The 137518-nt window shown below is 47.8% G+C and overlaps 19 protein-coding genes across 19 annotated transcripts; 13 read left to right on the top strand and 6 right to left on the bottom strand.

Annotated features, from left to right (window-relative positions):
* Positions 1-2087: 2087 nt before the first annotated feature.
* On the top strand, positions 2088-12810 carry LOC128722092 (ATP-binding cassette sub-family G member 5). Its single transcript, XM_053815915.1, has 8 exons — positions 2088-2141; positions 2331-2630; positions 2712-3010; positions 3081-3224; positions 11534-11701; positions 11766-11977; positions 12057-12387; positions 12461-12810. Exons 1-8 carry the CDS (start codon positions 2088-2090, stop codon positions 12759-12761), a joined length of 1809 nt encoding a protein of 602 aa, XP_053671890.1. The 3' UTR covers positions 12762-12810.
* Positions 6681-11621, top strand: LOC128722091 (uncharacterized). Its single transcript, XM_053815913.1, has 2 exons — positions 6681-6996; positions 9239-11621. The coding sequence occupies exons 1-2, from the start codon at positions 6688-6690 to the stop codon at positions 11363-11365; spliced, it is 2436 nt and encodes an 811-aa protein (XP_053671888.1). The 5' UTR covers positions 6681-6687; the 3' UTR covers positions 11366-11621.
* Positions 12811-47490: 34680 nt separating the features above from the next.
* LOC128732220 (mucin-5AC) lies at positions 47491-59845 on the top strand. Its single transcript, XM_053825392.1, has 5 exons — positions 47491-47524; positions 53254-53438; positions 56166-56382; positions 56509-57024; positions 57531-59845. Exons 1-5 carry the CDS (start codon positions 47491-47493, stop codon positions 59843-59845), a joined length of 3267 nt encoding a protein of 1088 aa, XP_053681367.1.
* A 1564-nt stretch (positions 59846-61409) lies between these two features.
* On the top strand, positions 61410-62665 carry LOC128731815 (uncharacterized). The gene is made up of 5 exons (XM_053824957.1): positions 61410-61604; positions 61687-61761; positions 61834-61914; positions 61996-62146; positions 62221-62665. The coding sequence occupies exons 1-5, from the start codon at positions 61508-61510 to the stop codon at positions 62273-62275; spliced, it is 459 nt and encodes a 152-aa protein (XP_053680932.1). The 5' UTR covers positions 61410-61507; the 3' UTR covers positions 62276-62665.
* A 1029-nt stretch (positions 62666-63694) lies between these two features.
* LOC128722153 (unc-112-related protein) lies at positions 63695-79605 on the bottom strand. The gene is made up of 6 exons (XM_053815991.1): positions 79272-79605; positions 71164-71312; positions 66627-67019; positions 65969-66540; positions 65214-65904; positions 63695-65143 (listed from the first exon to the last, which is right to left on the bottom strand). Exons 1-6 carry the CDS (start codon positions 79396-79398, stop codon positions 64943-64945), a joined length of 2133 nt encoding a protein of 710 aa, XP_053671966.1. The 5' UTR covers positions 79399-79605; the 3' UTR covers positions 63695-64942.
* A 2407-nt stretch (positions 79606-82012) lies between these two features.
* On the top strand, positions 82013-84985 carry LOC128731697 (beta-galactosidase-like). The gene is made up of 6 exons (XM_053824828.1): positions 82013-82123; positions 82835-83842; positions 83918-84196; positions 84283-84414; positions 84474-84725; positions 84797-84985. Exons 1-6 carry the CDS (start codon positions 82013-82015, stop codon positions 84983-84985), a joined length of 1971 nt encoding a protein of 656 aa, XP_053680803.1.
* Positions 84986-85404: 419 nt separating this feature from the next.
* LOC128726894 (beta-galactosidase-1-like protein) lies at positions 85405-87776 on the top strand. The gene is made up of 7 exons (XM_053820774.1): positions 85405-85470; positions 85565-85722; positions 85840-86054; positions 86121-86285; positions 86349-86459; positions 86526-86912; positions 86986-87776. The coding sequence occupies exons 1-7, from the start codon at positions 85405-85407 to the stop codon at positions 87774-87776; spliced, it is 1893 nt and encodes a 630-aa protein (XP_053676749.1).
* A 732-nt stretch (positions 87777-88508) lies between these two features.
* LOC128726795 (beta-galactosidase-like) lies at positions 88509-90882 on the top strand. The gene is made up of 7 exons (XM_053820660.1): positions 88509-88574; positions 88669-88826; positions 88944-89158; positions 89225-89389; positions 89453-89563; positions 89632-90018; positions 90092-90882. The coding sequence occupies exons 1-7, from the start codon at positions 88509-88511 to the stop codon at positions 90880-90882; spliced, it is 1893 nt and encodes a 630-aa protein (XP_053676635.1).
* Positions 90883-92179: 1297 nt separating this feature from the next.
* LOC128726690 (beta-galactosidase-like) lies at positions 92180-94529 on the top strand. The gene is made up of 8 exons (XM_053820548.1): positions 92180-92257; positions 92319-92476; positions 92559-92773; positions 92841-93005; positions 93072-93176; positions 93244-93590; positions 93656-93934; positions 93993-94529. Exons 1-8 carry the CDS (start codon positions 92180-92182, stop codon positions 94527-94529), a joined length of 1884 nt encoding a protein of 627 aa, XP_053676523.1.
* Positions 94530-94734: 205 nt separating this feature from the next.
* Positions 94735-95475, bottom strand: LOC128726586 (uncharacterized). The gene is made up of 3 exons (XM_053820436.1): positions 95357-95475; positions 95157-95297; positions 94735-95083 (listed from the first exon to the last, which is right to left on the bottom strand). Exons 1-3 carry the CDS (start codon positions 95473-95475, stop codon positions 94735-94737), a joined length of 609 nt encoding a protein of 202 aa, XP_053676411.1.
* A 701-nt stretch (positions 95476-96176) lies between these two features.
* Positions 96177-99096, top strand: LOC128720647 (biorientation of chromosomes in cell division protein 1-like 1). The gene is made up of 3 exons (XM_053814326.1): positions 96177-96412; positions 96485-97416; positions 97485-99096. Exons 1-3 carry the CDS (start codon positions 96180-96182, stop codon positions 99065-99067), a joined length of 2748 nt encoding a protein of 915 aa, XP_053670301.1. The 5' UTR covers positions 96177-96179; the 3' UTR covers positions 99068-99096.
* Positions 99097-99314: 218 nt separating this feature from the next.
* Positions 99315-112403, bottom strand: LOC128722218 (ABC transporter G family member 20). The gene is made up of 11 exons (XM_053816073.1): positions 112269-112403; positions 106480-106649; positions 103164-103460; positions 102879-103098; positions 102427-102794; positions 101225-101459; positions 100791-101155; positions 100626-100714; positions 100380-100556; positions 100225-100311; positions 99315-100157 (listed from the first exon to the last, which is right to left on the bottom strand). The coding sequence occupies exons 2-11, from the start codon at positions 106587-106589 to the stop codon at positions 99946-99948; spliced, it is 2160 nt and encodes a 719-aa protein (XP_053672048.1). The 5' UTR covers positions 106590-106649; positions 112269-112403; the 3' UTR covers positions 99315-99945.
* Positions 112404-116684: 4281 nt separating this feature from the next.
* Positions 116685-118073, top strand: LOC128730712 (26S proteasome non-ATPase regulatory subunit 6). The gene has a single exon (XM_053823791.1). The coding sequence runs from the start codon at positions 116804-116806 to the stop codon at positions 117971-117973; it is 1170 nt and encodes a 389-aa protein (XP_053679766.1). The 5' UTR covers positions 116685-116803; the 3' UTR covers positions 117974-118073.
* A 47-nt stretch (positions 118074-118120) lies between these two features.
* LOC128731917 (protein FAM50 homolog) lies at positions 118121-119348 on the bottom strand. The gene is made up of 2 exons (XM_053825074.1): positions 118586-119348; positions 118121-118529 (listed from the first exon to the last, which is right to left on the bottom strand). Exons 1-2 carry the CDS (start codon positions 119265-119267, stop codon positions 118153-118155), a joined length of 1059 nt encoding a protein of 352 aa, XP_053681049.1. The 5' UTR covers positions 119268-119348; the 3' UTR covers positions 118121-118152.
* Positions 119349-119721: 373 nt separating this feature from the next.
* LOC128730550 (nucleolar protein 56) lies at positions 119722-121778 on the top strand. Its single transcript, XM_053823606.1, has 2 exons — positions 119722-119820; positions 119899-121778. Exons 1-2 carry the CDS (start codon positions 119818-119820, stop codon positions 121474-121476), a joined length of 1581 nt encoding a protein of 526 aa, XP_053679581.1. The 5' UTR covers positions 119722-119817; the 3' UTR covers positions 121477-121778.
* Positions 121779-121810: 32 nt separating this feature from the next.
* Positions 121811-122842, bottom strand: LOC128726476 (abscission/NoCut checkpoint regulator). The gene is made up of 2 exons (XM_053820326.1): positions 122795-122842; positions 121811-122725 (listed from the first exon to the last, which is right to left on the bottom strand). The coding sequence occupies exons 1-2, from the start codon at positions 122840-122842 to the stop codon at positions 121811-121813; spliced, it is 963 nt and encodes a 320-aa protein (XP_053676301.1).
* Positions 122843-123587: 745 nt separating this feature from the next.
* LOC128726369 (retinol-binding protein pinta) lies at positions 123588-124644 on the top strand. Its single transcript, XM_053820213.1, has 4 exons — positions 123588-123799; positions 123869-124195; positions 124288-124383; positions 124446-124644. The coding sequence occupies exons 1-4, from the start codon at positions 123588-123590 to the stop codon at positions 124642-124644; spliced, it is 834 nt and encodes a 277-aa protein (XP_053676188.1).
* Positions 124645-126674: 2030 nt separating this feature from the next.
* Positions 126675-131939, bottom strand: LOC128722043 (protein TRC8 homolog). Its single transcript, XM_053815858.1, has 7 exons — positions 131675-131939; positions 129832-130108; positions 129073-129762; positions 128792-128933; positions 128550-128724; positions 127682-127878; positions 126675-127578 (listed from the first exon to the last, which is right to left on the bottom strand). Exons 1-7 carry the CDS (start codon positions 131937-131939, stop codon positions 126991-126993), a joined length of 2334 nt encoding a protein of 777 aa, XP_053671833.1. The 3' UTR covers positions 126675-126990.
* Positions 131940-133059: 1120 nt separating this feature from the next.
* LOC128720432 (SAYSvFN domain-containing protein 1) lies at positions 133060-133806 on the top strand. The gene is given in 3 exon segments (XM_053814102.1): positions 133060-133244; positions 133316-133562; positions 133565-133806. Coding segments are annotated over 3 exon segments (549 nt in total). The 5' UTR covers positions 133060-133100; the 3' UTR covers positions 133723-133806.
* Positions 133807-137518: the final 3712 nt, after the last annotated feature.

Below are 137518 nucleotides of genomic sequence, written 5' to 3'. Positions count from 1 at the left end.
TTTTTTATATTTTTCAAACTGTCACGTCGCTTCCATTGTGCGTCAGTGTGTGGCAAGAATGAGGATCATCAAGGTGATCGCGGCCAAAGTTCCGCCACCGAGATGTCGCTTACTCATCCACGGCTCGCGCACGTAAGCGATCACACCGACACACACGCAAACTGGCCGCCACAAAAGGAGAAGCTGCATCGCTTAGGCGATGATCTTGATGCCATCCTGCTCGCTCTCTTTTTTTCTCTCGCTGTTCCGGTTAGCACTTCTTCTCGACGATCGGGCTTACGATCGCCTGCATGTGGGCCAACATGAACACCCGGGAATGGGAAAAGCGTTCTTTCGAAGCCTTCTAGGTTTGGTTTATAGTCACATAAAAATGCAATCAACTGCATAAAGTGCCAAGCGGGTCAAGCAGGAAAATTCCATCTAAGCACGCTTGCCCACTGCACTCGCGGGTGCCTATGTGTGTATAGATGAGTGTGTTTGTGTATGTGTGTGATTCTAAAGAATGAAGCGTTGCGAAAGTAGCCCGTGATGCACCGCGACGCTAGCCGCTAGGTTGTGCAATTGTGCAACAGGTAAGAATCTTTTTTTTTTGTGCATCGTATTTTCATTTTGCACCCCCAACCAGCTGTACCGAATGATGCAGAAGTACCATCACCACCACAACCACCACCACTAGCACAAAGCGCGCAACTGAACCCGTGGTGGAAGCTAGAAAATAACGCCCCCGCTCGCAGCGGAAGCACGCGGGCAAACAAAAGTGAAACAATGGCCCGCTGGGTCGAGACCTTCAAAAAATGGTCTCGTTTCACTCCGTCCGTTTGTCGACAGTTTTGCATTTTAATCAACACTCTGCTGTCCGTTCTAGCTCGCGGGCTGGCGTCGTAATGGAGGCGAATCGACGCGCCATCGCAGTCGTAGGGGGCATTTTATGAGGATTTTTCTCGCGTTTCACGTCATCCCTTGATCCGCGCGTAGGTCTTCTCGCGGGCACGCGCACTTTTGTCACACAAATCGCGCCACTAGTCACAGTTTTGGGGGGAGGAAATGAGCTAGATCACGCAACGGAACACGATCGCACGCTGATAGGAGAAACCGTTGCCACTTCGCACCGGTTCACTTGGATGAGCCTGCCGCCGACATACCTTTCAGCGTTCGATCACTCCGGCACGTGGCTTGGTTTGGCGGTTGATGCTGCTGCGGCTAGCTGGCAGCGAGGCGAAACTACAACTAAACCTCCTCGGGACGCCATGTTGATTCGGGTGGCTCCGGTTCGCCCGTTCAAGTCGGTACACACGCACACGCGTCCGTGGTTGCGTCCGGGGTGGCCATTGTGTTCGTTAGATCGTGGTTGCTGTGCCGTGGGCGAAAAGGTAAACATTGCCCACGATCGCCGGGGCTAGGAGTCAAACACACCCAGAGCGATCGAGGGTGCGATCGTCGTTTAGGGTTGATTTTGGTTATGAAGAAAATTGTAGGTAATTGAGTAAGAAAATTTGAGCGATTTATTTGTGAATGAGTTTGAACGTTTTTCGAAAAAATTTGATGGTGACATTCAACAGTTTTTTATGGAGATGGATTGAATATTTCTCGGATTCAAGTACATAAAATAATTGTACAAAAATGTTCACCTGAATAAGGACTTACTACACCTCTTGAACATCTCTCTACACTTTTTAGTAAAATAAATTAATTTTTCTCCAATGCAACTTAAGAAAGATAAACCTCGGGACCGTATTTGCTAGGGCCCCAATTTCACTGTTCCACCAACACCAGTGGAAAACGAGGCTCTGTGCGCGAGGTTCCATTTGTGTTGGAAAATCCGGCCAACGGTTCACTCCCTTCCAAGACCGACGCTCGAGTGCCGTCCTACGATCGCGTTCGTGAGCAGTCTGAATCGCAACGTCGACGGTTAAGGTTGTTACCGGTCCGTGTCCGTGTTGATCTGCGCAACACATCACTACCAGGTTGTGCCCAGTTGCAAGACGATCGCTTTAACTTTTGTGCCCACGCGAAAACGCACTCACGAGTGCCGCGAGGATTGTGAGATCGACGTTTGCTTTCATCGGGTTCGTCGCTTGGTGTGAAGCATGATTGGGAGTGACTACGTGCTTGAAGCACACAACATCTACCACACGACCGAGGTACGTATGAAAAATTCCCTGGTGATCGAGGCGTGAGTGCGCATTGCCCATGGTGCACCGTGCGAACGTGCTCTGAACGTGGCTGGGAACCCAAGGTTTCTCGCTTGTGCTGTCATTGATGTCTTTTGTTTTGATTTTGCTCTGGCTTGATGCTCGCCGTGCTGGATCGTCGTGTTTGTGCTTGAGCAGGTTGATACTGGCGGTTGCTTTAATGGCGGCGGACAGTCGGCTCTGGTGCTGAAAGGAGTCCACCTTACCGTGCACAGTGGCGAGGTAATGGCCATCCTCGGGTCGAAGGGCAGTGGAAAACGGGCCCTATTAGACGTCATCGCGCGCCGCTCGGATGGCTCATCGCGTGGCCAAGTGCTGCTGAATGGAGCACCCCTCACAAAGTCCCTGTTCCAGCAGCGGTGCGGATATGTCACGCATGCCTGTGACTTCATTCCGGGCCTTACCGTCTCGCAGACGCTTCACTACACACCCACGATTGTAAGGCACCGAACGAGGAACTTGATCCCTTACCGATGCTCGAGTTTATGCTAATGCCGGTTCTTTTCCTGTGCATTTCAGCTGGGCGGTTACTTGAAGAGCTCCAAAGTGCGCCAGGTGCTGGCCGATCTTGCCCTCTCGCAGGTGTCCCATAAGAAGGTGGAAAACCTGAACATAAGCGAAAAGCGGCGTCTCGCGATCGGCATCCAGCTGGTGCGTGATCCCGTCATGCTGCTGCTGGATGAACCGACCCAAGGGTTAGACCCACTCAGCGCTTACCTGCTGATAAGCATCCTTTCCAACTCAGCCAAGAAGACGGGCTGTGGAATTTTGCTATCGCTTGAGAAGCCTCGATCGGATGTGTTTCCTTTTCTGGACAGGTAGGTCGGACACAAACGCGATTGTTTCCGTTTGCAGGAGGAAGTAACATTTGTATGCGTAATATTTTAGGGCACTGTTTCTGTGTCTGGGAGGTGCCGTGTATTCTGGAGGAACCAGAGCGATGTTGGAGTACTTTCACGGCATCGGATTTCCTTGTCCACAGCTGGAAAATCCTCTAATGTACTACCTATGTCTGTCAACGGTGGACAGAAGGTAAGTCCGTACATATTTTACTCTTGATGCCTGTTACAAACTGTAATATTGCATTATTGCAAGAAATCCGAAAAAAAATTGAGTAACAGGCATTTTTTATTTGTTTATGATTACATTTTTAGCATCAATAATTTTATACTACATAAAATAATAACAACTATGTATAAATTAAATGTGTAATAATTCATACATTGAAATTGTATGCTGTCACAAAGTCAATTAGTGCTATTAGTACATGATCATCAAAAAACCATTTCATTTTGATATAATAATCCTCCTAATCTCACCAAAAGCCATTATACATCAAACGTTGTTAATAGGTACTATTATCATTACGAGATTACTCACTGTACTTTAAAATTCTATTTTTTGAGAAATGATCTCTCAATCCCCAATGACATTTCTTTTATGATCTAGGATTTCAAAGTTCATTCCATACCAATTGACTATACCAATATTGCTACGATGACCTGAATTGTAGTATTTGGAACCTTTATTCTTTTATATGGTTTGATCTCCTAAGAAATGGAATTCAAGCACAAGGCAAAAAAATAGATAACATTAAACAAATATGAGAAAGCGTAGCATTTATAACACGTGTTGCAAATATTATTCTCAATCATATGGTTAAATTTGATTTTTTTCATCCGCTCACGTCTTTATATCAGTGACTATGAACATCCTTTTGCCATAAAAAAAAACAGTCTTCTCTCATTTGTTTAAATAAAATATGATGTAAAAAGATGCTCTATCACTAGACTCACTGCCACTGCACAATGTGTCATAACGACCTAATCCGTGATAGCTGTGAATTTCACGTCGAAGCTGTTCGCGTAACGAGCGTCACATAGAACACGGTGATGATGGCACGAATGTTATAACACCACGTGTTCCCCCAATGCTGATAACACGCATCAAATTTCACCACGTTATGCACCGTGCTGCCGAGCCGTTAGAAGGCAGTAACGTGCGGAAAGTCACGTTAAAAATCGACCACATCGTGCTAGGTGGCCAAAAAAGGTTGGTTGAAAGTTTTGTCCAAACGTCACGAATCGTCGTTTCGATTTGAGCTTGCTTTGTTCTGGCCCTTTGGCGTGACGTGAGCGACATCTCACTGCATTTTCACCTGTCTTCGGTGAAGCCTACTGGGTTTCATCTCACTAGTGAACGCTTTTTCTCACGAGCCTCCCTTCAAGCCGGTGGTTTTATTCAAGCGGCTCACAGTATTGGTGGCGTGTGTTGCTTGCACGATTCGTTCTGTGACGTACGTTGGAGGCACACCAGTCTCAAATGAAAAAAGTTCCTCTGAACGACCGCGAGGGAGCAAGAGCGAGTGAGTGCGAAGACTGAGCGTAAGAAAGAGAGATGCAGTGAATGAGGAAAAGAACAAGGGACGATGTGCGTGCGTCCGGTTTGGCGAACGAGAGTTGAACGTTCTAGGGGTTGCGTGCGTTCGCATCAACGTGAGCGGTGAGAGGACACACTTGCGTCTTGCGTGGCTTCGTTGGCCACGGTGGTTCTAAAGGGTGGTGGAGAGTGGGTGGAGGCCTACGGGTGTGCAATGCACAAGAAGCCTAACCGTGTAGAAGAGCATCCCGTAGAAAGGGCTGACGCGTAAGTGGAAACGAAGGGTGGCAAGTGGGAAACCCAAAGCCAGACGCAGTCACGCAAAATGGCACCGGCTTGGGTTTGGGACGTCACGAAGGTGTATGAAGCGGATTGCGGTAACGCATGACGCTGGACCTAAGGAGCGCACGGAAATGACGCTGTATTGTCCGAGAGGCAAATAGAGCGTACGTTTTTGGAGTCTCACGTGAATCGAGTTTATTTTCCCCTCGATTGCTTACGAAATTGAGCATTCCTTCTGGTCCATTTAATGTCCATCAATTTCAAGCTGGTATTTGACCGGACTCCTGCTCCAAACCCTGCCTCGTGGTTTTCGATTTAATCTCGACACAACACGGCACGCAACCCGTCACGAAAGGGATGCTGGGACCCCGGGGGTGGGTAGAATCTTTCCGAACCGGGCAAGGGCACAGGTAGACGGTGGCCCAGGATTCCCTGCGAGGGTCATGTGAAACCGGGAGCGAAGAAAACGGCAGAAGAATCCCACCTGGCTGGGAATGGCTGGAAAGAAAGGACGATGGGAAGGAGCGTGCGCGCGGGAAAACGTGACCAACGGGGTTGCGGAGGCACGCGGAGAAACGTGAGGAACACACCGCACACCGGAGCTGTGAGTGAGTGAGTGAGTGGACAAGCGCGGCGAATGTTGAATTCCGCGCTGTGCCCTTTTTTCGTGAGAAGAAACGGACGCGCTTGGCTCGAGAACCCTTAGTGAGAACGCACCGTGAGCAAAAGAGGGAGTGAGAGAGAGAGAGAGTGAGTGAGTGAGCGAGAGAGAGCGCATAAATAGGGGTGAGAATGAGCGAGATTGGTGTGTGCGTTCGAGCGGGTTCCGGCACCGAGGCTCGAGCGTGACCGCTGACTTCGCACACGTTCAATTGTACGCCGGAATCCTGCGAGAGTGGCACGCAACTCGACCCCGGGACGTGAACTTGTGCGGTGTTATCTCCTGCGGAACCGGACCGCACAGCTGGCGGTGGAGCGAGACAGAGAGCGCGCGCGCGAGAGAGAGAGAGAGAACGGTTTGTTGTGCGCGAGTGAGCGGCGGTTTTTTGTTGGTTTGGCCCTTCACTCGCCAGAACGAGAGAGCGAAACCGGTAGCACGTTGACGCGGTTTTGCCAGATCGTGCACGAGTTTAATCATCAAACCTCCACGTTTATTGGCGTGGCGTGAGAAGAAGGGCAGAAAGTTCTAGCGTGTGCGTGGCTCAAGCGCACACGCACGCACGCACGCCGTGTGCGTTTGCGAGAGTGACAGTTTTCGGGAAGGGTTTCCCGGTCACGGTGCGTAACAACCACCGGTCTGCTGGAATCGTGAATCGCCACAAACCCGTACGGGTGTGTGCGTGTGCCTGTGCACCGTGACATCCAGTGGGAGGAAGGTTGGTTGGGTGGGCAATCGGCGGAAGTGCGCGAGTGCGTGGCTGCTCCACGGCCATCACACAGGTTGGTGGCACGGAACGATGGCGTCATCTCACGCACACACGTCACGAAGCCAGCAACGCGAATTCGAGCAAACGGTGCACCTCACGATGTCCGTCATTGTCGTCCGGTGCTCGTTCAGTCGGCGAAGTTTGTGAGCCTGCGATCGACCCGAAAGGACATACCACCCATACATTCGCGCGCCAGGTGACGGAGGAGAGTAAAACAACAAGAAAAGAAAAAAGCAAACGCAACGAAACAAAGTCGACAGTGCGAAATGTCACGTTGAGTTGACACGCGGGCTGTGTTGCTGTGCAAAGGTGCCTGTGCAGAAATAGGACCTGCGAAACAGTTGAAAGACTCCACGAGCAAAAAAGGACCTGCGAGCGTAATGCGTCGTGCTGGTCAACCGTCAAACATGCCGGTGGACAACGCCAACGTTGATGCGGTGGGAATGAATGGTGAAATGATGGGAGAGGACTCCCCAATGAGTCCTCCCGAGGATGGCGTCGGTTCGGGTGGCAGTGGGAGCGAGGAAAGCAGCAACTCTCCCAGTGCACCTTCATCGATCTCCTCCTCCACCAGTGGCTCATCTGCGTCCACCTGCGAGGCATCATCGCCTCCTGCAGCAACAACAGCATCAACAACACCTGCTCAGGCTCAGATGCTTTACCTGCCCGTTGGGCTGGCCAACATCAAGGAGGAACTGCCGGAACCAGAAATACAGGTAAGCTTGACGGTGACCGTGCGTGACCCACGCCGTGACACAGACAAAATGGCCGCCTGCGGTGGTGTAGCCGGCGCACAAGAATGGCCGGCGCACAAGAACACCGTGCGCGTTTGTACACGCGGAAACATCACCCCATTGCGAGGCAATCACTTCGAGGAGTTGAGTTACGCGCGTGTTCTGTCCTTTTTGCTCGCGCGTGCTTTTTTTGTTCGCCTGGCAGGCGCGATCTGACTCGACATATTTTTGTTGCTGTTAGCCCTGCTGCCGTAAGCCCCGTCCAGCGTTTCGAACCCCCTTTCGTTTGGGGAGGGTGCTTCGCTTCACCGTGCTTTGTCACAGCGTTGTCACGTCTGTTTTTTTTTGCTTTCCGTTGCTCACGCGTCCACTGGAGATGGCCGGTGCAGCAGTAGAGTGGAGTGAGCTCTCTTGGAACGAACGGTCCGACCGGAACGCATCGGTGGACCGCGGGTTGCGCGAAAACACGCGTGCGAGGAAGGGAGATCGCACGAGCGAATAAATTTGCGCAACCTAGAGAGAGAGAGAGAGAGAATGGGGGCGCAAAAGAGCGTGTTTCGTTGTGGGCTTCCAGCTCCAGGGGTTTGACAGTTCCCCTAGTCAAACATGTTAAAATTTGTTTCCTTCACACTCAAAATCGTGATATTTTATGCATTAAAGCAAGTGAATTACTAAAATTACTGCCATCATTTGATCCCAATAGCAGTTTGCATCCTTGTTTGCGTTTTGTTTTGTTTTGCATCACAACAAAAGGATGCTGACAGTGACAGCTAGAATGTCAAGTAGATCCTTTCAAAAAACGAAATCAGGTAGAATGCATTCTTTTAGCTCCGAAATGCAAACGCTTCATCCCTGCACTAGGCGAGAGCGAACCTTTACTCTCCGTTCACGGCTCTCCGTCTCACTTTAGCTCCCTCACGCTCTCTCGCTCACACTCACGCTCCCCAATTAAAAAACGCAAACACCGGGTTTGTTGTTGTGCCTCGCAGCGAGTGGGGTTTGTTTTGCTGAATTTTCTTCTTCCCTCCCCCTATTCGCACCCCCTTTCGTGCCTACCAGTATGGTCGCGGGTGCGCCGGGGGTGATTGTGTTTTCTGTCCCCCGTTCCGACGCCATCCCACCCACTCACCCGCTGTTGCCATTGGTTGGCGTGACGTGCGGTCGTGAAAGTACGGTTTCATTTTCGTTTTCTTCCCTCTATCTCGCGTGCTTCGTCGCGAGGCGCTTTTAATCTCTTCCCTCCGGCAATTGCACAACGCGCAATAGAACGGCGTTGTTCGGCCATTGTTTCCGCCTGCTCGTCCACCCGCCTGGTGGTGGGCTTTTTCCACCCTTCCAGAACGGTTTTCTTGGAGCGTCGTCGCTTCTTTTGCCGCATCACGGCGCCACTCTTCTTTTGCGCTGGCTTCCTTTTCGCGGTCCTGTGTAAAGGGTGTCGTGCAGCCTACCAACTCCTCCCCGGCGGCATGTCGGCAGCGAGGCACTTTGCTGGGCTTTCGGTTTTCGTGGCTTCTTCCTGTGCTTCAGGCTTTTCTTTGGGTGGCGTGTTCTCGTTCTCCCATTTTCGTTCGCCTTGTTTTTTTTTCGCATCACAGGAGCCTGCTCCAGGGCGACCTGGGAAAGGCATGCATACAGTGGAATAGAATGGTAGAATGACGCACGTACGGTGGGTAAACTCACACACAACCACACGCACATCATCGTCGTCCCCGTGCACACGCCGCTCGCGTGTTCACACCATTCGTTTCACGTTTCCTTTGGTCCGGTATTCGTTCGCCTTGTTGCGGTTGCTTCTTCTTCCCTTTTTTCTCGTCGCTCGTGGGTCGCTTTTCTTACGCCTGCTTCGTGCACTTCAAAATGGCTCCCCTGCACGCTGCTGGGGCGCCGCGCTTGTATTCTAGCCACCGCCTCGGGGGCAGCTGAAGAAGAAAACGGACAGTGAGAAGAAAAAAAAAGCGTGTGCCAACCCTACACGACCACTTGTTGACTTTTGGGTACCGAGGCGTCGGTGCGAAAAATGGCGACGCTTTTTGAGTGACGTCCCGTTTTTCGGGATGGAACCCATGCGATTTCCTTGAAAATTTCCTCGGGCGAATGTGTGCCTCCGGTTTCCTAAACGAACTCGGACACGCTAGTGGCGCTGTTCTGTGTCTCACGTGCGCAATTTCCCTCCTCCAACATTTAACCAAGGATTGATTAATCACAAAGACTCCTTCTATTTTAGGCCGATTCGGAGGTATCCCTGGAAGAGGGCCACGTGCTAGTGCAGGTGCTCGAGGACACCCCCAACGATGAGGCACCCCCACCGGAACCGGAAGTGCAGATACGCGCGGGAAAAGTGGACGAGTCCTTCCGGAAACTGACCGCCGCCGACACCGTTACCTGTTACCCGGCCAAGGGCAACGTGATGCGGGTGCAAATGGGCAAAGTGACGTACCAGCTGACGGATCAAATGCTCAAATCGGGTGCCCTAGCGGCGGCCATGCACAACCCGCACCTGCTCACGAAGGATCAGCTCGAGCGGATGATATCGGAAAAGGATCCGGAGCTGGAGTACCGGAAGCACCACAACAACAACAGCACCTGGCAGCGCTACATGCCGATGTATTATCGTGGCGTGAAGCAGAACTACGTGCGTTGCCTCGAGTGCGGCTGGCTCGTGCTCCACAAGGCTAGCACCGGAACCGGAAGTTTACTGCGGCATCGGTGTAAAATCAAACTGCCGTCCGGTGTCGAGGTGAAGCTCGAACCGAAGGTGTCCAGTAGCTGGAGTGCCACGCACGGAAAGGCCGGATCTGGTGCGAAATCGTCCGCCACTGCCATCGGTGGGAAAGTGGTTCAAGCGGCGACGACGGCACCGGGGACGGTGTCAGGTGCGGTGGCTTCAGGAACTCAGGGTGCAACGAGTGCAAGTGGGGTGGTGAAATATGGCACCGGAACGGTTCTGCCGCAGAACGTAAAAGACGAGCTCGTACGACAGCAGGCATGTGTCCTTTATAAGGGCATCGTAAGTGCGGACCTTTTCGAGCAACCGAGCTTCCGTACGCTGGCTCAGATGCTGGTCAACATTGGAGCGTTTTACGGGCAGCAAAGCGAAGGGTTGCTGGCATCCCGTGACGCTCTGCTCGACTCCGTCCTACCCGCGATGTACCATGAGGCCAAAAGCCAACTTAACAGGGTCCTGTCCGATTGCGATCTGACGTTTAGCTTCAGTTTGTTTCGGCACGAGCACGAAAGGCGCAGCTACGTTGCGATTAACGCGTACACGGTTGCTTCCGATTACTACTTCCGGCCACTGCACGTGAAAACGCTCGATGTGACGGGACAGGAGGGCGCGTACGTTGAACACCTGCAGCGTATTATCGAGGACAGCCTTGCGCGGACGTTCTCCGAACCGATTAAGCTCGTGTACGGAGGACCTCCGTGTGATGCACCGGATAGCACCGAAACGGAACAGGCACTCCGAGGACACCGCGAGCAGTACGAGTTGATTCCGTGTGCCGTCACCATGCTGTGGGGCATCATGAAACGCGTGCTCGAGCTTTTCCAGTGCGACAGTGGCCGGTACCTGGAGCGATTCCTGATCGAGGGTGCGCCTGGTGATTCGGACGAGGACGAATCGGCACCGGCTGAGTTCGCGGTCCTTCAGCGGTTCCTGGAGCCATTCCGTGAGCCCATCCGTACCCTGGCGTCGGATACGGGTGTCACCATTAGCGAGGTGGTGCTGTGGCGCAAAAAGCTCGAACTCAGCTTCCGCCCTGAGCCGGATGATGAGGAAGAAGTGCGATTGCTGAAGGAGACGCTGGTGGCTCAACTTGCGGAGCATTTTCCACTGCATGACTACCACCGCATAGCGGTGTTTCTCGACCCAAAATTTAAGGGTCTTCGCTTTTTGCCTGACGACGAGCGTGATGAGACGCTGGCTCGAGTCCGGCATCACCTGCACGCTGATCTCGAGGGCATCGAGCGCGTTAAACGGGGTCAGTACGGTGCGAACGGGTCCCGAAAACGACGCAGCTCACTTCCGGCGGCTGAGCTGCGGTTCTACGAGTTTATGGACGCATCGCTTAAGCTCGAGTGCGACGATGTCGTTGACGATGAGATTCAGCAGTACGTAGATGTGAAGCTCGAGAGTGCGGTTGATATTATGTCGTACTGGCGCACCGAGACGGCGTATCCGCTGCTGAAGCGCCTGTGCCGGCGTATCCTAAACATTCCCGCGGCCTGTGATGAGATGCGGCAGCTGTTCGGTCAGACCGGTCAGCATGAGCTGCAGAAGCGGCGGCTCGCGTTGAGCGACCGTGAGCTGGACATGGTGATGTACCTCCACCAGAACGTGAGCAGCCCGTGAAGCGGGTGCGATTTGCGGAAGGACAGAAGAGAATAAACTTTATATTTATTAATTTTTAAGACGGTCCTTCTTTTTGACTTTTCCTTTACTGATTACCCACATCCGAAGATCTCTAGCAGCAGCGAGCATCATGTTTTATCTGTGTCCTGAATTTTTCGCTTTTCATAGGTCTCGTGACCGGTTCCTGGAATCGAGCCAACAGATCGAGGCTCTGGTAGAGCGATTCGCGCGTGAAACGCCCATCCCGGAGGCTCCGATCAACCCTATCGGTAGTGGAAAGATTCCACTGGCTTATGGCAAACCGGGCGAGCTAAAGGTCTGGGGCATCCTGTATCTGTAAGTAATCCTCGCACTGTGTAACGAAATGATCAAGCCGTAATCGCGAAACCTCAACTTTCAGACGCTTGCTAGCGGCCACCTTCTCGTGCGGATACGCCGGAATGAAAGCTATGTTCTTACGTCTTCTTGCACTCCCAGTAACGATGGGGTTGCTTTGGTTGTTCTACAGCCAGACTGGAGACGATGCGCACGGATTCTTCAGCAAGGGTGGCTTAATCATGAGCGTACTGGCGCTGAGTTATGGTGTTGGAATTTGGGCCACAATCTCACTATGTAAGTGCGAACCGGAAGCTTCGGAAAATGACAGATTGATCTTCTGGTATACTAACCCGTTTCCACCCGTTTGTTGCAGTTCCACCTTGGAGGAAACGTCTCTGTCAGGAGTATGCCGAGGGATTATACACTGGCGCAACGATGCTGATCGCGTACAACACCGTCTCGATACCGTTCTCTTTTATCTCGTCCGCACTGGCCGCATGTGTGCTCTATCCGTTGGTCCTTGATCCTTCCAATCCAGATGGCATGACATTCGCTTACCTGCTGGTGGCCCTCTGGACAAGCTTCGTCCTTGCTGAGCAGTTGTGCGTTATGTTCCTGCTCGTGATGAAGTCGCAGTTAAATGCGGCCATCGCCACGTCATACATACTGATCATCTGCCTTTCGTTGGCCAGCGGTACCATCAGGTATGATAATCCAGAATGTCAAATAATTTCCAACTTCTGCTCACTAGACTGTTTATCTTTTTATATTCAAAAGATCTACCAAAGGATTGCCCGGCTGGCTGCAGGATAACGCCAAGGGAGTGCACACAAAGTACGCCAGCTCGCTGCTGCATACGGCCACGTTCTTAGGTCGGAAAATGAACTGCACACCGGCGAATGGGATCGTTTGTCCTCAGCCTGCTGACTTCCTGATGGAGCGATTGGGACGCGCAACTCCACAGGAAACGACCGATATTGCCGCCAGTATTGCCTTCGCACTCGGGTTGTGCGCATTCAACATGATCTTGTATCTGCTGCCGATGCCCCGTTTTGTGCGGCGAAAGTTTCGAGATTGAAGCATTCTTTTCTAAATGGTATTTTATTTAACTTAAGGTTACTATTTACTTTATGTTGTGCGAGAGATACATTCTAATAAATTACATCCATGAATTTTACCTATTAGAGCGTTTTAAGTATGTTATTTAATGAAAGAAATATTCCGCGATCTAAGGTAAGTCAAATATACGTTGCATTTCGATGTTCGCAGGGGACTATTAATTAATTTACTCAAAGTACTGATATTCTGATGAGAAACTCAGTAAAACGTTCTACCATTGAACGTACAATGTTGCTGCATAAATTAAATCACTTTTTAATATAAAACTAAACCACGAAACTTAATGCAATTCATAGAATGCAACGCTTTTCTTTTCAACGTAGTGTGCAATTTGAGATTTTCATCGCATTTGCACGCAAGCTTGTGTAAAAGTAGAATCATTGCAAACATCCCTTATTTTTCGATGATTTCTTTATGCACTTAACTCTCTAGCTTTTTGATTTGCTTGAACATAAAATTTATGATTCAGTTTAAAAAAATAGCCACTGCGAAATAGTATCAAATTTCTTCGAATACAGGAAATAATTTCCGAAGCTACTAAGTAATCAATACATGATCTTGAATAGACGAAATTTGGAGCACATTGAAGACTTAATTTACTTTTCGTTTTCAAGACCTGTTAATCATGAAACCGAAAATACCATCCAAAGTTCTAACTGTGAAGCATTCAAGGCGGCTATGTTTATGTTAGAAGCTATCTACTGACGCTCCGTAACATTCGCGGATGTCACGTCCGGTGACTCAATTTTCCAACAGCATTCCTCGATCACCAAGTTCACGCTTGGGCTAGATGTTCATTAATGAGATCGCACTAGCTAGGGGAATGCTTTAGACTTCTAGCTTTGCTCGTTGTAATGTATTTTTCTCTTTTCCTCCCCACTGAATGAAGGACATCATGGCACCACTATCACGACCCTGCCAAAGTGATGCCGAAAAAGCGCGGGGTCGTCACGCTAATTACTACGCGCCGCTGCAAAAGACCTATTTTCATCTGCAAATAGCAATAAACAGAAACCCTCGAACATGCCGAGCGGTGCTTTAGATTCGGCATTCGATTGTGCCGTTTCCGCCGCCGGAATCAGGATCACCGATCTTGATCTACGTCGCAAACCTCAACCGAACCGGGGGTCTCGTTGCTTGGCTTCGATTGAGGGACGATTTAACGATCGTTAAACCATTAACACGACGCAGCCGGACGTCGGTGCGACAAGTGGCCCGGGAAGATGGCTACCACGTTCTCGTTAGACCCCGAAGTCGAACCGGATGTACGAAGAAGCGGGAGGGTTGATGATGGCCCCGAACAGCCGCTAGAGGTCGCTCGCTTACATGAGCAGCTCGCGGGAATGCATACAGCGAAGGAAAGTGTATCGTTGCGTCGTAAAACTGGCCCGCTGCGTGTGGGAACAATCGAAGCAGTGAAGTTAAACTTTACAAGTATTTCATTAGGTTCTTGCGTGTGCAACCCTCGGTGGACCTTCGTGAAGGACCCATCAAACGACAGGCAGTGAGATGGACGTGCGTTTGTCAGGTGTGTGGGGGGTGCGTTTTTTTGTTGTCTTTTTTCAAACACCGTGCGACAGCCCCATTAAGGTCATCGTGTGGACGAGCAAATGGAGAACGGGATGAGTGGTGAGCTTCCAGATGTTCTTGGGATGCATCGTTCGCTCGGTGCCCATGTTTACGACGTGAAGGCATTAATCTGGGGTAATTACTGCACCATCGAAGGGCACTCCGGACTGTCGGTGAGTTTGTCGTCGAACGCCGACCGAAAGGGCACAAGTTAGGGGACCAAGGGCTCTGTGGTTTTGTGAGCTAACTTTCGATGACCGCGGCCGGCTGAAATGATAGGGGAATAGGCTGCAATATAACGATGACGTGGGATGAATTAGGTGCTGCCAGTGACATTGACAATGCCGAGCATTAGGTGCAATGGAATTTTAAGATCATTGGTTTGTTTTTTTTCTCAAGAAACTGGAACGTATATCCAATTTACAATTATCGTTTCTCTTAATTGGTAATGTAGCACGATGTAATTTTATGTTTAGACAACTAACGACCTCGGAGAATATTTCTTGTGCCTTTATGGAGATTTTAACATCCCAGGCCATGGTTTTTTTTTCAGAACTACCAGGAATACAAATAAATTCCAATTAAATACCAATTTTTAAGCCAATAATACGAAGACATCTTTCTTACTATCTAATAGACATAAGAGCATTATATATAATCAAAAATAAGCATAACTTTTCAATGGAATATGCATTTTTATGTAAAATTATGAACGTTCTCTTCGATATAAACAAGGTTCAATGTCAGGTATAATGCATATGCTTTGAAGATGCAGCTGTGAAGATATTTTGCATTCATTTTCATCCTTTATCGGTTATCATTTCAATTATCACTCCCATGAAAAAAACAAATATCTATGCTCACAGTATTTATAGGGCTCAAGTACTTGCAAATTTTGTTCCAATTAAGCCCCGTTTGTGCCGCATTGGCGATTTTCACACACGATTCCGTCTCAAATGAGGAAGCTTTATCGCGCTATTTGCCACGATGCGACCAGAAAAAAAATCATCTCCTAGGCATAGTTTGGCCACTCAACCAAACAGCTCATGAATCCAACGATCTGCCAAAGCTAAACCCCAATTAAGATCGCTCCGATCTGGCGCGCCCGTGTTGGGGAGATTTTTGCGCTCCATCTAGCATGTCTCCTCCGCATCAGCCACCATTACCTCATGCGCACCATTGTTCCGAGTGACGTGATTAGCACGTTTGGTGAATTATGCGCCTGAGAAAAGGGAACCATCGATGGAACGCAAACGAGGCGGACTTGAAGCAAAAATACACAAAACTCCATCTGCCGGCTTGCGCACCCCCTTCGGATAGTCCATTCTTATTTTTTTTCGTGTCATTTTTTGTGAGCTTCTGCCTGTGCTGGCATTTGGCTTTAACCACACGGTTTCATCAGCACGAACGCGCCACCACTGACCACCGGCTCTGGCCACAGTAAACAGGGCTAATCATCGGTGTAGCACCAGGCAGAACCCTCAACGTGCCGAGCCGCCGTATGATCAGACGAAAAGACGTCGACAAGTAATAAGCAACCAGCCAGCTTGACGTTTGAAGCCACAAATTGTGTGCGCTTCGGTGATGGCGCCAGAACGCGGGCGGAATTTGCATTGTTGATTTACATGCACACAATCGGCGCTTCCACACACGCCAGGCATGGGTTACTTTTTTAAGGGGTCACTGGCGTTGAGAAGAAGACGCCATCGTTAGGATGGATTTTTCCGCGCGCTCAACGAAGCGTGGCTGAGCGATATCCATCTCCAAGCGCATCACACCACGGAAACCGTATCTGGTTGTCATCCGAGCGATCTATTGCAATTAAAATTAGCAACTCCACCCCGAGGGCTGCTCGTTGAGTCAAGGTTGCAGGGCGGAATTTAGGAACAAAACGTGCGTGCGATTTGGGTCCCATGGTTGGGTAGGTTTGTTCGTCTAATTGGGACGCTGCTACATTATTTGTAAACGAGAACCATCAACTAAGTCTGCCAAAATGTCAATTGACTCGCTATTCTCAAGGTGACCTGCCATGATCCGGGTTTGACAGATGCGTCTCGAAAGGAAAATGGCCGAAATGGAGCTTTCGATACCGCACAATTACGGGCTCACGCAAAAAGGGTACCTTGATAGGTTCGTGAAACATGCCTACTACGTTTTGCTCGAACCGTAACAGTTGCGTAACGCCTGTGTGATTTGCGAAATGGTTTTTTTGGTGCCTGGAGGTGTTGAGCTGTTTTTCGTTCGATCCCACGGGCTAATTTTTTTTCGCCTAGCGCCTTAAAACGCACGCGAAGTGTATACCACGTGGGATCGTACATACGCACGTGCTGCACGTTTGAAGGCTGTGACTGTTTAGGGAACAAATTGCTGCGCTTCGAGCTACCTATTTGTTGTACACCCAAATGTGGGTGTAATTATTTTATTAAAGCATGAGAAAACGACGTTGACGAGAGTAAGTGTGCGCACGTCAATCAAATAAGCAAAATAAAAACCCCCACGTGGGGAAAAATGCTTGAAATAAAACTCAAACATTCCCAAAATACCACCTCGCTGTTGCAGCAACTTACAACCATTCACGACAACCTCGGCTCGTCCACCACCTCGTCACAGCAGAGATACTCCCGGTGAGATAAAGCCACGAAGCCAAATAAAAGCCCCATCGTGCCAAGTGGCCATGGGGAGGAAATTTTGTGAATTTTTATGCTTTTTCAGATCTCCGATTACAGGAAGCTCCTCCGGGGAGGCCAGCAAAGTGGCAGCAAAAGTGTCTTCTTCATCGTGACCCGGATGGGATAGGGGATGAAAAAAGTAAAAGCAAACCAACCATCGGTTGAGGGGAAAATGCAGAAATATTCTGCTAGCTTTTTTGAGTCCATTTTTTACTCGTCTTGTCGCGAGTTGAATAATAGCGAGGTGATAATTATAGGACCGTGTGTACCGAATGTCTACGTAATTTGGACACTTTCGTACTCTCCTGTCCTTTGCTTACCATTTTCGGGTGTACGACGGACACTGCTTTGTTCCTGTACGTCGCTTTTCCATCTCGTGGAAGCGGCACAATAGTTTTGGTTGTGCATTTTCATTTGAAATGGAAATTTTGACGATTTGTAGTGTTTATGCGTTGGAATTTTGGCGGTGGAATTTCCCTGTTCGGTCGTTCGGCTCCTAATTGTGGTTTCGTAGAGGCTGCCCGGAAAATAACAGCAAACGGTAGCCTCCAATGAAATAATAGCTCTGGAATGTGCTATTTATTCATGAACCAGCCGTTAAACAACAGTAAGTGAAAGCGAGCGGAGGCAAGGAGTTGAAAACAATTTGTTTAATGTTATTTTTGATAGGAAGTTTTTTTTTTCAAAAATGCCCCCGGAATCCATCTAACACAAAGCGACAGCAAATTACCGCCTGGAAGGGTGTGAAGCGTTTGGCAGGTTACGTTTAGTGATCGTTCGGAAAGTACCAAAGTGCCGCTTTGCGATACTATTCCCCTGGCCTTGTGACCGAAGCTCTCCAGATGATAGGCACGTAATTTACACCCGGAACGTATATTTTACGTTTCTTAAATGTATAATTAACGAACGAATACACCCAGGTCTTGCAAACCCCGTACAGCGCGCTGTTACAAACACTCAAGACCTCCCAAAACATTCGATGAGCCACGCATGCGACAGCTGCCCGAGGGAAATGGCCCCAGCGATTTGGGAGATACGCAAGTTTCGACCACCTCCTGTCATCTAGCGGACACCCTTAGTCTTCGGGATGTCGAGAAATGGTCGACCCCGGGTCGAATGGGACGCCGGGATCGTTGAGTAACAGCGGTGAACATACCCAAACCGATCCGGTACAAGATCGATCACGCGATAGTGGCAAAACTTTTTGACAGGCGGCGCACCAGGAAGAAAGCCCCAAACACGATTACCGGTACGGCACATCGTACGGAATGCAGTGTTTTTTTTATATTATTATTATTTTTTTTCGGCACCGTCGAGAAAAGAGGCATGACGGTTTTCCCACAGGTCACCCGATAGCCTGCGATCGTTGCACAACTTTGACACTGGCGCAGGCGACGTGGCTTTAGAGGAGTAAATTCTTCGCCACTTCGTGTATCGGCTTAAAGATAAGCCGCTGACTGCGCACTGATGCGGCAGCGATGATTGATTATGCGCTTTAATGCTTTACACCACTTCTTCGGCGGGGTTTTCACGATTTTCTCAAACACGTGCTTAGGTCAAATGTCAGAGTAGTCAGTCAAATTTAAGCGTCTATCATGTCACTAGAACTCTCAAGAAAGAAGATGAATCAACCTCAAAAGTCAAACGTGCGTGAATTTAATTGAACGAAAAAAAAACACTTCGATTTCGTGGCTTCTGTTGCACCAACTGGCGCTTGTAAAACAAATTAATTTCAACCCCCGCAACGCTCCGCCACGGCAAACGGTCACAGGTTTGTGCGTTTTTCGAATATTTTTACGGCCGTTTTACTTTTCACCTCATTAGCGATAGCCGAAAATTCACCCCTTCGTTATCTAACGTGATTAATCGCTGCCATCGCTGGCCGGGCACGTCGCAGCAGACGAACGCTCGATCGCACCTGAGAAAGCGGTTCGTCTTCGCGATCGCTTGCCCATGAGAAAGTAAAAGGTACACGCGGGTGCACTCGGTGCGATGGAAAGGCGGTTGCCTAATGAGTTCGTTTGCAATTTGCCGTCTTCGGGCGGTCGCGTTTATTTTTGAGCTGGTGAATTTTCGAACCCTCAGTGGGTTCCCACGGCTCACGGGCGGTTAATCTGTCACCGTTGATCTGCTGCTGTTCGGCGATGCGTGCATGTGACCCTCATTGACTCATCGGTTCATTTGGTGCGGGAGTTATTTAAGTGACAAAAAATGAAGATTAAATTTCCCTATTTTTTACCCGGAGGCTTTTCGGAGGATCCTCTAGCACGTCGGAAAGCATGCAAGTCATCCAAAGCATCGAAAGTCCACTCGGTGACGTGCCGACGAGCCGAGGTGACTAACCTCTTAAGCTCATCCATCGGTTACGGAAGCAAATCTCAGCCTTGTTGTCTATCATTTAACTGTCACCACGAATGGCCACCGCACTTTCCGTGGGCACAGAAATCGATGCAGCGCTGAGCAATTTATGACTAATGCCGCGTTGGTCGTCGGACGATCAGTGGTAAAAAAAATACACCAAACTCACCACCAGCGCACGATCGATTTTCGTCTCCAGCGTCAAATTGATACCTTCCGGTTAATGACGGTGGGGTTGGGTCGTCGTCTGCGCCTGAAAGATGGCGTTGACCGGTGCACCCCCGAGGGGTGTGCGTGTATTTCCCGATTTCGGGTGGCCATTCGCCTTGAGGTCAGCCCGCGAATATGCCGCGACCCGCGCCGATGGGCATTAATAATCGCCCCGAGGGTGGGCCCCGTGTTTTTCGGTTAAATTATGGTCATTTCAGAGCCGCGCTGAATGGTGTTTTGCTACCGCCGAACGAAACACGCCATCGTCGTCAACGTAATAGCGCGAGAGAATTGATTAATTCGAAACGACACGGAAGCGATGGGGTGCCCGGTGCTGGAAATTATGCTAATTTAATATCCGAAAATATCACCCAACCCACGGGATCGGGGCGTATTGATTTGGTTGATGGAACGATGACTTCTGATTTTGTGGCTCGCGTAGGAAATGTTTGACATCAAGCATCGATCATCTGGTGGTGGATAACATTTGTTACAGTGAAGTTACGTTGAAGTGAGCTTCACGAGCAGCACGAAATGTGTGTGTTTATAATAAGTGGAATAAATCGCCACACAGCAAAAAAGCGCACCATCCCAACCATCTTCCTTTGCAGCCGGTTGCAGGGAAAGAATGTCACAAACGCAACCATCGCACGAACAAATATCATGCTGTGATATTTGCCATTCTGCGTTCCCGACCTAACCCTTCATCATGATATTTCCCATCCACATACCATTTCTCGCACGTCGCCAGCGCACACCTGTCACGGTTTTTCCGAGGCACGATCGAACGCCTCCGCATGGCGTGCCGTTGGCGCACCGGTGCCATATCATTTCCATTATTTAACCTTTCCCGGCGAAAATAGCGAAACGTCGCGAGGTGAAACAAAATAGGTGGCACCGCTGCTTAAGCGGCCACCGTGGGTTGAGATCGATCGGGGTGGGTGGGTGCCCGCTGGGGTCCTTCCCTTTGGGGAGCGATCTATAAAATTTATTGCTCCCTCAGATTCGCGCCGTTCACACCTACTTGGCAGTGAGACACGTTGTGTTCGAACGTCGAATTATGCGCCCATTGAACTGGGTCTCCGTTTCCGTTGCGTTTCGGGAGTGTACCGATGCTGTGGAGGACATGTTGCATTCCCTCGTTTCGACAAGTTTGCAGAAGGGCAGAACTACACCAGGGTCGTGTGTAATGTATGCAACGCGTACAACACCGATTTTTCGACTCATCTCCAACCGACGGCGATCGATGATGACGCAATCGCAATCGTTGACTGACCTGACGGTGCTGACCTCCTCAGCGAAGCGATCAATTTAGCTTCAGGGCGGATCGAGTTACTTGCCCAACGGTACACTCGGCCTCCTTTCCAAGTCCTCATCGAGCGAAACATCGCATCCAGCGATCGAGCCCTGTCCCCAATCCCTCAGCCAGCTCGCGTTCGAACGGAAGAATAATCGAACGACTTTGACAGGCAGTAAGTGACGAACCTCGCCTCGCATTTCGATCCGCGCTCACAAATCACATTTCACGCCCATCGTTTCGCGCGTCGTTGCATAAAAATGCGCCCAGGCGTCCTCCCGTCTAACCTTTCGCTAACGATGTACCCGTGGCGCGGAGAACGGGCGCGAAACAAATCGGCGCGAAATGTTTGAAGCAGAAACAGTTGCGCTCTCTCACCACGCTCGGGATTAGGGCTTTTGCTTTCGTTGGCCAGGGTTTTCCTATCGGTGCTTATTATTTTGCCCGAACGGCCGGCATGTTGCGGCTCTTTACGATCGTGCAGTTTGGCTGTTTCGTGTCCCGGCGACAGTGGGCAGTATTTTATGCGATCGCCAACCATTTGCCGCCTGTTGATCCTGGCTGTCGGTGGTGTGTACATTTTTATACGCTCCACACCGTGACCGAAACAAGCTGGTTTTTTTTGTGTGTGCTTCACATTGAGCGTGCTGTTTATGTGCGGCACATACGCACGTTGGGATCGGCCCGTGGCAGACTCGGGGGATCGAGTGATAAATCGTGATCGTTCCCGGCGCGAGCGTCATAAGTCGGACGAAAGTAAGCCAATTCGCCGCCGGTTGGCAGAACACAACCGGTGTTATCTTTTGCTGCTCCTCCCTTGGGGGAATAAAAAAGGGAAAACATGTGACGGCACGACGTACGTGTATGTGCGCATGCATGGGATCGTCCTCAGAAACCGGCTCGAACGATCGGTTCCCTCGGGCGGAAGGAGTGCGCCCGTGGGCACCATCCGAAGGATCGTTAAGCGTCGAAACTAATTAAATTGACCACCGTGCGTGGACAGCCCTTGGTGACCGCCGTTGATACGTACTCGCGATAGCCATTCCACGCGAGTCGGCCAAGGTGTCAGAGTTCGTCTTCACCGTTCGAGGCCGTACGGACGAGAGTAGCCCTGCCAGAGTGGGATGATATAGTGGTCCAGCGGTTATGCAATCGACACTTACCCGCGCACGGACGCCCCGGTGAACTGCTGCGTACGTCTAGAAGCGAGTTTAATTTAAATTTCTCACAAGATCGTTAAGCGCTCGCGCGCACTTAAGCTTGCTTGGGAGCAAGAGTTTGCAAGGATAAAGCCATCAACGCAAAGGAGAAGATAAAGCGAAACCATGTTCTTTCATGCTTACAGGCGTTTCATCTGCAGGTACACGGCGTGCGATCATTTTCTACCTCATAAACTTATCTTGTTGCTTTGATATACATCACCAGGTTGAGCGCTCGCTCAAGCTGATTGCAACATTCGCGAAAGCTGTACACGGCTTAGCTGGAGTGGCTCTTCACGAAGCTCCATACCGTGTAGCCTTCATTGACAATCGAAGAATAAATTATGGAGCAAATAAACTTATCTACGCGATCCTTTCGCGATCCTTTCACTGATCGGTAAGCAATTCTCGACAAGAGCCTGCCAAAAAGAGAGAGGAACCGGTACAAATGATCGCAGAAGCTGTGCAAAATGTGCAATCAAATAAATGCGAACGGATGCCAAAATGGGAGCGAATTATGTACCGGCGTTTTCCATTAAACGGTAATCGCGATCAGTTAACAATTAGCAGCATAACGAGCTGAAGGGACAGCATGCGCATCTTCGGGTTTATTGATTGATCGACCGGGCGCCATCGGAACGAGTCAATAAAATGGTTGCATTTTCTGTATGCTTCTTTGCATTTGCATTCGCAATGTTCCCGCCACATGACGACACTGGGCAGCCGTAACATATCAATCGCACGTGGCTGCTTGACCGTGTGGTACGAGCTGTCCACGGTTGCGCATCAAACCCGGGAAACTTGTGGCGTAGCATAAAACGAACCCTCGTTCTGCCAACATGGGTGCTTTTGGGGCACCAGCATCTTCAGCAAACGGCTATGGCCGGGTTCGGGGCTCTTGCGAGTGCAACAGCAACCGCAGCAGCAACAGCAACAGCAGTGGCAGCAACAGAATGCCTTTCACTTACCTTCGCATGCGCATCCGCGGAACGGCTCGTGGCGGTTGAGCTGCGGGAGCGTTTGATTATCGAATGTATCGCAGAATCGTGCCTCAGCCACCTTCAATCGTTCGCTGTGTGGAGTCGTCTTCAGTGCGGGAAGATTGCAACCACAAAGCCGTATCGGATCGGATCTACTATGTAACAGGGATCGCATCGAAGATGTGTAGCCAGAATGGCAGCAAACCGCAATCGGGGCAGTGTTGCCAGTTCGTTCAGATTCTATAATTTCATTCGGAGCAATTTTCCCACCCCCATCCAGCTTAGAAAACATTAGCGGGTGAAAGTGAACGCCCCAGCGACGGGATCGTTTCCTTATAATGATACAAAAAAAGGACGGGATTCGAACGATCAAACGCTCAGTCCCGCGAATCGGGAATCGTTATCTAATTGCCTTCACTTGCGTCGGATCAGATGCTCTTTCCCGCATTTGGGATCGGTATGATCCGATCGTTTTAAAGTCATCCTGCGTTTGTGGAGCCCAAGCTGGTACTCTAATTGCCGGCAATCCATCCGAAACCCTCCTGCCATTTGAGCCTGTCACATCGTTTTGATCGCGCGAGCGCGGATTATGACTGGGAGGTTGAAATTTTCCTCCCTCACCGAAAGCCAGAAATCATCCGAGATTATCGAAATACCAACCAAGCGTTGGCGGGTGAGCTGAAAACGATCGAGCTCAGATTATTCCTCGCTTGAGCGCGTTGTGAAGCTGACGTTTAAGTTTCTTTTTTTTTTGGCGCTAGATTCACCTTTTCCTGTAACATCCCTTTCACCCACATTCACATTCCCGACATGGGGCCGAACCATGGTGCGTGTTGAAATCGCACTAATTAGCTCGATTCCTCTAACGCGCGTGATTGTATCGCAACACGGACATCCTTCGCGGCCAGCATCCTTGACATTTGAACAGCCGATTGATTGTCGTGAGCTACCGCCGGTTCGGTGCGTCCATTACACGGCACCGACACCATCTATCTTCTGCGGAGCGAACATCAGCACATATCGAACACCGACCCGCCATCCCGGCTTGATGTGCTTGTGTAATCCGCACCGATCCGGAGATCCGGTTTCGCGCTCCATTAGCTCAGACCGGGCGCGCGTCAAACGCCATAAAAAGAATCAATTTATTCCACCGCTCGAGAGCCACACGTTGCCCGGTGTTTTTTGGCGGGTGATATTTTAGAAAATACGCACGCACCCGCACGAAACACATCGTGGATGGGTTAAAGGATGGGCATCGTAAAAGTGTTTTAATCGTAACACACACTCTCCCGGGCTCGATGAAATGCCACCGGCACCGTAACCCACCACCGGTGGTTGATGCGTAAAATGGCATTAAAAAAGGGATTCCACTCTCCCGATCGTGCGCCGAAAGTGATGAGGAAATGTTCTACTTTCCGGTGGGCTTTTCCCAAGCGTCTTCTTGTGCCGCCCACCGTGCAGCTTTCGGGGCAAGTTGGGATGAGATAATTAAAAGAATCGCCGGAAATTGCAACACACGCGCGGGTAAAAGTCGATCCGTACCGGCTTGCGGATTGCACTTTTCCGACTCCCGGCTCGGTTGGCGGTATTCAAATGGCGCGCGAACCGCCACTGGCATTTCGCTCCGGTTGCTACCATAATTATTTACGCCAGGGCACGCCGGCCCTGGTGCAATCGGGGCTTACGCCGGCGTGCCGGTGGCGCATTTGTATTGTGAAACTGGGGCCGTTTGGAAATTGATACCCTTTTCCTGGTTGATCGGGAGGAATACGGGTTTTACGTGGCGGTGGTGGCAGCGAGTGAGCAATGGCGTTGATGAGCCGTTTTGTTCGAGCGGCTGATGCAAGCTCATCCTGAGCGCTGTTTTTTGGGAAGCGATACAAAGAGGTTGCTGAATTGTTCATAGTCTTGTTTTTAGGTTGCGCTTATTTTTTGTAGCATAAGATTAAACATCTCACCCAAACCTTAATTGGAAAATTGTTTGAAAATGTTCTGATGGGTTCAATATTTATTTTGCTACCAATTTTCATATATTTTCTATTTGTTTCTTTTACATATTGCCCTGCATCGGTTGCGGCTTTATTTCAAATTAATTGAAACATGTGTACCTTTTTTCTGCCCTTCCAACTGGAGAATGGAAATCCGCTCTAACCCATTGGTCCAACGTTTCAAATCTAGTTCAACCAAACGCACGTACAAACCAACACACCACGCATATATGTAGGGCCCCCCAATTTAAGGGTCGAGTGAACCCGCGTCGCCAGAACCTTCAGCTGTCTCTCACACGCGCACAAACCCCTTTACTGACGGGCCATCTTCCACCGGCACCAAATCGCGCAAGGGATAGAAATAATGACCGAAGCAAACCAAATGCAGCAACCCCGCTGTGCCGTCGTTTATGTTGAGTCTATGCTGCCTCCCTCGAGCCACTAAACCAGCCCTCGCACGATGTTCTGCACGACCTCCTGGCTGTGGAATCGAAGGAAGGACTTTGAAACGCATCGAAGCTAAACACAGGCAAGCCTCAGAACGTCAGAGCATGGCAAGTGGTGAGCTTGAATGCAAGGAAAAAAAATCCAAACAATCGCCGGACGAAACGGATCGGATCGGCACGATTTCTTGCCGCGGGGATGCTCAACCACGGGAATGGCGATTGAACCTGGTGGTCTGGGGAAGACAGGTGAACTGCGGAACATGCCCATCGAACGCGACACGTGACCGGTGCAAGGTAAACCACTTCTCTCGCGCTTGTCCATCGGTGTGGAGTTCGCACGGCGGAAAATCGGTCACTTTCGAGCAGCAGCCAGCTGAAGGGATACCTGCTCGGGATGCCTTGCGTGATGGATGCCACGACCCGGATGCGGTCTGGGACCTGAGGGGACCTTTTGCGGGTCTGAGATTCTCACCAAGTGTTGGCGTCGAGCTGTTTGATTTTTGCACCAAGGTTGCGAACGACGTACCGGCCCGGTGAGCACTGATGCAGAACTTTTCGTTGAAACACTCCCGGAGCCGGATCTGGTGGATGATCGAGCTGAAAATGGAGTTAGAAGTTTGTTGTGAAGCAGGCGAGGTTCGTTTAGATTCCACAATGATGCAATGATAGCAATAAATGAACGAAGACCTGGAAAAGGATTAAATCTATAAAACGATAAGGATTCTGTATCATTTTCAACATGATGCCTGATCAAAATCAATTAATAAAAAGTGTTATTAGAGAATGAAAATTTAAGATGTTTTTTCCAACCCTACTTAACTTATCAAACTTATTTAATCAATCACAGAGCTTATGTAGAGAAAAATCACTCTTTAAGCGATCGCATCTTAAACTCGCATTACATAAAGTGACATTATAATTTCTGCAATTGATTTTACATAACACTGCTAAATCGAAACCCTCGCATTGGAGAAACTTCCATACCGCGTCGGCACCGCTTTCGCACGTGTGCTAATGAAGGTACGTTACATGTTCGCCCGCCCACCCACCAACAACCCCCGGTTTCATCGATTAATGAGTGTCGTTCGATCGGTGAAAAGATCGCGTCCTCTTCACACGAATGACAAATCACTTCTTCCCCACTCGGTGACTTCGCAGGACGCGCATTTCATAATGGACCGATCCGGGCATGGTGTTAATAACTCATTCCGTTGATAAATGTGTAATCCCACCGGTGGGTGCGCATCATCGGAATGGCGAATCGAAAACGCGAATACCATGCTGTGATCCCGAGGCCAACTCCCCAGCACCGAAGGGAGTGAAAAATTATTCAACCCCCTTTCGGGGGTTCGAGACCTACGTGAAAATGTCAAAACACGCGACCCAACCAAGCGTTCAATTTCGTCCGCTGGCGCCTCCGGCAGGCGGGTGCCAGCTGGGCTTTATTTGCTTAAACAACAAATTGTACTATTCAATATTCCCACGTCGTCGGGCCGCCCGGTTTTGGGTGGGGAATAATGTGAGCAATCGAGCGAGAAAAAGAAACCGATCAATCAACCTGTTTCTGACGCTCGGCAAGGGCTTTTGCTCACTGCACGGTGCAATCGCCACTGCTAGGTTGGCCCGCCAAATGCAACCGGCGGCAATTGTGACCCACTGGCACACACACACACACACTGCGAGCGGTCAGCACAATCAACCTGCGGGACATTGATCAACCCGTCATCGAAGAAGCACTGTCATGCTGAGTTGGTCCTTGCCTGGGGTGCATCATTTGTCTGTTTTGTTTGCGGCTTTGTCAACTGATGTAGCGGAAGACGATCGATGTGTGCGAGAGAGCGAGAGAGAGAGAGAGAAAGAGAGAACGTCCGGAAATACCCTTTGAATGCATCAGTAAAAATTGAGCCATCGAGATAAGGGACTCGCGTTGCGTTTTTTAGAAAAAAAAAACCCAATCTGCCATACGAATGCATCCATCCCCCGAGGTCGATGTAACTCGAGATGCATTTAATGTTTCTTTTTTTATTGTTTTGCCATCGCGCAGTCATTTCGACATCATTTCCAGCGAGCGGGAAATAATTCATTTTCCCTGTGAAGTGAAATTGAATCAAACTGGCCTGTGGCTCGCGCTCAACGTGTTCCAAGAAAATCGATCCATGGCACGCTTTGCGCACACCATTCACGAGACCGAATGCGCGAATTGGCCCGTTTTGTCGCGAGCCCGTACATTCGCCTTCATCTACGAGCCTCGCTCCGCATGACGTAACCGATCTTCTTCGTTCCGATGTAATCGATCGCCGGACGGGTCGGCAGTAAGGAATTTTCTTCCCCCTCGGGGGCTCGCGCGAGATGTGTTGCAAGAAGTGCAGCGGCTCGTCTCGGACGAGTTGCATTAAACAGGTTTGCGTGAGGCGACAATTTACCGAATGTTCCGAAAAACGGTATATCTCCTTAACGAGTGACCTTCAGCGGGATGGGGGTATTAATTTTCCAATGAAATAATAAAACCCCCAACCGACCTGTTGGTGTCGAATTTACTGCAGTGAGACTTTTTTTCACTCATTCGACCGATAGTAGGCTCCGTGTGGCTCCATTGCAGCATGCGCGGTGCATTTGATCTATCTTTTCCAAAAGCTTCCCCGTGGTGAAGCGCAACAAACGGCCACGAATGCTTTCGGATGGGCTTCAGTCGGGTTCGTCGTCTGTTGCTTGCGCCCGGGGCGACAATCTTTCACGTGCCAATCGGAGACCCCCATCTCGATCGGGGCCTCCCCGATATTCGACACGCTGCGGGACTCTATTAAGAGCCATCGGTGAAGATGCGCTCGCGATCGCCATCGGTTGCGCAACCTTCAAATTCTTGTGCATTGTACGCCGCAGGTGTGCAGGAGTTGTTCATCACGCCGTTTCCACGTCGTTTGGCTGCGAGGAGAAATAGACGCGATCCTCACGTGCAAGTGCCATCTGGCCAACCAACCTTCGTGTCCCAAGCAAACATCCACGGCATGACGGAGCTGAGGTTCGATCATTCCAGCCCCAAAGATGGGAAACAATTTTCGTTGCAGAACAAAAACTGCACTCACCAACCCGAAATGGAAACCGGCGTAAGGTCGGTGGGCAGCATAAAAACGAAATTTAACTACCCTTAAAAATAAATGAAAGCGAACAAATGCATGACCCTCAAAAAATGGAAAATCACCGTGCGATGCGTATTTACATAAAACACGCTCCCACTCGTGCGTATGTGTCATCACGCCGGTGGACGGTGACCGTGCATCAAGTTATCGTTTCATCATCATTACAATTATGCGTTTCATTTTATTACAAGTTTTGCTTTTTTTTGTTGCTTGTGAATAAAAATCGCCACCAACGGCTCGGTGACCTACAGCGTGGAATAGAGTTGCGAGAGATCGCTTTTCTCACCCGTCCCGTTCATCGGAGCCCTTTCGCCTTCGCGATCGATCGACCGGCGGCGAGGAATCGCCTCAATTACGCACGATGACACAAATTCGTTCGATCGCTTCGATTTGCTTTCGAGCATCAACAAACAACCACCAAAGGGAGCCTGCAGAAGCCTGGACCAGAAATGACGCGAAAGACCCTCGAATAGGGTGGAAAAAAAACCGGGGTAATGGAATGTACGCATCAAATTAAACCGAAACGGCATTGATCGTGGGCCAATGCGCAGGAAAAGCGTATGACAGATTATGTGAAATTTCCTACATTTCCCTCCACCACCGCCAAGGGCGTGGGAAGATCCACCGCTGGCTGGTGGTGGTCATTTTTGGGGATGGGATGGCGTAATAAAATAATAACACCCATTAAATGCATTAAGACAGACGAACGGCGCTGAGCGAGCGTTTAATTTTTGGAACGAGCTAGCTGACGAGTCTTCGCAATGTTTAAGGGGTTTTATCGTGCTGAGGCAATGCAGGCACGTGATGACACCAAATGGACGGTCCAATCGTCATTGTACACTTTGGCTAATGTTTTCCCAATAGTTCAATGTTCAATCAATCGTTCGCTGGACAGTTGGTTGAAGGGCTTGCCTAAACGGAAAATTGTCACTTACCGTACCACCGGAGGCACTTTTCTTGCGTTGTTCGAGCGAGACCAAGGATCATAAACCTCTTTTTGCGGAATTGCAAATGCTCGGAGTTTGTACGAAGACCAAAAAAATCAACCCCAACAGCGGGATCACACACACACCGAGCCAACAAAAGGGTGCATCACTCGGCGTGTATGTCTCGCTTGGCGGTGTGACATTTGGGGTTGATTTTTAACGATTCATAAATCACATCCAACCACCGTGTCCCGGCGGGTGGTTCTCGTTTTTTGATAGACAAATACCAGTGACGACGACGGGAAAATTAGCGTGCAGGATTGTACCCGTTGGCCGGACGGAAGGCAACCAAAGCAAAGGTCGAACGGAACGGTGCTGCGTTTGTTTGCGTTCCCATATGGGGTGCGATTTTTTTTTTTGCTGCTTCTCCAGACTCGATACGTGCCCCGTCAGTGATGTTGATTTTATATTTTTAGCCACACCACCCGAGCGATGGAAGCCACCGGGAGGCAGCAAGCAAATCGAGGATGATTTCACTTTCATTAGAAACCATCCATCATGCCGACAACGATGATGAACATACGCTGAACTCGGACCGGGGGTCGCCCATTCAATGTTGGGCAACATCGGTGAGGATAATCCACCGCTTTTTGATGTCAACTTGTCAGCTACCCCGTCCGGGCGGGGATGCTTTATTGTTAGCCAAATTAGGGCCGCCACGATCGACGGCAAACGAGAAAGGGCGATGCTGTGCCATGTGGTAATTATGACGAGCACAGAAAAGTGCCTCTTCTGCTTGTGCGTGGATCGATTTTGTGTGCGCATTTTGCGTTTTTTTTTTTCTGAGCGATGCAAAACGTGTGCAAAAAGGCTTTCTATGAGACTCGGCAAACAAAAGGCCGTCTAATATCATGCCTAGATAGGGGATGAAAACGAACTGAAGATCACGAGCTGCAAGCTTGCTTTAATTGAGCAATCAAAACTAAAACACCCCCATGCTTAAGAGAACCAAATGCTTCCATTATAAGCGGCTTAATGTTGGCACACGAGAGATAGAGAGGCATAGCAAAAAAAAACGTCTAAGCATTGTAAATTATCCCGAGAAGAGAATAAATTACATCCACGTACGATGAGAACCGGCGGGCACCATTTTTTTGTGTGCGCCTTCCCTCCCGATACATAAAGCCCATCGCAATGCTTCTCTAATTTTACGTGCCATTTACTAAATGCCAATAAAACGAATCCTCCATTAACATTTATCCTGCGACCCGAGCTCGGTCGGGCATGCGTCGTCGTCGGCAATGGATTGGTCTCGCTGGAGTGTGAAGGACGCGTTCATCGTACGGAATATGAATCGTACGTGCATCAGGCGGTCTTATAAACGGGCCCATCTTCTCGCACAATGCCCACCATGGCTTTGACGATAAGTGCTCGCATCGTATCTCGATTCGTTGGGGAGGTTTTTTTTTTTTTGCCCTGCGTTGGACCACAAAGAATTAGACACGGTGCCCAGTGTGGGGTGGCCTTTAATTTCCGAGCCTAACCACCGGAAAGTTCATTCAATTAACCTCCCATTTGGGATTAGGGCATGGTGAAGAAAAAGCGTGGCAGCGTGCTAATTTGAGTCCACGTGAACGAGCAATGCGTCGCAGAGATGTTGCTTCATTTGGTGACAGAAGTGTAACTAAAATTTGAAGAAAAACTGACGAGCTTTTCAGCCACTCTGTACCAATCGACGGCTAGATGTTGCTAGAATTAAAAACATTGTCAAAAAACACTCAAATTGGCAACCGACCTAGTTCGAATTGTGCGAGTTGGTGGCTGAGAAAAGCTTCATGACAAAACAATCAAACAGAAAGTAGAGCCACTAGTGAATTGCAAACCCAAAACTAGATCACTCAGATTGTTGGCGATGCTTCGTTAATTACACTTTTCACGAAGGAACGAATTTTCGCGACAGCTTCTCACCGATACTAAACGCACCCTAGGCTGGAATGTGTGTCAGAGCTGTCGATTGGAATGCCTTATTGTACGAATCTCTAGCTCCGTTCACCAACTGAAACTCGATTTCAAGCAATATCAAGCATCGGCTCTCCGGCTTGCCTATCACTCGAACCAGTGAACGGTGCGATGCTTCCCGAAAGTGGCCCCGTTTCCCAGCGTCTGGCACCGTTCTCCAGCCGTACCGGGTGCATCTCCTGACCTTCTCACCTTTCCGATTGCGACACAGAACAAATAGGCGCTCTCAAAAGAACGCGCGACCGCCAGCAAAAATGATCAATAAAATGTCAGACCACAGCCAGAGAGAGAGAGAGGCGAGGAAAAAGGGAAAGGTTTCGAGTGGAGGCGGTTTGCAATACACACACAAACACACACACCCGAACACATAAATATCTAAACCGACGGTAGCGACAGGCAGCCGTCATAAATCAGACCGCCAGGCCAACCGTCCAGGGCCAGATGTGATCTTTACCGATGCGATGCGGTGATCGTTGACTTTCAGAGCCCACTCGCCACCGTTTAGCTGGACCTCGGTGGTTCAGGATCACTTGGGTTCTCGTTGCCACACGCTCGGCCACTCGAGGGAATGCGCACGGCGCATGTGAAGGATCACGCGCCAGAAACGCGCTCGACAACGATCTTCTAGATCCGTGAGCCCATCCGTGCGCCAAAGATGAGATGCTCCAGTTCCGAAGGCCTGCAGACGGGCATAGTACACCTTCCAACCGGTTCACGATCGTCATTCTAGCGTCAGCCTTTCGCGCGTCGTCGGATGCGTCGGTTGCCTTTCGCGTGTGCAAATGTCGCACGCATAAATCGTCCCTAACGCAATCGAGCGGCAGGCGTCGGAATAAGGGCAGATAGAGTTTTTTTACAAGCTCAAAGCAACGGATCACAAACTCCTCGCCCGCTGATCGATGCGCCTATTACACCAGGGTGTAAAATGCCTCCCGAAAAGGTGGATCATTCGTTCCGACTCGAGCGGGGGATGGTCGATCACGATCACCAAATCGTTGGCTCCCGTTTTCCGCAACTTTTCACCCCGTTTGATGCTCCCGACACGAGCGGTCATCGATTACCGGTCGAAGAAAAAAGGGCTTCGGACGCTTCTGCCCGCCTGGAGGATGATTGCCGGGTTTCGTGCACGGGCTGGCAAATGTCGAGTTGGTGGCGCGATGGGCAAATGCTTCTCGCGCCCTTTGCTAGGTGGCAAATGCACACCACCCAGGAGGATGGCGCCGATCAGATGAGCTAATTGTTGGGCAGCGAGCAATCGGCCGAAACGCGTGTTCGTGATCAGACGTGTGCGCGCTCGCTCACGATCAGTTGCAGTGGCTGGCAATACGGCAAGGTACAATTTTCCCGAAAAAAAAGGATATCGAAACTATCGCTGCCGTAAGTGGGGAGCACATTTTGTCAGCCCTCTTTCGGCAACGAGCGAGCGGGCAATTGGAAACCCACCTAATTGGTCACTTTTCCGCGATTCTCAGTGACCTTTCGGTGGCGCCTCGTTGTCCGTGTTGCACCATGACGCATGCAGTCATCGACCGCCACGAAGCCGTAGCGGATGCTGCCAGAGAAAAAGGGTCGCGCCACGCGTGAAATGCGCGAAAATCGACACTTCGCAAACGTCCATTTCGTCAGGATGGTTGGGAAATCCCACCCCAAACCAATCGGATCCGTTCTGTCAGACAGATCGACATTGATCGGGCTCGGTGCGGTTCAATGTCGTCTACGCCACGCCTCACACGTCGGCCAGTTGCATCAGTAGGCGATTTTTCACGTACGCGATCGCGCATTGTACGCGCGATCGAATGAAACGAGCCATCGTCAACCATTGCAGCGATCGATCCACGAGATCGAGTGGGCAAAAAACAAACAAACAAATCAATAAACAAACATGCCCCCATCCAGTCCATCCATCTGGGGGCCTGACACGCCGTGAAATGTGCGTCTCGATCGTACGCCCGATGATTGACGGCGAGAAAACTGATCGGAAATCACGAAAGCTTCTACCAGCAACACCTTCAACGTCTACGGAATGCACGGCAATCATGGCACTTCACACGGTTTTTGCTTCATCGAAATCGAAATTTGTCCGCCGCGAGCGAATGCCTGCACGCCATGCGACAAATGTGCAAATGGCTGCGGTGGGAAAAAAAAGACGCATACGCCCTCATAAGCGCCGGCTGTCGGTTTTTGTTTGCACTCCGTGGCAGATTTTTCATTCACGACCATTGAAAGCGGAGCAACGATTACCCCCCCGACCCCCCCTTCAATAGGGGGTGTCATAATCGGTTCTGCACGCTCTCTCGGGGGGCTTTTCGTGTGCAGCGTAATGCCACCCGGAATGGCGCCCGGGGGATGACGTACTTATCTCAGCCGGTGACAAAATAATCACCCACCGGCCAAACAACATTAGCAGCTGCTTGAGAGCGGGGGACAGGGGGGCAGATTGGGCAAGCCCCGTACCGCGTGTGAGGGTGGGTTGGTATGCCAAAAAGCCAGTGAAAGAAAAACGGCACCAACATTCGCGCGAATCCACACGAGTATGCGGGTTCGTCGCTTGATGCCGCGCGCAAGTCTTTTGTTCACTTCACTTCAGCTCTTGGCGCATCTTGGTGCACGCTGATGGCATACGCTCTCGGCCTATCGTTGGCCTCCCCCTCCTCCACTCATCCTCACTTCTTCCCCCTCCCCTCCCTCCCTCCTGCTACCCTTTCCTCTTCCCACACCCCTCAACATGGACCGGTTTGTGCGGGAAATTTAACGGCCGATTTGCATACAATTCGGTGGACAATCGCGAGCCGCACTGGCGAAGCTCTTAGACTCTCTTTTGCATGCCGCACGGCATGAATGGAAATCGCCCAACCGCAAACCATGGCTCCGATGGATCTCCGCGATGGTTGATGTTTTTCCCCCCAAACACGCCACACCGTTGTTTTTATTATGATCGGTGAGTGTGTGTGTGTGTGTGTGTCGAAACCCTGTGACGTGTAATTAAAAGCGTATTAAAATTTTTGCATCTCATAAACAGATTTATCCTCCCCCTTCTGCCGCTGCTCGTGAACTAGGTTAGCGTGGCTTGGCGGCGGAAATGTGTGTGCCCGGGCGAAGAAGTATCCATGGCCGCGGGGAAACAATTGCCACCAGCGCACCTCGCAATAGGGCATTGGGTCAACCGTGGCGAAGGAAAAGCTGGACAATCGGTCTCGCGACCGATTCCGATTCCGTCTCGTCGTGTCGTCATTGAAGCGTCCATTCCCTGCGTCCATCGGCGGTCCTGGGGCTTCGCGAGAGGGCACATTCTCGTTCGCTGCATCGCCCTTGCACAATATCGCCCACCGTTTGCTGCAGCGGGCCACTTTCTGCATGCCACACGACGCGACGCGATCACTTTCAATTTTCCCGATGGTGAACGTTCGAACGGCCGATTGGAAGGTGCCCATTTTATCGACACGCGCTGCGCCCTGCCCCATGCGGGAGGAGAAAGATGCGTGGCTTATGGCTCTCTGGTATATGCTGCGCGCGTGTCCTCGAGCAAGTGGACAACCGAGGTTACATAAGGCTAGAACGCGTGCCCGTTTGCGATCGTCATGCGATGAAGTTATTACACCACTAATGATGTGCAGCCTCCGTCCGCAGCAGCGGATGCATCGCGAGCCGTACCATAAATTGCGGGTGACTGCACAAACGACCGCTGTCGGTGCCTAAATTATCGGGCCCGTTCCCTATAATGTCTCTCTAGTGCTGCGAGCCAGCTCAGCTCCGACACGATTCCCATGCTAGGATGGGCCAGTTTCATATGGCGACGATTAAGGTAGCGAGGGCTTTTTTTTCTTCAACTCCATCGCAGTGATCACGTTGGCGCAATTTTATGCAAACACATGAGCATAATTCAAAAACATTTAGATAATTCGCTGTTGGAAGGTGTCTGCAGGGGAGCGTGATCCTGGAGAGATCTATCGTTAAATTAATCTGAGGATCATTAACGCATGTTTGGCATATATTTTATCAATCAATCAATTTACCCAAAATACTGCACAAAATTTTGAATAATTGAGGGCTACTGAAAAACAAAAAGAAATTGTTAATTAGCTTGATGTTTTCATTCGATTGCACCACGCACGCACTAAACTGCGCGTTATCGGAGAAAACAATCGGCCATTTTCCGTAGCAAATCTCGAAGAACTGCTTGCTAATGAACAGTGACGGCATCGCAAAAAAAAACAAAAGCGCCAGTAGCGCACATCTCCCCCGTGGATTTCCATTCAGGCTTGAATCGCCAGCCGGTGCCATCGCGAATCGAACGTGGCCCTTATGTCGATACCGCAAGGCAACAGGTATCGTGTGTGAGCCTTCCAAATGTTGGGCTCACGGCGGGAAGCGCAGGTTTAATGTAATTTCCGCGTGGCGATCCGCGATCGTGAGCACCCCGAATCGCTTCCGCAGGGGCAAAGAAAACTGCCAGTTTAACCATCGTCACGTCATCAACCGTGCCGACCTCACACGGAGGTTGAGCCCGAGAAAGGCTGTATTGGTTCGAGAGTGAAGAAAAAAAAACCCACGGGTTCCTCACAAATATTGGCGAATCCACGTAACGCAAACTCAGTCCAGCGAGTGGGTGGCAGCAGAGGCGGTCCTGAAGGACCATAATTTCACGCGATCCCGTTGCGCCGGGTGGCTTTAATGACAGTCATTAACTGGGAACTGCCGACGAACGATCGACACCTCCGCCGGATATGTCTGACGAAAGGGCGCGAAACTTTGTGAGTCGATGGTAAGGTTCTTGGGTTGCGCGTTTTGCTGGAAGCTGGAATCCCCGTGACACGTAACGCCCGCTCGATCGACCGATCGAGAGAACCTCTGAGAGAAAAAAGGCTGCGCTCGAGCCAAACAATTCCTAAACAATCACTAAACACCGCTATTATTACCATATTCCGACGATCGTTGTCGTCTTCGAGGGGCGTTCAAGATGAGGGCGACCGTCATCACAGCCACGTCGCGGAGTCAAACACCGCTAGGATGCAAATGGTCGATTCAGCCCGGCTGGTGAGTGAAGCGATCGAATGCAACCGGTATCGTTTGCGCTTTGGCGATTTTCCCACACTCTTGCCGTTCGGTGGTGCTGGAAGACGCGACCTCTACAGGGTGGCAGAGCGCCATCGGGAAAATCCACCGCCTTAATGACGGACTGATGCTCGTTAAATGACATCGCCCGGTGGCGTTGTTGCCGGTTACCCGGTTGATTACGAGCACCGACGGTGGCGTGAATAGGAAAACCAACCCCAACGGGGAGTGAAAATAGCCAGCCAGCAGCTATGAAGAAGACAAAAAATAACAAAAAACCAAAAGCACATTTGGCACGATCAGCGAACCTCCAGCAGCGGCAAGGCAGGCAGGCAGGCCGGAAAATACTTCCATTTAAATATCTCACCCGCGGAGTTGCGCTTTTAGCCGCTGTGTAGGTTTTGAATTTTCGGTCCAGCGCTCTTTTGCGAATTCTTAGCAAAACGGGCGCTCGTTGGTGCGCTTTCTCGTCCGCCGGTTAGCGAATAGTTCGCCAAAAAATGTGTGCGAATTTATCAACAACGGCTGCGGAAGCTCATTTTTCGCTCGTTCCCGCGCGTGAATGCGCGGTTTAATAATGTTAAACGCAAACCTGAAGAAGAGGGAAAAAAAAGATATGCGAACTAAAAAAGAAGGCAAAACCATTGTGAGGTGCGTTAGGTAACGCATTAAATTGATAATCAGTTTGCAGAAATGTTTTTTTGCGGCAAATGAACGCAAACAGACGAAATGTTAGTTGGGGATAAATGAGGTTAGAAAAAATATACGGAACCAAAACAGGCACTACTTCCTTGTAAGCAGCTGATTGGAATCAATTGTTGGAAGTTTTTAACTTGTTTTTATTTAAAATTTCAAATGATAAAAAAAGTTAACTCACTTTAAACTACTTTATCAATGTGTGAGGTATGAACATTAATGCCATACAAAAAAATCGCAAGAGTGAATTGCAACCAACGCGAAATTTCATCACCCTTCGATCAATATCTTTCCCATTTCGCTGGCCTGGGAAAATTCACCCTCAATCAACCTGTCCAGTTCTAATGGACACTCCCAAGCGAACAGCAATGGAATGCTCCCCGCGTTCGCGTTCTCGCCATGTTCACATTCGACAGCACCCTCCCCCATTGGCAATCGATCTCACCTGCGGCGCATCGAAACTGAATCGTGGGTGAACAAACAAAAAAATCACCCCACCCCAACCGGGCTTGGTGCAGCCTAAAATTCTTCGCGTCGCAAATCGCGCGTTGGCAAATGGCGGAAATGACCCACTTTGTGCGCCCGCAATGGGCGATTCCAAAAAAGTTCTCACAATGTGGAGCAATCGGCGCCCTGGTCGCTCTGGTTTCTGTTGCGGTGCAAAGTTTCGGTTTTCTCTCTCTCCTTTCTTACATCAGCAAAACACAAGCGGGCCGCTGCTCTTTTGGGTTTAAGACAGCTTTTAAAAAAAAAACGCTAGGGCAAACGAAATAAAAAAAAAACCTTTTCTCCATCCGTGTGACGTGCGAACCGGACCGAACGGGTGGCGCTTTGTGGCGCGATAAAAGGAAGCGTACAATCTGAAGCGTGTGCCCGCACACTCGGGGCCGCCTTTTTCCGTGTGTCTAATCGTGGCCGATGTTAGTCAACACAAAACTCCCACATCCATCCGTGCAACCTCGCGAGGGTTCACGAATGGAATGAGAAGACAAAAAAAAACCATCACCCCAACAAGCGGAACCCATCGAAGAGGGCAGGCTTATATTCGTGCGCGAAGAAGCACTCTTTTCGACACGGGTACTACGGGTTGGATGGCTTTGGGGTGGTGTTACAAGGGGTCCAAAAACTCGCCATCCAAACACCGACATCGAGGGGGAGAATATGGGATGGGTTTTTTTTTTGGTCGGTCGGGAAAGTCAAATAAACATTCAACAAGACCGTTCGGAATTGCTGCCACAAGTCGGTCCTGGGTGTGAAGAGATGAAATGAAAACGAAAGTGACATGTAAGCATCGAGATGGCTTAAAGGAAAGCAGCCAAAAAACGCCATTACAGTTACAACTGATTTACATCTCCAGGATGAGTCCGATTTTCCATCCACGCACGACCACGGCGAAAGTTGTGATATGTGCGGAATATTTTTGACACAATTTCGCGGAATGTGACTGCTCACGTGATCGATCGTCTCATCGATTCCTCGTGGCTTTCCCGCAGAATCGCAAGCCCTTTCCCGAGGTCCACGAGATAGCCACCGATAGCCGAGCGAGTGCCTTCGCTTTCGCGTTTCTCCTCTCACCTTTGCATTATGCATCATCTTCATTACCGCTCGCCGGCCGTGTCAAAGGCGACCGGGTGAGTGGGTAGACGCGCGGGATTCAATGCCCGTACTGAGGGTTTCCCTTTTTTTGCCTGCGCCGCCACACAGACTTCAGGTGGAATGGTTGCATAACAACGCGACGAGCCGAGGCTATTGCTTCATCCCAGCTAGGGTCTGAATTGGGGCGCAAGTGAAGAAGATTCGCTGGGTTGGCACGAGCTGACCGACTGGCCGACTCATCTGTCGCGCGTACGCCTTTTGAGGGTGCCGTTTGTTTGCACTGGCGTATGCTTGCAAATAATTCCCATGCAAACGGATTCGCTAATTATGTAAAGCACTGTTGGGTGTAGAGATTTGGGAGCAACAACCCTACGGGGTGGATCGAAATGATTCGGATGGGGTTGAGTGATTGAAGATTTATTTAAGCATAATATAACGATGTTGGCATTATTACTGCTCCTATAAAATGTTTACCAAAGAAAGCAATGGCTTCGCATGAACGCGTTTAACCCAGTTCAAGACAGATTCTGACCAAGGAGAAGGTTTTTTAGTTGTACAAAATCACCCCTAGCATCATCAGTGTCAGCGGAACGAATCTCGAGCACGTTTGATTCTGTTTTGCAACCTCCTCGGCAGTATTATTTCTCACTCAACCTCTACCGTACTCCGGTCAACAGACTCCACAGCCTTATCCCGTTGGGTGATTTCACGCCAAAAAGGGCGTCACCGTTGTTTGTGCAACGCCATCTCGAGCGCTCCAGGAAAGTGCTCGGTCGCTTTTCTATTTTTCACAGTTGACAAACGCAGCTCACGGCCTCCGACGTAAAATTTCCACCGACAGCCGCGTCATCGGCTGGGCGTTAGTGGGCGGAAAAATTGCTCGCAAACGGGACGATAATGCACGCCCCTTCAGCCTGACCGAGGGCGTTACCGCATGGGCGGTCGATTTACGCAACAGGCGCGGTTGTGACCATTCCAAAGCTTCCCGCCATCACGGCAGCGTGATGCATTTTCTTTTGGTACGATACCGATCGCGGGGCGATCGTTTTGTTCGTAATGGTGCCAAAATTATGGGTTGGATCGCAACGACAGTGTCTTTAATGCAGCGTGTATTTTTTGGAGTTTGTTATGTGAGGGTGCCTTTTTTTTACGCGAATGTCCATCATTTCTTTCCACGGCATTATGGGTGAGCTGTTGTTGTTTTTTTCTCTTCGCTCCATCCGCAATGGCAAGCAAGAGTCGGTAGAATAATGATGTAATGTCAGATAAAGCCGAGTCATTGTTTCGAAACGCGACCAGATTTGCATGCATTTTCCTCAACTCTAACGCAACCTAAGTGCGAAGGTAAGCCTCGCCTTTGCTTCACCAAACAACCGCATCCTTTCAACAGCAGAATCAAATTAACGAACCAAACAGACAAATTGCTGGCCACTCATTTCGGGGATATTTGGGGAACGATCCTGTCAACAGTTCATCGCAGTGTTCGGTTGGTTGATTTTGACTGACGCCAGCGAACAAATAAAGCCCATAAAACATTATGGCTCGATTAAGCAACCCATCCAGTTCCAGCGACCCAGTGAATTCCCACACGGCAAAGTGCGTTCTCGTGGCCGGTATGATCATAAAATCAATTAGCATGCCAGGGCTGGCAGGATGGTGCCCCAAAATGGTGGGGCCCAAAATTTCTCACAACACGTGTGTCGTAACGAGCAACACGCACCGCGAGCAGGAGCTGCTTTCGCCGGCCCAAAAGGTCCGTTTGGCAATGCGATCGACGGTGTGTTACGGTGGTGTTACCGCGCGAACCGACCAATAGGTCAGTGGGGGTTGTCTCAAAACCCTCCTCGAAAAGATCACCGACTCACCGGCTCATCCTGGTGGATTTGGCGAAGATGTTAATTTACCAGCCGGCGTAGCCAATCCGAACCGGGGTACAAATCGGGGTATGCCAAAAACACTCCGCAGCCAAATTGGCTCACCAAAGATGGGTGCCGCGACGAAGCCACTGGACAACTCAATTGTGCCGTGGCGATCGGTCGGTCGAAAGGGCACGATGGGGAAAATCATTACCCTCATCATAACTGGGGAGGGTTTGCTGCGTTTTTTTTTTTTGCTTGCTTCTTCTAAGCTCAGAAATATCATCTGATGAGCCGCCATTACGCATTGAGCAAGGCATTTCTTTGGCAGGTTCACCTTACGCGGCCGTTCTGTGATCGTTCCCTAATGACACTTGTTGTGGATATCGTGTCGTGTGAGATCGAAAAGAGCTGTCAGGTTTGTCCATTTGCTTGGTGACCGTGCGATTAAACCATCCGAATGGTGTCATATCGCAAACATGCATCGCGTGCTAAAGGTGTTCTGGCGAATTAAACGATCGGCTACCATCCACGGGCGACCGAACGTACTACCGATCTCTTTCTTTCGCTCTGTTAGCAAATCCCACGGTACCGTAAAAAGCCAATGTTCGATCGCGCGCACGGTTGTCGAACATGGAGCAGCATTTTAAATGCTGCTAGCATGGCTAAAGTGGAAGGTAACTGTGGCGGCTTCGCGGTCGCTCGAAAATTAATGACTAATTTGCGCACCGGATTATCCCACACAACCGGAGTAGCGTGCAGTCGGCGGATGCCATGCCATTAAAGTCAAATTAACCCGAGCCCCGGCCACGTCCCACGGCTGGCTGCCGTTTGCTCCCTGGGCAAGGAGTTGGCGCTGGGTTGGGCCTGGAGATCGGCACCGGTGCGAGGGTGTTTGAAAGAAAAGTGCATCAGAAACGGATCGTGGAACAAAATGGAGCGTTAGCGAAAGAGGATAAAAATGGGTGAACAAATGCAAGAGCTACCCGGAAGAGAAATTGCATTCGATCCGTAAGTGCTTTCCAAGGATCAGATCGTGAGAATGTGAGGCATTTTCGCTTACAAAAATGGGATTATCTTGCAATATAGGTACTAGCAAACATTCTCCAATATAAAAAAGAATTTATTCTAGGTGTTAGAAAACGTGCATGAAACTTCTATTTTTCGAGCAGCCATTGCTAGCTAAGAGAGCTTTCGTGCACTTTTATCACACATCCTCAAAATTTGCATTCAACACCACACACAAACTGTTGCACCAACTCGACATTCGTGCAATCAACATTCAACGACACTTGCGCCGCAACTCGAACCAATCGACATTCGTCCTCCATGCAATTGGCCACCTGTGAAAAAACAAAAAACCTCAAAAATGAAAAACCCTCAACCACCATCGAACGAATGACAATCGACGATCTAGCATCCCGCCAGCTCAAGCTCCAGGGTCTATAGGTCTCAAAGCGGCCCTCGAGGCCGCCAAGTGCCGGCACCCAGAGCGGCATCATCGCGTTTCGACCGCAGCCCTATAGACCTACCGCCTGGAGGAAACTCCACGTAACAGCAACGGGCAAAGAAAACGCACCACGAAAACAAAACACTTTTCCTCAATTAAAACAAATCAACCCCACACCAGGGAGGGTGGCTACAGCGCTGAAACACGCTGATGATGATGAGGATGATGAAATGATAGCCTCCAATTTGCGTACCCTTAGCGGTCCGATTATTATTTCGGGAAAGTGCCGTCCGCCAACGCCGGCGATGGTACGTAGAGCCGAATGTCAAGGCTTTGGCCCCTTCGGTGGAACGGCGCGTGGGAAAAATCGAGTAACGCACCGCCCGTTGGAGAACTCGCGGCTGGGCAGAATTTCGAGGGTACTTTCCAACATCAATCACGTGCCGGGTTCCCCATCGGCTTCTAATTTCATTACCCCAAGCAATTTCGACCTTCGACGCCCGCAAAAGACTCCTCTTTTTAGCGGTCTTTTCTGCTTGCACACGCTTCTGCAACCCGGAACCGAACTGGAACGAACCCCCCTAAGCTCAGGAGCGCGAGACCCTTTTATTGCACACCACGGTCTAAATGTCGTCACAGCATTTGAAGCCGCGCTTCAGGCTCAATTCCGAATCCACCCAGTCCCGACGATGGTCGTTAGGCGGCCATAAAGCCGTCGGGCGGTTTTTCCTCGCCTCGGATGCGGACGGAAACGACATTTTAAGGTTATGGCGGTACGTGGCTTGCACGAAGATGACACCGCAGGAAGATCACGGCGCGAACCGAACCGGGAAAGGTTGAAGGTGGTTGGAAGCTATCCTGGCCACGCCGCAGCGCAAGGGAAGAAATAAATGTCAAACGCGAACGCGCGTGTTCAACGCGAGTTTTCCGGAGGGCTTTTTTCCCGCCCGCGAAGGCGAGCGCAGCGGGCGAAAAAAAAACTACCTTGAAGATGCAGCCTGCCGGCGCAGAGAAATGGAGTAATGGGCCGCATGGTTTGCTTACTATGTCAACTAACCGACTCGGCTCATAAAAGGGTGGAAACGGGCCGATAATGAAAGTAAGTGAAAGCACGATTACCTAACCGGTATGGAGGCTCTTCGAGGTATAAGAGTTTAGGGATGATGCGACGAAATAATGAGCTGCTCACGGCGTTCCAATCCTTGCCTGCATGAGTAAGACGATCGAGGGCTTTACGAAAAAATGAATAATTAAATTAGCATAGCACCTATTCGACTGTGTTGCCAGTTTATTTATCTTCATATTAAGCCATAATATAACGCTTCACTGAAGAATTTAGAGATCAAATATTGGTTCGACTTTGAGAAATATTTGAGAGATGGTAATCTAAACGCGATTGTGATCCAATTTGGTTTGAGATGCATGTTTTAGATCAATATATAACAGACAATAGATCTAAGCCTCAATGAAATCTCTTCGAGGTCCTGAGGTGTTTCAAAACAATCGCTTGCTGTCTAAAAGAAGAAACAATCTCCAATTTAACAACATAAAATTATATCTATTAATTACCATTATCGAGTTGGTCAACGGTTCCAAATCATCGCCAGCAATAGCGCACAATCTGGGGTAGCCACCAAAGAGTGCAATTATGGGCAAAGTATAAAATCAACCCGCTGTTTAATGCAATGTTGAAACGCCGTGCAACCCGTTCACTTTGCAATGCGCTTCGCAAAAGTGCATCACCAAAGTGGGATGCTCGTTTTTCTTTTTTTTTCTTCATTTGGTTGCTCTCGCCGTCGACGAGCAAAGTCTATTAGCAGCGAGCGACCTTACCGAAGCTGCACAATCCTTGAGCCCCTCGGTACGGGCCCTGGCCGGTCCGGAATTTGTCGCCAATCCAAACAAAACGCTGCGACTCCCCGCCGAGATGCCGCTCGAAATAGCCGAGCCTAACATTTAACGTGCCAGATCGCAAGATCGCGAGCGAACTGCTTCCCTACCCGAGCTTCAACCGGGTGGCAAAAAGTCACGGATCCCATACCCGACGCCACGTATGCCACCCGAACGGTGTGAGCTGGAAAACCTACTCAACGGGCACTCAACGGGCAAAATCGCGGTCGAGCAGCGGTTGAGCAACGGTTGAGCAGGCGACTTTGCTCGACCGCGCGATCGGGAAAAACGAGCGCCTTCGTGCCTTTTCGGGTTGCTTTCGGTACGTTTTTTCTAGTTCGGTGGTTTTTCTTTCATTCGCCCTTCCCCGCATTCTAGAGAGATCGACCCGCTCTCTCTCTCCTTAAGCCAAACACATGCAGTTTTGGGTTATGCGTAGTGTTTACGTTTATTCATTTTCTTCCTGCATGGCTTACACACGTGAGGTTATTCCACAGGCTTGAATGCAACGGCGGCGTCATTGAGACGGCTTCAAATTTGCTAGGTAGCACGGTAGCACAACTGTAGCCCAGCGTTTGTAGATATCGTTCAGCGGCATTTGAATGTGCGGTATGCATCAAATTCTATCTTAGGCAGTCTTCTTAAACAGCATATGCGGCGAAAAAATTGATTTGATGTGTGTTGATTTTTTTTGATTGATTTTTTCCTCTCATCGCGTAGAAGCCAACATATAATCAGAAAACATGGATTAGAAGATGCAATCTTATGTTTAAGAACAATACTTATAAGCTTACCTTTGTAGTTTAACCCAAAAACGACAAGTCCTCAAGAACAACACTTTCACACTGCGGTGGTTGGCTTAGACTGAAAATTCTCTAAGTCCCCTTCGCTGGCGCGTCATTCAACCACCGAATGTGGAAGCACGCGCACACTCTGACAAAACAGCCTGCGCTGTTGCACACATGCAAACCAAAACGGGTCGAGCAATGAATTTATGCTCAACACATGCTCAATTTCCAGTTCGGCTAGCGTTGTGAAAGCGAGAAGCAGATAGGACCGAGCTTTTGTCTCTTTCTGGCTACCAGAGATCTTCGCCAAAATGCTTCCTGGGCAAAATCGCGGTCGAGCAGCGGTTGAGCAACGGTTGAGCAGGCGACTTTGCTCGACCGCGCGATCGGGAAAAACGAGCGCCTTCGTGCCTTTTCGGGTTGCTTTCGGTACGTTTTTTCTAGTTCGGTGGTTTTTCTTTCATTCGCCCTTCCCCGCATTCTAGAGAGATCGACCCGCTCTCTCTCTCCTTAAGCCAAACACATGCAGTTTTGGGTTATGCGTAGTGTTTACGTTTATTCATTTTCTTCCTGCATGGCTTACACACGTGAGGTTATTCCACAGGCTTGAATGCAACGGCGGCGTCATTGAGACGGCTTCAAATTTGCTAGGTAGCACGGTAGCACAACTGTAGCCCAGCGTTTGTAGATATCGTTCAGCGGCATTTGAATGTGCGGTATGCATCAAATTCTATCTTAGGCAGTCTTCTTAAACAGCATATGCGGCGAAAAAATTGATTTGATGTGTGTTGATTTTTTTTGATTGATTTTTTCCTCTCATCGCGTAGAAGCCAACATATAATCAGAAAACATGGATTAGAAGATGCAATCTTATGTTTAAGAACAATACTTATAAGCTTACCTTTGTAGTTTAACCCAAAAACGACAAGTCCTCAAGAACAACACTTTCACACTGCGGTGGTTGGCTTAGACTGAAAATTCTCTAAGTCCCCTTCGCTGGCGCGTCATTCAACCACCGAATGTGGAAGCACGCGCACACTCTGACAAAACAGCCTGCGCTGTTGCACACATGCAAACCAAAACGGGTCGAGCAATGAATTTATGCTCAACACATGCTCAATTTCCAGTTCGGCTAGCGTTGTGAAAGCGAGAAGCAGATAGGACCGAGCTTTTGTCTCTTTCTGGCTACCAGAGATCTTCGCCAAAATGCTTCCTGGGGAAGCTGCCACCGACGATGAGCAAAAGATCGATCCCCCTTCTCTCGTCTGGGTTGCTCGCCTCCCCGCCCCAAAGACACGGTGGCATCTTCGCACGGGTTTTCCTCCCTCTCTGCCGGGTCGCACCGAACCACCGAAGAAGACGGTCTGGGTCGGTCTGGGCGCTTCCTTTCATTTTCAGCTCGCATCACTTCGATACTAACCGCAGGAAAGTGCAGTCGAGCTCGCGAGCAGCTCGAACCGTCCCAAGTGCCTCGCGGATGCCACCAGTCTCAGACATCCGGACGCCCGCACGGTACGCTTAAACGGGAGTTTTGTGTGGGGAGTGTATGTGTGTGTGTGTGTGAAGGGGTGCGTGTGTGAACGGAAAAACGAACCCTTCGGCGAGGTGTTTCACATGTCCATTGCCGGAATGCCAACCGCAAATGCGTTAATCGAGTGACTTAGTTTCGCACCAAAAAAAGGGCTCGGAAAAAGGCCACGGAAAAAGGGCCACAAAAAAAGGGCTCTAAAAAGGCTCCCCCACAGGGTTTATCGCGGTCGTTTGCGAATTTGTTTGACGTTTGTGCAACCAACTGCGTGGTGGCTTTCGGCAGTGATTAGCCCGCGCGAACGGTTTATTTCGGTCTTTGGTGTGGAAAACAATAAATCACCCCCAGGCTGGGGTCTCGGCGGGAAATTTCTCACCACCGCACGTGGCATTGTTCCGTCGCGACCAGAACTCCATCGGGTCGTGCATTCCACGCGCTTGCAGCCCTTGAATGCAACGGCGTGTGTGCATTTGGCGGATGCATTCCCCACCTGGCACACACGTGGAGTAGGCCGGAATTGGTCGGCGTGTCGATGTCGATCGCGATCGCGTTTCCGTCAGTTATGATTTACGGTGCCAGTGGAACGGTTCTCGCGTACATCCGGTCGAGTACGTCCTCTTGCAGTCTGCTGTTTTGCCACAATACCGATTCTAACGTCATCCCTAAATCCTTTCCATCCTCCTTTAGGTTTCTGTTCATAGCAAATGCAGTTCGATCATGCGCTTCTTATGTGACGGCGGTGTGAGTGTTTGATGAAATTTTGTTCTCACGCAAAAAGAACGGTGAAAAAGCTGACGAAGTGTGCAATCCCCTCACGCGGGTTCGGTGCGACTTTCGTAGGGGTAGTGTAATTCTCCATCTGCTGTAACGTGTGACAAGTGCGACTTGAGTGATACGACAAGCGACGAACCCTGGTGTCGGTTGGTTGAATTTTGACCAGACACCTTTAGCCATCTGGACGTGTTTGGAACCACCAGAAGGTGTTCTTTCTTTTCCGTAGACGACCGCAAGCCGAGAGCGGTACCGGAGACATAATGGAGCTGATGCAGCAGCTTACAGTTTGTGCGGGTAAGTACGATCGGAAGAACAGCTACAGTGGCTCCCTCTAGGGATGCTGGATCCTCAGACACGTCAATCATCACGCCGCTCTGGCTGCTTGTAAAAATTCGATCATGTTACATGAACGAATCGCACCCTACGATCGTTACGCAACAACGTTCAATTGATCTGTCTGTCGGAGCCACGTCATCTAATTAACTAGACGGGACGTGTTCTTACCCACGCAGAAACAGAACCACGCGAATGCGTCCTTTGGTTGGGGTGCAGCGTACCGCCGTGAGATCACGGCACGTTTCGACACCATTAGTCGTGTTTGTCACCATTAGTCGGGTGGCAAATTAACTCACTGAGACGGTGGAAACGCTGGTGGATATGTAAATGTGGGCCCATCCTGTGCCGGTTTTGAGAAGGAATTGAATCCCGCACTTTGAGGAGGCTTCGAGGGATGTGCCACTCCTTTACCGCCTGAGGCGTGGGTCGATATAGCGAACAAAACCCCGCAGTGGTGTCACAATCGATTTTATGGACGTTTTATGGGTGCGAATTTTGGAAGATGTATCGAAGAGCGCGATCGATTGGAAAGCCTCTCTAGAGCCGGTGCCAATTGTTGGCCCGTTGCGATAATATGCTAATGAACTTCCAATCGCTTCGGGGACGCTCCATTAGTGGCATCTCTGCCGGACATCGATACCGAGCTAAAGAGCTTAGGTCATCAAACGCGCAGACAACATGTCGCCAACAATCTACCCCTCGATCGGATCGATCCGTCTCGTAGTCCCTTCGGGAAGGTTGAACGATCGTTTCATTGTCCCTGTGTCAAAAGGCAAGGGTTCAACACAACCTGTGGAAGGCTTTCGATCAAAAACGATGTTCACGGGCAGGAGCCTGTGTTTTGTGTGAATAGTCGCCGCAGGAAATTTACATCCGTCAGTTTATGGCCGCTACCAGTGAGCGACTTTTGACTACTAAACCTGCACAACCTTGACATGCCCACCGACAGAAAGGAGAAGCCACGGCACAGTTCACAGCCTTGCCATGTTTGCGCTGCCATGTTTGGCAGCCACGACATAAATCAATCCACGAAAAACGCCACCATAACGATGCACACCCGGGGCCGGGTTTTAATCAGCCAATTTTGACACCTTCGCTGACCTTTCGTCACCCAAAAGGGGGTGCCATTATTCGGTAGCAGCAAAGCATCCCCTGCGCCATTCCACGCGGGTGGAAATGCCACTCACAACCCAACAGGCCAACTAACAAGCATCCGAAATGACGATTGACGCGCCGGCACCGAGTGACACGGGTCGTGAGAACAAATTCTTAGCTTCATCCGTTCCCGAGCATGCGGCTACGATCGTGGGGTCGCTTGGGCAATCGAAACGGCGCCAACCACGATCGCGTGAAGAACTGAACTTTACCGTTGGCCCGTGTGCACGCGCGGCCCCGCGGCAACCTTGACGGTAACATCTTCCAAACCAAATATCAAAAAGGCAACCCCTCGACAGCGGGTAAATTAATGGAAAACCCGGCAGAATGGCTACTTCTGGGGCTCGCGCGATCGGTTTCGGATGGTTGTTTTGCGCGATGCGCCTGGTGCGCCATTTCGATGTGCTGCTGTGCCGTTTGTGGTGAGGAAATCACAAAAGTACACCCGCGAGGGGTTCGTTTTGTGGGATGAGTGTGCTTTTTTTTGTGTGTATTTCGTGTGTTTCGTCTTCTGCAGCTACCCCAGAGCTGGCGGATTTCCCAACTTCCGCGGGTGAGCTCTCGTAAGCTGAGCCATTTTAATGACTCCCCGACATGAGGACGGTGGATTCATTGCCGGTACCGTAATGCTGGCCATTATTTAATTATACGAAAACAAACTATATTTCCTTCGCCGCAGAAGTCGCTGCAGTAGATCGCTCAATTTGCTGGCTTCTTGGCAATGCAAACGGTGCATTGTTTTGTGATGCCATTTTCCGATGAGCGACAGAAACTCATGTTTACGAGCATAAATTACGGCGGCTGGTCGGGTCGAACGCGCGTTATGAACCGCCTATCGCTTTCCATACAATGCCGACCTCGGGCTGGGGGGAAAAAAGAAACGAAATAAATTAATCGCAGATATCACAAAACTCCCACTTCCGATCTCAATCTCCGCGATGTTGCATAATTGACCCCGTTAGCAAAGGCTGCAGCATCTTTTTGTTGTCGTTTTGGAGGGGGGTTTTTTTTATATTGTTTCTCGCCACCTCATCTTAAACCTGCGGCAGGCCACCGTTCAATCGCAAGCCAAAGCGATCCCATGTTAATCGAATACACGCGTGTTTTGTGCGCGCGCGCGCGCACGCTTGAGGAGGTGTGAGAAAAACACGCATACAATGCACGCATAAGCTGCCAATCGGGGATGCACCATCTCGGGCTGCGATAATGAGGCGCCGGAAATTGGGGAAAAAAATGGGGTTGAAGCATAAGCTCAAGTTCCTCTCGAATCGCATCTCCACGCGCGGTGGTTCAAAGTGAAGGGTGCGAAAACATACCGCGGCCGATATGGTCCGTACGGAAGGGGCCTGATGCGCCCGCAAAGGATGCCCTTTTTTTCCAGGTGCGATTAAGATCGAAACGTTTTCGTGCATTTGTCGGAATCGAAAACGCAACATTGCGCAACGGAGCATTTGTCTTCCCGTTCGGATCGCACGTACGAGGAAATGATTTTAAGGGAGAGAGAGCGAGAGAGAGAGAGAGAGAGAAAAGAAAAAAACCGCACCATCATCGTGCTTAGAATGTGTGCATACAGCTCGAAAGCTCCAAAAGGGGTTGGAATCAAAATAAGGGATAAGCAAATACACATCACCCAGCCCATAAGCGAGCCCTCGAAGGGTCAAAATGGCCCCGGGTGAAAGTGACTCTCGTAACGGCCATACATCACCGTTTTTCCGACCTCCCGAAGGGAATTAGACGACCTCTCTGCTTGGCCACGTTCGGTTATCAACTCACCCCGGCCAGAATGGGCCTCCGTACTCGTGCTCGTGTACCTCGATCGGGTTTGCTCCCTTCCGTGACCTCCGCATTGCAAGCCTACTGCGCCATTATGCAACCCAGCGTCAGCGTGGCTCCCACGGTTCTCATTGCGCCCATAAGGGTGGTACCTTGGGGGTGGCCAGAAGCGTGTTTTCAGGAGTCACGGGTGGAGTATGCTCAACACACACACACACACACACAAAATGGTTGCTAATCACACAAGCCGACCTTGCGACCGTGATCATCACCGAAAAGTGATCCACCCTGCGTAACTTCACCAGTGCGGCATTCCGACCACCCGGAGGCTTGGGGGGTTGTAATTTATTTTCTCGGCCAAAAGCTTACAAAACGCACCCTCCCCAAAAGACGAAATTGGTCCGCAGCGTTATAGCGAGATGCTGCAAGCCGCTGGCAACGGTGATTGCATTTACACCACGGTCCGGTCACCGGTCAAGTGGTTTCGGGAATGCTCGATTCATCATCCGACCTCCGCGGGGCCAGTGTGCATTGTTTTTCTCTGTTTTTTTTTTTTGTGGTTGTTGCTGTTGTTGCTGTGGTTTGAGCTTTTGCGCCACCCAGTCTGCTCCTGCATGCAACATAACCAGGCATGCCGACATGAACGAGAAACCGCACCACGATGCTGCTTACCGGAGTGGCGTAATTGAGAAAACCAGCCATTGCCAGCCAGTGAATGCAGCTGCAGGGGTTGGCTTGCTTTTTGTTGTTGCTCCCCTAAGTTACCCCAGTGGTGTGGTGGTTTGCATTTCGATTCGCGCTTTTAATGTGAGCGCCGATCCTCGCGTAGGCTGGAAGCGATCAGTCGAATTGGTCCCGACCGATGATGCACCGAAGCGAGTAAGGGTCTCGACACTGGCAAAGTAATGAGCAACTGGATCGCGGCTACCGGATCGCGGCCAAATGGCTGATCTGCTGTACCAAAGGAGCGGCCTTCGAGCGATGCCACGGCATCATCAATCATGCGGGAAATTCCCGGTGGGCCGCGTGGCTGGGGTGGAATTTTTTGGTTTCATTTTTCCGATGGCACAAAGCTTGTACCATTCGAGGTGATGGCTTTGGGGGAGTTTGCGAACCGATAAGCGTTTGGCGAGCGTTTTGCGAACGGGTGTTATTTATGGTCGCTGTCGAATGCGCCCTCACGGGGTCGCGAAATATGAGCCGGGAGCGTTATGCAACCCATGCGGCACGAGCTACTCCGTTTTGTTGTTTGAAAGCGCTCTCGTAAATCTCGTGATGGAAATGAACGTTTTCGAAAGGATGTTGCCAGTTTTATAAGCAACAAAAACCAACCAAATCGCGGGAGTTGCTGCAAAGGCTGCATGCCATCACTTTGGCATTCCAACGGCTCGCTGACCTTCCTGCCAAAAAGCCAAAGCTTTAACTGATGCCATGTGCCAACCGAGCAGAAGTGTGGCCGTAATTGTAGGCTGAATAAATGTTCCGAACGCCCCCTCTGATGAGGCACTTTTCCAGTTTCCAACCACCACAAATGAACAAGCTCGCGGTTAAGAAACGGCAATCTCACGAACGGTAGCATCGTGATCGCAAAACACACAAAGAACTAAAACGACCAAACGCACCCGATCGGTCCGGTAATTGGGTAATTGAAGCTCTAGCGCGGGAGTTAAACGGTCCAAAAGGCTAGCCAGTTGGTGTGGCATCTTTCGTCGGACGTTGAAGGGCTCGCACGGTGTCTTCTGAGCTACAATGGGCCAGCCTAATGAGTAGCACGGGAAACTCTCGCGTTCCGATCGCGATAAATCCACGCACCTGTGGTTATGTAACGAAAGCCACCGAAGCGTGTGGCGGTGACATCAGCCTGTCAAGTGGGAGATGTCGGCAGAAATTTGCAACCGGCATTCAGAACGGTCGCGTGCTCCATTGGTAAACCAGATCGATCCGGGAACGGAAGATCAGACACCATCGTCAAGTCCGAGCCCTTGCTGACGTCGCTGCAAATAGAAGATGGTTAAAAAACTAATTTGAAACGGGTCAACTTTCTAGGAAATGCCGCTAAACATGACCTAAGCAAAGTCCACAAACAGCACGAGGAAAAAGCTAACGAACGCTTACTTTGCTGTTTTGTTTCTCTAATTTCCTCCTTCAGCGCTGTGTGCGACATTACGAAAACACGGTAACCGCTCGCGACCGAGGGCTCCGGGTACGTCATTACACACAAATCGTGATTAACCGGAAGGGGTTCACTCGACGAGCCTAGAAGCTGCCGGTCACGCGCCACGGCCGTCTCTTCTCTTCAGGGCACACTAAAAAAGAAGCCCACCAGATCGGTGACGAGCAGACGAACCCACCGGTAGCAAACACGGTAACAATGGCTAGTGACAGCACCGAACCGATTGCTATTGTAACTCGCAGGCCACCAGGTCGATGGTGGCTTCGGGAAGCGATTTGCATAAAACATGCCGCGAAATCGAACCGCAGCAAACGTTAGGATGGCATTAGCCCGGGGCTGCGAGAGTTGTTTGTTTAGTGCTACAGGAAATGTCCCACAGCTGCTTTTGTGCGCACAGATTTCGCTGCCATCGCGACCAAAAACCGGGTGGTTTCGTGAAGATGCTAACCTTTGCGGCTAAATGGTTCAGCTTAGCTTGGGTTGCTTAGATGGGTTAACCTTCGCAGCGTGGGGAATGCTGTTGGGTTGGAAGTCCCCAAAATCGTTCGCATTACATTTTGAATTCATTTCCTTTTCTCTCTTACAGCCCTCCTGCTGGCCGTCGCAGCCGTAAGCATTCACGGGCAGTTCCCACCCGGACCGCGCTACAGCCTGGACAACATGCCCAAGACGGGCTTCACCTGCCGGGATAAAATCCTCGGCGGATACTACGCCGACTCGGAAACCCAATGCCAGATGTTTCACGTGTGCGTCAAGGTGGCCGGAGTAGGTGTAAGTATTTGGAAGAGCGTGCATGGGCTGTAATTCCTCTAACCCGCTAGTTGACCTCTAGTTGACCTCTGTACGAAATCGGAAAGGTAAACCCGGAGGGGTGTAACAAAAAAGGTCGTCCCATCCGTGGTTCGTGTGGGAGAGCGCGAGTTCAGCGTCACCAGTCTCACAAAAGCGTCCTCGATCGATGGCAGCCTGTTCGAAGATGGCAAAACGACGTCACCATCGTCATCGTCGGTAACCGTCATTCGCTCAGACCCATCATGGCACGCCACGGCACCCAAGCGAACCTTAGTTCCCAAGAGACACTCGTGACCTTTCGGGTGGTGGGTTTCCCGGCCTTCCCCCAGCGGTGGTTAGGGGTTGTGAGTTGATGCAGGGCACCTCACTCGCTTCTTGGTGGGCTTTCGACAAACAGGGCTCGTGCTTGCGGGCAGCGAGGTTTGCACCCTCTAACACGGATCCGATCAGGCGATCGTTCCAATCGATTGTCTAACTCCCACCCTGTTGGGTGCTTCATCCCCTGCGGGCTTTGAGAGACGTCCTTGTGGCACTCTGAAGCCTGGTGTGGCGTTGTCCGTTTCTAGCTCGATTCGCGCTTCGTCGTGCGACGGCCTCTCGGCACGATCAGGTGTTGCTTTTTCGCTGTTGTTGACGCTCAAACCCGACCTCCCTTAAAAGGGGAGTGGACACGACGCACCCCTAACGGCAGAACGGAACTGTACGGGCTCCCTGGACCTACCAAGGACGTCTCCGTGTGCGATTGATGCACGATCGCGTGTGGACTCACGATGCACTTCTCGATCGGAGTTCAAATGCCACCCGATGCAGATAGCAACACAGCTTCCAGTGAGTGTTGCGTCATCGCTCGAGCATGATCACTTTGTTTTAGTGCACAAAAAAGACTCGTCACTGACGTCATTGACGCAAGCAAACCAAACCACATCGAACCGATACATCGTGAGTCTGCTTTTATTACGTCCGCTTAAAAGTGCAATCGGACGCGATCAGTCCGTTTCCGACGTAGCCTCGTAAATGTCGCCTCAAAGGTGCGCGCGATCGAGGTCACTTGCGAATTTCAATTCCGCGCAATCAATCCATCTTGGGGCCATCTTCGCGCCTCCCTTTTTTAAGCCCAACATGCGGGCCGTGAAAGTTCAAGCTTGTCGAAAAAGACGAAAAAAAATCACCATCGATCGTTTGGGCTCAAACCGCACACAAAATGAGGCCACATTTAAAGTTCACGCCGAGCGCGCGATCGCGTTGATTGCACTCACGGGTTGTACTCGTCAAGAGCGACCATCTGCCAAGGGTTTGCTGGGCTACCGTTTGCATGATGGAAGCTGGAAGGACGTCTGAAAAATTAAAACCCAAATTGCAAAACGCCACTCGCCACGCGTCTGCCAAATTCCGTGTGGAAATCCTCTCGTTCTTATCAACCGATCAGAAGCCTTCGGGTGCACCGTTTCATCGTGCTTTCTGTTTTTTTTTCACCGCGCTAAAAAGCAAGTGGTTTTTCATCCACCCAAAAAAAAACCCTACCTTCCCCCACAACCGAATGGTAATGAAAACGAAACCATCCGACAAAGTTCGTTATATAATTCATCAACCAGCGCGATGAATAATAAGCGATAATTTAGGCAGATTATGGTCGGCTGTGAACCGGGTGAAAAACGAACAAATAAAGCCCCTACTCTACCCTGCACCATTGCCCGCAGAGGCTAATCAAATCATGCGTTGCTCAAGCGCGGTAGCTCAGAACCACCACCACCGAAATGAAGGGAGGGAAAACTGAAACCGAGAAACAAACCCCGAGCCCACAATTAATCATCGTATTCACACCGGGCGAGCAATGCAATGTACCCGCGTAAGCGTGCGGGCTAAAGGGTTGCGGCTCGAGCACACGCAGCCGTATCTGGCAATCTTATCTTCCGCCGTGGTACCGCTTGCCAAACATTACCCTCTGGAAGGAGAAGGCCTCCCACCGCGCGTCAGAGAAGACAACGGCAACGATCAACACGCCGCAGCGCATAAAGCGCGTGGTAGCTGAGAAATTGTTCGCCAAGCTACTCGAATCAACCTGCGACGTTGTGACGCGTGTGTACAACCTTCAGATCCCCCGTAATTACATTCGATCCGAAGCCCAGAAACCATAAGGTGCTGTGTGTGTGTGTGTGTGTGTTTTTGTGGGTCTCTTTTAGCCCACCCCCACGAGCGTCTTGGCTTGCGTGGTGCGTGCGAATCAAATTCAAGCCGCGAGTCAACTGCGAAGGTTGCCAGTCGGGAGCATAATTCCTTCTCCCGTGTGGTACCAGCATCAGCCTCACTCCCACGAAGGCTCGTTGCGCCACGCGTGCCCCATGCCTGAGCCACCTACTTCACACCTCACTCGATAATGCACCACGCGAGCTCTCGAAGTTGGCTGCATTCGCCGGTGGCCATTGTTTGCGTTGTTCTCGCATTCTTGCGAAGTTTTGCCGCCCGGCCACTCGGTCACCAGGGAGCATTTTTTTTCCATCTTTTCTTCTCCGTCCGTCGTCGTGAGCGAGTATTTCCCACAGAGCAATTAAACACCACTGTTTTGTGGTTCCTGCAGCCACATTAAGCGAATTGGTTCGCGTAGGTTCGAACCATTTACGCCAACCCAGTTCGATGGGTGGATTAATTGCGGGAAGTTTACACGTCCTCGTTAATTCGCTTTTGTTGCTGCTTAATATCGCCCCGCAGGTGCAAGACTTCCGGTTCCTGTGCCCCAATGGTACGGCTTTCGACCAGGAAGCCCAGATCTGTGCCGATTGGGGTGATGTGGATTGCGAGGCGGCCACACTCTACTACGGCAGCGATAATTTCGACCTGTACCGGCTTGGATCCGGCTTCGAGAGCAAGCGGGCGCCATTCGCCGAAGAAGAGGAAGCCACCTTCCATTTGCAGCGTGCCGAAACGAGTAAGTTCTGTGGGTTTTGCGTGTGTACTGCATTAAGAAATGGGTAGAAAGAATTTCCCAGAAGGTTTTCTTAGAATTTAGTTGAGGGGATCTACGGTTCTAAACCATCATCTGCATCTCCTACAGGCGATGCTCGAAGAAGCAAGCAGTACATTGTTAACCAGAGCTCCAAACCACAGCAACCACCGAGCTTGAACCAGATCCCTAGCGTACAGAAACCATCCCAGCAGCAGCAGCAGCAGCATCAGCAGCAGCAGTACTATCGCCAACCGGCAACCACGTCGACGACCACCACAACAACGACGACGACCACGACAACCACTCCGGCAACACCCGTGGAGCATGTGTTCTACAAAACGAGCCAAGCGCCGACAAAGCTTCACCAAAAGCACTCGGAACACAAGCAACACCAACTACTGCTAAACCAGCAACAACTCCTGCAAGCGCAACACTACCGCCAGCTGACGGCAGTAGCCGCAACTGCAACACCGGCCGATCGACGTCCATCTGTGGAGGAAATTCGCACTACGACGCCATCCTTCGCTCGGGCTCATCAGCAACCACAGCAACAGCAGCAGCAGCAACAGCAGCCAGGGCAGCGACAACAACAGGCGCGACCCGCCCACAGCACCGACTACAACAGTAAATACGTAGCTTAGTTAAGGGCTTCATCATCACTTTCATCAAGATCACGTTCATCGCGTTCAATGGCTTACGGACGACGACCACGACGACGATGACGATGACTACTGCATGACTCAACTGCATCAGCCACCTAACCGGAACAGCTGCTAGGGGGCTGATTGAAAAGTTGCGCCCATAATTACACCTACTAAACGTTTTGATTACGTCGACAGCTCGACAGCGCCGCTTTGCCATCTGCCTTTTTACCGGAAAAGCGTATCCGGTGCTTTTCGCTCGCCGCTTTGCTATGTTTTTCGCTTCGCCCGAAATTGCTGCTAATTGAATGATTATTGATGGTTTTTACACTTATTAAATCGTGCCATTTACGCTTTCCTTTTCTTTTTTTTTCTTTCTTTCGCTTTCTGCTTCTTTTTTTCTCTTCGTTTTCCTTTCTCACGCCACGCTTCTCCACGCGCATTCGTTTTGCTTTTTTCCTTCTTTTATGCCGATGCCCAAACCCAAAGACGATGAGATCTTCCGCGGTTCGCATAGTTCGCATTTCTACAACAACCGCAACAATGGCAAGGAGGACTACGAGGAGGAGCTGTATCGCAAGTCGACGACGACGCCTCGTTCACCGGCCGGTGGAGCTAACCGAGCTTCAACGAATACGGCCCAACCTGGAACACGTGGGCGCAATCGTGGCCGTGGAAGTGTTCGAGCGCATCATCTAAACGCACTGCGCAATGAGCTGAAACCGAGCACGAGCACAACTCCGGCGTCTAGCCCGGTTCCCCAGCGTCAGCAGTACACGCCCCAGCAACACCTGCAGCAACAGCAGCACCAGCAACATCGTCCCCTTCTACCGACCCAGCTGCAATCGCAGCAACAATTCCCACTGCAGTTGCCTCGTCAGCAGCCACACACCAAACTTCAGACGACAACCCCGGATGACTTTGTGGACATTCCGAAGATCCCTAACTTCCGGCAGCAACCGACGACGGTGTTGAAGCCCCAGCAACCTCAGGTGCCGGTGTCCTTTGGACAGGCCATCGTTTCTACGCCAGCTCCTTTCGCGAAACAGACGCAAGCTCCGACGAACATCCAGCAGTCGGGTTCAAGCAACCGAGGAAATGGGCAGTTCTACGTACCCACAACTTCGACAACTCAAGCTCCAGTACAGCAAGCGCAACGGTTCGGAGGCAACCAGCCTGTTACCAGCAACTTTAAGATAACTGTCACTACACCACACAACGATCGAACGAACTTCCAACAGCAGAACCAACAGCAACAGCAGCAGCAGTTCAACTTCAACTCGCAATCTCGTCAACAACCGTCAGCAGGTAGTAGCACTGTCAAAGCCCCAGTTAACAACCCGTTCGCGTTGTTCGGAGCTCAGACAACATCGACGGTGCGTCCTCGTGGAACGGAGCGTTCGTTCGAGGATGTTGCCGTCACAACACCGCAGGAATCACAGCGCATCCGGCCACAATCCCGTGCCTTCAACGTAGATCAGAGCAGGCTGAATCAGTTCAACTACAACGAGTACCAGGGAAGTCGTACCACTACCTCCACGACGACTACTACGACGCCAGTACCACCGACGACGTTCGCACCTTCGCAGCAAAACTTCCGCCAGCGTCAACCGCAACCTCAGCAGAACTCGTTCCAGCAGAATCCCTTCTTCGGAGGACAAGCTCAAGGACCGAGTACGACGCCAGCCGCTATCACGACCATTCCACCGGCCGTAGTGCAGCGTGCTGTGGCGAAGGATCGCTACCAATCGATTGCTCGCACCGGCAACGAAGGCCACACACCGTCCACGGTGAAGAAGTTCTCAACACTCGTGCCGAAGGATCAATACAATCCGACCACTTTCAAGCCGAATGCGATCAGCAAGAAAGCACTGCTGCAGTTCGTCAATCAGAAGAGTGTGCTAGGGCTTGAGAAGTCGCCATTTTCGGACCGCGTGAGCATCGCCATTGCGACCTCCACCAGCACTACTGAGCGGGTTCCGGCCTCTACACGATATCCTGGTTATATCCCGACCGTTCCACCAGTGACTTCCACAAGCACAGCTCCAACAACGACAACGACGACGACGACGGCGACTACAACCACCACGACAACGCGAGCTCCTTTTACAACACCGACAACAACGAGAGCACCCCCAACAACTACGTTCACGCCTCCACCACCGAATCGCTTCTTCCAGCCACCGATCGTGAAGGTCAGCAACCCTCTGACGCAGTCCCCGATCGTGGTGACGTCGGCGAAACCAACCCCAACCGAGATCGACGAGGACGATGGCCAGTATCACCCGGAGCTGTACGAGAAGGATTTCTACCGGAACCGCGTGAAGGCAAAGGCGGCGGCCGCAGCAGCACTGGCCGCTGCCCGCAACACCAACGGTCTGGCCTCTCTGTCGACGAGCGATGAGGAGGAAATTTTCCGGACGGCTCACTCGCAAAACATCGCCGCCAGCGGGAACGATCTGATCCTTGAGCGAGCGCGTCAAGCCGCCGCACGCATCAACGAGTTCTTTTCGTCCTCGTCGGTGAAACCGACGACGGCAGCGGTTCGTAAGGAACAGGGAACGGATGCCGTCACGCCACCGCGAGTATCCTCGAAGCACCGGGGCAAGGACACGGCTGGTAGGACGAAGGCAAGCAATGCCACACCACGGCCCTTCTCGAAGGCACCTACGATCCCACCGAACGCCACCATCACCAAGCGACCGCCGGAGGACGATAGCTACGATTACGCATACTACGACACCGGCAGCCCGGACGTGCCTGAGTATGACGTCATCGAGGACTTTGGCCGGAAGCGGGTTTGAGAGGTTGCGCCCCTCGGGATGGTAGGCTTATAACGTGGGAACGAGTGAATGAGAGCGTGCATGTACGTGTGTGTGTGAGAGAGAGAGAGAGAGAGATTGCAGCACGCGCCACCAGGCGGCTCCACCGGAGCTCGAGTCAGAGCAGCCGAGGAACCGCGATGGCGCTGACATACGGCGAATATACGCTACACATACGATGATAATATACTGCCATTAGCATTAAAACGCATTATCGACCGATCGACGGTTTGGTGGTGTGGGAGAGCCGCAGTGACGTAGTGACAGACACGCGCTTACACCCGCGAAGCCAGAGAAGGGCAGCCTGTTGGCTGATGGGATACGAGATGCTCATGTCCTTCTTAGCCAACAGTAGCAGCAGCAGGGAGCCAGTATTTGTTGTACACACAAGCGCACAGAGTCGACATTTCACGGCACGTGGCCGTTTTCCCGGTATTTCCCAGTACACGATGGTTCGGGGTTCGATTCCCCAGACGGGCGCTATTTTTGTATCCCTTTTCCCGCAGCCTTCTTTGATGTTCTTATTTTCTCCGTTATAAACGCGTGTCTAGCTAACGCTTCAAGGTATCGCTTCACTCGGTGCGCTTTTATTTTCAGTTAAAGGATCCGCTTATTTTCAGTTTTTTGTTTGCTCTGTTCGATACCGAGGTGGAGCGAATGTGCGAATACTTTTAGAAAAATGTCGAGATGGGATGATGCGTTGTTTTAAAATTGATTTGTTCAACCGACCGCAGGCTATAACGCCGGTGCAAGCGATAACGCCGGTGCAAGCGCCCCATTTGGGAGGATAAGATTGTTGTAAATAAATTCTTTACTCAAACTATACACACGATGTCCTGAATGGATGCGTTTTGTTGTCTGTGGAATAGCGGCATCCGAAATAGAAAAATATTGATGGCCGTGTCCGAGTATTGGGCACATGATGGAGATAATTATTGTCGTTTGGAATGAATTTGATGATGACTGAGATACGACGAGAAGAATCTCGAAAGCAGAACATAACCCACTTGCCTGATTCACCTGACTGATCTACAATCTGATAGAAAATTAATGTTTTACGATGCAAGGATGTTTACTTTTGCAACAGTCACCAACAAAAATGGCCCTTCATGTCATGTGAAATGTTACAGAATGTCAAGTAACCTTTACTTTTTGGCAACAAGTAGCAGATTTTCTTTCATCAAGACATTCATAAAGACCTATAAAGAGGTGGTTTTTACCCCGAAGAGTAGATGTTTATATCGCCTTACTCTTTCTCGCGACTAGGCGCACAATCCACCCTCCAAGTGCAGCTTTGATATGCCAGGATCCCGTCCATCTAACAAGCCTGCTGCTGACAGGTTTCGCATTTATTGCTCTACCCACCCATCACGATTATTGCGGCGTGCAATCACAATGGACTTACGTAAAAATCCCACTCACCAGACCGGAAATGGCTCGTGACGCTTCCCGCCAGCTGCTATTTAAGATGCATCCATCCGCACCGGGAGCATTTAGTATCCTGTTGACCCTGGAAAGCGCAATCAGTCGCTCTCTGGAACGACGTTTCGTTCCAAAGGTTTAAGCACCTTAGTGCGTGCTGCGTGAGTGTGTGTGTGTGTGTGTGCTAGAAAAAGGAAAAAGGATCATCTTCGTCTTACGGCGATGGAAGTCAACAAGCGTTACCTGTGGCTAGCCGCGTTCCAGCTGTTCTGGTCCTTGTGCTTGGTTCAATCGTACGACAGTGCCAATCTGTACAAAGGTGAGTTGGAAGCTACTGAATCTTTGCGTAGAACGAGCGTTCCAACGGATGAGCTGGACTGTACCATTAATTAATTGCGCAGATTGGCTAAGGGTGAAAAACGACGAGGACATCGACCGGATGTTCGCCGAGGATCAGTTTGATGCACCCAGGCTTTGTGAGTGTGAATTAGTGCGGCTGATTGTCTCCCATAAAGTTGAATTACTTTTCTGTTTCATGTTTTTGTCAGTTTTCTACAGGACTTCTGATTCCTTTTCGGATCTTGGCGTGGGCGATCCGATTGAGAAGCGAACCGTGAATAGGTACAAAAGTAGGTACTTATTATGAGCAGCGTTGCAAGCACGAGGATACAATTGGGGTTTTTTTTCGGATTCACCTTCACTTTTCTCAGACATGATGCTGAACAAGGACAGCCCGGACGCTCCTCTACTGGACGACGTCGAGCAGACGAAGGAAGCGACTCGATTCTTCTTTCCACGGATCACACCCAAAAGGTCCCCGGGGGCAATTCTGAGTTGGGCCATTCCAGCAGCCAATCGAGTGTTAGTACAATTGAGCCGCTTACTCCGATTCTGTTCACTATAACTCGCTCTTGTGATGTGGCGTTTCGTTTCAGGCGTGTCATCAGTACGAACTATCGGCCACCTGGCATCAACCGACCCGCTGCCTAAATCGCACGTGAGCGAGTTCGACAACGACTGCGAGGGGCCCATTTATTCGCGATGCAAACTCCGATCGGTTTGAATACGATTCTGGGATTCTCGTTCGACCCTCTAACGCGCTCTCGTATGCGATCGATGGCGTTTCACTAACTATAAGCATCTGCGCTGGCTTTTAAATGCGGTCTGACAATTTGTTTTACCATCATGTCGTGTGTAACATCAATATGGATAAATATAGTCTTCGGGTTCTGCTAACAAATACCATAGCTTTGATGTTTCCGAAATGAAAATCTTATGGATATGAATATTAAAAGTGCAGACAGGTTTAATTTAACCAACAGTTCCACTGTCCAAATTTGAATTTAATAAAATGCTACATGCATATTGATACTAATAACGCTTAAACACGCTTGAAAACGCTTCAAATATTCAAGACTGAATGTAGTTGGTCGCAGAGCAGTTGAGAAATCTCCCTTCCAATGTACATCTTTATTATGTTTTCTGAATGCACTTGCAAGTTTGAATGCATAATGTTTTTAGAAACATAATCAAAATACTTTTTCGCATAACATAAACATAAAATGGGACTGAAAACTGTTATACTAAACTGCGAAGAGTTTGGATTAAGGAATGAATTGAATGTTCTCTACCACCTTAAGTTTAAACATTTTTACGTTGCCAATATCTGTATCAAAATCCTGATAATAAATATTTTGTTAACAAATCAACGTTTTTGAAGACATCAAGCCGCGATTTCACGAGACGAGAGAAGAATGAAATATTTCAATCCACTTTGACGTTTCAATTCAAAGCAAACGTTTCACATATATGTAAGTTATGGTTCAAAGCAGGTTTTAAGATTCAAGAGGACGTCTAGTGTAACGAATCAACAACGTCCAAAATGTCGCTAGAAATCGGTGAGAAAAAATTATCTCTTTCATTACATAAGTACTTTATGTTATTTCCCATATCTTATACTTTTTTCCATTTCTTGTAGAGCAAAACAGTTCAATTACAGAAGAAAAAATGGAAGTAAATTTTCCTGCAAACAATGATTCGTGCTTGCAGAGTGAGTATGGAATTCCGATAGAACTGCAAGATGATGATTATATAACAACACTTGTCTTTCGATGGTTGTGGGTGCATCAGGTTCTAAGAAAAGAAAACGTAAAAACGGACAGAACACTCTTCAAGCGGATTGTAACACGAGCTCTCGTAAGTGGATATTTTTTTTTTTTGATTAATACGTACAAGACTAATGTTTTCTTCTTTTCAGAGTCATACGGAGTTGTTTTAAATAAAAAAGACTACCATAAAACATTACACGACATACTAAGCCAAATGAAAATGTCCAGCAAAAGAGAATCACGTGAACTGGTGTATGCAAACAAGACCGACCTATTTAAAATCCAAAAGGACTAAATCAACTCATCTTGCTAATCCCGGAAGATCTTTTGGAGAGACTACGTCGTGTATTGGTACATATAATATTTAAAACACGGTTGAATTATTACTTGTTAATTCGTTTTATTATATCAGTACAACACTAAAATTAGTCCTAACATGTTTGTCGACAAAAAACGAATACATTTGCAGGACATTTTCTGATTGTCCGCTTCCCATCTGTAAGATTTATTTCCTCCAGACAGCAGCGTATTAGTTTGTGCTAGTGAAATTTGAAACCCTTTCTCGCGACACAAGTTTAAGCTGTTCTTCAATGTCACACCCGTGGGAAAGTTAAGTAGCATGGATAAGGACATGTCTAACTTTCAATTAAGTATTACTTCCTTTCCGCGTGGGAAGATCGATTTGTTAACCAGTATCAGTTAAAATTAGAAACAGCTAAGTAATAGAAGAAACAATTACGAAATCAGCAAACGAACCGTCGAACGATTGTTTGTCTAACAGTTGCGTGATAACACGTGCACTCAATCTACAGTTTTTAACTTCTTTCCGAATAGGCACCATTTTGGACACTTTGATTATCATCGTTACACGGCTTCCTTCTATTAGCTATCTTTCGATTGTCATAAGATAAAACCAGCTTCCACATCGTGACACGTTTTAGTTTCTTATACTGTTTCCGGTCATACTTGACAAGCTATACGCCTACCCGAAATGATTTCCATACTTTTCGCTTCCTACGTCTAACAATAGGTAAGGCATCTGATTTATTTGCATTCCTTTCTGTGATTACCAATATTCCCGATTTATTTGCTAGACTTGTGGATACACAAAAAAGTGCACCATATCTGACGGTAATCTGTGCTCGCGCTCAATTGATTGATTGATTGATTGAATTGGTTTTGCTTCTGCTGGTTCACAGAATTATGTGAAAAAACATGTAAAATAAAACTACAAAAGAGCATGGAAAAAAGTTCCTCTGTAAAATACAGTTACACGACGACAAGGGTAGGGATACGTTTATGAGGGTGTAAAAAAGAAAACACGTAGCACAGACAATTGAACTTCCTAAGGAAAGGATGGGGCAATTAAAATAGACTATTTTTATCGCTAATGTTATATACAATACAACAAAAAAATTAAAAAAGAAATCGAAATTTTACACGCAACATGTTAAAACATCGGGCGGATTAATCGCAAAGCCCCCGATAACATCAGCCATCGTGCTGCTGATGATACTGTGGTTTGGAAAGCATGAACACCCATAGCAGCTCAATTCCAGCCGCCAGTTAGCTTGTGGAACAGCTCCTCGTTGAGCGTCTGGTTGGTTTCCTTGGAGCGCATGGACATGAAGATGTAGCCACCGATAAATTCGTGTATCACTTTGCAATCCGCAGACAGGCAGGAGAACACGATAGTTTCGTTTTGGAACTGGACCATCATGCACCGAATCTCCCAGTTCACGTTCCAGGCCTGCGAAAAGCGAAAAACGCAACGTTAAAAATGAGCTCGAATTCCCGGCTCGCCAAATTACCAGTCTCACCTTCATCGTATTATAGCGCCACGTCTTCAGGTGATCTCCAGTGGTAATATCCATCTTCATTACACGATTGCTAGCAACACCCAGCAGTTCCTCCTTCTTGTGGCCGTCAAATTTGATCACGAACAGTGTCACGCCAAACTCTGGCAGACTCTGCCATGCCCGGATATAGCTCAGTTTCGCTTCAATCAAGGGAAGGTCCTTTACATTGGCGTACGCCTCCAGCATACGGGTCATGGCCTTGTTCTTCAGCTTCTTTGCGTACCGCGGGGCCAAGTACTCATTCGGGTCCATCTCTCCCGGGTTGATGTTTATCGCGGGCGCCTGGGCTGGCTTCTGCATGCTCAGGAACGATCGGATGCTAGCCACCTCGCTGTCGTAAGAGCTATCCGCTAGAGAGCGCCCCTTGGAAGCCAATCGACAAGCGGCCATCCACTTGGCATACTGCTCTTCGTTGTCGCACCGGATCCACATTTCGCTGTTGATGCTCTGTTCCAGCGGCACTTCCAGCTTGATGTTGAATTTCTTCTGGGCCAGGTTCACTTCGGGCGTTACTTCGCATCCCCGCAGATTGATCGTCACCTGAGCAGGGCTGTTCGCGCGGGCGTCTTCCCGTGATTTATAAAGATGCAACTGCAGGTCCTTATACGTAAACCAGTAACGTTTGTAGCCCTTCAAGGTGAACTTTTTTGGTCTAAAACGAGATCGAAAAATAGATTAGTTAGCTGAAAGGATGCCACTCCCATGGCACTACTCACTTCAAAAAGCGCAAGTAGTCGGTCAGTTCCGGGATATGCGTTATGTCTCCAGCGTTCACTCCGTTGCTCGGTCCCTCCAGCGTTATCTGCAGCTCGCGCAAGGCCGCATCTACGTCGTCGTCAGCGGCATTATCTAGACTAGACGTGTCGATGCCGGAGTCCGCCTGAGGAACCTCGTTCTGCATGTTCACCTGCAGCTGCAGCGCGCCAAACATCAACATCTCCTCCTCGGTGCAGTCGATCTCCTCGTTCAGCAACTGCCACTTGGCCTGCTCGTACAGCTGGTTGATGCGCACCTGGTCGTACTTCGGGTTTAAATCGAAGAACGTGTAGTACTTAAAGCGCAGACAGAGCGTCTCAAACTCCCGAATGCCCTGCTCCATGATGGACAAGGATGAGTCGAGCCAGCCGATGTTCATGCGGGCCCGCTCGGTCAGTGATTTCGGCTTCAACAAGCGCGACCGTGCCTCCGGACTTGGAGCACATGGGCTGTACGCCAGGTTGTCCGTCGTGTCACCGATACTGGACGACGATTCACTGAAACCAGAACTTACGTGGCCATGCCGCAAGGTCTACAAGAGGAAATCAATCATGCGTTAGTATTCGATGCCATCCGATGATCCGATGATGGGGTCACGTCTCTCTGTTTACTACTTACCCCGGTCGGAGAACTGATCGGTGTGCTTTGCAGGGCCGGTTTCGGTGTGGAGAAGTGCGAATTAGCCACCGGAGCACATGAGAAAGGCCCATTGTGTACGGGTCCGTCCAAGCTACCGCTGCTGCCATTCAGATTATGCGCCGCCACCGGAATGAAGGTGTTCGTATCCGGGGCCAGATGGATGTAGTCCCGTCCGTTTCCGTTCTGCTCGATCGGGATCTTCTTCTTCGCCAGGTCGGCATAGTTTTTCTTCAGATGCATCGGCTCCAGGGGCTTGCATAGCGACAGCTCCTCCGGGTGTCTAATGCCTAGATCCTTGCAGAGTGACACCACCGCACCGAACGTTTTGATCGAAAAATCGACGCGACAATCGAGGTACCGTAAATCGGGCATCTAGTAAGGCGAAAAGGGCGAGAATATTGTTGTTTAAAATAAATGAAAAACAAACAAGGAACGTTGAAGGGAAACCCCGATCTACAGCTACAACCATAAATGCACGTGGCCATTTGCGTACAATCATAATTAAAGTCCCACTGGCTGGCTGGCGGTTCTGCTAGCAATCGTTCCACTTCGTAAAGGAAGTGCTGCTTCGAATGATACCGATGCATTCCAAAGCGCATTATGAACGTGACCATGATAGGGCCAGCGGGGACCCGCACCAACGGGGACACATGTGGCATGCAAGCTACACATTTCAATTAAGATTCATTACGAAGTCCAATCGCTTAAATTAACCCCTCGCACGTCCTTCGCGGCTTGCAGGAAAGCGAAACGGGCAGCCATCTCCGAGAAGACAAGAATGTCACCAAGAGCAATGGTGTCTCGCGTCCCCGCGGTCTGTAAGCGCCTGCAACAACAGTTTTTCAAATTCTCTGATGCGAGCCGCAATCACGGCACTTTCGTTGATTTAATCTCGCTCTCGGCCATCAACTCGGCTATCTAATGAAAACAAACAAATTGCCAGGATCGGAATGGGGCCGGCGTACTCGTGCCGACGACCTAGTTTTCCCTTCCTGAACCGATGTCCACCACAGCGAGACGACTGTCACTGGGTTGTCGGTAAGAATACTTAGCTTTTCTTTCCAGACGTGCAACCCTCACGCACCAGTAAGAACGTTTGCATCTATCTTGAGGCAATAATCTCACAAAACAGAAACAAAACAAGTGATCGCCCCGATAGTGACCGAGGAATCGTGACTAAAGCGCCATTTGGCTCGCTTCCATAAGGGGTTATGGACGCCCGGGCATCAGACCGGACAGAAACGCGGGTCTTTAAATGGGTACAGAGCCAAACCGAATGTCGTGAGCCGATACAGACTGGCGGGCAAATAAACCGAATAATTAATCAACGCCCCAAACTGCCGGTTCGGATGGGTAGCGATAAATTGTGCCAGCGCACTAAAGCGGGCGTTGTCGGATTCATTCACAGCTTCGCCGTTGATCAACTTTTAGTGTCTCCTCGAGCTGGTTCGGTAGCTTTCGGCGGGTCCCAAGCTGGGCAAGAGCTTTTAGCGGCGATTTAAGGTCCGTGCTACCGGATCCAGTAGCCAAAACACTGCAGATGGGCCATCAAATCACAAATTTGCTCAAAAAAGTGTTAACAATAGCTCCAACGGGAGTCAATTTTCATGAGTCATGCTTGTTTGACTATCTGTTACCATGAATCATGATAAAATTCTTCCGTCCTGCTTTCTTCCTGTCTGGTCGGGCGTCGTGCGTCATTCATGTGCTTCCTTTATGCCACTGGTTCTAAGCGCCAGAAAAGTGTTGGAAGTTATTACAAAGAATTGTGTGTCACTAAAAAAGATATCGTCACAAAGCGTGTAGTAACAGCGATAGTGTAAAGTACAAAACAGTCGCGCTGACCTCGTAGTGTACATACTATATATGGCAAAACAATCGTAATCGGAAATAACAATAATTTTCAAAGATAAATTAAGCCTAGATTGTTGGAAGTTTTATACTATGGTATATAAGGCTTTGTACAACATTTTTTGGACCTTTTTATGTTATAAATTGTGTATTATAATATATTAAGGCTAACATTTTTTGTCAGATTACGATTTCATCAAAGTTTGCTCTACATCTCGACAGGGATTTTATGATATTTAACTGGAAAGCCTTTTACGTTGTTATCTTCTACTCTAGTTGAAGTCATGTGGATTCAAAGCGTACCTATCTGAGGTGCGCAAACATACTAGGCTTAATGGCGGAGAACGGGCTGCCATTGATAAACACCGCAAACACAACAGCACCGCGAGATATCGCCCTGATATGGAGTAACTCGGGAGGGATCCACATGTTCACCGTCGTCATCGTCGCCAGGCTTGATTATTCCGCAGCACAAGAAGGTTACTTTCGAAGCTGTCGCAATACCGTCACCCAACGCCTACTTGAATTCAGTCAACCCTTTTCGAACGCCCTTCGGCAAATGTCAAGTATCCACTCTGCGGTGCGACAGTTTCGAGACTTTATTTCGTTTCTTTCTGAGAAAACACTTTTAAAGTTCTTCAGAGACACCCTTCCCCAGTGTACTAGCGAGTGTGTGCTAGCATCTATCGTGTTTAACACACCAATTCAACCACTCAAACCGGGATCGGATGAGGAAAATTTTCCCATTTTCACCACCACCAATCAACTGGCGATGGCACATTGGCACATTTTGACTGCGTTCCGTGCGCAAACGCATTAACCGCGACCAGCTGGCTCGTGGCCAGATCGCTCCGCTTATTCTGGACGCTCATTGCGGCCTCCGTCAAAACGCAAACAGGTGCTATGGCAGATTGGATGTCGCGCAAACAACACGTCGTGGTCGTAGGTGTGCCGTCCTCGATGCCGTCCCCCCTTTTAGTCCATGCCGTTAGTGTACGTCTCCGCTGCGCAACGGTGACGAAAACCTTGAACAATCCGGTTAAGTGTGGAGGAGTTCCCTCGCTTGCCAAACGGGTGAGGTTGGTACACTAGCAAGGAATTCCGATCTAGTGCACTCGTCAGGTAGAACGCAGCCTAGACCGGATGCCTCGGGTGGTGTGGCTCTAAATAGCGGGCAGCAGACAGCAGGCTTATGTGAGCGAGTAGTGGAGGTGGCAACTCTGGGGTGACAAAACGATCACCGTCACCAAAATTGGACTAACGACAACCATTCTACTTGACATTTCCAGCAGGTATCGAAGGAGTCGTTTAACACTCTAAATTATGCGTCACATTACGGCCCGTGTGGTGTTGGTTTCGCTCATTGGCGGTTGGTCCAAAATGCCCACGCACAGGAAAAGCCACCAAAGTCGGCAAACTAGACCACGATCGGAGGTTCAACGCCACTCGCAAGGTGTCCACGGTGTCCAAGATTAATGCGCCTTTCGCTGGAATGCCCGCAGAGGTGGCAAAGTTTAGCTGATCGACTTTACCTCGCGCAACGGGATTACGTCGATCGACCTCTGCACGGACCCACACGGATTAGGGAATGCACTTGGCTACTCGGGATCACCGCTCACGCCCATCCGAAACGGCACCACGGCGTTTGCATTGAGCTCACATGCTAATGCAGTTGCGTTACGCCAGCAACCCCCGTGCTCGACCTACGCTCGCGCAACAATCGAACGTCGTGCTGTTAGCAAGCGCCATCCGTCCGGTGTGGTTGGTTTCATACCTAAAAATAAGCCGTACGATCGCGCGCGCGCGCGCGTGTGCTGGTCAACGTTGGCGCACCGAACGTACACCGCCAACACGCGGCCTTCTTCGCGTGGGGCCACGCGGGACATCACCACGCGTTATGATCCGCAAGCCATCGCGCGAACGAACTGATCACGCGCGCATATGTGAAGCGCCAAGACGTTGATGATGCTCCGAACCACAAAACCCGACCTCGCTGCACGTGCTGGCGTATAGATTTCCGTCGGACCCGAAAAGGTCAATAGGCAATAAAAATGGCAGACCTAGGGTACGCTAGAAACGATCGGCTGGTTCATATTTTTAGTGTTGCCTTTGGGCGTTTTTGTGTTACTTCTACTTGTGTTCCTATCGGCTTAGGAGTATATGCGTACGAGACCAACGGATGTTCAGATACCGCCCATACGCTGTTGGCGTAGGATCATGTGGGCCGTTCGAAGATCAAATAACCTCCCTGGGAGAAAAACAGGGGCGAACGGTAACGTAACGAATTGGGACGGATTTTGGTTAGCGACGATCGACCGTTGATCGTGTGTTTGCTGATCGAGGGTTGATAATTTGCAAAGGAATGAAATAACTCAACCGTGGAGTTCTACCCAAACGGCAACGTTCAAAGTAACTGGCTGCCTTCGATCGCACCATGTGTGCTCCTTTTTCTGCCATCGCCATATTTTGGCCATCACTCTTCGACCGGAAGCGACCAAACCAATTGGCCAATTAAGCCGTTTCGGCAGAACGGAATCGATTGGGCCGTGCCGAGTGGCGCGTGCCCCCAAGCTGGGATCGTTTGTTGGAAATCATTAATTCGCTGACGTGACCGTCAAGTGACTTCCTTGGGGGATGTTGCCCGGTATCGGTCGTGGGTACTCACCTGAACTCGCAACGTCTTGTGCATTGGCGTGAAGTGCAAGAGGGCGTCCGCGTGTAGGCCCACCTGGTCGAGGGTTGATTTGGTTCGCGTCAACCATTGGTTCCGACTGGGCCACCAGAGTGCGTGGTCTGACCAATCCTTCGGGTTTTCTGTCGAAGTTGATAGTAAACGAACGAAGTGAGATGCATGAGTTAACCGGTTTTTTTGCTAATAGAGGCTAGGCGTAGGAAACTACCGCTTTACTTCTTCACGAAGCAACAATGTTTGCACGAAAATGAGTTTATTGCGAATATGCAAACTTACATTTTGGTTAACAACACCTTATGTGTACTAAATAATAATCGATACGAAAAGATGCACCGACTAAGGCTTAAATACACCGTTAGGGATCATTTTGTATTATATTTATCACAACTTCAATCTTATCGTGTAATCCCGAGTTATATGATATGTTGAGCTGTAAATTGAACTACATTTTTGCATCAGTTATGATATTTTTTTTTACCATTTTTATAGTCAATTATTTTACAAGTAAAATAAAAACCATCTCTACGATAATTCATACTGCCACATCGACATCACTATCAGATAAAACGCCACATGCCAACAGTTACGCTGTTAAGTTAGCAGTTAAGATAAGCGCTGCCGTGCAAACCGAGGCAAATCTAAAAATATAGAGTACAACTTTTCATCGACACCGTGACAAATGCTTTGCTTAATTGTCCCATTGTAATCTCGAACGCGGCCAACCATTCGGATTGTAACTGCCATTCCAGAGGACGCAAATGCAACAAAAAGGACCCGCAATTAATGGTTGCGCCCAGAATCCCCTGGACATGCATATACAAAGTGGTGCATGCGAGGAAACGAACCGTTCGAATCTCTTCCAGGGCGGTACTTTCTCTTCCTGCCAAGCGCATGAAGATGCATACCACAACGATGGCTCGTAATTTAAACCATTCCGGTGGGTCGTTCTTTCACCCGACCATTCCGAACTGGGCCGGGTTTCGCTTTGCGATGGTGCTGGCAGCTGGCGATCCCGAAACCCTAGCAAAACCATCTGCTGGCAGTTTGCGACGCAGCTCGTTCCATTTCGGTTCCGTTTGGTGTTCCCGTTTTCCCTACCTCGGTTCCGTGATTTAGAAACGTACGCCTCTCGAGTGGATCGAATGCCGAATTAGTGCTACCACTTGAACGGCCAGTCTGCACTCCACCAGCATCGTTCTTCGGCCGGGTGAAAGCATAATCAGCGGCATTAGGCGTTCAAACGGTCATTCTATCACCAGCCAGTATTCGCAGTCTAGCACAATAGCTAGGCATCGTAGCCTTTTTGCCGACCTAAGCGTTTTCGTTTTTCCTCGTCCTGACGGAGCGCACAAAAGCGCAACCCTAAGACGTGTGGTTTTCGACACAGATCACTGCAACTCATCTCAAGTACTTGATGGGTTCCGATTTTGAAAGAAAATGCACACACACACCCTCTGAAAATGTGAAACCCGCTTCCACATCCGCCCGAAGGGGCGGGTGCTGGATTTCAAATTTTCTCTGGAAACCTTTGAGAGCATCCATTTCCAGCGAAGGAAAACGGCACCAGTCGCCAACTGACACATTTACGAGCCGTGCCGCGAGTTGTACGCCGCCGGCTTATAAACAGCGGCAGACGGCGGCCTATCCTGGCTGCACATATATTTATGAGAATTCGAACATCCGAGTACGCGGTCGTGCGGAAACATTGGTGGTGCAATGTTCGCTTCTTGGGTGCGAGACACATTGTTTTTCGAAAAACACTGGCATTCGCGGGAAGATGTTTGCCGACGGCTTGGTTCCGAGCTAAAAATAGTGCAACGAACTTGAACGTTGTGTTTGCGTGGCGTGAAAAATCGCTAGACAAAGTCCTCCACCATCGTCTTCCGAACAGGCGCCCTACCTCAGGAACTGAGATGGGTGTGTTCATATTAGTTGATTGGCTTTCGTACATCATCGCCGTTGCAAAACGACGGACGAGGAGGTTAAAAAATGTGGCAACATTCTTTATTTATTTCAAGTACCAACGATGGAAGCATTTTCACAAATGTGAAAACAATCCCTGGTTCAAACATGTGTTGTATCGAATTTGTATTCAAGGGACAAAAATAGCCTACGGTATTTATGTATCAACACCTCTTTTATTCTGAAACTGGGTTAATTGATTGATTATTCCTCAGAGGTTTAGTAGCAGGAGTAAACTTGCATCAATAGTATATATTCCAATTGTAATGGCTGTTACATTACTTTACAGTTACATTTATTGCTTTATGACAAAGAATAAATTATCGTTACGAATATTGGCTTATTCTTCGAAAGTAGAAAAAAAAGGTTACAAAGAAAAGAGACGAAAAGCAATGCAGGACGAATCGAAGTAGACTATGAGCGTTTGTTCCGGTTGACCCGCACAATCGAATCCTTTCCGGATGTGATGAACAGACAATTTATTGCTCCATTAGCGGCCTATTAATCTCTCAATTTACACGCCATAACCTAGCCATTGCGTAGGGGCAATTAACCTGCTTCCTTCGATCAATATTGGCTATGCCTAGTTTCGTCCCATAAAACTAAACCACCCCATTCCGAAGGCCACCAACGCGACAAAGCCTTTTCCCTTCTGTGTAACCGAACGATGGAAAAAAAATGTCACAAAGGATACGCTTCCGCCCACATTTCGGCAGGCGGAAGCGTCCGCGTAAAATAGATAACACACCCTCGTTCGCTTCGAAACTGGGCGTAGGATGACTACAGCGGCAGGACACGATAGTGGGTTCAATGTCAATGCTGAAAGCTGAATCGCGGTGTCCCGCACACTGCACTAATGGCGGTAGGGCTTCGTAGGGTAACCCGCCCGGCTGCCTATCGCCCAGCGAAATCAGCACTCGTCGACGCCCCTTAATGCGGCAAATATGTAAAAGGAAGAGAAAAAAAAAGGAAAAACCGGGACGCTCGGTATGTGCGAAAAGAATTTTATCGCGCAAGGCTGAGTGAGGTAGGCCTGGAGGGCTAGCCCGTGAGGAGAATCAGGGTCGGCGCGATTCGGTTTGAATGCCACCGTTTGTCCCTTACGTACGCAGCAGGGCCTAACGTCTGGTCAGGGTTCAGCGACGCAGCTGCGACTGAAGCTGTCATGATGGGTAGGAAAATCGTGGCACAATGGCGGCACCGCTGAATTAGGTGGCGCAGGAGGTTGTAAGTAGACTGTGGTGGCGGTGGCGACGATGTTGACGGCCGCGGTTAAGGCCTGAAGTGCAGGCCTCGCGCGAACGCCCCGAGACTTGGAGTACATCCAGCTGCTACCGAAACGTCGGGTTCTCTTGTGAAACAACGCGATCCCGAATCTCGAATGGGGGGAAAAAATTAGAACATATGCGTTGCATGTTCGCGCACAGCCCTTACTCGAGGCCATTGTCAGACGGTTGGGGAAAAAAAGTTTCCTCTCAGTAACATCCCATAGCTTGTTTAACTAAGGAATATTTTGTTTTCAATGGATTTTGGCTGCCATTGCACGTGGGTCAATAGGTTTCCGGTCTTGTTATGCAGCAAATATAGTTTGAAATATGTTCAAACAACAGTTTGAGATTGTTTTAAATAATATGTTAGATTAGAGACTTACTAACCCTTCTGATTTATTGCAATCCTTACAAAAATTCGAATCATGTGGATATATGAAACATAGAATGATATATTAAGATGATATCTTAAAAATTAAACTGTTGTATTATAGATTCATTATGTAGCCTTTGAAATATGTTCCTCGATGAAGTAGTGAACATATAAAACCCACTCAAAATTGATACCAAAAATGTCATGGCTACTGCCTATACCATCAATACACTACAGATCGTCTTACGATCATTGTACTTAAAGCTACACCAGACGCCAAATGAAACAAGTGATATAAAATCAACGGTTTACTCTGTTGTTGCTTCACCGATCATTACTGATCACGTCATGTTCGGATCATCTCCTTCGAATAAATCTGATCGAAGCAGAGCGAAGCGGACACATGACAGCAAAAGAGAAAGAAAGATAGAGACAATGAATCCTTCAGTTCACGACGACTGCTCAATGGAATAGTTGCACCATCGGGGTTTCACGATCTCCGGAATCGGAACCGTCTGTGGGACTTCCTTTCTCGTTGTGGGCCACCACACGATGGTGTGCGTGTGGAAGTAAAAACCACGTATTCGGTTTCCCCACCCCAGTTCACCTCCAGCAACGCTTTAAACCACGCGCGATCGTTTTGACGATCACTCGATCAAGTTGCTGCGAGGTCGACCAAGGTGTATAGACACAAGCCTGCACACACCATCAACTCGACCCGCGGGAAGTTACGCATCGATGAAACAGAACGCAACAAGGTTTATCTCTCTGTTTCACTCTTTCTGACTCGCTCTCTCTCTCTTCTCTCTTGTAGATCTTGTAGATCGCCCCGGTGAGCGATCGTGCGTGCGACGACATATTGCGTTAGCCGTGTGCGTTGGTTTAACGGCGGCCTGTCGGTCGTTGAGAATGATTTAGGAACCGTGATTTCCTCCTTCAACCGTGGCTTGGTAGAGCCTCCAACCAGCAGGGACGATCGTGCAGCGAGCGGGAACAAGTTGTTGATGTGTTTTGTTTTACCATACACCCCATTTCACCCCACCATCATCGACACCTACGAGTCGACATCCCGGAGGAAACGGTCGACGAGTATTCGTAAACAAAATATTAAACACCATGTGTGCTTGTAAAACGTCGGCACAGCGGCGAAGGTGGGTCGGTTTCGGTGCATTAGAGAATTCACGCCCCTGAGCGCGATGGTCCAGCGAGCATACGAACCTCCTTGACACGGGCCCGAATTTGGAGGAGCGAAGAAAAAAAGCACACACACACACACACACAATTCTGCCGTTGGCAACGCGCACGAAGCACCCTGTGTCCGCTAGGGGACCGGTAGTTATGATGCTGCATGATCACGCTCCGCCATCGCGGAACAGCGGACAGGCAGCTCGAAATGAAACCAAGGACGAGTTCCTTATTTGGTGAGAGTGCGGCGCATGAAAACGGTACCTTTGCGGAGTCTGCAGCACCATCGAAACCGTGCAGAGTTGGCGGAAGGCGACGTCGTCCAGTGGCTGTTGGTTGAAGCCTGGGCAGGAGGCAAGAACAAGACTATCGACGCACTGGGGAGGGATGCGATCAACCCTCGATCGTGCCCATTTGCGCCGCCGTCTGCTGCTGTTTGGTTTTTCCGCTTCTCTGACGCTTAAGCAACGGTTGCACTGTAACAACTGCCAGTGAAGGGCAAGATGTTGTATTGCGCTAAATTTGTTGCCGTAACGTTATTTAACGCCAATCTCCAGCCGCTTTTTCGATTAAGAGACAAGTTAATGAAGCATTCGATTTGATGCTCATGAAGCTTTAAACTTTAAACGTGGTCTCACATAAAAGAACAATCAGTCCCAAGTCCACTTGCTGGCTAATCTGCATTTAATGAAATACCACAGAGCTTTACAAAAGTCTCCAGCCCTCCTGCTGCGTTATCTAGCAAACGAAACCGCGCCTCGCCAAAGAACACAAAGCCTTTATCAGGTGTAAGGCTCGCGCGCATTAAAATGCGCGTTTTGTGGCGTTGAAGCTAAAGCGCCTTCCTCAAAACAAACACATTCGCGAGCGTCTGACTTGGGGAAGATAAATCTTTCTCGGCTGTATTGGTGTCCTCGCGGTTGCCTCGCGATCGCTCGTGATTGTTTATCTCCGCGAACCTCGCGATCATGCAGCATAGTGTGCGTGTGTGCGCATCGATCGCTCGGTTGAAGTTGCAGATTCGCCCCAAGCCAACCATTGCTGGCTCCTCGATATCCGTGTGAACCAGAGTCTCGCGTTTCCAGTGCTTGCTACCGTTCGTTGTGCTGCGTCATCAGCTTAGGTCACTTTGCGCAGTATCTCGAGTTGCCACCCCATCAGGGACGCTTGTAAGTATTCGCCCTTTTAGGAAGACTCCCCGTGAGTACGTTTGGTGATGTATGACTGAGTTGTTTTGCTGTGGCTTAGTAGCAGTTTCGCTCGATGACAGATGAATGGTCGATCGCGAGACAGCGTTTGGTTGTGTTGCTCCTTTATGCTTACGCCACCAGCAAACACCGCGAGTCCTTCAGCATCTCACAACACAAAAAAAAACATATGGCGGAATGAAACAGTATGTCTCATTTTCTCACTCTTTCACCCTTACCACAGGTACCCCCATAGGGACGCGCTGCTGCTGCTGCTCAATAAATGAAAATTTTCTATTAATAAACCACGAAAAACGTGAAGCCAAGCGCGATCTGCTACCCCATCGCCACCAATACACGCTTAGCGCGAGGATGTCGTCTTCACGTGGCCACTCGACGCGAACGGTGAGTTATTCGACGTTTTCTTGCTTCCCTTCGACGCATCACGTACGGATGCTGCCGTACGATGTAAATAAAGGTGATCGAGACTTCAAAGCACGATCGGATGGCTCGCAAAAGGGGACCAAGGAGAGAAGCAAACAAACCACAGGAAGAGGCAAATAAAGGAAATCGCTCGCTGCGGGTTGCCACCTTAGCCCCGCAAACGGCTGACTTCCGATCACGTACCGGAATATCGCGCAGGAAGCCGTCCCCGAGGGTGGCCACCAGCGATGACGTAAGCAAATCCTGCTCGTTCGCGGTGAGGTGGTCGAATAATTATTTTCGGCTCGTGACTCACAGCCTCTGTCCACAGTCCCCCCGAAACGCCACATCCGGCCTTGGGGGATGATTAAGCTTTCCCTGTGGACACAGACAGGAAAGAGCACACATCCGGCCCGCGAAAGATCCGCGAAATCGCGTCTCTCATCCACACATTCGAGCACGGTGTGAACTCACGTGAATCTCGGCCACCGGCCTAGGTACGAGAGATGGAAAGAGACCTACCGAAGGGGTGCAATGGCGCGCGTGCCAGGGACATTCCCCGTTTGTGCGAAAGCATTATCCATCGGTCCGCCCCGTTTGGGGTGGTGGTCGTGGTGTTTTCTTTTTTTTTTTGTTAGCAAAGCACTGCTGACGGCATTCCACGGAACGGGTTCGCATGTCCATACGGTCGCCAGCTCCGGGTTCGCTCGGTGACGGTAAAAAAAATCGCAAACTCGCGCAAAACACACGCATACTTGCCGGGGAGCCTTGGAACACACAAGCCTGGCGCGATGAAACGCTGGCAAGTGTCGAAAGCGGCACACGACGAGGTAAAATAATGCAAATTTTCTGCCCCACTTGGTCCGCGGGCTGCATCTTATCGGGTTGTTTTGGATTTCGATACGACTTTCTTAATGAATTCGCGTTTAATTAATGGAAGATCGTCAAACAAAATACACCTCTGGGGGTGACAATCGAAACCGAACGGTTGTTTTAAATGGCCTAGACCTTATTCTTATTTGTTCAGGGATTTGGAGGGCGATGAAAAATGGGAGATCACCGCATAGGGTGTATTTACATATTGATAGGAAAACCACCTTTGATTGCAATGTTCATTAAACAGGTTTTCAGATATACTATAGCCTATCGTTTTATCACTGCTGGTAAACAACCCACAAGCGAAATGTGAGAATTAATTATGAAATAGACAATTTCGAACAGAATCACTTATGCAAATGTACCACAATCCCAAAAATATCATTAATTAAAGTTTGATATCTACTCTAATTTTTGTAATTTATGCGACCCACGACGACTGGTATCTTAAAATATTTCACTGCATTAGATTAAACCATTCCCATTATTTTTAGTCGTAAAATTTATCTGAAAAAATATTCAAAATATTTTAACCCTGAATTTTGGTTTACAAGCTGTAAATTTGAGTTATCCACATCTTCTCTTCGGGCGATTGTAAAAAGTACATTCCACCGGTTCGTACCTGCTTCACTACCAAGCTATCACCACCAAGCGAACCCTTAGCCTTCATCCTGCAACCGTGTGGAAATGTATGCGTGTGTATTTTTATTTTGCCTGATTTTTTTTCAAGCCCATTTTCCTCTCGCAAAAACCAGCGCAAAGTCCGGTTTGTTGCACCGAGATGTACCGCATCCCAACCCAACCTACCTGGATCGACCAAACGCAGCATTACACCGCCGATGTGCAGATCACCTCGAACACGCAGCGTTTTCTGCACCTGAAGGTCGGTAATGCAGACCTTCAGGTTCCAGGTATTGTCACCTACGTGTATCATGTTGCTGCGTTTTGCTGCCGGCTACCTCACACAGCCAGCCAGACACACACACACACACACACTTGGCAGATATGCACTTGCACCGTTCTTCGTCGCCACTCCTTGACGACTGACGATACCACTTTCCCCGACGGACGTGCGTGCGTGCGTGGACCGACGGTTGGGAATTTCTCCGACTTTGCCCCAGCCCTCAAACAGGACGCGACCTTTTTGTGTGGTCTACCTTCACCTCCACCTTCCTGCCGGTGGTTCACTCACTCACGCTACACTCTTGCGTGCACTCGACTCTGCCACTTCGCTGGAATGCCCACTTTCCTTGTGGCGGTTGTCGCGATGACGTCGATCACCACTTTCTCTCGTACCGGCCGGTCTACGGGGTGGTTGGGATCGATCGCGCGTTCGCGCGAATAAATAAAGGCACCGTGTGGCCGATACCGCCGATGTGGGCCACTGCTTTCAGCTGCTAAAAACTGCGAAAATGGGAACAAGACAACGTTAGCCGCGACGCGGACAACAGCACTACCACCAGCACTAGGAGGTTCAAACGAAAAACCAACCCCCGATCAGGGGTTGCTCTCGCTCGTCCGGTGTGATCTTCTCGCTCGCGATCGCTCGCGCGAGAACCTAGAACGGGTGGGGGCGCTGATCGCGAGCAATCTTGGGTACGCGCGTATGTGTGTGTTCGTTTGGTTTCGTGTGTGAGAGGGTTTTTTTTTCTGTGTGTTTTACTTCAGCATCACAACTGCACGCTTCTCGAATAAACGTTGACGTAATCAAGAGCCGCGGGTGCTGGCCTTCGGACGACGGATCACTATTCGCATTCGCACGGTTTCCACTAGAACTCAACCCCTAATACTCTCCCTTTGAAACTGCTTGGGGTGCGTAGGAATGCATTGAACCATTAGCCACGAATACCAGTGGAGGTGCTGTATCGTCAGAAATTTACTGGCCACTAAACGAGCACACTGGCCGTGGCGGACGCACTGATAAGGCGACGTTCGTCGGAATCCAACGGGAAAGCACTTTTTACACCGGGAACTTACACCGATGGCCGACCGTCACTTATACTTATACCAAATGCGATTCCACGGGGTCGGCTGGAAAACGCGTGTACCACTCCCTTTACCTCGATTAAAGTGCTTGCGCCACGGAAATCGCGATACTGCGGCCCACCACACGACAGGCAATCAATCATGAACCGCGGCTATCGCGGTGTAAAACGGCACTGGTAAACGACACTGCCGAAAGGGACGCTCGAAACTGTGCCGTTGTATCGAGGGCGCAAAGGGCCGTCACCATGGGAAGAAGCACGCAAGGGCAGGAATCGGATACGCACCACCGTGTGTTGCTCTCACTATCTCAGCGCGGCATCATCCGCGTGTCAGCTCGGAAAAACGTCTGAGGCGTGCTGTGCGCTCGTTGGCGTGCTCGAGGGAGAAAATGTTGTCTGATGCACGAACACCGCTGCAGCGTTTGCCCAGTGAACATTTTACCCTTCGTGTCTTTTGAAAACGCGCAGGCGTGTAACTTACGCAGTTCAAATGGGAAAAGTTACATGCGTCCTTCATACAGCGTAATAAAATGCAACATATTTAGCTACAAACAACAGTACCTCTAAATTTTCTAATTTTTGATCATGTTTTAACTTATTCAATGTTTTTCAATGTTATAAATTTTTAAAATGTTTTATACACATTGGGATGTAAAAGATTAATATAATGTTAAAAAGTCCCAATTCACTCATAACTCAGCTTGATTCCATTTTTACAACAAAAAATTATGCACTCTTCGGTTTCTGGTTGCATTTATGCTCCGTGTGTGCCAACGACGCTTTGGTAGCATTATGCTTCACATGCGTACAGAACGAAGCGCACAAGGTTGGACAATAAGGCTGTCTCATAAAATCGTTTAGTTTATGTTTTCATATCCAAAAAAATTTTTCTTTTTACTAAACAAAGTATAATGACCTACATTTTCTATCAATTTTATGCAAATAGTTTTTAAATTGCTAATTAGAATTTGCAAATTTTTCAGTGAAATGTAATGTTTATTAATAACTTATTGTCTAATTTCTTCAATCGGGTTTAAATAATTACATATATAAAACTCCTCATGCTTTATTTGATCTATATACATCGTGTGCATTAAAATAGATATTTTAAAAAGCGTCATTCAATCAAACAAATTTTTGTCTTTAATTTCATGTTTTACTCATATTTTTGCATATTGTTACGAAGTATGAAAATTAAAAGGAAAACTATCGGCAAGTTTGGTTGAATCTGTGGGAGAACTTTATCACAAAAATACTTAACAACAAAGATCGATTAGGAACAAGCATTTGACCAGCATAATGCTGATTGTTTCACATGGATAGCATGAACTAAACATTCTCTCCTATTGCAATAGCACGAGCATCGCAACGGCTGGAAACTCATTTTGCTACATCAAATTTAAGGCTAAAGGTTTCTTTTAGACTAACCCATAGGCATTATCGGCTGGAAGATACATATTTTCCTATCCGTGTCGATTGATTCTTTTATAGCCAAATCCAACATTAACTCCTGTATCAGTTGTGTTCGAATTACCTCACCGAAAGGATCATCATACTCTCAAAATGATCCGCCGTACCAAGCTGCTAGGCATTTGTGGTATCGTGCTGATAGCCGTTGTGGGCCTAACGCTGGGTCTCGTGTTCGGACTGCAGAGCGACGACGACGGGAACGATGTAAGATTTTCGTGAGCATCCATAAAAAAACATCATAAACCAAATTGGACACCGATGGACACCGATTTGGTTATCAATGCTATCAATTAAGACGAACGACGTCGGTGGATTGTCGGGGAGTCTTCTCGATGGTCGTCTTATCACACGCGCTTCCTATTTCATGATCATGTGAGACTCGATTGGCACATGTTTGTCCATCCGCGAGAGGTAAAATGCTGTAAATTTTGTTGCATTCGTTTGCATTAAACCAACGACATGCCTGCCATATCTGTACTATAAATTAGCACAAGGATTCGCAAGTCCTTGAAGCGCCGGTGGCGCACGATTCGTTGGTCTACCGGACTACCTTAGCGCCATCGCTGACGACATAAATAAGCTACTGGGTATGTGTGTAGGTGCGATGATAATCACTGAGGCCGTGGGCATAAAAGGTAACTAGAGGTTGCTACGAGCTGCTCAAACGCTTGATCAGTTTTTCGCCGACTACCGAACCGTGCACTACGAGCAAATTCATCAACGAATTGATTGAGCTCTTTCGCCAAAGCGTTGCTACGAAATGGGGTTGCGGAACATCGCTGCAATAGCGATGTGCTTGACCTTAGCCGGTCTGACAAGGGTAACATTAGTGAAACTCATTTGCAATGCACTTTGGGCAAACAATCACTCCAACTTTGATGTGATTTGCTTTTTTTTCTTCTTTCATTTCTTTAGGCTGAACGATCGTTCACGATCGATTACGACCGGGACACGTTCGTAATGGATGGGAAGGACTTTAGGTATGTAGCGGGATCATTCCATTACTTCCGTGCACTGCCAGAAACGTGGCGTACGAAACTTCGGACGTTGCGTGCCGGCGGACTCAACGCCGTCGACCTGTACGTCCAGTGGTCTTTGCACAATCCACGCGACGGCGTGTACAACTGGGATGGCATCGCGAATGTTACCGACATCATCGAGGCGGCCATCGAAGAGGACCTGTACGTGATCCTGCGCCCTGGTCCGTACATTTGTGCCGAAATCGACAACGGCGGTCTGCCGTACTGGTTGTTCAACAAGTATCCCGGTATTGCGGTACGCACCAGTGACGCTAACTACATGGAGGAAGTGCGCAAGTGGTACGCCCAGCTGATGCGCCGTATGCAACCGTACATGTACGGAAACGGAGGGCCCATCATCATGGTACAGATCGAAAACGAGTACGGAGCGTTCGGCAAGTGCGACAAGACGTACCTTAAGTTCCTCAAGCAGGAAACGGATCGGTATGTGCAAGGACAAGCCGTCCTGTTCACCGTCGATCGACCGTATGATGATGAGATCGGTTGCGGACGCATCGACGACGTGTTTATTACGACCGATTTTGGACTCATGACGGATGAGGAGGTGGACACTCACGCGGCCAAGGTGCGCTCGTACCAGCCGAAAGGGCCCCTAGTGAACACCGAGTTCTACACCGGATGGCTCACGCACTGGCAGGAATCGAACCAACGCCGGCCGGCTCAACCACTCGCGGCCACGCTGCGAAAGATGCTCCGGGATGGTTGGAACGTCGACTTCTATATGTACTTCGGCGGTACTAATTTTGGATTCTGGGCCGGAGCCAACGATTGGGGGTTGGGCAAGTACATGGCTGACATCACGTCGTACGACTATGACGCGCCTATGGATGAAGCTGGTGATCCAACGATGAAGTATACCATCTTCCGAGACATTATCGCTGAGGTGAGTGAATTAGTGAAGCCCTGAGAAATCTGTAATGTGTAACGTGGAATTTGTGTTTCATCTCACGCTTTACAGTACATACCGCTGGCGGTGATGCCTGTTCCCGATCCAGCACCCAAAATGACCCTCGACGCCTTCTCGTTGACAGTAGTGGATACGCTTCTTTCGCCACGTGGACGTGAGATGCTTGGCGTGGAAGCACCTAATAAGGACGGTAAGTTGCTTAAGTTTGAGGAGCTCAATCAAAACTCCGGCTTTGTGCTTTACGAGACAACGCTGCCGAAGCTGACACGTGATCCCAACCAACTCACTATCAACGGGCTGCACGATAGGGCCCAGGTGTACTTGAATCAGGTAGCGAAGATAGCCATAAAGACGTTCACCTTTCGCTGATAAGTGGACGTTAGTTATCTAATACTTGCCATTCTCCTCGCCGCTAGTTCCTCGTCGGTACGTTGGCCAGAGAGAATGCAATCGATTCCCTTCCTCTGACGGCTGGTTTTGGCACGGAGCTAGCGATTCTCGTCGAAAATCAGGGACGCATCAATTTCGACATTCTTGACGACTACAAGGTATATGGCGCTCTGGCGCTCTTGTTCAGCGTTGAATAAAAGCAAAATTTTTTCTATAGGGTATTCTTGGGAATGTCACGATCCAAACGTTTGCCGAGCCGTACACGATGGCACTAGAGCAATGGAAGATCACAGGATATCCTTTCGACGACTACAGCAAGGTGCAACGGTTCGTAGATACCGTCTCCGGAGGTGCTGGTGGCGATAGCCGTGGGCTAGCATTGTATGGACCAGTGGTTCTGAAAGCTGCCTTTGACGTTTCAACAACTCAAATCCAGGATACTTACATCAATATGGATGGATGGGGCAAGGTAGAACTTCGTCGAAACAATAACGTCTGATTGCGAATCTTTCTGGATTAATTGTCTCTGCTTTTTCGTAGGGCTTCATCTTCGTAAATGGCTTCAATCTTGGACGGTACTGGCCAGTGGTAGGACCTCAAGTCACGGTGTATCTCCCGAAGGAGCTGCTTAAGCCAACCGGCAACATAATCGTAGTGGTTGAACAGCAAAAGCTTCCCACTGATCGTATGCTGCATTTCTCTGCAAAGCCTATCTTAGACGAAGCCTAACAGAGTTATCGATTAGAGTAACAAGCATAATGCAATCAAACCCAATAAAACACATTGCTCATAAAACTGTTAACAAAGAAAGTTGAAAAAACTTATTTCCATTGAACTACAGTATATTACGCTGAGGTTTAGTGGCTTGTTTCGTCACATGATCGAAATTAGCAACAACTCAAACTGAAGACATACTACCAATGCTCCACATCATTTACAAATACTAATTACTAGGTCATCCCACCAATGAAATGCCTTTTCTTATATCCCTTTATGCGATAGGAGCATGCATGATATGTAACTGCGCTGGCCGCTGTTATCTCTAACGGGTCAAATGCAAATGCTCCGTCTTATGTCGACTACAGCATTCAAACTCAGTTTATCGGTGTACGCCTGCGAGAAATGTTGTGCAGAAAAACTACGCCAACATGGACAAAACCAAGTGTGTTCTTTTCTGTTTGGTGATCTTGTTAAAAGCGTGCACGGTGGAAATGGTAACTACTTTGAAGATCACACTCTAGTTCACCAGTGGCTTCTTGAAAGAAGTGAGGGATTTTTATACTATCATCTTTATCCTTCTTAACACAGCATATATTCGGGATCGATTATGAGAACAATACCTTCGTGATGGACGGAAAACCGTTCCAGTATGTAGCAGGCTCGTTTCATTACTTCCGCGCGGTTCCCGAAAGCTGGGGACAAATTTTGCGTTCGATGCGCGCAGCCGGGCTTAATGCAGTTACGACGTGAGTGTTTCTATCCGTGGCGCGATATCCGATTTATTCTGATCAACGAGATCCTACGTCATTCAGCAGAGATCCGAAAAATAATCAACTCATTATCTTCTGACAATACCGTTTCAGCTACGTGGAATGGTCTCTACACAACCCTCAGGAAGACGTGTACAAATGGGATGGAATAGCCGATGTTGAGCGCTTTATAGAGCTAGCCGCCAGTGAAGGATTGTACGTGATCTTGCGCCCAGGGCCTTACATTTGCGCCGAGCGGGATATGGGCGGGTTCCCATCGTGGCTACTACACAAGCACCCGGGCATGTTGCTCCGGACGTATGATAACAGTACGCCAGCTCTCAAATCCTATCGTTTTTCATGATGTTTACTCAAGAGCTTTCCATTTTCACTAGCATATCTGCGAGAGGTACGGTCCTGGTATGCTCAGCTGATGTCCCGAATGCAGCGGTTTCTTGTTGGCCAGGGTGGCCCGATCATCATGGTGCAGGTCGAAAATGAGTACGGCTCGTTCTACGCATGTGATCACAAGTATCTTAACTGGTTGCGAGACGAGACTGGTATGTAGTGAAAGATCACCTAACTACTATCATATCTACTTATCATACGTATTCAATATCCAGAGCGCTATGTGATGGGCAACGCGGTGCTATTCACCAACAATGAACCTGGAAAGGAACAGTGTGGTTCCATAGAACACGTTCTGAGCACACTTGACTTCGGCCCGGGATCAGGTAGATATGGTTTAACTCCAGTAAGGTAGCGTTAGTCAACAAATCTCGTTGCTTCTTGTGTCACAGAGGACGAAATCAACGGCTATTGGACTAAGCTCAGAGAAACGCAACCCAAAGGTCCTCTGGTCAATGCAGAATACTATCCTGGCTGGCTTACATACTGGCAGCAACCACATATGGCCCACACCGATACCAAGGATGTTGTAAAAAGCCTTGACTTTATGCTACGGAATAAAGTCAACGTGAACATCTACATGTTTTATGGTGGCACAAACTATGGCTATACAGCCGGTGCTGATAACAAGGGCGTAGGAGGGTACGTTGCTGTCGTCACTTCCTACGATTATGACGCTCCGCTGGACGAGTCCGGAGATCCGACGCCAAAATATTTCGCCATTCGTGATACTATCCTGAAGTACTTCCCAGCTCCCAACGTTCCCGTACCAGTACCAAGTGAGTCCAGAACTTAAACTTATCAAACCTAATTGCACAACATAAAACTAACTTACATACTTATTTGCTACAGCTCAGAAAATGCGACTTCCACCAATTCCGATGACTCGTGTAGGAAGTCTGCTCGACGCAGATATCCTGAGTGCCAACTCGGTGAGAAACATAACCGCCCACCAAACAATGACCTTTGAGGAGCTAAACCAAGCCTCCGGGTTGGTGCTGTATGAAGCGATCATCCCTATCTCTATCAAGACGGACCCGCGGAAGCTTCAAGTCCAGGATGTGCGTGATCGCGGCTATGTGTTTCTGGGAGATCGCTTCATCGGTGTACTATCTCGCGAAAATCAGATCAATATGATTGCGCTCCCTCTAGATGGTGGCCAATTGTTGCGCATTTTCATCGAGAATCAAGGACGTATCAATTTTGGTATCGCCAACGATTTCAAGGGTATTCTGGGAAACGTGTATGTCAATTCCATAGAAATCGTCGATTGGACCATGTACAGCCTTCCTCTGGAGGATTTCAAACCGATTGCCGAAGTAATACACCTTCACCGAAAGAAGCACCGTGTAGTAGCTGAAGAAGGAAAACTATCGCCGATGTCAGTGAGCTACGGACTTTTCAAAATCGACAATCAGCCTGCCGACACTTATCTCGATCCTACAGGCTGGGGTAAAGGGATCATTTTCGTGAATCATAAGCTAATAGGGCGCTACTGGCCGGTAGTCGGGCCGCAAGTAACGCTGTACGTGTCAAAGCATTTATTGTTACCAGGGAGCAACCTACTTGTATTTATAGAATACCAGCGAGATTGCGATTCCATACCTTCGGTGACATTTTCCGACACACCAATTTTCAATTGAACTTCGAGTAGGTTCGGCTAAGACTAATAAGGGACAAATTTTAAAAGTTTTATTAAAATAGTAGCCATTAACCGTAAAAGGTTTATAATAAAATAATTATATATATTGTGCCTACAAGTTACGGTTTACCTCAAAAGAAAGTTGCTCCAACTACCCGAATACAAAAAAATGCAGATTTCGTTGTTCATTTTACATTTACAATGGTGACTAATTCATGATAAATCTCACAAAAACTAGAACAATAAATTATAACATATACACATCACTACTTGTGCTACTTAGCTAGGAAGTAAAGTAATCCGAACCCAAACGAAGGCGTGCTTCACTTTGAAACGTTTGTCATAAACTGGCCACATGCAGCGCGCTAGTCTGCTGGCTCTTTCATTGAGTTGACTCATACACAGCAGTACCTTCCTAATTCATTCAAGTGACCTTTGCCTTTGCATTGAAGAAGTCTGACGCAGGGTACGAGTAATTGAATAACTATCTGCGTACAGGAACGAGCAAGAACGCCGTAGGTTAGGTTTGCCGTCTAGGTCGTCGGTGGCCGGCATGTTTTTCGCATACCCGTATGAACGGTGGGCGTCTGTTTGATATGGAACCGTCGTTGGCCACTCTTATCTCAGGCAGATTCTCTAGTCCGGACGCCCCAGCATATGCGTACGACATCGTTAAAACTCAGTTTATTGGTGTACGCCTGCGAGAAATGTTGTGCAGAAAAACTACGCCAACATGGACAAAACCAAGTGTGTTCTTTTCTGTTTGGTGATCTTGTTAAAAGCGTGCACGGTGGAAATGGTAACTACTTTGAAGATCACAGTCTAGTTCACCAGTGGCTTCTTGAAAGAAGTGAGGGATTTTTATACTATCATTTTTATCCTTCCTAACACAGCATATATTCGGGATCGATTATGAGAACAATACCTTCGTGATGGACGGAAAACCGTTCCAGTATGTAGCAGGCTCGTTTCATTACTTCCGCGCGGTTCCCGAAAGCTGGGGACAAATTTTGCGTTCGATGCGCGCAGCCGGGCTTAATGCAGTTACGACGTGAGTGTTTCTATCCGTGGCGCGATATCCGATTTATTCTGATCAACGAGATCCTACGTCATTCAGCAGAGATCCGAAAAATAATCAACTCATTATCTTCTGACAATACCGTTTCAGCTACGTGGAATGGTCTCTGCACAACCCCCAGGAAGACGTGTACAAATGGGATGGAATAGCCGATGTTGAGCGCTTTATAGAACTAGCCGCCAGTGAAGGATTGTACGTGATCTTGCGCCCAGGGCCTTACATTTGCGCCGAGCGGGATATGGGCGGGTTCCCATCGTGGCTACTACACAAGCACCCGGGCATGTTGCTCCGGACCTATGATAACAGTACGCCAGCTCTCAAATCCTATCGTTTCTCATGATGTTTACTCAAGAGCTTTCCATTTTCACTAGCATATCTGCGAGAGGTAAGGTCCTGGTACGCTCAGCTGATGTCCCGAATGCAGCGGTTTCTTGTTGGCCAGGGTGGCCCGATCATCATGGTGCAGGTCGAAAATGAGTACGGCTCGTTCTACGCATGTGATCACAAGTATCTTAACTGGTTGCGAGACGAGACTGGTATGTAGTGAAAGATCACCTGACTACTATCATATCTACTTATCATACGTATTCCATATCCAGAGCGCTATGTGATGGGCAACGCGGTGCTATTCACCAACAATGGCCCTGGGTTGGAAAAATGTGGTGCCATAGAGCACGTTCTGAGCACTCTTGACTTCGGTCCGGGATCAGGTACGTACGTTCGAGCAAATTTGAGCAATTTGTTGAAAGACAATTATCAAATGTTACTCTCTTCACAGAGGACGAAATCAACGGCTATTGGACTAAGCTCAGGGAAACGCAACCTAAAGGTCCTTTGGTTAATGCAGAGTATTATCCTGGCTGGCTGACGCACTGGCAGGAGCCCCATATGGCTCGCTCTGACACCAAGGTTGTTGTAGAAAGCCTCGATTTTATGCTACGCAACAAGATCAACGTCAACATCTACATGTTCTATGGTGGCACAAACTATGGCTATACAGCTGGAGCCAACGATCAAGGCGTGGGAGGGTACGCAGCAGATATCACCTCCTACGATTATGACGCTCCGCTGGACGAGTCCGGAGATCCGACGCCAAAATATTTCGCCATTCGTGATACTATCCTGAAGTACTTCCCAGCTCCCAACGTTCCCGTACCAGTACCAAGTGAGTCCAGAACTTAAACTTATCAAACCTAATTGCACAACATAAAACTAACTTACATACTTATTTGCTACAGCTCAGAAAATGCGACTTCCACCAATTCCGATGACTCGTGTAGGAAGTCTGCTCGACGCAGATATCCTGAGGGCCATCTCGGTGAGAAACATAACCGCCCACCAAACAATGACCTTTGAGGAGCTAAACCAAGCCTCCGGGTTGGTGCTGTATGAAGCGATCATCCCTATCTCTATCAAGACGGACCCGCGGAAGCTTCAAGTCCAGGATGTGCGTGATCGCGGCTATGTGTTTCTGGGAGATCGCTTCATCGGTGTACTATCTCGCGAAAATCAGATCAATATGATTGCGCTCCCTCTAGATGGTGGCCAATTGTTGCGCATTTTCATCGAGAATCAAGGACGTATTAATTTTGGTATCGCCAACGATATCAAGGGTATTCTGGGAAACGTGTACGTCAATTCCATAGAAATCGTCAATTGGACCATGTACAGCCTTCCTCTGGAGGATTTCAAACCGATTGCCGAAGTAATACACCTTCACCGAAAGAAGCACCGTGTAGTAGCTGGAGAAGGAAAACTATCGCCGATGTCAGTGAGCTACGGACTTTTCGAAATCGACAATCAGCCTGCCGACACTTATCTCGATCCTACAGGCTGGGGTAAAGGGATCATTTTCGTGAATCATAAGCTAATAGGGCGCTACTGGCCGGTAGTCGGGCCGCAAGTAACGCTGTACGTGTCGAAGCATTTATTGTTACCAGGGAGCAACCTACTTTTAATCATAGAATACCAGCGAGATTGCGATTCCATACCTTCGGTGACATTTTCCGACACACCAATTTTCAATTGAACACATGCTAATGTTTAATTGCTGTGCGGTAGTCACGTTCATTTAATCGAGCAAATGAATGTTGTATCAAAGCACTTAATCCGTAACGTGGGCTTTCCTTGGAAATGTTTTATTTTTCTATCTTATCGTGTATTTGATGACCTGGTTTCGAATTCAATAAAGTATCCGTTTGACCCATTTCCCTCGAATGTCTGTGTATTTAATACTTTTAATCCATTCCTGATAAACGAAACTATTTTAACCCAAACAACGCCTCGCAAGGAAGACGCGTACACTAACAGATGACAACACGTGCTTTGTTCAACTTTCAAAAAAGTTGCTTATTTTTTCAAATCGTAAACAAAACCTGCAAGACATTACACCGATTGAACGTGTTTCAAAGCCATAACACAGCACGAAATCGCAATACACCAACAGGGAAACGCTCATTATTGCCGATGTAACTTTGCGTAGGAAAATGTGAGCTTCTAATAGGAAAACTCAACACCATCACATTTTTCGGAGGGGTCTGGAAAAATGGACTCACGGGTTGTACTTCGCAACACAGCATGAACAAAGCCTCCTGTTCTGATTACCACCAAAGCCGATAAGCTCCACAGCTGGTGAGGGCTGTTGTTTGGAGCTAATGATCATGCGCCGCTTAGTACCAGAGAACCCCTGCAGCGAAGTGGTTTTAAGTAGTTGCCTTTGTGAGCCTGTGGTGCAGCGAAGCCAACACTTTAAACACAGACTGATTCGATTGCACCAGTTTCAAGTGCTCTAAGTTTTAGTTCGGGGGTGGAAAGCTATACAACAAAAGTAACGTTACAAATTGGTGCGTTTGTCACGGTAAGTTAACAAAACAACCTGAAGCTGCAACTTAAAAAAATAACCGTTGCATTGAGAAATACAGTGAAGCTCGTGAAAATGTTTTGCTTAAAAAATGAATCGAAAAACGTGATTAACATTTAAAAAGAGCAAAGCAGCACACTTTTATTGGATTCCACATTCTCCACCCATCCATGTGCAGTGCGATTATTTCTCCAGTATCTGCTGGTCTGGAAATCAGTTCCTGTGGAGATAATGTGGGTGGAGTAGTGGATGTAAGAACATAAAAATGTTATACAACCGGTTTCTCCGGGGCATCTTTTCGCGTTTAGTTCTCATCTCAATCGCCAATTCCACATTTGCTGCCAGAGTGGTTTGATCAAGCCAGCGGAAAAGTCGTGTCCGCCTGTTAGCTTTCGTTCGCAGTGGTTGTCAAGTTATCGGTTTTCTTCCCCTTATTGATTGGCCGTTCGATCGGCTAAGCTGCATTATGCATGGTCGTGCTGCACTGCTGCCGCTGGTGCTGTATTTGTGCACCTTGCACACGGTAGAAGGAGTACAAACACAGGTATGTAATCAGATCTATCGGTAGATGGAAATCGCGATCCTCTAAGCCTTTCACCTTACAGCGAAGATTCGATATCGACTTCCAAAACAACACCTTCACCAAAGATGGGCAGCCTTTCCAGTTTATTTCCGGTTCGTTTCATTACTTTCGTGCGTTGCCCGAATCCTGGAGGCACATTTTGCGATCTATGAGGGCGGCAGGATTGAACACGGTCATGACGTAAGTACGCGATCGCCAAAGCTCTAACCATAAGGGATTCGGTGGAGAAGATGCTACAGATTCTTTCATACGGCACGTGTAGCTACATCGAATGGTCATTGCATGAGCCGATGCCGGGCCAATATCAGTGGGATGGTATAGCGAACTTGGAGGAATTCATAGAAATCGCACAGAGCGAGAATCTGTTGGTTATCTTGCGCCCTGGGCCATACATTTGCGCTGAGCGGGACATGGGAGGTTTCCCGCACTGGCTGCTGCATAAGTATCCCGCAATAAAATTACGGACGTATGATACAGGTTGGCAGTGCATTTAACGTTTTTTTGTATGCATTTGAGTCATTTTTAAACACGATTATTTACTCAGCTTACCTGAGGGAAGTACAGAACTGGTACAACCAGCTGATGCCGCGCATCGTTCGTCATCTTTACGGAAATGGCGGTCCAGTGATAATGGTTTCAATCGAAAATGAATACGGTTCATTCCAAGCATGTGATGGCCAATATATGCAGTTCTTGAAGAATTTGACTGGTAATCCTCGGCGAATCTTATAATACAACATAGAAATTGTCATGATCATAATTCGTTCCTCTGCAGTTCACTTCGTGCAGGATAAAGCAGTGCTGTTCACCAACGATGGACCGGATCTCCTGGAATGTGGATCAATTCCCGGCATACTGCCGACGTTAGATTTTGGAATCAGTAAAATATCGCCCTCCTTGTTTGTTTGGCAACGACACACGTACTGACAATCTGTTACACGTTGCAGCAAACAATCCGAACGCTTTCTGGCAAAAATTGCGGAAGTACCTGCCCAAGGGACCGTTGGTAAATGCCGAATACTACCCCGGGTGGTTGACGCACTGGATGGAACCGACGGCACGCGTCGATGCCGGCATGGTCGTCAACACGTTGCGGCTGATGCTCAACCAGAAGGCGAACGTTAACTTTTACATGTTTTTCGGTGGAACTAACTTTGGATTTACCGCCGGCGCAAATGATGTCGGACCGGGTAAGTACAGTGCTGACATAACGTCCTACGACTACGATGCGCCACTCGACGAAGCCGGTGATCCGACACCGAAATATTTCGCTATCAGAAAGGTGTTGCTCGAGGTATGCGAAATGTTGAAGACCGCACGTGTTTTGAATCTCGGCATTAATATAAGTTTTTCGTACAGTATTTTGGCGACCCTGGCGTGCCGGCTCCTGAGAAATTACCCAAAATGACACTCGACACAGTATGGTTGGAACGAAGAGGTTCCATTCTATCAAAGCACGGTCGAACGATGTTATCAAAAGGCATGGTATCTTCCGTACAGCCTGTTTCCTTTGAGGTGCTTAATCAGCACTCAGGATTCGTGCTTTACGAATCGACGTTACCTGCAGATCTGAATCGGGATCCATTTACGCTTAAAGTGGAAAAGCTTCGTGATCGCGCTTATGTGCATGTTGATGGGGTAAGCAAACACCTGGAAAGCGGTAAACATGCAACTAATTTTGACTTCCCGTATGCAGCAATTTTACGGAATACTTTCTCGTGAAACCAACGTTGATGCTTTGCCATTGAGCGTTGGCTTAGGATCCCAGTTACAACTGCTTGTGGAGAATCAGGGACGCATTAACTACAACATCCCCAATGATTTCAAGGGAATATTAGGTTCAGTCACGATTGACGCGAAGCCATTGTACAACTGGACAATCACTAGTTTCCCTCTCGATAACTTCCGTTATCTAGAGAACTTTTTAACCCAGCAACCAGCCGATGGCGACGATCTAGCTGGTGCCGGCGCACAAGTATATTATGGTACATTTATGATCAGTAACGACACCATTCATGATACCTATTTGTATCCGAATGAGTGGGGAAAAGGATTAGTTTTTATCAACGGATTCAATTTGGGTCGCTACTGGCCGTTGGCTGGCCCTCAGATAACGCTCTATGTCCCCCGGCACATCCTCACGAAAGGAAATAATCATATTGTCATGATCGAGTATCAGAAGAATGTTCAACACCCCTACGTGCAATTTGTTGATAAGCCAATATTCACTTGACTCTAGTAAATTCTTTTTGAAATATAGATTTGTTCAATGAGAAATGTTATTAGTAGTCGTATGAATTGAAACATAAATGTGTAGGGAAAAAATATATGAACGACAACGACCAAATCAAATAATTTAAAAAATTCAAGAATGTAATTCCCAAAAGTGAAAACGTACTTAATACAAATGTCGTTAGTCATCGAGAAAATCAAAAGAATTACCAAAACTTGTGAATTTTATTTTGCCAAACTAGAACTACAACTACCGCTCCAGTAGCCAACAATATAGGAAGTGTTATTCTTTGCCTAAAATTTTTAGGCTTGACGAATTTTGTTTCTGTGCATTCAGCTTGAATATCGCCTATTTTTTCGCTAATCTTATCGCAAAGCTGTAAACAAAACTGAGATGCATAAACATTATCCTCCAGCAGTACATTATTCGGAAAAGATGCCTGTAGCTTCAATTGAATAAGCGAAAGCATGTTGTTCATTAACTCCAAGTGTTCTACACTGTGTTTCAGCACTGTTTCGGAATATTTTTCTGGTATAAATTCGTTGCAAAGTACACTGCAGATAAACAAATAAATACAAAACAAATAGTGAATGATATTCTTATATGATAATTGAACTGCTAACCTACCTATCGTAAAGCCTATCTTGATTGGACAGGGAGGAAAGTTCATCCAAAATTTCTTTTATAGCTTCATCGTTTGTCATGCCCATTAGTCGCAAGTCCTCCTTCACCAGCCCGCTGAGTTGATTGTATTTTACCCCGCATCGTCTGGAAACAAAAACGTATCAATAGTGCAAGCTATGTTTAACATAAGTACGATAGCTTACCGCAGCTCGATAGTAAGATTTTCAGTATTGTAATTAACACTACTGAAAAGAATCGCGATCGGGTCATAGTACTCTGTGAGCGTTTCGATCACCTCGTCTGTTTGTTGGTTTTGAGACATGCTCTACAGAAAAACTTTTGCATCCGATTCAAAAAAGGCACAGCAACTGAAATCACATGCTTTGCGCGTTTACACTATAAACAATAACAAACTACAAGATAAACAAGTCACAGCTATGCAAAAGATAAAAAAAAAACATAGCTCAAATAGATGATAACTATTAAAATAGACCACTAATATAATTGAGTTCTACAAGCCTGTCGATTGATGGGTTAAAAAATAATATAAGTTGCTGTTATTTATTCGTTTTAATGATTTTTACCATGAAATATTCCGTAAAACAGCTTCACTTAATCGACCGGCGATATGTTGCATAAACCTTGGCTTATGCCGACTCGAATGACATTCTTGTCAAACAAACATTTAATATCGGCGCAGTTTGTTTACGTAGAGCGTTTCGTGTGAGCGAGAAAATTAATAATTCCTGCGTGTTTTATGTTAAATGCGTAAGTTTTTCTTTATGTCTAGTAACATAACATTTAAATCTTACAGAACATGTTGAATTTATGTTTCCCAGGCGTTCAATAACACGTTTGTTAAGTTTACAACGCTGAGATCGCAGAGTGTTGTTTCTCAAATTTCGTGCCTTAATTAAGTTAATCCGAGAGGATTATTTTCGAGTTTAGCTTGCATTAGTTGATAATTGCTTTTCATATATTTTTAGCTGAGTACATGCACATTAACAGTGTGTAGAAATATACATCATGATTGAAGATCCGCACTTTATAGACGCCATGGTGCAGGAGTTAAAATCTCAAGGTCTTTTCGATCAATTTCGGAAAGAGTGTTTGGCAGACGTTGATACGAAACCAGCGTATCAAAATCTTCGACAACGTGTCGAAGGAACAGTAAATAAGTTTCTCGTTCAGCAGGAGTGGTCTGATAACATCCGGTATAAGAACCAACTACGGGATCAGCTACGTAAAAATATTATCGAGTGAGTAGCCATCTCGTTTGGTAGTATGTGCAGGTTTTGGCATTATCCTTTTCCGTGTGATGCTTCTTTCAGCTCTGGTTTTTTGGATACAGGAGTTGAGCGAATAGTCGATCAAGTGGTGAATCCTAAAATTGCTACCATTTTCCAGCCAAAGGTAGAAGAAATTGTGTACAACTATCTAGGAATTGAGAAGCCAAAATCGTCCTTTAATGGGAATGATCAAGCATCGTCCCGATCTGAACTGTTGCTAGAGGATCTAGAAGCGGTTAGTCCAGATTCAGACAAAAAATCTGAAGGAAGTGTCACACCCCCGCCGCAACCACCACCACCACCACCTCCTGAACCATCGATGGAGCATTTTGAAGAAAATATGGAAATAGATGAATCACTAGACGAATCAAAGGAACAAGATGATTTCGAGTCCCCCGCTTTCGAACCGCTTGAAGTACGCTCCCCAGTACAAAGTGCAAGCAAGGTGAAGGAAGAAATAAACGATTCCAATTCATCTGCAATCAGCGGATTAACTTCTCAAGAATCGTTAGAAAGTAGACAATCGTTAGACGTCAAAGCAGATAATCTTTTGCACGAAGTTTCCAAAGAACCGGCTAAAGCAGAATCATGTGACGAGCAAGACAATCAAATAACTAAAGATTCTGATTTTAGTCAAGAAATTGCCCCAACAAATGATTCGCAGCTTTCACAGGTGTCTAGCAACAGCCAGCTACTTACAACAGCTGTTCCATCCTCCAGTGAAGAGTTTCAACGTCCGGAGGAAAACGAACGCCTCGACATCACAGAAGAAGCCCAAATGCCAACATTGTTTAGCAGCTCCACAGACAAAGTGTCAAGCTCTACTGAGGGCGATGATGGTGCAGATGTAGCTAAAAAAATAACGTTTGATTTTGAAAAGGACGAGTATGATTTTGTAGGAACAGTACGCCCGTCGATTATTGCCTGTGCCGATGATAGCTGTACCAACGTAAATCGTGATGGCGATCCAGAAGGTACTTGTCGATCAAAACTATAACTCTTGGCTAAATATTATACATACTATTCGTGTTTGTCTTTACAGAGGATAGCATGCCGACGACTACGCGTGTAGAAACGCCAACAGACACACCCACACCAACCAAAGATTCCGAGCAACCAAACCTTACGCCCCAGGATGATGAAACGTCTCAGTCTGAGCATTCTTTGAAAATTTGCGAAGATTCGTTTAGCGACGAGGATACGAAAGAATCAAAGTCATTCGATGAGCACGCCCGAGATAGTCCTTCGAAAATTAAAGGACTTTCTGATGCAAGCAGTTGTAGCATGAAGTGTGATCGAGAAGTTACAAATATACCGTCAAACCCAAAGAATGATTCCAACGATAAACCCCAAATGCCGGATCAACCAGCAGATGAAAACACTAAGGAGGCTAATTGTGCAAAAACGCAAGAAAAGTCTTCAAAATCTGAAATACAAGACGATCATTATCAAGAGCGTTTGAAGCTCAAGTCCGATCGCCGATCTAGTGATCGTGATTCAGAAGATGGTGATGAAAAGCATGACCCTAGCGGTCCATCTGTTCCTCCATCTAATGATAATATAGCGAGTTCTGAAAAAACGATAACATCGCAAGAAACTACTGAAAAACCATCTGAAAAGGAAAAATCCCCAGTGAACGATCCAATCGATTCCCCATTGCTGCGTATGGAACTGCATCGCAGGTATGGGTCTGTAACACCGACCGGCGAGAATGGACCGATTGATTCTTCATCTTCCGGTATCCAGTCAGGCGATGATTCAGAAAAAAGTCCAGAGACATTAAAGTCGTATTGCAAACCAGAATCCATAATTCTTCCGGTACAGCCAGTAGTTATCGATCAAATGTTGACAAATACTGAGGATTCTAAACTAAAGCGCCTACTGAACGGAGATACACACACGGACGATGCCACTTTAGAATCGCTTCAAAGACAATGGCAGTGGAAGGATGAAAAGGCTCGTAAACCGAAATATGCATCCAACCTTTCGGAGGCTCGTCGCCTTATGAAGGTACGAAAGCAGATGCAGCGCAAGGAACAGAAATGCCGCGATCAGACACTCGCAATGGCAAAAAAGTACATTAGCGGAAACAAAACATTCGATGGACAAGCTATAGAGGATCAGGGCATCGAGCTGGAGTTTGTTTGTGACGGTAAGCGCAAATCGCCTGGTCCATTGATTTCTTCGCCAGTGCCTAAGTTGGAGCAACCCATAGAAGAGGAACAACCGATCGCCGATCCGGAACTGCTCTACTTTCCGGAAGATAATGAAGAGTTTAAGATAGACGAGACACGGCTGAACTATCTACGGTCTAAAACAGAAGGCGTCACGTTCAGCAAAAGCTTCAAGGTGCAGCATTACCGTACGAAAATTTTCTCGCTAACAGTAACTACTCCCGTGCAAAAATCAGCAAAACGACCCATCACGGATACGCTGAGCAGTGCCAAACCCAAACGCAACTGCACCAGCATTAACGGGCTATCCAAAACCCTCGATCTGGCATCCAACGGACATAATGCGGCTAGTTTAGCTCTTCAGAGGCAACGATCTATTAGAAATCGATTGACGGAAAAAAATACTCCTCCATCGGTGGGAACAGATACACGGACGAATGTTTCGGGATGATTTTCCACGATTCAACTGGTATCCCAGTTTGTATAGTTTAATTATTGAAGTTAAGCCATATAATGTAAAATGTTATAATAAATAAAAGTTTATATTGGTTTTAAAAAATGGAAACTATCAACATTCCGAAGCAGAAAATCATAAAACTTGTTTAACACAATTCAATTAAAATTCTGGTAAAGCTTCTCAGGCTTGCCCGAATGATCAAGACCAATGTGACCAATGTGCAATATATTTTGTACGCATTTTGTTTATTTTCATTACATTCCACGAATAAGCAAAAAGAAACATAATACAAACAATTATAAACTAGGGCATTGACAGACTTCCACAGTTACTTATTTATCTTCCTCTGCTATTCATGTATGCTCTGCGATACGTTACTTTACGCAGCATTACTCATATAATCCTCATATCTCGTTTTGGTTGCATGTTTGATGCTTCCCTGTCGCGCACTGGTAAAACAAACATGTGCCTATTTTCTTCTCCTGGTCGTATATTAAGCTAAGTGTCACGAAACACTGTTTCCATTCGAAAATACAATCGAGGAAAAACTTGCGTTTTACATTAAGTTTATATACAGCGAAAAATTCACACACATAGATTAAATAGCTTTTGATACGTCTCTTCACACAAGCACATGACCAGGTGGAGTGATGGGGGAGGGTTTTCAAAAGTTTGGACAAACCATTTCTTCCCATGTTTTCATACCCTTGTTTTCTACTATCCGCCAGTCAAGTGATGGGGATCAAATAGGGAGCATAAAACGTACATACTAGACCCGGGCGAAAATGATCGCCCGATTTGTTCGGTATTAAATATTACTTACAGTGACTACCAAAAAAATCCCGCCCAATCGTACCCTTTATCCCGCTGAATCATTTCTTTATCTTCAGCCCAAGCAGGCAGAGCAGCAGTAAGCTTATTATCCACACACCAACGGCTCCATATCCCATGTAGACCTGTGAATTCGTTATGCTCCATCCTTTTGTCAGCACGTTCCGCACCGCTATCGACGGTATGGTGAATGGGAAACAGTACGCGATGTATTGCAGGTACTGCGGCATACCTTCCAGGGGCCACAAGATCCCTGTGAAGCACAAGAATGTAAAGTGTTACAATCTATTTGTCGGTCCTCGTACGACTCGATCACTTACCGCACAGGATGATCATGGGGTAGAAGCTACCGGTTGCCATAAAATTGGCTGTCGAATGCGCATCGCAGAAGATCGATATAAGAAGGCCTGCAAAGAGGAAACGGGAATGGCATGTTAGTAGCTGATAGTCGATTAGTAGATTCGTTGTCACCTACCATACAACATCCCCGCGAAACCCAGCAGCATCAATAAACCCACGACGGTTATATTGCTACCCTGGTTCTGCGCATCGAAAAGAAACGTGGCAAGCAGAATGATTTCTATGCACTGTAGCAGCATGATGGACGTTTGCGTGATAATGTGCGCCAGCAGAAGCTCCAGTGCGGTTATTCCTAAGTAAAAATGATCATCATGTTAGATGAAGCTATCCGCTACAGCGTACATACGATCACGACACATACCAGCAACGATCGTTCGATCCCAAACACCTTCCAATCGATCGGTGATGAAAATGGTGGCCGTAATTAGCGTTGCCAAAAAGAAGATCATCCTGAGGTGATGAGAATCAGTAAAAAAAAACCCATTATATATCGCTCTTTAATCGCTTCTACTGCCGCCTCACTTACGTCATTACAACGCCCGGTGCCATGAAGTCAGTAAACTCTTCGTCGAACGTGCCGTAAACGGGAGTCTCGAAGGTGATCGGTATGTTGGCCAACTGCTTTGGTAGCCGGCAATCTGTCATTAAGCTTTCGGCGAATTCTCGATATGTCTGCAGCAGCTTCTTTTCTATGAAGAACGTGATCTGCTGATCCGACTTGTCCAGGTACACCTTGATTTCGGACGTGTGGAATGAACCGTCGTCCGCGTCGCGCACGTTATCCCGCACATCCTGCAGGGACTCGGTAAAGTTTTCCGAAAAGTGGATGAACCCGAGAATTTTACCTTTCCGCGCGTCGCGGTACGCGTCCTCGTACGTGTCGTAATATTCCTGCGTTAGGGAGCAATCTGCCGTTTGTAGAACACTTCAAGCGCGCTTATTCGTATCAGTTTCACTCACCTGAATCGCCACGCTACGGTTGAGCTTCTCCAAAAACCTACACGACACTTTGTATAGATCACATTCGTAGTCTTCACGATAATAGGTGGTCATGAGCGATTCGTTGAAGCAATGTCGAATGTTGGTTAGCTCCTCGTTGACTATGCCGAGTCGAAGGCCCTTCGGGTTACCGCCAACAGCGATGTAGAAGCTCACCAGCTGAAATATCGGGTACAGGAACAGGAAGACCATCCCACTGTTTCCGGGGCACAGAAAGGGCATCGGAAATGAAACAAAATTGCTGGTTACGTATAGGCGCATGGGTGAGCACTAAATGATCTGTTCTGAGGTTTTGTGCTAAGAAATATGTAAACATGAACGGAACGTGCTGTGAGCGAAAGATACGTTTGATGGTTGTTCTGTCGGGTGCTACTTTTAGGTACATCACAGGTAAATCTTGAAAGAAAGGACTTATTTTAATAAACACACAGTATATCGTTTGAGAATATTTTTAAAGCAGATAGGTTGAAAATACTAGTGATAAATTGAAATGTGTATACAAATGAAGAAACTGATTAAAGGAGTACCACAATCCATTAATATTGTATGTAATGACTTCATACGATTTAAAAAAAAAAGCGTGTTTAGTTCTCTGGGGTAGTATTTTGAAAATTCTGCATGATGTATATCAAAGGAAGGTTTTCCAATCATTCATGGAAGGTCGTAATTCCCTTCAGAAGCTTTTCAATAAGCAAATTATGTACATCTTATAGCGGTACGCAAGTCGAGAAGGGTACTTGTTTGCAGTTTGTTAACAAGATAACACGATAAGATAATATTCCCTTGTCCCAAAATGTCACAAGTGACACAGCCCAGTGCGACTTTCCGCGGTCATGTCCGTCCAGCATTGTCCGTTGCCTAATCGATGATCGTTCTATGAGAGATGGATAATGGAGATGGCGATGAGATGTAGAACGGTACTAAAAAAGGAGGGTTTATAAAGCCCTCCAACATGAGCCACTCAGCCAAGCATTCGTAAACACACACACGAGATACATTCGCTCACTCTCTCTCTCTCTCTCTCTCTCTCTCTCTCTCTCTCTCTCTCTCTCTCTATTTTCCCCTTATCACGATTTGCAAGAATCCGCCCCAACATCTCGATTCTGGTGCATCCGCAAATGGAGGTAACTATTGCAATTTAAACTACTCCACGCTCTACTCACGCCGGTTGTCGGATCATCTGGAGGAAGTTCTTCGACAGCAGGGCATTCATGCGGCGCTTGGTCGTGAAGCTCACCAGCTCCTTAATCGTGCTGGTAAGCGGTTTCCGCTTCTCAGCAAACAGTCCTCCACCGTCCTTCGCCTTCTGCTCGTTGGTCGCCAACGCCGGTATCACCTTCTTGAGGTCTTGCGCGTCGACGATCGCCCGGAGTGCTTGCGTTTGGTGTGTCGTACGATCAGCCTCCTCTGAGGGGCCATGCTTCTGGCAGAGATTGAGAAAGGCCTCCTCGAGCGAGGTGCAAGAGAACCGCTCCAGTATGTTGGTCGGGGAGTCCTCCGCGAGCAGAATGCCGTTCCGCATCAGGCCGATCTGTGTGGACGGTGATGATGTGGAAAGTGGTTAATAAGCGGTCGGTCGCCCCCGGGGGCAATATCGCCGGCAGCTGACACGTACGAATCCTGCCTGCTTTGCCTCCTCGATGTAATGCGTCGTTATAATCACAGCCATTTTGCTTGTACTCGTCGTCTCGACCAGGTACTGCCAAATCTTCTCGCGCAACAGCGGATCCAGACCGACGGTCGGTTCGTCCAGTATGAGCAGCTCCGGTTCGTGTACCATGGCGGCAGCGAAGGATACGCGCCGCTGCTGGCCACCGCTGCAGTTGCCAACGTACCTGAAAGTCAATCAAGCGATGAAATCTTCCACCCCAGAGCAAGAGAGGATCCTCATCGTCCTTACCGATCATCACCGGGAAGCTCGAGCAGATGCTTGAGCAGTTTGTAGCGCTCACGGATCTTCTCCTTCGACATGCCGTATATCCGACCGAAGTAGTAGATCGTCTCCTTGATCGTGAACTCTTCCACGAGCGCGATGTCCTGTGGCATGTAACCGATGCGGGGTCCCGGTACACCCGACCCAGTCGTACCAGGGGTTCCCCCGAGTACGCTAATTTCACCATCGTTGAGAAACTTTCGCCCCACGATGCAGGACAGCAGCGTCGTTTTGCCACAACCAGAGGCACCCAGGAGTCCGTAACTGTAACGAAGGGCGAGAGAACATCAGCGCGTTAAAACGGGCGCCCAGGCTGCGTGTGTGTTTCTTGGGGAGGGAAATATTATCTAACAAGGGACAGTTACAAAAGCTAAACGCGGAACATTTAAATATCGAGACAACTCGAGTCGAAAGGTGTACTTGGGGTTAGCATTTAAACATGCTCCAACACCAATGAAAAATGCGAGCTTGGAATCCTTACGATCGGGTGACAGCGCATGTTAAAATGGCGTTTTCTTTTTCCTTGCACCATCGACCTTCTGCCCATCGGACGTACTCAATCTCTTTCCACTTATTTGGCGGCAGCTCAGTACACCGCCATTACTCACCCCACGTGAGTGTGCGTGTGTGTGTGTATGTGGGGCTTTTCCCTCCATCGGAAAACGTTACGCAAACGATCCGTGCGTAAAACGGAGAGTAAATCAAAAAAAACACCCGCCCAAACCTACGTCGGATTAGCCGAATCAAAGTGTCGATCGAAAACACAACAAAACCGTTAACGGGCGATCGGCACGCGCGATTGAGCAACCTACCGGGCGGCATCGAAAATAGAAACGCATCGATTAGAAGGAGGTCAACGTCGGGGTGGGTCGCTGGCGTCTGTAAAGCTACCCCAAAATCGGGTGACTCACTTCCGTGGCTGACCCCGGCCACCCTGAGCCGCTACTCTGCAACCCGGGCAAGGTTAATGCAGTTTCGGGCTTTCGAAAGCCACCCCAAACTGGCTTCCCCATGCATGCGGTGGTGCTCTCGAGTTAATGCCATTCTCGAGCAGAGCCGCCAGATTGTTTTTTTTTGCCAGATCTCCAACCCCCGGGTGCAATAATGGCGTCGCTGGCGAAGGTGAGCGTGTGCGAGAGGCAACCGAATGTTTAGCCACTTTTACCTTTCCAGGTGGTTCTATTTTGGACGCTTTTTCGTTCGGCTCAACCGCACTAGCACCATTATCTCACGGTTTCGTGCGAGCACGCGCCCGCGAAACCCATTTCAAATGGGTCAGCTGCGGTAATGGCCACCGCAAGTGGTCAGCTAATTAATGGCACCTATTAATTACGGCTCAGGCTCGATTCCGAAGGTGCCGGGTGCCGGGTGCAATGCAAGGGCACTAAGCCTCGGTTGGGGGTCGGATTGTCACCGCGGTGCCGCAAGAATAGAGATATTAATCCACGATGTTGCGCAAAGGGTAAAACAACAATGCATTTACAACACCACTGTGTTCCACCCTGTTGAGCCACCTCACGGCCAATGGGGTGACAAAGCGGGCGCCCACGAAATGGGGCAATAGTACAAACACACCCAAATAGTACAAACCACCCAGCTGGAAGCACTCATTCTAATTAGGGTTTTGTTTTGGTGCGTATTTAATTCACGCATTGCGAGTTGTTTTTTTTTTATGTAGCTAAATTAGGTACCATTAAGCTCCGCCATCATCAATGCGTTCATGAATATTTGACGCATGGCAGGGTTTTTCTCTCAGATCAACTGAATAAGATAAGCGAAAGATTGCCATGTAACGTGACGCCACTCGATGCGGTACGGGTCGCATTGTTGTGCATAGAATACCACCCAAAGCCACCCGAATCGATGCCCATTAGCCCAGCATAAATGGCACCAACCGAACGCGGGTATGTTGCGAGTCGAAATTCCTCGAAACAAACGAAAAACCTCCACATTCGCCATAACACACTGCACTCTCTCTCTCTCTCTTTCTCTCTGGCATCATCCCGAACCGGTTCTCTATGACACACTGCCGATCGGGGCCATAAATCGGCTCCGGTGGCGTTTTATGTAACCGTCGCTTTTGGCAATAGGCCCGATGGCCCGGGAGCATCGAAAATCAGTCAGTAACACCGCGCGCGAGAAAGAAAAAAAAACCCACCAAGCCTGCGATGCGTGATGAGGCGCAGGTCTGTGTACAATGGATGCTATTTGTGCCGCTTCCAGCATCTCCCGGCATCGGCAAACCACTTACGATGGATGCGACGATGTAACACTTGTGAGCATTTCTTTCACACCCCCTGGAACAATGACGATCGCGATGGACGATCGCATTCATCATCACGGTGGAGACCAAAGCGACCGTGGAGCCGTTGGGTGTACGAGCCGGAGCTTTTCACCTTTCCATGGTCGTGGTTTAAAGGTCCCAGCGCGGTGAAGAGAGGATCGCGTGGCCTTGACATGTTCCACGTACATGCAGGATCGGGACGTGTGCATGATCTCTGATCCATCACGCAATGGAAGGACACGCCTGCCCTGAGCTCACCGTAAAAGGGAACAACATCGCGATGGATGAAGCACACAAGTCCACACACACACATAGGATCACGCATGGCCGTAGCTTCACGAGCAGGTTGTGAGCATCGCTGGCGGTGTCTCTCGCCGGCGCATTTACGTATGAACTTGAGCCGGCAGCTTCGACGTCTGCATAATTTCGTGCACGATCCGGCTACGGAAGGAACCACGCGGGCCCATTCGAAGGGCAAGTGAAAACGGCTTTCGTTTCATGCCATCCGCCACCACCGGTGGCCGTAAAACAGAACTCCTCGTGCGGTCGGCAGGGCGAGAATTTGTCGTTGACCATGAAATCGATCCAACGCCACACAACCGAAGCATCGGTTGGTTTGTTCCGGCACGGTTGACGCGATCGAACGCATCGAAGAGACAGTGTGTTGTAATGTCACCACATGGAGGACGTCCACCTGGTGCACGGTGGCGCATCCTTGGACAACTGCTGGGGGCCCACTGCTGGCCACACTTGAACTTCACCCGTGGGGACCTTCAGGGGACGCTTTCCACCGGCTAATCGATCGCCCAACAGGGCTTTACTCTGGTTCGGAACGAGGGGTTCATTACAAATTCTCGCTCTCCATCCATCTAAACACGAGACGAAAGAGGGCGCAAGAAGCGAACAGCAAACCGGCCAGACCGGTGTCCCTTTCGCTAGGCGAAGAGGCTGCGAATTTCAACACCTGGCACCTGTTGCGGAGGCGAGATCCCTACTTACATCGATCCCCGGGTGACGCTCATGTTGAGGTGATTCAGAACGATCTTTTTGTTGGGATCGTTCGCCTTGCCGTAGTATTTGTAGCCGGATATCACTTCCACCGCAGTCATCTTGGAGCCGGAGTCGCGTAGGCCGGGTTGGGTTGATTTCTGCTGGTGGTGTTCCTTGTCCTGGAAGGGAATACCAAAGTGAACCAGAAATGAGCGTACGGAAGCGGGAAAGTCAGCTCAAGGGTCAGCCGCACTTAATCGATGACAACAAAAAAAAAAAACGATGACCAACGAAAAAGTCCTGCGCCCGCTGGAGCTCGTACTGTTTGTTCTGAGCTAGTGAATATTTGCACCTCCTCGAGTAACGATGTGAATCGGTGACAGGTTTGCATCGGTACTTCTGAGCTTTGACTGCCTGGATGGAGAGTCAGCTTGGTTCGTTAGCGCTTAGGTGCGAATACAAACATGCCGGGAGGGTTGTTCCGCTATCTCTAAAAATGTCGTTCCTGCCCTGGGAAAGACACACAGATTCTAGATTGCGCAAGATAGCTCGCAACCGACCCTGGATGGAGTCGGTTCATGCAAATTCGCCCTTTAAACCGGTTTACAATTCCGAGGGTTTCGGTCGGTGTCTTATTTCATCGTTCCCAATCCGAACGGTGTCCATGAATGAAATGTTGAGAAAAGCGTTCCCGATTGGACTATTTGAAAAGGGATCAGAAGCAAGATTCCAACATATTTTGTATGATATTTTGGCTTTCAACTCGCAAAGTAGTACATTACAGAAATTTACAGCATGTTTCCTTTGCTCCAGGAAGCTAACCACAATAATGATCTTAAGTTGGCGAGCAGTTTAAAAAAATGCAATGTATAATAATGATCGATCGAAAAGGAATGGCATTCTACTATGGCGATAAAAATAAACATCCTGTTGGCGTTTCAGAATAAATCGATTCGTCATCACGTTACCTTCGCGTTTGATTTATTGGCAGTGAAACCTGCCATGCGCAAGGAAAACCTGCGCGACTGCTGCCGGTTGGCAAAAAGGAGGAGCAAATAAAAAACCCTCGATGCACCGTGAGCTCCGTTCATCCAGCTTCCAGCTCCGTACACCGAAAACCAGCCAAGCCGGTTTGCGTGCATGTTGCCCTATTCTGACGAGAACCCGCTCCAAGCTGGAAGCCCAAGGATGCGCCACAACCGCAACCAACCCTGGTGGCAACCTTCGGCCTGACGTCAAAGAAATCACCGCCACTGGTGCCAGGGACCAGGGACGGGCTTCTCGGCAAGGGTCATTAACCAGCAACGCGACTAGGTCAACGAATTCGCCAAAGAAGGAAGAAAAGCCCCCCCAACCCATTTGGCCTCGTTCCACGCGACCAGCAAACGAAACCGAAAGCGAAACGATGCCGCGCAAAAGAAACGCGCGAAAAGAAATGGCCTCACTTTCGTGCCTCACCCAATGCTAAGAAAATTCGCAGCGAAAACGGCGCAACGCGAGCTGAGATTCGCCGATTCGCGCGGCCCCAAAGCAAGAGAGGAAAAGCTTTCACATTCAGCTCGCGGTTGTACGTTCACTTTCGTTCACCTTCGCGCGCGACTCTAGACGCATCCTATCTGGGGCGTGCAGGCTACCTCATTGCTCATCCTTTTAGATGTTTGCAAGGTGCATAAAAGTTCCCGGCTCATGGTCTCTGGACGACGCACCTTTAACACACATCAGGGGTGCGAAACCCACGCGTGAACCTTACCGTTCTCGAACGTCGACCAACTGACCGACCACTCTGTACTCCCGGGAGTGCTTATGTAAGCTAGCGTCAGGCGCATCTGCTGCCGAGCTTGGATGATGTAAGAAGTGTCAGTGTGCTTGCCGGCCAACCCAGCACGGTCAGGAATGTCTGCAGCCCCTGGTGGCATGTCCCAGGACAAGATGCTGCCCTTGCTGTGGCCTGTCGCTGACGATTAATGAAGCAAACTTGAACATAATCGCCCGTTCAAGGTCACCCCTGCCGCGTGGCACGCAAGTACACCGCAACTACGCCGGCGGCTTTAGCCGAAAGGCTCGTACGGTGCACGGTTTTGATCATCGTTCGATCCTCAGCGCCAGCACCAGCTGCGTGTGAGTGTCGTGAACGGATATGCAAATTTTAGGAACACAACGTACGGGGCGGCTCGATCGTTACATTCGAGGGTCGATGCCGTGGATCCGAATCTCGCGACGTAATAAGACGAGCTTTATGCAATAGGAAAGCGCCTATAATTGGTGCACCATCCATCGTGGTGTATCTGGCGGGGTGATGCGCACCTCCTCCTCCCTCCCCATTGCATTCCCAACCCCCCCAGAGAGGGTGGCGTATCGATAGAAAGCCTAATTGGTTCACAGTTCACCACGCGCTTGCGCCATCTCATATCGTGTGCCACGTCGCTTCGCTGGACGTACGCACGAAGGTGATTAGAGACGTTCGCAATTGCGCCAACCCCAACAGCCCAAGAGGGGTGGTTCGTGCATCCTGCCTGCATCTGGGGGGGGGGGATGATTGCAAGATCCTTTGCCATTGCCAAATCGAACCGGGTCGTTCTAGCGCGGGTCGGTCTCGGTCGGCGTGCGCCTTTCGGGCTCAATGCCAAACGGCATTGCCGGTAGGCGATGCGGCTTTTAGAACTCACCCCCCCACTACTGCGCTCCGGGTGCATTACCGCGATCGAGCGTTCTACCGTCGAACCGGCTCCGGCCGATCGAAAGTCCTCCGCTCACATCAGGCTCGATCGGGTGGCGTTGCAAAACACGCGCGCGCGCACACACAGCAACTCCAAAGTGGTTCGCTTCCATTGAAGTTCATTTACTTTTCGCACCGGCTCACCTTCAAAATGCGAATGGCAAACCCTTAACGGCCATGGGTTTGGTGCGGCTACCGTGAGCCTCGCACCGAGCCGTGCGCATTTAAGGCAGATCAAGTGCGAAAGGGAGCGAGTGAGAGAGAGCGAGAGAGCCCTTAAGTACGGTGTACAGCAACACGCGCGTTGCACAATGCAGCAAAACGACATCCGATTGGCCGTCGGAATGGATTGATTCCGAAATTACACACGCATTTGAGCCATGTGCTATGATTTACTACCGATTGCACGAAGGCGCAGGAACGGAACGACATTTTGATTGATCGAACGGACGGATGCATTTATTGTGGTGCCACAATATTCGAGACGCATCTGCGCTGAGTTTTGCTCCGCCGATCGATGAAAGCGGTCTACAGATTACCCCGGCATTGTTGAACGTCGCATAAGCTAAAAGCATGACATAACTTTCGAGGGTATGCTTTAATTGCTCGAAAGCAGTGCGTTCTCGGAAACGAAACTGGTCATTGTGTCAAATAAATAGTCACAAATGCGTTTGCAATTACATTTTTAAATCGTTATACTCCGCGACGTCCTTCCTTATTGCGCGGTAATGCTAAACGATCAACATCAACTATTGCTAGCGTCGGTTCCACAACCGTTACGCAAACAGGGGGTCTCCGTATCAGTACATCTAGAAATAATGTATGCAAAACGCAAATGTTCCCAGCCTCTCGAGACAGATCAGAACAGTTTGCCCAGCGATCAGCGATTTCTCCAGCACTTGTGCACCGTCTCAATCACAGCGTGGAGGTTGAATGTTTGAATTAGATATGGCAAAAAAAAAAACGCTAGACGATCGTTTACATCATCGAACCTTCCGCGATCGGTGTACCTTGTTCACACCTTTATCACGCTGGGCTTGCAATTCCCCATTTGCCTTCAGCGCTCAACACTTCCTGCACCGTTGGCAGTGGCGGCCTTGCCAGCAACGAGATCGATGGTAAATATTTGAATAATCCGTTCGCATCCGCCCGCCGCTAGTACTCGCGATCTAGCGTGACACCCCCGCAGCTCCGTGACACGCGTGACACACATTATTGTGACACATCTGGCCCGCTTTCCGGGGAGAGCCAATCCGAGAGCCGGCGATTGGCCTGCCTGTTGCTTCAAGATCACCTCGAGCGTGGTGTTATTTTCCAGAAACGCGCCGACTCGAAGCAACCCATGGGAGATGAGGCGCGTGAGACGGTGAAACAAAAACAAGAGTGAAAACCGGTCGCCCTCGCACCCTCCCACGGTCGCGTGATCGCTTGGAAAATTGATCCCCAAACGGGGATGAATCTGGACCGGGTTACCTGCGCCGATGGGTGCCGGGTTACGCGTAACAGGATCCACCCGAATCGTACGCAACGGATGGCAATCGGTGTGCCCTTCTCGTGGTGATATTTTCATGCGGATCAGTTTTCCATTCGGCTTTTTATTACCGCGCTACCTGAGCCATCGACAAGCGTGCTCTCGATTAGTTCGGGCAGCTAGATTGGCCACCGTTCCACGCTGGCGCCATCCGGCAAGCAAGGCACCGGTAATAGCTACGATCCGGTCCCGAAAGAAAGCAGAAAAAAAAACCAGAAATAAATTCCCCACGTGCGGCAATTTGGCGATAGATCGATGCGATTGATAGGAACGGAACCATCCGGCGGTGAGCTAATGAGCGTATCACTCGCACAACGCGCAGGATGCGCACATTCCGCCACGCCATAATCGACCCTAATTACCCACCCTATATCGTGGCATTTGGATGCCGTGAATCACAGGCGGCATAAAGCGTGGCATGTAAATTAAAACCCCACAGACCAGCACGCACCGTTCGCTCCACGCAAACCCGGAAAGCGCGACATACACCAGTGCAAGAGCTGCGAAAAAACACCAACCTTAAGCAAACATAAAGCAACATCGCCTTTGCCGGCGTGCGCATCATTTCGCGATCGTTAGTGCGCTTGGATCACTCGTGGCACTCGTTAAAGCGCACGCCGAGCCGCTGCATTGTCGCGGTTGGCAGATGGAGTGACGCAAAAAAAAAACCCCGAGACACAGAGAGAGAGAGAGAGAGAGTGAGAGAGAGAAAAAGAAAAGAAAAACAAAGCAGCATGCCAAGCCGATGTCCTCTGGCTTCCATCGGTTTGCCTCCCTCCACGCGCTAGCCATGCGGGCACGCTTTCGATCTGCCTTGACTTCGAACGCGCGCGCGCGCAGAGAGTGGTGCGTTGCACGTTGTCATAACATTTCAGTTGCCCACCGCACGTTGCATCACAGCACGCGCGCAAGGCCATCGGGCTGGCAAGAATAAGAAAGTCGAAAGAAATCGCCCAGCTGCCGGTCGTTGGGTCGGGGGGCAGAGAGAGCGAGAGAGAGAGAGAGAGAGAGAAGAAGAAGAAAAAAATAATAATAAACCTCGGCGGTGGCCGGCAGTTCGAAGCAAAACACCGCGGGTTTTCCCTCCAACGAGCTCGCCATCTTTCTCTCGGTCTCGGTCTCGGCACCATCGAAGTCTTTCTCATTTTTCAGTGCCCCCTTTTTACGGTCGCCTGCATCGCCTTTGATTCCGCTTCGGTCATTAACAAAACGCGAAAAGAATGCTCGCGCCAAGCCTCCAAGAGAAAGACTTGCGCTAGCGAGCAAGCGACGAACCCTCGGTGACTTCAACGCTTCAAACCGTTGTCGTTAGCGACGCGAGCTACGGCTCGGACACGTTCCTAATACATCGTACGTTATCGCCGTCCCACCTTCCCACTCGTCCCCCAACAGGATACCCGGCCCGGTGGGGCGAAACCGGGACACCGGACCGTACAAGAAAACTAGTTCAAGTTTAACCGATCGGTGGCGTGAGAGTAGGTGGTGGGTTTGTATGCTTTTTTTTTCCTCGCTTAAACATATTTTTACCATCGATATTGCCGTTGTTATTACCTTCGTGTCGTCTGGTGGGGGCAGCCCGGTTGTCGCCACCTCTGCCACCGCCGCCGCAGGCACTATTTGCCGTCCGCCCAACGGTTGGGTCCGTTTCGCGGGTTGGTTGTCGTGGAGGATATTTTTTTAGCACACTTTTCTCCCCAACAGCACGCCGTTCACCTTCACTTTCGATGAGCGGCTCGCGGCCTGCGGCACACACATACACACCCACACGCACACACACACGCACTCCTAATCCTGTCACTTGAGACCTCTGGTTGAGGCAGTACTGCCGGTTCGTCAGGTTATAGGGTCAGCACCGAAATATAGTAAAACAGGTGTAAAGAATACAGTTACAAATAGATGACGTCGATGGTGCGCCCGATTCGCGGTCCCAAGTTGACCACCGTAATTTTGCCTTTCCCCGACTCCACAGATCCCCCTCCCCCAGCACACGCGCGCGCGCCCTGCTTCTGCGGTTTCGCGTATCCCCGTGTTGCCGGTGCGCGTCCGCGATCGTCACCGAAAGTCCCGGAGCAGACGTTGCTTCATTCAAGAAATTAGACAATATTCACTTATGTAACGCCATCTCGCGTAGCGAAAACGAAAGCATTATGTATTGGGCGACGCAGCGAGCGCTCGGGCACGGCACCACGATCGAATGATCGAAGCGAAGAAGCTACCCCTCGAAGACGATAGTGATGCTGATAGCAGCCACCCGGGGTTGGGTGATTGAGCTGGCGGTGAATCGAGGTGCATCGGAGAAGATCGGAGTACACAGACACACGCACTCGCCGCTAGGATCGAGTGGATTCGTTTGCGAAAAGGCGGGCCAAGTGGAGAATCGAGCAAAGCGATTCCAAAGACTGCTTGCCAAAAAGGACTGCAGAAGCAATAATGAATGTGGCGAAAATGAGAGAATCGTCCAAAAAAAAATCAATAAAATCCAAACCGCCGCACACTTTCGCTTCTACCCGAGTTGCAGCTGCCGTAACTTAAGCTTAGACCGGTGTGGTTGGAAAAACTAATGAGGCCACAAATAATGCCTCAAACGCACGCGGATTCACACTCCGACATGGGCACACACTTGCACCGGCACATCCACTTGATCCAGCTAAAATGCGCGAATTATACGTTGCATTTTTGTTGTTGATGTTTTTGTTGCTCTTTGTAAGGGCAGCGTGTTTTTAGTTTCGTGTGCAAAATTTTTGCATAATTTCTGCCCCGCTGTGGCTCATTTTACGTTGACTTTTACGGCACTGTGTTTCTTTAGCACCACGCACGTTGGTGTGTTCTTTTTGTTCTCGGCTCTGTTCTGGTCCATGCAGTGTTTTTCATGTTTTCAACATGTTTTTCAACATTTCGGAGGAGAATTCCTTTTTTCTAATGGCTCGGCATTCACGGTCACATGGGTGAGAAGCTCCGGCCGTTAATCCGTTAAAGTTACTGATCACCCCCTTGGCTCCCATCTTCGCCCTTGTTTCCCAGTTCTTGTTTTCCGCTAGATTTCCATCGCCTTCAAAAAAGCGTACGTGCCGATTACGATCATCTCCCCGATGACGATCTTTCGTTCGATCGACGACGGCTATTTTTAGCCACGCAGCGTACGTACACAAAGGCCCCGAAAAGCTCGAAAACTGGACTGACTCTAGGTCTGGGAAACTCGGGACGGGTACAATCACCCCACGGTTCGTACCGAGGGCGCGCAGGGCCAAGAAATGCAACAGGCAGCGAACACGGACAACAACAAACGACAAAACTAAACTAGGCCGAGGCCGAAGTCCGGTCCGGAGCGAGAGGGAAACGGCCGAGCGCCGAGGAAAAGTACTTCCCCCGCAGGGAACGCCTCACCAGCCACCGCTCTCAGGGAGCTTCCTAGGGCACCCGTGTTGCGTGTGCACTAATGGGGAACCGTTAGCTCACTTCTTTATCGATTTCGTTCGATCGGCGGGAGACGAGCGGACGCAACCGGCGGGTGAAAATGTGTTTATTCCCTTCGAGAGGGTCGCCAAACTCACGGCAAGGTGTGGGAATGGGAAGGCCAACGGGGTGGGTTCCTCCCTTCGCCCCAAAAGCCCGAATCGGGGCCAGAGCCAGAGCTTTCGGTAGTGTACGATCGAGAAACACCAGGGAACCTGGGGAAAGCGACGGTTCGGAGGTAGGTGGGAATGGGAAATTGCACAACAAAAGCGAAATGATCACAGCACGCTGTCTCCCAAGGCCTTTTCGGTCGTTTTTCCGACACGAACACAGCTGTTTTTCACGGTACACTTGGGGAAAGGGAATAGTTCTGGCTAGTTACACTATGTGCAGGCTGGTAACGGTTGGTAACGTCGCGTAACGATCCGACAGGTGGCACGTGCGTGCGCGTTCGTGCTCGAGTGCAACTGATCTCAGCAAACGGCGAACAGAAACTGAAGCCTATCGTCCGGCCAAGCTCCCCAAACGCACCACCCAGCCAGCTAGGGCCACCCGACCAAACCCGCGGTCCTACCGACGACTCCCACCCCTCGATCGCGGGTCGTGGACTCCGACGCGAGGCGGTTACCTCATCGCTGGGTTCAGACCGCGGGCGGGAGCGAGAGACCTCGTCAGATCACCCCACAGCATCAGGGGGTGACCAAGATGCCCAACTGATCGCCCTTACGGCTCTCTCTCTCTCGCTCTGTACTCTCACTCTCCCTATCTAGCGTGCTTTCGTCCTCCGTTTCGAATGGTTTCGGTTAAGGAGAGCTTTTGTGGGCATTTTACAATTTTTAAGGCCTTCTCTCTGTCTTGCCTTTATCTCTTTCCCTTAAATTGACACCCTCTCTATCTCTCTGTCTCTCTCAAGCTTTTTCTCTCGCCTCGGTCTGCCCATTGTGTTTCGTATTGTGCTTCGCTATGGTCTCCTCGATCGCCTTCTTCCTCTTGCAAGGCTCGCTCCTGCGCGATCGATTGGTACATTGGGATCAATAAGACACGGCCGAGGTTGGGTCTGCCGAGACCCAACGGGGGTCGTTTGCCGCCTATGCAGCCAAAGATTTGCTGAACTTTTTTGGGGCTTCTCTTGGACTTGGACTACTCTCCGCCAAGGCTCTCCCACCCTGTACGTGCACCGAAGAAGGTTGAATTATTAGCTTCAATTATTGTTTCGTCAATATCCTTCTCGTGCTTGAGACGCCCGCCGTGTCCGTGGTGGAGGTTAGCCGAAGAAGTCGTTTGTATGATGCACACAGGCTGATATGTGCTGGCATGCGTATTTCTCCGCTAATGACGACTAACGATGACCGACGGAGCCAACGGTCAACAGAGAGGAGGACATGTGCTCGGATGTTTGTCCGCAGTGTTCTGTATTTGCTGCGCCATTGATGAAATTGCTGGTCAATAATGCCCAGAAAACGGTTGTGTAGTTTACTTCGCCCGTCATTGTCTGATTTAGAATTCGTTCTGCAAATTTGTTGCTTACATTAGGTGCCTTCGGCGAACGAAAATAAACACACCATCAATCAGGTTTGTTCGAGACTTTTTCAAAGATATCATATCTCAACCCATAATATGGTATTTTTATTAAACTTCCCGTCATAAAGAGCTTGTTTGATCAATTTGCCATGTTTGCATCTTAAACAGCACGGTACACCGGTACGATTTTTGAACCCAGAATAATTTCCTGTGTGAAAAACAATGGAAAAAGGATGGGAAATCACAGCAAATCTGGATAGACTAACTATTTACAAAAGTGAGAAACAAAATTGAGATTTATTTACATATTCGAGTCCAATATTGTGTGGGCACGTATAACAATTAATGTAATGACAAATAATGAGCTTAATTTCAAATAGAAACAAAATTCATCTAACTTCTATAATCTAAAAGTGAAATTACGGTGCTTTTACGAAGAGGAAAACTCGAACAGCCCCTTAAAACACAAGCTCAATAATCAATTGGCAACAGTCAACTGTAATTACACCACAGTATCAGATAGATCATAAATCTCTCTAACCTCAAAATAGGTAATCTTTCAAATAAATTAAAAAATCCCCAAATGAGCTATTAAGTATGCTCTACAAAAAACGGACTAGTATGACTAATATAGAAATCGAATAATTAGAAACATTTTAAATTTTGTCTAATATACACTAAAGTTTCACTCGTCTAAACTTTTATTCTTTGTATCTTGGAAGATATAGTATCACAACGATTTTTTTTCTATTACTAAGTGAACAGTTTTTGCTTTTTGTATAATAATGTAAGTTTTATTTACTTCAATGTTTCAAAACTTTAAAATGTGTAGTAATTTTAGATACTTTTTCAAATGCATTGCAATATTTCATTTGACAGCTATACCTTGGCGGATACGGTGACAGAGCTTATTTCACGCAACGTCATACCTGCATCTGTTTGTCGTACATGACACTGCTAAATTCGTTTGTCATCGCCCGGAATCTGAATCGCACAGTGCTTGTGTTTATTTTCTCCGACTATTCACCGAAGTATTTGCACATCAACGATTGTGCAGTTCGTGTTTTGTGCGCTCCTTCTTTGTAGTCAACGCGAACAAGTTTCCCTTCAATATGCCTGTGGAAAACCTGGAAGAGCAGGGGTTGGAGAAAAACCCCAACCTGATGCTGGCGCAGTTCAAGTTCCTGCTCAGCTTACTGGAATTTCGCCACGACAAGGCGCTCGTCGCAAACCTGATGAAAGATATAAAGGCCGAACATATGGCCCCCTGGTACGAGCAGGTATGTGCTGAGCTAGGTTGGACCGTGGATCAAAAATTGCTTGCAGAGATGAAGGAAACAAACCGCAAGAAGCTAGAGCAACTCGACGCGGCCATTGAGGACGCGGAGAAGAATCTCGGCGAGATGGAGGTGCGCGAAGCAAATCTGCGTAAGTCGGAGTATTTGTGCCGTATCGGCGATAAAGAGGGCGCAATTTCAGCGTTCCGCAAGACGTACGAAAAGACCGTCTCGTTGGGTCACCGACTGGATATCGTGTTTCACAGTATCCGCATCGGACTGTTCTATCTTGATCATGATCTCATTACGCGCAACATCGACAAGGCAAAGTATCTGATCGAAGAAGGCGGTGATTGGGATCGCCGCAACCGCTTGAAGGTGTACCAGGGTGCTTATTGCATCGCGATCCGGGATTTCAAGGCGGCGGCTAATTTCTTCCTCGATACCGTCAGCACCTTCACCAGCTACGAGTTGATGGAATACTCAACGTTCGTGCGGTACACGGTCTACGTTGCAATGATTAGCCTGCCACGAAACGAGCTGCGCGACAAGGTCATCAAGGGAGCCGAAATTCAGGAGGTGCTCCATCAGACGCCTGATGTGAAAGAGTATCTTTTTTCGTTGTACAACTGCCAGTACGCGGACTTCTTCAAGCACTTGGCTGCGGTTGAGTCGGTGCTTCGTAACGACATCCTGTTCCATCCTCATTACCGTTACTATGTGCGTGAAATGCGTATTTTAGCGTACACGCAGCTACTGGAATCGTACCGTTCGTTGACCTTGCAGTACATGGCCGATGCGTTCGGGGTGAGTGTGGAATACATCGACGCTGAGCTATCGCGTTTCATTTCGGCTGGACGGCTACACTGTCGAGTGGATCGAGTCGGTGGGATTGTAGAAACCAACCGACCGGACAGCAAAAACTGGCAGTATCAAGCCACAATCAAGCAGGGTGATATTTTGCTAAACCGCGTGCAGAAACTTAGCCGAGTCATCAACATCTAGGTGCTCAATACATTATGTTGGCCGTCGTCAATAATGCGGCATAGGCTTTTGTTTGTGAACTTTTCCAACAAAAACGAGCGTGAAATAAAATTCTGTAACATTGGAATTGATCATTTTTATATATACAGAAGCGTAATACATCATGAGAATATTTGGTTACAATTAAATTATAAAATAGCTTATTTCTTACTCTTGTCCTTAATTGTGTACTTATCGTAGACCTTCGTAGGATCGTATGGTTCCCAACGAGAGGCGGGGAATATATGCTTATTCCGTTCGTACCACGAACGCAAAAGTACCTTGCCTGCATGGGAATCTTCCTTTTCGACAGTGGCATCGCTTATCATACGAATATCGTCAAACACATCAAAGTTGAACAAAGGACCACTTTTTCCTCGAGCTTTCGTTACTATGAAGTCATAGAACGTGTAATGATGCGGAAGAATCAAATCTTCCTTCACGTACATCAATTGATCGGCCATTACCGTCTTCAACTCGCTGAAATCCTTGCGTAGCATTTCGAGACATTTTTGAAGAAATTGATAAATGGAATTGCCTGTGGGTAAAAATTGGGTATTAATGAACGTTCGAATGGTTAGACAAAAAAATTACCTTTTTTCATAGCTACCGACTTGCGATGGCCCGAGCCATCCCAGTAACTGAACGTGATAGTAATTTCTTGGTCCTTGAGTGTCGCTTGTTTCATCGCCCACTCCTGGCGCAGCTCTTCACGTAACCTGTTGTCACGTTCTTCGCGCTCTCGATCGGGCAGAAAAGAAGTATCGACGTCCGGGTTTTTGCGAATTTTCTTTACCCCACTTGGAACCTGCTCCTTCCAGGAGAGTTTCAGGTTAAGATCTTCCTTGATGTCTTCCTCGTCTGATTGCTTTGCATCGTCATCCCCGTCTTCATCAGGTTCATCTTCAGGATCGAATGAGAGTGCTTGTATCTGTCGTTTCTGGCGATCCTTTTCGGCCAGTTTGGCCTCAAGTGCCTTAAGTTTTTCTTTGTCTTTTTCTTCCTTCTTTTGAGCGAGTTTTTTCTCACGTTCCCTTACTATATCTTCCTGCTTAGCTTTCATTTCATCTAGGGTAACCAACCCAATCGTGGAACTTTTAAGCTGCTGTTCCACCGCATCATAATGAGCTGCAAATTTGTTTTCGATGTTGCTCACTTTCAGATCCTCCTCGATTTTCTTTTTCCGGAACTCAACCTCTTGTTGCGCTAGTTCACGCCGTTTCATCAGTTGTGCAGCACGGCCTCCTTCGGAGGCAGCTCCCTTGTAGTACGCCATGGTGCAATAAACGAGTTTTATCAACTGCGAAACAAATGAGTCTTTCCTGACTCGAAGTGAACGGCGATAAATATTGGTCCTGTGAATGTTGTTTTCCTTAAAGTTGGTAAACAAATTGACGTTTTCGCCTACTTTTTCATATGCATAAGGTAAATACATTCGCCATTACTGCTTTACCTTCGAATAACACTGGGAACATTTAAGGAGTGCTGCTTAAAGCATTATTATAACATTTTAAATTAACTTCTTTTCTTAAATTTATGCTGTTTCCCATGGAAAATTCAGTAATTTTGACGGCATAAGGCTTCTTTGTTGGGTCATCAGATTTTAGTACAAAGCGCATACAACCATTTTACAATATACATCTTGGCAGTACATTTTAGCACTATGAAAGGTAAACTTCCGCTTGCTGTCAAATACTCATGCCATTATAGCATGTGTTTTGTTTTAGATTCGCCGGAGTCAAATGGATTGAAACCAATAATTTTGGACGATTAAACAAGAAAATCATTGTTGTTTTTGTTCATACTGATTGTGAAACAGTGGAAAAATGGTAAGTTGTTGTTATTATGTTGCTATTTTCCTTGTCGCACATGTGGATATTGTTTCAAACAATTTGTTTCTAACACAGGCGCTGTATGTGTTGTACGAGCACGCCGCTGGGTTCGCGCTGTGCAGCGTGAAGGAGTTTGAAGAAATTGGAATGCTGTTGCCACAAGTAGAGGCATCGGTATTAGATTTTGCTCGTTTCAATTCCATTGTTAAGTTGGTCGGTTTCCATCCGTTCAAAACGGCTGTAGCCGCCCTGAACAATGTAAATGCCATCTCGGAGGGGCTTCTGCCGGAAGATTTGTCCAGCTTCTTAGATAGCACGTTGCCGAAATCGACCAGTAAGAAACCTGTAACTCTGGGGGTGTCGGATGCAAAGCTGGGTGCAGCAATTGTTGAGGCTCTGAGTGTGCAGTGCTCGCATATTGGTGTGGTGCCGGAAGTGCTACGAGGCATCCGGTATCATTTCTCCGCTATGGTGAAGGGCTTCACTGATAAGTCAGCTGCCGTAGCTCAACTAGGTTTGGGCCATAGTTATTCACGATGTAAGGTCAAGTTCAACGTGCACCGATCCGATAATATGATCATCCAATCGATCGCCTTACTTGATCAGCTAGACAAGGACGTCAACACGTTCTCGATGCGTATCCGTGAGTGGTATTCGTACCATTTCCCAGAGCTGGTGAAGATCGTACCCGATAACTACATGTTTGCCAAGGTGGCTCACTTTATCAAAGATCGCAAATCATTGTCGGATGAAAGCCTCGAGGCGCTAGAAGAGGTCGTGATGGATTCGGAGAAAGCGAAGGCGATTGTTGACGCTTCAAAAATGTCGATGGGAATGGATATCTCCGTGATTGACCTGCTCAACATTGAAATGTTTGCCAAACGAGTAATCAAACTGTCGGATTACCGACAGCAGCTAGCTGGTTATCTGCACTCAAAGATGAACAATGTGGCACCGAATTTGCAGGCGCTGATCGGTGATCAAGTCGGTGCTCGGTTGATCTCGAAAGCGGGCAGTTTAACGAATCTGGCTAAATTTCCCGCCTCGACGGTACAAATTTTGGGCGCGGAAAAGGCTCTCTTTAGAGCGCTCAAGACAAAAAGCAACACACCCAAGTACGGGCTGTTGTTCAATTCTTCCTTCATTGGCCGTTCGACCCAGAAGAATAAGGGGCGCATTTCTCGGTTCCTCGCTAATAAATGTACGATTGCTTCGCGCATAGATTGCTTCTCCGAGACACCTTCGACCGTGTTTGGTGAGGCTCTTAAGCAGCAGGTCGAGGATCGGTTGAAGTTCTACGAATGCGGTGAAACTCCACGCAAAAACTTGGACGTCATGAAGGAGGCAATGGAGCTTGCTCAAGAGCAACTAGCAACAGCTTCGAAGACAAAGAAGAAGAACAAGCGGAAGCTTGATGAGTCAAACGGAGACGGAAGTGCGGCGATGAACGGAACTGGTCAGCAATCGGCAAAGAAGAAAAAAAAGGCGAAACTCAACGAAACGAACGGCGATAATGCCGACGATTCGGTCATGAATGGCTCCTCTGCAAGTGGCTTCGACACCAGTGCTGCTCTTGCGGACGTTTCAAATGGAGAGCTGAAGAAAAAGAAAAAGAAGAAAAACAAAAAGCAAGAGACAGAGACCGAACCTTGAGCGCATTCAAAACTATTGATGTAAGATGATTAGGAGTTGCATATAAGACTTTGACTTCTTAAGTAATAGTGCATAGCAGTTCACGTGCCCTAGAAGCCGAACAATATTTGCTAATGTATTTTGGTTTTTTTCTCTAAAATTTTCTTTTTTCCACATTAATTTGTATTCGGGTCTTCGTAACATGTAACGAAATAAATATACCCAAGAAACAATAACGCAAATTTTATATGCTTATCGTCCAGGGATGGCTAGAAAATCAACAATGAATGTTGTAGTTCAACGCATGGCAACGGGCATTAAAAAAACGCCTAGTTTAACAGTATATTGATACAAATTAGCTTGTTTTCCCTCCTTTGGCATGGTACGCTACAGCTGGGTGCTCTTTTGGATCTTCATCGTAGTGGAACTCCTTGTAGCAAGCCCTACAGTACAGATCATTATCGCATCCACGACAACGTAGAACGGCATCTTCGTTGCAGATGGTACACCAAGGCAGCGGATCCTCTTCGCGAACATCAGTCGAAAAAGTCCCCGTTGTTGATATATCATCGTCAAGAACATCACTTGGGTTAAGCTTCGCTTCAATCATTCCTTCCTCGACATAACGTTTGGCCAATTTTCGAGCAAGCTCTTCGTCATTCAACCCATCATCTGAATCACTATCCGGAAGCGGTAACTGCGATTGGCCACTTTTAGCTTCACTTCCCGGTTGGAAATCTTTTAAGGCATTCAATCGCTTCATAATTTCGTCGTCCTGTTCTTCCCGCTTACTGTCCATTACGTTATTTAGTTTAGTTTCTTCCTCAAACTGGCCGAGCAGATCTTGGACCTTTTGTTCTTCCGTGCGTTTATCTGCTGTCATGAACCGTTCAGTGGAAGCTTTGTAATCCTTATACTCAACACCTTTTAAAGCTGCCAGTCGTTTTTCGATATCGCTATTATCGTTGCATGCTGCTTCATCCGTGCTGGACGGTTGATCATCAGAATCAGTGGTTTTTAGGGCATCTAACTTATTGCGTATCAGATCTTCCTCGAACCGCTCATCTGAAGTTGGTTCTGTGCGAATGTTAACCTTTTCCTGATTTTTTCTCGAGCTAATTTTCGAGTCATTTTCTGTAGTAGTCGATGGAACAGTACTTAAGGGAACTTTAGAGCAACGCAAACAAACGTTCAGCTTTTTTCCATCGCGCACAAGTTTGTATTTCAAACAACCCGAACAGAACGAATATTTGCATACGGGACAACCATGCTAAAAATAAAAAAAGAAACGATACGGTTACGTTTGATTACTACAATTTATCTCAAGAGCTATTCTTACTTCTTTGTTGAAAAATCCAAACGATTTTGTGCAAAATGTACACGCCATTTGTTGTCTCTGTGAAAAGAGTCGGGAATTCGATGAATCATCAGTCTTTCCACTCGCAGGTATAGTCTTCAAAGACCCTTCGTCGTAACGTTCACAGAAAAAAACACGCAATCTTTGGTTATTAATTGTGCACGTTTAAGCGAAAAGAGTGGATCTTGATCAAGGAAATCGTAGAAACCGTAGAGAAAGCACTTTTTCTCTGGTAATATTTTTTTGATTTGACGTCGCTTCGGACGTACACACGCTCGTATACTCTGAAGCACAAAAAGTAAACAAACGTCAAACAGCTGATTACTCCAACAAAAAAGCGAGCATCTTTACACGTTTGAAAAAAGGGACCTTGCATTAGCTTGCGTAGAGGCGTGATTGATTGAGGTGATCTGTGAGAATTCAGTTTACGAGAGTATAAATGGCATGCGTGCGGCTCATCGACTCACGCCACATTACATTTCAGTATAGTGTTAATTAGCACCTATCACGCTGGGTTGTGTTTTAGTGTCATAATTAATTGTCGGCTGTTGTAACCGATTTCTAGTTGGCGTTATCAGCTGTTATCAAACCCACGATACTCCTAGCTGTGTAGGCACCACATTTAGTAGGTAGAAAAGGCATCACAACGCAAGGCAAAACGTAGCAGCTTGCTCAGATTACGTTTGATCGTTCGACGCTGAGTATCAACAGTTGAATTTTCCTGACGGAATGTGATCTCATGTCCAGTGCAGTGAACTGTTAAAAGTAGGCCAGTATGAAGCAGGAAAACTCAGCCGGAGAGCCAATTTGTGTAGGCAATGGCGTAGAGGAAACAGATGAGTTGCGCGAGACCAGTATTTTAACGATTACGGAATGGTTGCTGGAAGAACGACCCGATTACAAGATCCCTAGAGAATCTAAATTGATATTGTACTTTTTACGAACGACGAAGTATAAAATCGATAAAGCAAAGCAGAAACTAATAACGTAAATATGGCAAAACTCAGTGATTTGACTGATGATGTAAAACAGAACACTTCCCTTGTTTCGCTTCAGATTCCTCAAGAACAGAGAAAAGCTGACGGAGTGGTTCACAAATCGAGACCCGTTTCGACCAGAAATACAAGAGTTGCTCGACATCGGAGTGTTTCTGCCGCTTCGTCAGAAAGATTCGCTCAGCAGACAGGTCGTCATAATCCGAACTTCTGCCCACGATCCTCAAAAGCATAAACAGGACAATGTGTTCAAGGTCGATAAGATGATCCTTGATCTGCTTATGTACCTCGATGAATCGGTGTCGATACATGGAGTGGTGGCGATTTTTGACATGCAAGGCGTTACGCTTAGCCATGCATTACAGTTATCACCATCGATGATAAAAAAGTGAGTATTGTTTTAGCGTGAGGCTAGCAGAATAAGTGTTGTTAAAAGACTAAGTTTGACGCGATTTCTTCCTTTTTTGTTTTGTTATATAGATCAGTTGAAAGCTGGGAAAACTATCCGTGTAAACCGAAGTTGCTAGAATTCGTCAACGTACCTATCCACGTGAACATAGTGCTGAACGTGTTTAGGTAATCGTTTCGTTTAACCTTTCATCACTTTGTTGATTAATTATAAAACGCCTCATTTACAGAAATTTCATGAGCCCCAAGATGAAAGAACGAGTTACAATCTCACGTAAGGGATCAAAATTACATCAATCCGTCATGCTGCCCCAGGAGCTAGGAGGCAACGGGGAGAGCTATCGCGAGCTAGCCGAGTACTGGAAAGAAACAGTGCAGGCGAACGCTCCTTTTTATGCAAAAATGGAAGAAAACGTTTTTCAATTTTAGGTATTGACGTGATAATTTAAACAATTCGATCCTTAGGCAGCATGGTTGTTCGATATACATAGAATGGTCCATCGTCTTTTGGAAATATAACTTACGTACAAATTCAAATGATCTAATTGCTTTAATTCACATCGACCAAAAAACCTTAGTGACGTTGCTATTGTTGTATAAAAGCACTTGTCTTGTTTCGAGAGAAAATCAATTGATTTTCTTATTGCCAGATTGATTGTCCTTTAGCCTTGATAATCGCGCAAACTATGTTATCAAGAAAAATATCAATAATACTAAGATTACACCATTGGTTCCGCTTCAATAGGCTTAAGTATCTCCTGATATCGCTTAATTTTTTTTTGTAACGATTACCGGTACATTTACCCATTGGCTATGACCCTGCCAAGTGTCGTTGTCCATGGTCATGACCACATACAAAATGGGCTTATCCATTTCATTCATTCAGATTAGTCCGAAAGCAAAGATAATACTGTACAGCACCTCTTTTTTATGTTAAAATTCGACCGTGCCAGACTTTTAACGAGCTTGAGTGTCGGCGGTGTTTTAACACATGGTGAATCTAGTTGGGGGAGGCTTTGTGGATTTGTCTACACGCAAACTTGGTAGTTCAGACTACCAGATTCCTCGTTGCTACCAATGCACTGCTAATGCGATACTGGTTCCCTACCGACGTTCGCATTGAAATCCCTGACCAGACTAGCTATGCGCTCAAGCCCGCGAATACTTTGAAAGGATTACGTAACAGTTTTTTTATCAGCTGGTTGTACTGTACATGCCTGCTATTCGGCTAGCTCTGGTATCCTAGCTAAGATATACGATAACACATGTAGAACCTATGTTTGGTGAGAACGTGACGAAATAGTAGCTGGGTAGTGTAGTGGTGGAAAGCTTGAAAGTTTCAAAGAGGATTCCTAACATAATGTAATTGTTCGGATTATTTATAGAGATTCATTGTAAAAGCAGATATTTCCATCTTGAGAATTTAGCTACAACAGTTTTATTTTTTTTATTCAATATTTCACAGCAGAGCTTTTTTTTTGATAGTTTACTGCCTGTTCATTTTTGGCATTATTTGTTCAGGGTTAAAAATATGTACACACCCTAAACAGTATCATTCCAAAGAAATACGTACTGAGAATGAAACAGATTAAAATAGATAATGTCGTAAAACAAAAGCAAAATCTTTTCACAACTCTGTAACTTCTCCGTCAGAGCAGGAAAGAATGCCAAGCTTCGTGCAAATTGCGAACAATGAGCATCGATTTGCGCTATATAGTTTCACCATAGCTTGCGCCATTGAATGGTCAAAAGAAGTCTCGAATGTGACGTTGTGCATTTGTTTGTTCTTCAATTTTTACTTCAATCTATCAGCATTATGCATCCCATCTATTTTGTGCCCTCTGAAAACCGCTATTTTAACGTTTTCTTCATTTTGTTATCGATGCATTCGATCTTTATTTCACTTCGTCACACTAATCTCACTGGGATTTGTGCTACGGGATTGAAAAGTTTGTTAGTTGTTTTGCGAACTGACTGCTACACTCAGAGCTTACTTACTGGACGGTAATTAAACAGAGCTATACGATTTTCGACGTAAGGAATAGATCCCATTCGAGTCCCCGCCTTCCTGCAGTCGTTGCTGCTTGTGCTTCATTCTCGGATGTGTGCTATCAGTACTCTATTAAAGCTGGGCAAGATAAATAGTCGTTCATGGTAGCACATGTTTTAACAAGAATTAGGAAACTATGATGATGGTAAAAATCTATATTCCTGTCGATTCTCAGATAGACATTAATTTTTCAATACACCAAACAATTTAAACTTGACTGCTGGAAAGCATCATGCCATAGTCATAATTTACGCTCGGTGCGATGCCATTTTAGTATTTGCGCTTATTGTTGACTGCCACCGACCCTTTCCCAAAACCCATACAATTCTGCTGTGTCTATTATGTCTCACGATTTGGTTACCCTTTTGTTGGGAACCTCGTCTTTAGCATTAGTTCTATGTTTTCTCTATTCCTTTCTTCGTTATTAACAGTCTGATATAAATATTCGTTACTCAAAATGTACACACGTTCTCTCACCCTATATGTCGCACGGTGTTTTTTTCTTTTTCAGTCCATCAATATGCATCACCGATAGTCGTAGTTCATTGTTTGCTTATTACCGTAGTATTCATTACTGCAGATCGTAAATACTTTAAATCTCATCGATTGTAGTTTGTTTTACATAAAATACCCTCATGCTTCAGTTACTGCCTCTACTACAGAGACTGTTGCTTAATATGGGGGTTGTTTTCTGCTTGTTACTTTACATCCAGTGCGTCTGCTTGCTATTCTGTGTGCGATGACTGTTGCTCCTGCTGCTGCTGTTGTCGTTGCAATGATACTTGACGTCGATGGAGGTTGAGCAAAATTTCTGTTCGCGATATGTTCGATACATTCGACATACTCGATATTGATCCGCTTTCATCAATACTTGTGCTACTGCGGCTGCTTATACTACCTGTATCTGTTGTAGATCTGCTACTGCTACTATTAGTAGCCAGGGTGCTTTGCTGTTCACCAGCTGTATGACTTTCAGCTACACTATGCTCTCTTACACGGCCAATAACGTTGATTTGTTCCTCCAAGAACTGATCGTCAAACATCGGTTGGTTCAATGAATCCGTTTGACCGGACGAATGCACGATAGCGTTCTGCTGAACATTTGGGTTTGTATTTTCAACTTGTGGCCTGTTGATTATTGCATTATTAGGATTATTTGCTTGCTCTTCTGGGTTTTCATCGCCTGGATTAGTGTCCTGGTTCATGATGATTTCGTGACACAGGGGGCAACGATCCTGCACATACAGCCACTTTCGAAGGCAAACACCATGGAAGTAGTGATTGCATCGAGTGATTTTAGCTGATGTCATGTCCTAAAATTAAGGAAATATGAAAAATAAAAATATATATGAAGGTACGTATTGACCACTCGCATAAATTAAGCATATATTTAATATGTTTGAAACATTTATTTACCTGATAACAAATAGCGCATACATCATCAAACTGGCGCAATTGAGCTAGAGTTGCTTCCGGTAAAGAGGAAATTTTATGCACTGCAGTACGGCGTTTCATAAACACACTCCAGCCGGCTCTGGCCTCGCACCAGATATTGAAGTACGCATGGATACCCATCATAAGGGCTCTGATTGCGCCGCCTATAGGGATTATTTCTGAGTGTAAGCGAGGCATCAAACAGTACAATACCGATGGTTTCATGAGAATAGAAAGGAGAAAGGCCGAAGGGATGATGTGATGGAAGATCATAGTAAGGATAGATGGAGAATGTCATGAAACAACAAATCCGATACGGTTGATTTCCAAACACAATTGGTTGTTTGATGGTTTTGTGGAAAGGGGATGTATGTTAACAAATCATATCAAAGCGACAGAAAAACATGAAGGAAAAAAAATGAAGAAGAAAGGAAATTCTTGTAAATAAAAACTAAATAATAACATAGAAAATTTAAATCAAATTTAATGTGTGGCAGTGATAAATCATGCGTTGAACATGTTGAAATCGAACTAGTTTGAATTTGAATGAAGATTTAAGATATTCTTGAATATCAAGCGAAACTAATTTAAATGAAACCCTCATAAAAACTGTACTCTCATTTCGACACTGACTGCTACGTTATGAAAAGAGCAAATATGGAACAGAATCCATAAAACGTGTGTGTTAAAAGTTAATGATTTTAATGTTAAATATTAGTGAAACAGATAAGTATTGAAAAGGGGACAAACCAAACAACAAAGGTGCGGGAAAGGATGACGACAGTAAAAGGAAGAAGTATGTGCATCCATGGATGCGCATCAAACGACACGATAGTTAATTTATACTTACCGGATTCGAAAATAAGTATCCAGGCTCCGTTGAAAAAGAGAAAAATTCCAAAGCAGAATTCTACAGAATTGCCAAATGCGCGTATGTAGTAAACGTAATCATCTAGCTTTTCCCAGAATGTTTGACGTCGTGCATCCAGTAGGAACAATGTATACGTAGCAAGGCTGACGAGAACCTAGCAAAACGGACATACAAAATATGCAAATATTGGAATATTTCAGTTTTAGACAGTCTCTTCTTACCTTCACAACCACTTCTACAGAAAAAGCTGTCACAGCCAGCAACCAAGTGGAAGGTGAATGGCGTGCCCAAAGCACGGTAAGAAGCGTTCCCGGCGCAATGAGGAGGAAAGCACATACCATCAATGCTCGTGCGTGTCGCTTGCTGTAAAATGCAAACATGCCTCAAACACGAGGCAGAGGATCGGAACGGAAAACAAGGGCCATGATTAGAAATCACTGTGAGTCAGAAAGCTTTTGACCAGTGTGACTTTCCAACAGCTGATTAGCATATCCGTACTCACCGTGAAGGATTGCGGGCAGCACTCAGTGACATTAGTATGGGTGCAACAATGTTGTGCAAAAAGTGCAACAAAGCCGTTACTAGCAGGCACATATTGCGACACAACCGAATGATGCGTTTGTCGGGTGATAGGGAAGTTAGCCCGGTCTGTAGCGCTAAAATATAGAAAAGTATCGCTGAAACCGTACCGATCGACTTGTCTTCATCGTAGTCCTCGGAGAGCAGGAAAAGCTGAAACATTTTGCCGATGTAATGGCAAATCAGCGAAATAATGCTTGTCATGCCGAGGACGGCCGTGAGCGTTTCGCATCCGCTGACGAGCAAACTTTGAACGGTTGCAGCGAAATATAGTGGTCCTTTCGACGCCATCATCAGACTGACGAGATGTTCGATAAGTCGAATAGTCCAAAACATGCGAAGTACACATGGGACGTTCAACCGCTGCCATTCGTTTTCGATGAGCGTAGCAATCCCGAAGGTGCCGGCGTAGTTGCGGGCGTGCTGGTACCCGCTAAGAATCGTTTTCACCACATCAAACGAAGAGCTCCAGAGGGCAATTTTGGACAAAACCAACGGTAGAATAGCGGCAAATGCGGGGGAATGTTTAAGAAACACTGCGGGTAGTGGCAGCATAGCAAGCAGCAGAGGCAATAGGAAACTGAACGGAAGTGCTTTTTGGACATACTTTTGCCTAAAATAAATAACAAAAGACAATTAACAAGGACATTATAACCACAGGGGCTGTAGAACATGATCTTACCTTGGTCCCAAATGAATATACGCAAAAATGACACCCATTAGCCATTGAGCCAACAGATGGGGAAGTATCGATATTAAAACACCTCCAGGATCTAGCAGCCGTTCCATGTTGAGTGACAGCATGTCTTCCAACAGACTGGGACTGTCGGATATGACGGACAAGGCTGATACATTACTCCAGTACGACAGAAATATCAATCCTACAGATACGGTGTACATGTACACGATGACCAAATGCCGAGTCCACAGCATGAAAACACACGCAGCACTGACGGTACCTTAAAACGACATATATAAGATACATAAGTATTTTACAAACTAATTACATATTTCATTAAATCAAAAGATCTGTTTTACGGAGCTACGAGATTAACCTAAAATACCACTATCAAATCATCCCTATTTAATTCGGCTTTTGAAGGATTGATACTCAATGATATCTTCATAGGTGTTCATACAAACATATCCTTCACCTGGTGAGCACGTGATATGTAAATGAACGTCATTCTACAGTGTTCGTCAACAGCATTGAATTGCGTGTAATGAAAGAACTCAATTAAGAACTGGACAACTCTATTTAACGTCTGTTTAACCAGTTGCTAGTATACACTGTACTGCATTGTTTGTGGAGCATGACTGTACCAGCAATGGCATCGTTCGTGTAGTGTTTACAGACATGCCGGGCTTTGCCCTCGAAGCTGCTGCAGGTAACCGTGCCGGCTCTTTACAATCGTGTAGGTATGCGAAGTCAACAGACGCATTAATCTACGACACGATTTTCCATCAACAAATACCTTGCTACCATATGCCTTAGCGGAACCGACAAGACGTTATCAGGAAACATGCTGAATCACTGTACAATAGCTGTGAGCCATTCTGCGTTCAGTTGCATTCATACACTCAGTACGAAAATGTGATGTTCGACAATGTTTTGATATCTTCATACATGTGCCTCTGGCAATTGATCGGTCTTGCTAAGAAAGTTTATATGGCTATTGATACTAATAGTCAACTAAATTAAAACAATTTTTTTATAAAAGCTGAGAACCAATAATAACCTGAGAAATAACCATTATGCTTTTACAAACACAGTTTATACAATACTATGTATGTATCGCTTATGACATACATTTTATTTCAACGATCGTGCTTGATCGTGATTTTTCAATTGATTTCACAGTTTGAAGGAAATCGAAGGCCTTTTCCTGATTCCTGCTAACGATAATTGTTCATATATAGTGACGGTCTGAGTTGATTTTGAGAATGACGGGCAATTGTCGTGGTTCATTAACCCTCTCTGTTGGCATAAAATTGAAGGTCAAAATGCAGGGTGTGCTAACGTAGTACCCAGCGCGATTAATTGTCAGGAAAGTGTATAGTTGTTGTGTTTCTTATAGTAGATCATCAAGAATATACTATGTGTAGATAATTCCTAAATATTGGTTCAGTCTGTATTTTTTTACACCAAACGCTATTTATCTCAAGAAGAGCTGAGCGTTTTCAACTTCAGACCAGGTGAGTGACGTCAAAGATAGCAAAAAGCAAATCATTTGATACAATTTGATACGATTTCTGTTGGCCCGAATGACGGCGCAATTGAGTACATAGCAGATTGAAATTATGTAGGTCAAAGTAAGATAGAGCTTTTATGTTGAAAAAGAGACAACCATTCAAAATAACCTACATCTCAGCCAAGGCTGCTGCTGTCAAAAGGGGTACATCTTTGCACATTCTTAGCAAACAGGTTGTCTATGTTGATGCAGCAGCGACAAACGGTAGACTAACTAAGGAAGGGGCAACGAAGCGGAGGTAAAAATATACAGTTATCAGTTGCGGCCACTTACCGATCAAACAAACAATAAACTTCAGTATAGCCAAGGAGAAGAATTTGTATACTTCGATATTATCCTGCATCCCCCGTTCATCCTCCGGAAGCACTGCGGCCATGGGAGGATCCTGCATGGTGATGGTGCTGTTCGTTGGTTGAGTGACAGACTGTACTATCGGCACGCCCATACCCATTTTAAGGATTTCATCGATGATAAATAGGCTAGGAACGCGCATTATTACGTCCACTAGGCCCAGGACTTTCGTTCGTACCACGGACATCTTGCCTGCACTGACGTTTTTTCACTCACTGATACAACCGCAGTTACCACCAAAATTTCTTCCAATCTAACGCATTCGTTATCACGCTTACGTATTCACAATAAGGTAATTTTTATTTTCGATTAACCTGTAATTTGCAGCGCTTCATAAGCGCTGTATTTAAAAGCAATTCACTAAGTTCTTATGACAAAACTGCAGCCATGCGTCCTCCATCGCAACAGCTGTACAAGCCAACAAAAGGTGGGAACGGGTATGATACACGTCAGACTATTGAACCTTATAGCGATAAGATGGGAGTTTTACCGTCACTGACCCGTACGCATTTTAACACTTATTAGTAGAAATATAAACATCGTCATTCGCGGGCTTAACCCTCTTTGGATCGATTATAGGTAATTTGTGTGGACTTTTGCAAACAATGATGTAGAGGTTTTTTTTTCTTCGTTTTCCTTTGCCTTAATCTTTCGCGAGAACGATTAGTTAACTAGATTAGAGCACACTTATACGCGAGTTTGATGCTACATCACTCATGTGTCGTATTTATGTGTAACTTGAATCAGCAAAAGGATTAGAATTAACTTCTATTGACGAATTTACAAGCTTTTCTGCAAATAGGTGACCCTATCAGTGCCATTTCTCATTTCACATGCACAGTACTTGTCATCACAAACGTCTAATTTGACATAAATGATTTTTTTTAAACTTTGATTCACGATAAATGTATATTCGTTGTATAATATAAGTACTTCGTTTAACATACTTTGTGAAACAACTAAAAATGGGCATTTTCGTACATGATCAAAAAACATATTATCAAGACTCTTTACATTTTATCCAAATAATAGCAGGCTGGGTTTAATCGAAAAGAGGGTTATATTTGCGACGTAAATTAGGACGAAATTACGGAGATGCATGATAGAGACTGTGTCTTACTCATTGGCTCAACAACAATATGTTTTGAGAATAGTTTAATTTTGTTTATAGCTATTATAACAAACTTTTTTGAACTGCAGAGATGTTTTCTGATCTGAGTATATGCACCTTGAAAATTAAGAAATTTGACGTTTCCAAAGCTTGTTTATTTTATTCCCCATTTGTTTTCAATGAAGAACTGGATTGTTTTTTTCTTGAATTAAAATAATTGATAAAGTATCATAACGTATGGAATCCAAGTTAGAAGGTTACAGGAAAACTAAACGTCGCCAAGCTTTACTGAACGACTTCAAAGATCGTTTTTACAACATGGTATCATTTCAACAAGTGCGAGTCGAAGAGAAAGCATCCCACGTCATTGTTGAAGCAGATGTAATTGAACGTGATGAGCGTAAAACTTTTCAATATGGTTTGAGATTGACTTTATTTTTATTTTCTTTCAGAATGTCCTGTCTACAGACGTTGATGAAAAACATGTAACTGAAGTATCTGGGAGCTCTTTATTAATTTATACAAAACCAGATACCACTATTCCGGATCCTGAACTCTCGGATAATGAGATAGAGCAACCGCTAGAAAAGCCTGAGAAAAAAACACGTTCCTTGTTGACGTATGTCACATATCTAGTTTATTTTCTGTTCTGGGCTACCCTCTATGCAATTGCGATTGAGCTTAGGTTCGGGGTAGTATTTTGATGTTTTCCGCTTTGTTTGGAATTTATTTTAATACTCGCACTAGAAAAGCCCCTGGCGAGGTTAGTGCGTACAGCGTTTTTAACAAAAACTGCGAAGCTATCGATGGTACCTTGAAGGCAGAACAGTTTGAACGAGAAATTGGTATAAGACATTGACTAAAGTAGTTTGATTACATTGACTTGAAGCTATTTCAATATCAGATGTATCTTAGTCATAACGAACTGAACTCCTTATGCCTGATATATTTTTATCTTTGAAATTGAAGCAAATATTTAAGTAGCATTATTGAAGTTTCTTTTTTGTCGTTGATGTTTGAATAAATATACACATTTTGATAAAACCTTGATATATGTAACACCGCTAGAGTAAAGATGTTATACTGAAATGATATAACGAACACATAATGATAATCGATAATGATGATGAAAAGACTGAAGTAAGTCAGCTTTGGTAGAATAAAGAGGTCTTCCACTTCCACTTTTACTTACTTGGAAACATATTTTATAAATTTTGTTCAAGCAGGAAAAGAATAGAAAGTAGTAGCAATCATGAATTTGAATTATGAAATATTTCACGGTATTGATGAAATATTTCACAGAGCATACAATCTTGTTCACTGCTGTTGTCGCACAATTTAAAAAATTACAGACAAAGAATAGACGTAAACATGCTAAACGATAAACAGGTTATTTATACCTCAAAAGCTATGAAGGTGTTTAAATTATAAATGCTTTTATAGCTATTAAGTAAATAAGTTTAATTTTTTTGCAAATTCAGCAAATGGGCAGGATTTAGCGGAGTTTTTAATATTAATTTACCTACTAAGAATTCATACGACGATTCAGAGCCCATTATACGATTGAAAAAAAAAATATACAAATACGATAAATTTAAACTACGTTACATTTTTACGTTACGTTCATTTTTATAACTTATCCTAACTAATATAATTTATTCTTATGCCAAAGCTCATACAAGAAATGGACGTCCTTTTTCGGTTGTCGATCACCCGAACAGATTGCCCTCGTGCTCGAAAGCCCACATAAGGCCATCTCGGAGAATCTCAGCCCTTTCCACCAGTTAGAGCTTGATAAGTGGAACGGTTACTAGCCAACTCCCCATTGAAACGATCTTATCAAGCGTGCACATCGATTGTTGGCTTACTAAAAGGAGCGAGAAATATAATTAATTAAATGCTCGTATACAGCGCGCGAGCGTCTTGATGATGTTCTTTTTCCGAACCACGTTGCAAAGCAGTCGTGTTATTGCTTCAGGAAGCTCACATGGTGATAAACATGAATGCGGCTTGCCAGCCCTTATATCCTTCGCTAACCAAGGAAGGCTGTCCAGAGAGCGTTTTGCGAGCGAACAGGGCAGCACTTCGGACCTTCGCACTTCGAGCTTCCCTAGATGGCGATGCAGTCACTGGAAGAACGCTTCTAAGAAGCAGGAGACGATTGCCGACTTTTCGCACATCCCAGCCGGCTAATTCGAAATCAATTGATCCGCTAGGAGCCTTCCGTTTCTTAAACGCATCGGATTCGCGATCAATGCGCGGAAGCAGGTCGATGCGCGTTGATGAATAGCGTCACGATGCGCTTGATCGTCCCATATCGTCCACCGTCTCGAGGGTCGCGTACATGCTCTCGAAAGCCAGTTGTCAATCGTCGAATTAATTAGTCAATCCTTTGCCACCCTTTTTATCACTTCTTCTATCGCACTCCATCGCTTCTCGCTACCGGAAATGGCCACAAGCCAACTGGTGCCCCCACAATGCACGTAAAGACTTGTCGCGGTATTCAGCATTTAGGGCGTGCGTTTTTCTTTTTGCTTCCAGCGCGAAATCTTTCGAATCCAATTACGTGTGAATGGATGGGCGCGCGTGCACGCGCATCCTCGACCATTGGGTAACCACAAGGATCCGATCGGCTAAAGTCCCTGCGCGTTGAGTGACAACAGAACGCGTCAGGGCGCAATCAGTGGATCGAGCCGGTTACCTGCCCGGTCTGCGATGCGATCGTGCCATGGCATCTTGGGTTATCCGTGGTGTGGTCAGCATCAATAGGGCACCGTCTGTTTCTTCCTTCCGTTTATGGAGGCGCTGTCGGTTTGACGAAGATTTCACGAACTATAACCACTGTCGCGGAGCGTGCAGTCATCGTCTCCCACTGGGACCAGGGCTGGCGCGGACATCTCGCCATGAGCCTGGGGGAAGACGTGAGATCCCTGAGCTGCGACATTCAACTCAGGAGGACATTAGGGTGTGCATTAGGGACGCGAGTTTGCAGCGGGTTTCCCTTTACGGGGTTCCAAAGCCGATGCCGCCATGCACTGGGAGTCATGATCATAGATGCAGGGGAACGCAGTGTGGAACTCTCCAAACGTGGGAGGAAGTAGTTGAAAGGTGGTGTAAATGTACGAAAAGATGTAAAAAAATTACCCTACCGATGGCTCCATATGTGATATGAAACGGGCCGAGGCACTATCGCATCGAGTAGGAGACACCTGATCAGCTGTTATGTTCAATTATTTGCTTGCGCCAATAGTGTCTAAAGTTGCTTCGCGAAGAAGTGCGCAGGGCTTTTGTAACAAGACGTTAACTGGGAAGAATCCATTCGATACGAAAGAAACAGACGCGTTGAGGAAGGCACGCGAATGAATCCAGTGCTTTGCATCGACGGAATGTGTGTTGGATGGTTTTTGTTTCAATTGACTCTGTGGTTAAGAGCGAAGTAAACGGCACCTGATTGCGATCATGCTGTCGAGATGTAAGGTTAGAAGCGGTTGTGGCAGAAAAAATCAAATCTAACAAGCCTTACTAATGGCTAGTAGATATACATTTCTATGCAACGACGTTTTTTGCTCCTGCGATGCAATTCACTCAATAATCAGTGTTGTTGTTCCGCAAAGAAATTGGATAAGGTTTAATTAAATATTCAATAACGTAACGTGTACTTGATTGTAGTTGATGTAAGAGAAAATAAACAAGTTATGGTATTAGCCTCTGATACTGATAAATGCTTTTGTTAATGATCTTCGAAACAAATGTATGGGTTATTGATAAAACAAATACTGTGTCACGTAAAACGGTTTTGAATTCAATCAAAACAAGGCGAAGAAGTGTTAATTCACTCAAACACCCTTTTCCCAGCAAATTAGACAATGTTAAGAGGAATGTTGATTTTCCAGTTTGCTTAATAAAGCAGATGCTATTCAGGTCAGTAAGCGTTCGAATGGAATAAACCTGATCCAGACGAGGAAGTGGAAGCCATCATTCCTCGCGACCTTTCACGAGCGCAAATGCAGTTTTATTAGGCCAGAGGGACCTCACCAATGCATTATTGTCATTTGAGCCATTGTTGTCCATAGTGGGTGCATGTGCATGTGGCCCACCTGGTCCGCGTCGAATGATGAACTGCAGGCTCGAAGCCAGAAATGGATGCCGGCTTTCTCGTCGGAAAAGGGTGCAAAAAGCTCCTAGCGTTTCCCGGAAGCCTATCGAAATGGGAAGCCGTTTTGCTTATTAAAATTTTTCCACATTCCATCCGGCTTTCCCGGCGTTTCTGTGGCACCGGAACTCGGCTGAACTTGCTATGCGTGAAAATGATCACAAAAAAAACGGAACCTTCCCCCGTCCTGATTCAGCTTAATAAGCCATAAAATGAAAATCTTTAATTTTTAATGACTCCACATTGCTGGCATTGCGGGCAGGCGTGGAAGCTTTTTGTGCAAGCTCAGGTTCTCGTTTGGATGCTGCATCCTTCTTTGGAGTTCGCCGTGTCGGGAGAGGTTTTCTCGATGGCGAGAACACATTATTCGATTCGCCCAACAGCTGTGTTGGTGTGTCAGGCCTTGCAACATCGCCCGTGGTCAACGAAGGTCTTCAAAAATCGCTTTCGGCAACCGTCCGTTCATGGCGGTACGGGCCTCCGGAAGGCAGGCATTTTCATT

The sequence above is a fragment of the Anopheles nili genome, chromosome 2 (genome assembly GCF_943737925.1).
Source record: "Anopheles nili chromosome 2, idAnoNiliSN_F5_01, whole genome shotgun sequence".
Classification (NCBI taxonomy): Eukaryota; Metazoa; Arthropoda; class Insecta; order Diptera; family Culicidae; genus Anopheles; species Anopheles nili.
The sequence above is the reverse complement of the archived record's forward strand: the minus strand, read 5'-3'. Positions and strand labels throughout refer to the sequence as shown.

Bases quoted from the DNA above. Each gene is read 5' to 3' on its own strand.
- LOC128722092 (XM_053815915.1), top strand. From the start codon at position 2,088: ATGATTGGGAGTGACTACGTGCTTGAAGCACACAACATCTACCACACG. The intron at 3,225-11,533 runs GTAAGTCCGTAC...CGCTTTTCATAG, and splicing joins CTGTCAACGGTGGACAGAAG to GTCTCGTGACCGGTTCCTGG. The intron at 12,388-12,460 runs GTATGATAATCC...TATATTCAAAAG, and splicing joins TTGGCCAGCGGTACCATCAG to ATCTACCAAAGGATTGCCCG.
- LOC128722091 (XM_053815913.1), top strand. From the start codon at position 6,688: ATGCCGGTGGACAACGCCAACGTTGATGCGGTGGGAATGAATGGTGAA. The intron at 6,997-9,238 runs GTAAGCTTGACG...CTTCTATTTTAG, and splicing joins TGCCGGAACCAGAAATACAG to GCCGATTCGGAGGTATCCCT.
- LOC128732220 (XM_053825392.1), top strand. From the start codon at position 47,491: ATGGAGCTGATGCAGCAGCTTACAGTTTGTGCGG. The intron at 56,383-56,508 runs GTAAGTTCTGTG...CATCTCCTACAG, and splicing joins TTTGCAGCGTGCCGAAACGA to GCGATGCTCGAAGAAGCAAG. The intron at 57,025-57,530 runs GTAAATACGTAG...CCAAACCCAAAG, and splicing joins CCACAGCACCGACTACAACA to ACGATGAGATCTTCCGCGGT.
- LOC128731815 (XM_053824957.1), top strand. From the start codon at position 61,508: ATGGAAGTCAACAAGCGTTACCTGTGGCTAGCCGCGTTCCAGCTGTTC. The intron at 61,605-61,686 runs GTGAGTTGGAAG...TTAATTGCGCAG, and splicing joins CAGTGCCAATCTGTACAAAG to ATTGGCTAAGGGTGAAAAAC. The intron at 62,147-62,220 runs GTTAGTACAATT...GTTTCGTTTCAG, and splicing joins ATTCCAGCAGCCAATCGAGT to GCGTGTCATCAGTACGAACT.
- LOC128722153 (XM_053815991.1), bottom strand. From the start codon at position 79,398: ATGATACACGTAGGTGACAATACCTGGAACCTGAAGGTCTGCATTACC. The intron at 67,020-71,163 runs GTGAGTACCCAC...TCGCCTTACTAG, and splicing joins ACAAGACGTTGCGAGTTCAG to ATGCCCGATTTACGGTACCT. The intron at 65,144-65,213 runs GTGAGACTGGTA...CGCTTTTCGCAG, and splicing joins GGCGCTATAATACGATGAAG to GCCTGGAACGTGAACTGGGA.
- LOC128731697 (XM_053824828.1), top strand. From the start codon at position 82,013: ATGATCCGCCGTACCAAGCTGCTAGGCATTTGTGGTATCGTGCTGATA. The intron at 83,843-83,917 runs GTGAGTGAATTA...CACGCTTTACAG, and splicing joins TCCGAGACATTATCGCTGAG to TACATACCGCTGGCGGTGAT. The intron at 84,415-84,473 runs GTATATGGCGCT...TTTTTTCTATAG, and splicing joins ACATTCTTGACGACTACAAG to GGTATTCTTGGGAATGTCAC.
- LOC128726894 (XM_053820774.1), top strand. From the start codon at position 85,405: ATGGACAAAACCAAGTGTGTTCTTTTCTGTTTGGTGATCTTGTTAAAA. The intron at 85,471-85,564 runs GTAACTACTTTG...TTCTTAACACAG, and splicing joins AAGCGTGCACGGTGGAAATG to CATATATTCGGGATCGATTA. The intron at 85,723-85,839 runs GTGAGTGTTTCT...ATACCGTTTCAG, and splicing joins GGGCTTAATGCAGTTACGAC to CTACGTGGAATGGTCTCTAC.
- LOC128726795 (XM_053820660.1), top strand. From the start codon at position 88,509: ATGGACAAAACCAAGTGTGTTCTTTTCTGTTTGGTGATCTTGTTAAAA. The intron at 88,827-88,943 runs GTGAGTGTTTCT...ATACCGTTTCAG, and splicing joins GGGCTTAATGCAGTTACGAC to CTACGTGGAATGGTCTCTGC. The intron at 89,390-89,452 runs GTATGTAGTGAA...TTCCATATCCAG, and splicing joins CTGGTTGCGAGACGAGACTG to AGCGCTATGTGATGGGCAAC.
- LOC128726690 (XM_053820548.1), top strand. From the start codon at position 92,180: ATGCATGGTCGTGCTGCACTGCTGCCGCTGGTGCTGTATTTGTGCACC. The intron at 93,006-93,071 runs GTAATCCTCGGC...GTTCCTCTGCAG, and splicing joins GTTCTTGAAGAATTTGACTG to TTCACTTCGTGCAGGATAAA. The intron at 93,935-93,992 runs GTAAGCAAACAC...TCCCGTATGCAG, and splicing joins CTTATGTGCATGTTGATGGG to CAATTTTACGGAATACTTTC.
- LOC128726586 (XM_053820436.1), bottom strand. From the start codon at position 95,475: ATGTCTCAAAACCAACAAACAGACGAGGTGATCGAAACGCTCACAGAG. The intron at 95,298-95,356 runs GTAAGCTATCGT...TTTTGTTTCCAG, and splicing joins AATCTTACTATCGAGCTGCG to ACGATGCGGGGTAAAATACA. The intron at 95,084-95,156 runs GTAGGTTAGCAG...GTTTATCTGCAG, and splicing joins CAAGATAGGCTTTACGATAG to TGTACTTTGCAACGAATTTA.
- LOC128720647 (XM_053814326.1), top strand. From the start codon at position 96,180: ATGATTGAAGATCCGCACTTTATAGACGCCATGGTGCAGGAGTTAAAA. The intron at 96,413-96,484 runs GTGAGTAGCCAT...TGCTTCTTTCAG, and splicing joins CTACGTAAAAATATTATCGA to CTCTGGTTTTTTGGATACAG. The intron at 97,417-97,484 runs GTACTTGTCGAT...TTGTCTTTACAG, and splicing joins TCGTGATGGCGATCCAGAAG to AGGATAGCATGCCGACGACT.
- LOC128722218 (XM_053816073.1), bottom strand. From the start codon at position 106,589: ATGACTGCGGTGGAAGTGATATCCGGCTACAAATACTACGGCAAGGCG. The intron at 101,156-101,224 runs GTGAGTGAAACT...TCCCTAACGCAG, and splicing joins ACCGTAGCGTGGCGATTCAG to GAATATTACGACACGTACGA. The intron at 100,557-100,625 runs GTATGTGTCGTG...ATTTTTACTTAG, and splicing joins GGATCGAACGATCGTTGCTG to GAATAACCGCACTGGAGCTT.
- LOC128730712 (XM_053823791.1), top strand. From the start codon at position 116,804: ATGCCTGTGGAAAACCTGGAAGAGCAGGGGTTGGAGAAAAACCCCAAC.
- LOC128731917 (XM_053825074.1), bottom strand. From the start codon at position 119,267: ATGGCGTACTACAAGGGAGCTGCCTCCGAAGGAGGCCGTGCTGCACAA. The intron at 118,530-118,585 runs GTAATTTTTTTG...TTTTACCCACAG, and splicing joins GTCGGTAGCTATGAAAAAAG to GCAATTCCATTTATCAATTT.
- LOC128726476 (XM_053820326.1), bottom strand. From the start codon at position 122,842: ATGGCGTGTACATTTTGCACAAAATCGTTTGGATTTTTCAACAAAGAA. The intron at 122,726-122,794 runs GTAAGAATAGCT...TTTTATTTTTAG, and splicing joins TTGGATTTTTCAACAAAGAA to CATGGTTGTCCCGTATGCAA.
- LOC128726369 (XM_053820213.1), top strand. From the start codon at position 123,588: ATGAAGCAGGAAAACTCAGCCGGAGAGCCAATTTGTGTAGGCAATGGC. The intron at 124,196-124,287 runs GTGAGTATTGTT...TTTGTTATATAG, and splicing joins TCACCATCGATGATAAAAAA to ATCAGTTGAAAGCTGGGAAA. The intron at 124,384-124,445 runs GTAATCGTTTCG...CCTCATTTACAG, and splicing joins ATAGTGCTGAACGTGTTTAG to AAATTTCATGAGCCCCAAGA.
- LOC128722043 (XM_053815858.1), bottom strand. From the start codon at position 131,939: ATGTCCGTGGTACGAACGAAAGTCCTGGGCCTAGTGGACGTAATAATG. The intron at 130,109-131,674 runs GTAAGTGGCCGC...TGTCGTTTTAAG, and splicing joins GTTTATTGTTTGTTTGATCG to GTACCGTCAGTGCTGCGTGT. The intron at 127,879-128,549 runs GTAAGTATAAAT...GCTTACACTCAG, and splicing joins GATACTTATTTTCGAATCCG to AAATAATCCCTATAGGCGGC.